General features: G+C 37.7%; 2 protein-coding genes across 7 annotated transcripts; one reads left to right on the top strand and one right to left on the bottom strand.

Moving 5' to 3' along the window:
* The first annotated feature begins 2,669 nt into the window (after positions 1-2,669).
* LOC105497776 (secreted frizzled related protein 4) lies at positions 2,670-13,425 on the top strand. The gene is made up of 6 exons (XM_011769120.3): positions 2,670-3,397; positions 5,030-5,110; positions 5,205-5,270; positions 7,147-7,345; positions 9,668-9,731; positions 11,687-13,425. The coding sequence occupies exons 1-6, from the start codon at positions 2,953-2,955 to the stop codon at positions 11,870-11,872; spliced, it is 1,041 nt and encodes a 346-aa protein (XP_011767422.1). The 5' UTR covers positions 2,670-2,952; the 3' UTR covers positions 11,873-13,425.
* Positions 13,426-25,185: 11,760 nt separating this feature from the next.
* On the bottom strand, positions 25,186-79,338 carry LOC105497786 (NME/NM23 family member 8). 6 transcript variants are annotated; one of them, XM_071095052.1, is made up of 18 exons: positions 79,151-79,338; positions 77,733-77,772; positions 77,597-77,654; positions 77,291-77,397; positions 70,331-70,402; positions 69,126-69,182; positions 65,535-65,651; positions 64,330-64,396; positions 63,369-63,442; positions 62,165-62,257; positions 59,868-60,064; positions 49,813-49,988; positions 41,583-41,727; positions 40,801-40,908; positions 37,608-37,759; positions 30,959-31,103; positions 28,426-28,663; positions 25,188-25,344 (listed from the first exon to the last, which is right to left on the bottom strand). In XM_071095052.1, the coding sequence occupies exons 2-17, from the start codon at positions 77,763-77,765 to the stop codon at positions 28,441-28,443; spliced, it is 1,824 nt and encodes a 607-aa protein (XP_070951153.1). In that variant the 5' UTR covers positions 77,766-77,772; positions 79,151-79,338; the 3' UTR covers positions 25,188-25,344; positions 28,426-28,440. The 6 variants fall into 6 exon arrangements, with proteins under 6 accessions (XP_070951154.1, XP_070951153.1, XP_070951151.1 ...); XM_071095050.1 differs by lacking the exon at positions 79,151-79,338 and adding an exon at positions 78,981-79,101; XM_071095051.1 differs by lacking the exon at positions 79,151-79,338 and adding an exon at positions 78,844-78,981 and having other exon boundaries at positions 77,733-77,773.
* Between the last annotated feature and the right edge of the window lie 59,321 nt (positions 79,339-138,659).

Here is a 138,659-nt window from a genome sequence, read left to right as displayed (position 1 = left end):
GAACAGACATTTCTCAAAAGAAGACATTCATACAGCCAACAGACACATGAAAAAATGCTCATCATCACTGGCCATCAGAGAAATGCAAATCAAAACCACAATGAGATACCATCTCACACCAGTTAGAATGGTAATCATTAAAAAGTCAGGAAACAGCAGGTGCTGGAGAGGATGTGGAGAAATAGGAACACTTTTACACTGCTGGTGATATTGTAAACTACTTCAACCATTATGGAAAACAGTATGGCGATTCCTCAAGGATCTAGAACTAGAAGTACCATATGACCCAGCCATCCCATTTCTGGGTATATACCCAAAGGATTATAAATCATGCTGCTATAAAGACACATGCACATGTATGTTTATTGTGGCACTATTCGCAATAACAAAGACTTGGAATCAACCCAAATGTCCATCAGTGACAGACTGGATTAAGAAAATGTGGCACATATACACCATGGAATACTATGCAGCCATAAAAAAGGATGAGTTTGTGTCCTTTGTAGGGATATGGATGCACCTGGAAACCATCATTCTTAGCAAACTATCGCAAGAACAGAAAACCAAACACCGCATGTTCTCACTCGTAGGTGGGAACTGAACAATGAGATCACTTGGACTCAGGAAGGGGGACATCACAGACCGGGGCCTATCATGGGGAGCAGAGAGGGGGGAAGGATTGCACTGGGAGTTACACCTGATGTAAATGACGAGTTGATGGGTGCTGACGAGTTGATGATTGCCGCACAGCAACATGGCACAAGTATACATATGTAACAAACCTGCACGTTATGCACATGTACCCTAGAACTTAAAGTATAAAAAAAAAAAAAAAAAAAAAAAAAAAGGCATGCCTCAGAGAACATCAGGGAAGCCCACGAGACTTTGTGACTTGGTACTTACATAGTTAAACAGATGCAGCAGGTTCAAACTGGCTGCAGAAATTTGAGCCCTCTCCAAGTTTTCCCTGCTCAGACTCATAGGAAAAGTGTAGGGTAGTTCAGCTCTTTCTCTTGCTCGCCTGGTAGGAACCACAGCTGAAAATCTTTTTCGCTCAGTGAAGAGTTTAGGCTCATTGGAGTTTACTGCTAGAAATGGCTTGAGATGTCATCTCGGCTTTCCTCCTAATGTGATATTTTACTAGCCTGGCTTGGCATCTTTGGAGGTTGAGACCTGTTCCACAGGAAGTGGATTACCTTTCTAGAGTGGCTTGTCAGTATAAGAACACCGTGGGCTTCCCCTAAATAAGAACCACTCTTTGGATGAATCCTGAAATGTATTTGTCTCATTTATCCTTTTCACTTACTATGTTTAATTCATGTTCCCTAATAAACAAGATAATGCATTTAAAGTTCTTAGCTCCATGTCTTGACCATTGTAAATTCCCAGTAGATGTCACTTGCGCTTGTTGTTTCCTCGGCTGTTTTAATCCTTAGTCTTCAGTTTTAATCCTCAGTCAAAACTAAACTAATTGTGTAGGTTTAAGCTTTGGAGAGAAAAATTGTGCCTTAAATTTAAGTTAAACTATGTTTTTAAAGATTAACATTCAGGGAACATGTTTCCATATTGCTGATGCCCTAAAAAATATCATATACCAGAAGTCTTACCACCTGAAGATTGACATACATCAATCTTATATAAATAAAGCCTCCCTTTTCTGTGGATAGCTGAGCCAGCAATTGAACTTACTACCTCTTCCTAATGCAAATAAGATAAAAGAGAAAGCAAAGCATACATATTTGCATCCCATAGTACACAGCTTCTTAGCTTCTTACTCAACTCAAGCAACAGTCTCTGAGCACATCAAAAATCAAGATTTTAGGCTGCTGAGGTGGAAATCCTTTGGCATGAAGGATCAGAGATGGGGAGACCTTTCAGATTGTGGTGTCTAATGTTTTCTCCTGCGTTCCACTAATGCTGGAGAGGGGAACAGGGAGTTAGAAGGAAGAGGGAATGTTGGAAGACATTTCCCAAGCTGGAAGATGCTAGCACACCTTCCCCCAGTTCTATTAAGTTCCTGGAGCAGAAACAAACCAAGTGTTATACTGGAAAAATTTCGGCCCAAACTGTCTACTAGCAACAACAGCAACAACAACAACAAACCACACTCCACACAACTAAGGGCGGAGTGGGGTAATTTATACAATGTGTCCCTCCTATTCCGACATCCACTGCACTCTCCCCTGTCTCGCAGGACAGTGTCCCAACTGTCCTTAGCGCTCCTCATGCCGCCTACCGGAGAAAGCAAATATATTTCAGAATTAGAGGGCAGCAGAAGCTCCTATTTCCCCCCAACTCTATACTTGGAAAAACTCTAAGGCAGAGGGAGCAAAGTTCAGTTTTCACGCCAAAGAGTGTCTTTCTCTCTCTTGAAATTCTCTCCCGCACCCTCTTGTATCCGGTGTCGAAAACAACTGCCAGAGGTTCTTTTTCTTGGTCCGAAGAAAAACGACTGGCCAGACTAAAAAGGAGGGACTTCAGGGGGAAAGCAGGCTTCCAGCCCTGGGCTGTGGCCCAGAGGGGATGATGTCACCGCTTCTGCACCGAGGGGCCTGGGGGTGGGGCGGCCAAAGGGGAGCCCGCGCCGCGCCTGCAGCTGCCAAGGGAGCATTCCGAGCCCACGTCAGGGGAGGTGTCCGGATAAATAGGGTCCCGCAATGGCCGTGGCTGGCTGCGCTCCGAGCTGCGGAGTCCGGGACTGGAGCTGCCCGGGCGGGTTCGCGCTCCGAAGGCTGAGAACTGGCGCTGCTCGTGCCCTGTGTGCCAGACGGCCGAGATCCGCGCTCGGACCCGGCCGAGATCCCACTTTGCTACCGACTGGAGTTTGGGGGAAGAAACTCTCCTGCGCCCCAGAGGATTTCCTCCTCAGCGAAGGGACAGCTAAAGACGAAGGTGGCAGGAAGAGAAGGGCGCTTTCTGTCTGCCAGGGTCGCAGCGCGGGAGGGCAGTGCCATGTTCCTTTCCATCCTGGTGGCGCTGTGCCTGTGGCTGCACCTGGCGCTGGGCGTGCGCGGCGCGCCCTGCGAGGCGGTGCGCATCCCTATGTGCCGGCACATGCCCTGGAACATCACGCGGATGCCCAACCACCTGCACCACAGCACACAGGAGAACGCCATCCTGGCCATCGAGCAGTACGAGGAGCTGGTGGACGTGAACTGCAGCTCCGTGCTGCGCTTCTTCCTCTGTGCCATGTACGCGCCCATCTGCACCCTGGAGTTCCTGCACGACCCCATCAAGCCGTGCAAGTCGGTGTGCCAACGCGCGCGCGACGACTGCGAGCCCCTCATGAAGATGTACAACCACAGCTGGCCCGAAAGCCTGGCCTGCGATGAGCTGCCCGTCTATGACCGTGGTGTGTGCATCTCGCCTGAAGCCATCGTTACGGACCTCCCGGAGGGTGAGACCGGAGGAAGGATGGGGGGAGGCGAGGAGGCACCCGGGGCTGTGGCTGCCACTTGAGAACTAGGCGGCCACACTTAAGGCTGCTGGGGGCTTCTGAGGCTTGTAGGAGGTGGGAAGAAATGGGGGAAACATTTTCTTCAGAAAAAGTCTGGTTTCCCCCGTAGGAATTTTAGAAGCTAGCGAAGGGCGCTGTACTCCTTAAGGAAAAAAAAAAAATTTGCTTACAAAGGGAGCCTTCGACGATGTTTGCATTTACAGTAGTAACAGAAATGATAATAGCAGTAAACAGGTGTTGCTAGGTGTCTGAGCAAGTGTTAAACACATTACACGTTATTCACTCATTTAATGCCCAAAATAGTCTCACCAGGCAGGTGTCAATACTCGTTCCATTTAGTGCTACTTCTTAAAAAGTTTTTTTCTGAAAAAGCAGTAATGGTCATTGCTTCCCACCAGGAGTGAGATTTGTAATTGCAGTTTCCCTGGAAAATTGTGAGGTCTGTTTCATGGTCATTGACCCCGAGCCAACTACTGTGGCATTTTAGTTAACCCCATCCCTACTTCCACTTCCTTCTTTTTTCTTTGGTCATTTGACTGTTTTTCTAGGAAGAAGGAGAAGTTTAAATTCACTTCTTTAAATGAAACCTAGGAATATTTTTGCATTATTTTATCCAGGCTTTCTCTGACCCAGGTTACCCCACATTTAAAGACACTATGATATTGCTGTGCTGGAATCTCTGAACTTATTCCCAGAGCATTGCCCTAAACATGAAGGAGGAGTGGTTAAGTGAATGGGGTAAATGGAAACTCCTCTCTAGTTTAGAGTTTTAGGGGAAAAAACCACATATTTATTGTTTAAATTATATAAATAATAGAGGATTATGCTTGGTTTTGGTTATATACCTGTGAACTGTTTCTGCATTGCAAGATATGAGGTGGGGATTTGGAAATATTTTGGTTACTTTGATTAATATAAACTGTTAACTTGGAATATCGACATTTCAATATGACTTTGGGAGAGAGTGATATGATTTATCCAGTTGGGTTGTATATACCAGTGTATACCAGCGAGGTTAAATGGATATACATTCACATCAATTTGTGCTTGGATAGGCGAATATTCCCCCAGAGGATCTCTTTTCTAAGCCCTAGATATCATTATGAAAGGAGAAGTCAACAGTCACATGCCGTTTTTGCTATATAAATACATATTTTTTTTTAGATGGATCCTCACTGTGTTACCCAGGCTGGAGTGCAATGGCACAATCTCAGCTCACTGCAACCTTCGCCTCCCGGGTTCAAGTGATTCTCCTACCTCAGCCTCCCAAGTAGCCAGGATTACAGGTGTCCACCACCATGCCTGGCAAATGTTTGTATTTTTAGTAGAGACAGGGTTTTGCCATATTGGCCAGACTGGTCTCAAACTCCTGACCTCAGGTGATCCGCCCATCTCAGCCTCCCAAAGTGCTGGGATTACAGGCGTGAGCCACCTCACCCGGCTCATTTTTACCATTAAGTACTATTCTTTTGTGATACTGTGTTAGTTTATATCTTCAGAGGGCTCCTTATACTAGCTGAGTGAATAGACAAAATCACCAACCATGCCCATGTGGCCCTGTTTGTGTTTCAGATGTTAAGTGGATAGACATCACACCAGACATGATGGTACAGGAAAGGCCTCTTGATGTTGACTGTAAACGCCTAAGCCCTGGTGAGTTCTTTCTTCTTGGATGTTCCCTCTACTTCTCCTCTCCAGAGTGATTTCTGTACTCTTTCCAACTTTCTGCCTCTTTTGCCTTTTTTAGATCGGTGCAAGTGTAAAAAGGTGAAGCCAACTTTGGCAACATATCTCAGCAAAAACTACAGCTATGGTAAGTCATCTGTTAAAGCCATTTACTTTTGAGACTCGGTTCATTACAAAGCTGGAATCTCAATACGGTTGCTGTCATTAAAGCTAGTCACAAAGTAAAGAAAACAAAAGGTTGACTGTTTTTCTAGTCGATTATGTGAATTCTATTAATATATGGCACAATAACAACTGCAAAATGTCTTGCTTTTCTGGATAAATCAAGTGCAAACAAAAGGAATGACCCAGGTGATAATAATTACATGCATCAGATTAAAAGTTTGACATCTTGATCCTCCTTGTCTTGGTAAGAAGTGCTGATCAGCCGGGATGGCACACCCCAACTGTTCTCTTCCTGAGGTTTTACTGCTGCAGGAAGAATGGGAAAGTGATCCATGGATTTGATTATCTGTGAGTCGGAGAATTAAGGCCCATAGGCCCAGAGAATTAAGATCTGCCTGCATATCCTTTTACTTGTGAATAGCTACAAATATTTAACGTCTTAAAGAAATTGTGAAAAAAAATATTACTCACAAAATCCTATGGTTACGCTATTGAAATAGTTTAAATGCCCTCCTCTCTCTTACTTGAAAGAACCACTCAGCATTTTCTTCCAAGAATAAGTCAATCATGAAATTTGAAATGTTTTAAGTAATTTTAATTTCACTATTGTCATCTGAAAGTAATTTTAATTAACATATGTTTTTTTTCAATTCAAAAAGAAATGTAAAAGGCAGACATTTTAAAAGCGTCTGTTTGGGTTGGCTACCTTATATTTCATTGCATGTCTTAAATTATTTCTGCTGAAATAACATAAAGTGGTTTTAGGGAAAATGCTTATTTTGTTTGCTGACTTAGTTTTCATCTTGCAAATTGAAATTTTATATCAGTAAGAAACTTTAGGATATATATCAGACATAAAAGTAGGAGGATCACAGAAACATAAAAATCTGAAAAAAATAAGCTCTTACAAAGCTATCAGATTTAAGGATGATATTTAGCCAATGTGGGTAATTCAGCAACAACAAAAAGTAGTTTATCTTTTCCTGTAGCTTTTTTTCTTAAAGCCTGCTCTATGTAGATACCATCCTAATCTGATTTACTTAGTCCCTCCTCTGCCAAGATCCGGCCTGAGATACTAATCTGAGTTTCACTGTCATGTTGTTCTCTTGGGTGTTATGGCCTTGGAACGACCTTGATGAAGAAACCATTTTGTATTCAAGTCCTTTGGTGTCTTCATAAACTGGCTGCCTGAAATGGAATCCAAGACAGAGCCATATTAGGCTGATTACAACTCTATGGGAGGCAGTAATAACAAGAGACCACAGAAACCAGCATTTAAAACTTGGTCAGAGACAGTGACATTAACAGCCATCTGTAATAACAGTTCTATCTCTGCTCACCATGGGTCTACTTTGTCAGTCTGTGAAATTAAAAGTAGTCCTCAGAGACTCCCTCCACTTCAAAAATGTTATGACTAATAACTATCTCTGTAAAACAGAAGAAGCTGAAGCATCAGATGAGTGATGGAAGAAATGCAAACCTTAAGATGACTTCTGATGTGAAATATATGATCCTCACTTTGAATCACCACAGGGGAGAATACAAATACTGTGAATTTTTTACTGAGCTAAAGGCAGAGAAAGACTAAAACTTGCCTTTCCATTTGCTTTCCCATCTCACAGTATGCCCCAGAACATTTAAGACAATGTTGACAATATAGGACACCATCCATTTAGCATATGACTGTGTGGGCTTTTTGCCTGCACTCAGGCCGCTTGGACATAACCATAATTACAGGAGTGAATCTTTAAGAGAGGCTCAGAGGTTGGCATGAAGACACCATCCCTAGTTTTTCCCCAAAACCTTCAACAACACTTCTATCTATTTTTAAATTGCAGTTATTCATGCCAAAATAAAAGCTGTGCAGAGGAGTGGCTGTAATGAGGTCACAACGGTGGTGGATGTAAAAGAGATCTTCAAGTCCTCATCACCCATCCCTCGAACTCAAGTCCCGCTCATTACGAATTCTTCTTGCCAGTGTCCACACATCCTGCCCCATCAAGATGTTCTCATTATGTGTTACGAGTGGCGCTCAAGGTAGGCACAAAGAGGCAGAAGGAACTGTCTGCACACTGTTAGAAAAACCTCAATCTCAGTTAGCAGTCATGGTTTAAAAACATGACAAAAATATGCCAATGGCTTTTTAAAAAAAAATTAGTTAAACAGATGCCTCTGTTTGAATAGCATATATTCTAACTGTCAATTAATTCTTCACAGGATGAAGGAAAAATCAAAATATGAGTATTTGAATAGAGTCTTTAAAAATCCATTTCAAAATTCATTAAGTGATTTCAAAATTTATAGGCAAGTCAATTATTTTAAGGAAGAACAATTCTTTTCAAATCATTCAAACAATTTTAGAGCCACAAATACTAAATTCTTAAGGCCACTTTAATAGCTTACAGATCAAGTAAGTAGGCATCTGAGACTATAGTTCCGCATGTTTCCATATAAACACTTTACAATATTTGATAGAGTATTGCACACACACACACGCACACTTTAAGATGACTTCTGAATCGAATATGTGATTCTCAATTCAAACATCACAAGGCAAAGTATAAACAAATATGTATATGCTTCACACACACTCATACACACAAATTCTAGCTGGGTATATTTGTCTTCCTGGCCTCTCTTTCCTTCTTCTTATTTATTTATTTATATTTTTGGATATTGGTACATTACTTATAATATAAAGTCAAACTCTTGAGCCCAGCCTCCATGTTGGGCCCTGTAAGTTGATTGCAGTATACTCCTCCAGCAAAATCACTCAGTTTTACGTAACAAGTCATCCCTCCCATTCTCTGCTGTTAATGCTCATCTGTTTCTTCTATATAGATATAAACTAAGACTATTCCTCCGAAAAGAAACCAAAAACATTTTTGAGAACTAACTTCACTTTTCTGTATTCTGTCAGTACTTGGGTGCCCTCCTTGCAACATGGATATCACCATGTGTTCTTGGTTTTAAAGCCAGACTCTGCTTGTATCTTGTCTCCCTAAAGAAGCAATCAGTGACTCTGGACTCATCTCTACCAAGGCGTTTGCATCTGCTGCAGTGCTAGAGATGTGGTTGGGGATACCAGGTTGCTAGTCATTACATTCTATCTGGAGAGGGGAATGGATTATAATCCATTCCAGTAAAAATATTTTTGGATAATTGGGATGTATGTCCTCACAAATGATTCTAATAAATTGGTAAGGGTATGTAAAGACGATTGTGAAAATAAGAGAGGAAATCTGCTTTATGAGACCTGCAAAACTGGTGTAAAGTTACACTTGTTAAAACCATGTGATGCAATAGTAGATGTAAAGATAAATAAAACGGAGGAAAAACTCTTGAAGCAGGTTTTGATGCACTTTATATTGTACTATACAGTAACTTTCAAATGGATTAAATAGACAAATATTGTAAGAACTTAAAAAACAGGATAAAATTAGGTGACTAAATATATCTGAAAAGCAAAGTAATTTGTAAACATAAAAGTAATGTAAGAAATTACAAGGAAAAATATCAATACACGTATTTGACCACATAATATTATACACATAAAAATCACAAATAATGATAGAAAAGCAAATAAAAATTGATAAACATAATTGAAAAAAATATGAAAAGATAGTAGTCTTATTAAAGAGTTCATAAAATTAATATTTAAACATTGAGACCACGATGTAGAAATATATGTACATAAATTTATATAGAGAAGTTCAAATAGTAACACAAATATAATACAAATAGTAAGTAAACATTTAAAAAATTATCTCCTTGATTTTAAATCCAAATAAAAACAAGATTCCATTTTCACCTAATGCTTAATGTTAATGAATTGGATGAAAGTGCAACCATTTTGAAAACAACTTGGCACTATGCATTGAAAATCTTTTAAAAAAATACATACCCTTTGACTCAGTTATTCTATTTTAAAAATCTGTCCTAAGAAAATAATAAGCCAGTGCACACTACTGTATACAGGGTTATTCAATGCAATACTGGTAATCATAGCTAAGCAAAAGGGAATTCAGCAATAAAGAAATGGCTGGATATATTATGGATATCCATATTCATAACATTATATTATTAACATTAGATTTTTAAATTATTCTAATTACATCAGAAAATTTAGATCATAAAATGACAAAAGGAAATTTGCAGATCATCTAAATACACAATGTGGTCTAGTAAGTGTAATAAATATTGTTACAAGGAGGAATGAAAGGAAACACCAATAAAATTAAATGGTGGATATGTGGGTTATGGGGCAAAAGGTTATTGAATAATTTTTTTACAATTTCTGTAATTTTAGCTTTTTACTTTTGCAATAAAAATCTGCTTACTAAGATAATTTGTTTTCAGGATGATGCTTCTTGAAAATTGCTTAGTTGAAAAGTGGAGAGATCAGCTTAGTAAAAGATCCATAGTAAGTATCATGAACAACACTGTGAAGATGGATGTAAGTGCGTATAAAATATTTCTTTAGAATTGGGGAATTCTTCCCATTGTCTCATATTCAAGCTCTCATAAGAGCCAGCAATAGCGACAGTGTTTGTCTTTTGAATAGGCCGTTAAGAGTGTAGCTATTCTCACTCAGAATTTTTACCAGGAATCTGTCATTCAACTTCAAAGGTTGTGAAGTTGTGTTTGATACTAATGTACTGGTTATTTCCAAGTTAAATGAGCCTTTTGTTTCTTTATTACATGTAGTTGTTTTATTGAACCATGAGATCCTTGAGCAGACTTAATATCCATTGAGACTAAATCTGACATATATTTGGAAGGGTGGAAATATCTGATAATAAAACTTACCCTATCACTATACATAGCAGAATCTTTTCCTATATTTATAATAACTTAAGACTTTTGTCAAAAATCATACACAAAAAGTAATTGTTTTACAGTCAAATCTAGGATTTTTGTGGTAACATCATAGTAATATTGGTAATTCAATTAGAGGAGTTAAATAATTTTTTGCCCAGAAATGTGAAATTACAACCCAATCTAAAGACATCAGGTAATTGGTTTGAAATTTTTAAAGCTTCCCTTCTCTGCAAAATATGTCCATATTCATTAAGAAGAATTTGTGTTTACAGGTTCACAAAACATATTGCTACTGCCTGTGCTCTCTTAGTTTGCACCAATGAAAAGTCCCAGGCAAGAGGAAAGTATATATTAACAATTGATTTATGGAGAATGTAGTTAGAATACAGCCTCCCCTAGTCAGTGTACTTCTGAATAAGAGAACCAAACACTATTGTGTTAAATCAGAACCAAAAACTCATGAGCTGCTCAGAAGCATGCTTAGTTCTATTAGACAGGAAATTCTAGCAGGATTGGTTATCTGGTTTCCCAGACTACAGTAGATTAGAAGCATCAATACAGAAGGCAAGCAGACCGTGAGAACCTGAGCTTGCTGAGAAGAAAGCTTTCAATAATCAGAGCTGTGGGACCATTCACTTTTGCAGCATATTTTCCAATAAACTTCAGTAGGAGTTTGAAAATATCACCACATGATAGCAACATACCATAATGAGTTTATTAGTTTAGAATAGATTAGAATTGTGTTGTAGCACAGCGGGGACAACGTTTTTCTTTTCATTGCATTCCTACTGCATAGAATAATACCCAACTGATGACTGTGGTCAAACTTCTGGCTGAATGAAGTAGACTCTAACCAAGCAGGGACATCTGTGTTAATATAAAGCAATGTCAATTCAACTGGACTCACTTTTTTATTGTTCCTTACTTGAGTTATTTAAAGAATAAACTTTTTGCTATCAGAGAGACTTGATTTTTCAGAATGACTCATTTCCCAATGGTTCTGGATAGCTAGCATGTTAGAGGATGACTAGGTGTAGAAGGGGCCTCTGTCTTCCTTTGGATGTGGGAGAATTAAGTGAACAAACCCCTGACTTCCCAGTGACGTGGGGTAAACTAATGCTAGTAGCCATGAAATAAGAGCCTTTTTAGAAGGCTTTGCACTATAGGAATGTTGCATTATGGGGCTAGTGGTCAAAAGTGCATGGGTGAGGGCCTCTGGCTCTGGAGTCAGGGTGGGTGAATTTGAATCCTGGCTCTGACATTTACTAGCTCTGTGGCCTGCAAATAACCTCTTTGTGCTTGTTTCCTGCCCCTGTCAATGGTGCTTATTTGGAAGGACTGTTGTTTCAATGAAATGAATGCATGTGAAAACTTCATCACACACTGAGCACTTTCTGAGTCACCTGGTACCTGTTAAGGGCTTGACATAGGGTAGCTATTACAATTGTTACCGTCATTAGTATATTACAGTGAAAAACTTGCCTTAATTTTCATATTAGCTGAGCACCATAAAGGGGTGAGATAATTTGATAGTCATGTTTACAAATTGCCTTTCAGCAGTGGGAAGAGAGGCTGCGGGAACAGCGGAGAACAATTCAGGACAAGAAGAAAACAGCTGGGCGCACCAGTCGTAGTAATCCCCCCAAACCAAAGGGAAAGCCTCCTGCTCCCAAACCAGCCAGCCCCAAGAAGAACATTAAAACTAGGAGTGCCCAGAAGAAAACAAACCCGAAAAAAGTGTGAGCTAACTAGTTTCCAAAACGGAGACTTCCAACTTCCTTACAGGATGAGGCTGGGCATTGCCTGGGACAACCTATGCAAGGCCATGTGCCCCTTGCCCTAACAACTCACTGCAGTGCTCTTCATAGACACATCTTGCAGCATTTTTCTTAATGCTATGCTTCAGTTTTTCTTTGTAAGCCATCACAAGCCATAGTGGTAGGTTTGCCCTTTGGTACAGAAGGTGAGTTAAAGCTGGTGGAAAAGGCTTATTGCATTGCATTCAGAGTAACCTGTGTGCATACTCTAGGAGAGCAGGGAAAATAATGCTTGTTACAATTTGACCTAATATGTGCATTGTAAAATAAATGCCATATTTCAAACAAAACACGTAATTTTTTACAGTATGTTTTATTACCATTTGATATCTGTTGTTACAATGTTAGTGATGTTTTAAAATGAGATTGAAAATCTAATGCTTCTAAGAAGGAACAGTAGTGGAATGAATGTCTAAAAGATCTTTATGTGCTTATGGTCTGTAGAAGGATTTTTGTGATGAAAGGGGATTTTTTGAAAAATCTAGAGAAGTAGCATATGGAAAATTATAATGTGTCTTTTTTACAATGACTTTTCAGCTCTGTTTTTAGCTAGAAACTCTAAAAACAAAAATAATAATAAAGAAAAATAAATAAAAAAGAGAGGCAGACAATGTCTGGATTCCTGTTTTTTGGTTACCTGATTTCATGATCATGATGCTTCTTGTCAACACCCTCTTAAGCAGCACCAGAAACAGTGAGTTTGTCTGTACCACTGGGAGTTAGGTACTAATTAGTTGGCTAATGCTCAAGTATTTTATACCCACAACAAGAGAGGTATGTCACTCATCTCACTTCCCAGGACATCCACCCTGAGAGTAATTTGACAAGTATAAAAAAGGCCTTCACGTGAGTGCCAAAAATTTATTTTCTTCACTTAAATAATTTTTTTTGCCTAAATACATGTGAGAGGAGTTAAATATAAATATACACAGAGGAAAGTTGAGGTTCCATCTCTGAAATGAGAATTACTTGACAGTTGGGATACTTTAATCAGAAAAGAAGAACTTATCTTGCAGTATTTTATCAACAAATTTCATAATTGTGGCCAATTGGAGGCAGTTATTTAAAAAAACAATTTTATTGGCCTTTTGCTAACACAGTAAGCATGTATTCTCTATAAGGCATTCAATAAATGCACAACGCCCAAAGGAAATAAAATCCTATCTAATCCTGCTCTCCACTACACAGAGGTAATCACCATTAGTATTTTGGCATATTATTCTCCAGGTGTTTCTTATGCACTTATACAACGATTTGAATAAATAAAACTAGGAGCCTGCTATACGTGTGTTTCATAACCTGCCTCCTTTGCTTGGCTCTTTATTGAGATAAGTTTTCGTGTCAAGAAAGCAGATACCACCTCATTTCTAACAGCTGTGTTATATTCCATAGTATGCATTACTCAACAAACTGTTGTGCTATTGGATACTTAGGTGGTTTCTTCACTGACCATACTGAATAAACATCTCAATAGTCAAATGTCTGTGTGTATCCTTCATTAGTACCTTGGGATACGTTTGTTTAAATAGTATTTTCGGGCCTAGGAGTATGCTCAGCAAGGAAAGTTCTTGGTCTTGTCAATTATGCCCCAGAATGCTTGGAACATCGGTGGATGGAAATGCTCATTAAGTGTATGGTGTATGGAAACCCTCACTAAGATTGTTTCTCCTTCTCCATGTTTATCATAAATTTAAAGTTGTAACTGGTGGCCACCTTGGACGAACCTTCTCCCTTCATCTGTGAACCATCAGCTGACAACATTCTCAGCACTTCCTATACTCCTGGCCACTGGGAAATAGTGATTTGAGCCCCTCAAAGTATATAGATAAATGGATGGATGGATAGATGATTGATTGATAGATGGATAGAAAGATGGATGGATGGATGGATGGATGGATGGATGGATAGATAGATAGATAGATAGATAGATAGATAGATAGATTTCTTAACTGCCAGAAAAGCCTATGCAACCTCCTCTATTTTTTAACAATCTAACTTAATAATATAACTGGTTAACTATAGGAACTGAAGAATTACAGTATAGCAGAGCTGCTAATAGATGCTCTCTGTCTAGCCTCCTTTTAAGATACATGAGAACTTACATAAATAGCCTTAGTTCTTACTTTTCAGCTGTAAACCAATGCAGTCTAATCACACTTTTGGTTTCTCTCCTTGGATACCTATAAGATTGTGTATTGCATTCTTACAACAAAACCCTGGATACCTATAAGATTGTCTATCGCATTCTTTTTTTTAAATATTTATTTATTTTTTATTATTATTATACTTTAAGTTCTAGGGTACATGTGCATAATGTGCAGGTTTGTTACATACGTATACTTGTGCCATGTTGCTGTGCTGCACCCATCAACTCGTCAGCACCCATCAACTCGTCATTTACATCAGGTATAACTCCCAATGCAATCCCTCCCCGCTCCCCCCTCCCCATGATAGGCCCCGGTGTGTGATGTTCCCCTTCCCCAGTCCAAGTGATCTCATTGTTCAGTTCCCACCTATGAGTGAGAACATGTGGTGTTTGGTTTTCTGTTCTTGTGATAGTTTGCTAAGAATGATGGTTTCCAGCTGCATCCATGTCCCTACAAAGGACACAAACTCATCCTTTTTTATGGCTGCATAGTATTCCATGGTGTATATGTGCCACATTTTCTTAGTCCAGTCTGTCACTGATGGACATTTGGGTTGATTCCAAGTCTTTGCTATTGTGAATAGTGCCACAATAAACATACGTGTGCATGTGTCTTTATAGCAGCATAATTTATAATCCTTTGGGTATATACCCAGTAACGGGATGGCAGGGTCATATGGTACTTCTAGTTCGAGATCCTTGATGAATCACCATACTGTTTTCCATAATGGTTGAACTAGTTTACAATCCCACCAGCAGTGTAAAAGTGTTCCTATTTCTCCACATCCTCTCCAGCACCTGCTGTTTCCTGACTTTTTAATGATCTCCATTCTAACTGGTGTGAGGTGGTATCTCATTGTGGTTTTGATTTGCATTTCTCTGATGGCCAGTGATGATGAGCATTTTTTCATGTGTCTGTTGGCTGTATGAATGTCTTCTTTTGAGAAATGTCTGTTCATATCCTTTGCCCACTTTTTGATGGGGTTGTTTGTTTTTTTCTTGTAAATTTCTTTGAGTTCTTTGTAGGTTCTGGATATTAGCCCTTTGTCAGATGAGTAGATTGCAAAAATTTTCTCCCATTCTGTAGGTTGCCTGTTCACTCTGGTGGTAGTTTCTTTTGCTGTGCAGAAGCTCTTTAGTTTAATGAGATCCCATTTGTCAATTTTGGTTTTTGCTGCCGTTGCTTTTGGTGTTTTAGACATGAAGTCTTTGCCCATGCCTATGTCCTGAATGGTACTACCTAGGTTTTCCTCTAGGGTTTTTATGGTATTAGGTCTAACATTTAAGTCTCTAATCCATCTTGAATTAATTTTCGTATAAGGAGTAAGGAAAGGATCCAGTTTCAGCTTTCTACTTATGGCTAGCCAATTTTCCCAGCACCATTTATTAAATAGAGAATCCTTTCCCCATTTCTTGTTTCTCTCAGGTTTGTCAAAGATCAGATGGCTGTAGATGTGTGGTATTATTTCTGAGGAGTCTGTTCTGTTCCATTGGTCTATATCTCTGTTTTGGTACCAGTACCATGCTGTTTTGGTTACTGTAGCCTTGTAGTATAGTTTGAAGTCAGGTAGCGTGATGCCTCCAGCTTTGTTCTTTTGACTTAGGATTGTCTTGGAGATGCGGGCTCTTTTTTGGTTCCATATGAACTTTAAAGCAGTTTTTTCCAATTCTGTGAAGAAACTCATTGGTAGCTTGAGGAGGATGGCATTGAATCTATAAATAACCTTGGGCAGTATGGCCATTTTCATGATATTGATTCTTCCTATCCATGAGCATGGTATGTTCTTCCATTTGTTTGTGTCCTCTTTTATTTCACTGAGCAGTGGTTTGTAGTTCTCCTTGAAGAGGTCCTTTACATCCCTTGTAAGTTGGATTCCTAGGTATTTTATTCTCTTTGAAGCAATTGCGAATGGAAGTTCATTCATGATTTGGCTCTCTGTTTGTCTGTTACTGGTGTATAAGAATGCTTGTGATTTTTGCACATTAATTTTGTATCCTGAGACTTTGCTGAAGTTGCTTATCAGCTTAAGGAGATTTTGGGCTGAGACAATGGGATTTTCTAAATATACAATCATGTCATCTGCAAAGAGGGACAATTTGACTTCTTCTTTTCCTAACTGAATACCCTTGATTTCTTTCTCTTGCCTGATTGCCGTAGCCAGAACTTCCAACACTATGTTGAATAGGAGTGGTGAGAGAGGGCATCCCTGTCTTGTGCCAGTTTTCAAAGGGAATTTTTCCAGTTTTTGCCCATTCAGTATGATATTGACTGTGGGTTTGTCATAAAAAGCTCTTATTATTTTGAGGTATGTTCCATCAATACCGAATTTATTGAGCGTTTTTAGCATGAAGGGCTGTTGAATTTTGTCAAAAGCCTCTTCTGCATCTATTGAGATAATCATGTGGTTCTTGTCTTTGGTTCTGTTTATATGCTGGATTACGTTTATTGATTTGCGAATGTTGAACCAGCCTTGCATCCCAGGGATGAAGCCCACTTGATCATGGTGGATAAGCTTTTTGATGTGCTGCTGAATCCGGTTTGCCAGTATTTTATTGAGGATTTTTGCATCGATGTTCATCAGGGATATTGGTCTAAAATTCTCTTTTTTTGTTGTGTCTCTGCCAGGCTTTGGTATCAGGATGATGTTGGCCTCATAAAATGAGGTAGGGAGGATTCCCTCTTTTTCTATTGATTGGAATAGTTTCAGAAGGAATGGTACCAACTCCTCCTTGTACCTCTGGTAGAATTCAGCTGTGAATCCATCAGGTCCTGGACTTTTTTTGGTTGGTAGGCTCTTAATTATTGCCTCAATTTCAGAGCCTGCTATTGGTCTATTCAGGGATTCAACTTCTTCCTGGTTTAGTCTTGGAAGAGTATAAGTGTTCAGAAAATTATCCATTTCTTCTAGATTTTCTAGTTTATTTGCGTAGAGGTGTTTATAGTATTCTCTGGTGGTAGTTTGTATTTCTGTGGAGTCGGTGGTGATATCCCCTTTATCATTTTTTATTGTGTCTATTTGATTCTTCTCTCTTTTCTTCTTTATTAGTCTTGCTAGCAGTCTGTCAATTTTGTTGATCTTTTCAAAAAACCAACTCCTGGATTCATTAATTTTTTGGAGGGTTTTTTGTGTCTCTAGCTCCTTCAGTTCTGCTCTGATCTTAGTTATTTCTTGCCTTCTGCTAGCTTTTGAATGCGTTTGCTCTTGCTTCTCTAGTTCTTTTAATTGTGATGTTAGAGTGTCAATTTTAGATCTTTCCTGCTTTCTCTTGTGGGCATTTAGTGCTATAAATTTCCCTCTACACACTGCTTTAAATGTGTCCCAGAGATTCTGGTATGTTGTATCTTTGTTCTCATTGGTTTCAAAGAACATCTTTATTTCTGCCTTCATTTCGTTATGTACCCAGTAGTCATTCAGGAGCAGGTTGTTCGGTTTCCATGTAGTTGAGCAGTTTTGATTGAGTTTCTTAGTCCTGAGTTCTAGTTTGATTGCACTGTGGTCTGAGAGACAGTTTGTTATAATTTCTGTTCTTGTACATTTGCTGAGGAGTGCTTTACTTCCAATTATGTGGTCAATTTTGGAATAAGTGTGATGTGGTGCTGAGAAGAATGTATATTCTGTTGATTTGGGGTGGAGAGTTCTATAGATGTCTATTAGGTCTGCTTGCTGCAGAGATGAGTTCAATTCCTGGATATCCTTGTTAACTTTCTGTCTCATTGATCTGTCTAATGTTGACGGTGGAGTGTTGAAGTCTCCCATTATTATTGTATGGGAGTCTAAGTCTCTTTGTAAGTCTTTAAGGACTTGCTTTATGAATCTGGGTGCTCCTGTATTGGGTGCATATATATTTAGGATAGTTAGCTCTTCCTGTTGAATTGATCCTTTTACCATTATGTAATGGCCTTCTTTGTCTCTTTTGGTCTTTGATGGTTTAAAGTCTGTTTTATCAGAGACTAGTATTGCAACCCCTGCTTTTTTTTGTCCTCCATTTGCTTGGTAAATCTTCCTCCATCCCTTTATTTTGAGCCTATGTATGTCTCTGCATGTGAGATGGGTCTCCTGAATACAGCAGACTGATGGGTCTTGACTCTTTATCCAGTTTGCCAGTCTGTGTCTTTTAATTGGAGCATTTAGTCCATTTACATTTAAGGTTAATATTGTTATTTGTGAACTTGATCCTGCCACTATGATATTAACTGGGTATTTTGCTCGTTAGTTGATGCAGTTTCTTCCTAGCCTAAATGGTCTTTACATTTTGGCATGGTTTTGCAATGGCTGGTACCAGTTGTTCCTTTCCATGTTGAGTGCTTCCTTCAGGGTCTCTTGTAAGGCAGGCCTAGTGGTGACAAAATCTCTAAGCATTTGCTTATCTGTAAAGGATTTTACTTCTCCTTCACTTATGAAACTTAGTTTGGCTGGATATGAAATTCTGGGTTGAAATTCTTTTCTTTAAGAATGTTGAATATTGGCCCCCACTCTCTTCTGGCTTGGAGAGTTTCTGCCGAGAGATCTGCTGTTAGTCTGATGGGCTTCCCTTTGTGGGTAACCCGACCTTTCTCTCTGGCTGCCCTTAAGATTTTTTCCTTCATTTCAACTTTGGTGAATCTGGCAATTATGTGTCTTGGAGTTGCTCTTCTCGAGGAGTATCTTTGTGGCGTTCTCTGTATTTCCTGGATTTGAATGTTGGCCTGCCCTACTAGGTTGGGGAAGTTCTCCTGGATGATATCCTGAAGAGTGTTTTCCAACTTGGTTCCATTTTCCCCCTCACTTTCAGGCACCCCAATCAGACGTAGATTTGGTCTTTTTACATAATCCCATACTTCTTGCAGGCTTTGTTCATTTCTTTTTGTTCTTTTTTCTTTTGGTTTCTCTTCTCACTTCATTTCGTTCATTTGATCCTCAATCACTGATACTCTTTCTTCCAGTTGATCGAGTCGGTTACTGAAGCTTGTGCATTTGTCACATATTTCTCGTGTCATGGTTTTCATCTCTTTCATTTCATTTATGACCTTCTCTGCATTAATTACTCTAGCCATCAATTCTTCCACTTTTTTTTCAAGATTTTTAGTTTCTTTGCGCTGGGCACGTAATTCCTCCTTGAGCTCTGAGAAGTTTGATGGACTGAAGCCTTCTTCTCTCATCTCGTCAAAGTCATTCTCTGTCAAGCTTTGATCCGTTGCTGGCGATGAGCTGCGCTCCTTTGCCGGGGGAGATGCACTCTTATTTTTTGAATTTCCAGCTTTTCTGCTCTGCTTTTTCCCCATCTTTGTGGTTTTATCTGCCTCTGGTCTTTGATGATGATGGTGACATACTGATGGGGTTTTGGTGTAGGTGTCCTTCCTGTTTGATAGTTTTCCTTCTAACAGTCAGGACCCTCAGCTGCAGGTCTGTTGGAGATTGCTTGAGGTCCACTCCAGATCCTGTTTGACTGGGTGTCAGCAGCAGAGGCTGCAGAAGATAGAATATTGCTGAACAGCGAGTGTACCTGTCTGATTCTTGCTTTGGAGGCTTCCTCTCAGGGGTGTACTCCACCCTGTGAGGTGTGGGGTGTCAGACTGCCCCTAGTGGGGGATGTCTCCCAGTTAGGCTACTCAGGGGTCAGGGACCCACTTGAGCAGGCAGTCTGTCCCTTCTCAGATCTCAACCTCCGTGTTGGGAGATCCACTGCTCTCTTCAAAGCTGTCAGACAGAGTCGTTTGCATCTGCAGAGGTTTCCGCTGCTTTTGTGGTTGTTTACTGTGCCCTGTCCCCAGAGGTGGAGTCTACAGAGACAGGCAGGTTTCCTTGAGCTGCTGTGAGCTCCACCCAGTTGGAGCTTCCCAGTGGCTTTGTTTACCTACTTAAGCCTCAGCAATGGCGGGCACCCCTCCCCCAGCCTCGCTGCTGCCTTGCTGCGATATCGCAGACTGCTGTGCTAGCAATGAGGGAGGCTCCATGGGCGTGGGACCCTCCCGGCCAGGTGTGGGATACAATCTCCTGGTGTGCCTGTTTGCTTAAAGTGCAGTATTGGGGTGGGAGTTACCCGGTTTTCCAGGTGTTGTGTGTCTCAGTTCCCCTGGCTAGGAAAAGGGATTCCCTTTCGCCTTGCGCTTCCCAGGTGAGGCGATGCCTCGCCCTGTTTCAGCTCTTGCTGGTCGGGCTGCAGCAGCTGACCAGCACCGATTGTCCGGCACTCCCTAGTGAGATGAACCCAGTATCTCAGTTGAAAATGCAGAAATCACAGGTCTTCTGTGTCGCTCGCGCTGGGAGTTGGAGACTGTAGCTGTTCCTATTCGGCCATGTTGCTCCACCCCAGGTGTCTATCGCATTCTTACAACAAAGCCCTTACTAGCTTGAGGGTGTTTCAGGTTGGGGTAACCAGTCCCTGAGTAAAAAAGAAGAGCACGTTTTTACTGCAAGGATGTACCTGTTATTATTACCAATTCAAAAAGCAAAAATGGTTGTTTGGAATCATGCAATGAAAAGGTTGAATAAGATCTCAGAAGTCATAACCTCGCTTGTTGGAGAAAGGTTGTATAAGTTTTTCTGATTTCTTGCACATAGCTAGAGACCAATTCAAGCCCTCAAATTTCCTGAATTTTGATTTACCAGTCCAAAGTCCACTGATTTTTTGGTAACATAAATCTGGGCTACTAGAGGGACCACTTATTTATCACCATAGAAAGCAACAGGATAACAAATTTCTGCTTCTTGTTGTAGTCTGATTTATGCTAATACTGACCATATTTCCTAATGGAAAATACTTTTGAAAAGCAGTTTACACTGAAAGATGTATTACGTCATAGGGAGAGGCATGCCAACCAGCAATACATCAGTAATTAACTGATATTATTAGCCACAATATCAGTTAATTGTCAACTGTGTGATTTAACTGATAAGGAAGCATGCCATGTTCTCCAGATGAATGAATTACCCAAGATAGAGTAGCTACTTTAATTTAAAGCACCCTAAAGAAGATGCTGAACCCTAGGATAGCAATGGAATATCCCCCCTTATTATTCAAACAACAGAGATAAGCAAAAAAAATAAATAAATAAAATAAAACAAAACAACCCAAAATGTCAAAGTAGCTACTCAAAATGTCAAAATTAACATTTTGGTGTGAATCCTTCTGGTCTTTCTTTCTGTTTTGCTGTATCAACTTAATAAGGCAGCATGAAAATTGCTCCATGTAAAGAATGCAACAGTAGGTTTATATTGGACAGTTGCATAGCTTGGATGTATCAGAGTCTATTTTACCAATAATTTGTGAAAATGGACTTTTAAATGTGGTTCACAAGTCATGCCAGGGTAAGATAGGTGTTTGTGACACAAATAATTTTCCTTCATTATTGAATACTAAAGACCATAAAAAATGTTGCCATAAGAGAGTGCAAGGCACAGACTGGGGGCAGTGGCTCATACCTGTAATCCCAGCACTTTGGGAGGTTGAGGTGGGCAGATTACAAGGTCAGGAGATCGAGACCAGACCATCCTGGCTAACACGGTAAAACCCCGTCTCTAAGAAAAATACAGAAACTTAGGTGTGGTGGCAGGCGCCTGTAGTCCCAGCTACTCTGGAGGTTGAGGCAAGAGAATCTCTTGAGCTAGGGAGGCAGAGGTTGCAGTGAGCCAAGATCACACCATTGTACTCCAGCCTGGGAAACAGAGCGAGACTCCATCTCAAAAAAAAAAAAAAAAAAAAGGGCAAGGCATAAATGTTTTCTGTATTTTTTCTAATGAACATGTATTACTTTTATAATTATCAGATACTACAAAAATATTATCAGAGAGGGATATATAGAATGTAGTTTGGTTTAAAGACATTTAGACATGCTAGTTTGAGAACTATTCCCTTGATCATACGTGTTTTCATCTGGGTTCTCAGAGAAGCAAATGCCAAAACAGAATTAAATGTGCAAAATGCCTGTGAGAGAGAATGAGGAGGGATCTGAGTAGGGCTGGAAGAGTTGTCAGAACACAATGGATGTCCACTCTGAGTGAAGGAGAGAGGGAAGAGAGAAGAAAGGTTGAGTAGAAGCATTCCAGACTGCTGCAAAGTCTAAAGAAGGTTTGGCAAGGTTATCTGGGAGTCTGAAGCCAGTCATCTGTCAAAAGAGTCCCTCTTCTCCCAGGGATAGCTCTAAGTACCCTGTTGTGCTCAGTCACTGACTGAGAGCAACCCATCGGTAGTGTGGTCTTGCTGCAAAGGTGACAGTCAATTTCAGGGTGCAGAGCTAGAACCCTTATCATTATGGCCTCTGCAATTGGAGGTTGTGATTCACATTCTCATGCTCAGCACACTATGACAACCATAAAAATATTAGCATTTGATCACTACACTTTTCCACCAGAATCTATAAAGTAGCGTCAAGCAACAGAATGTCTCTGTCAACTTCTGTAACTAGCAGCCGTACACTATTCAATCCCTAAGCTGTGGGCTTTTGTCTTCGTGCTTTTTCATGTCTTTTTCTTTTCAAATTTATTGAAGAAAGACTATGTTGATCATCACTACAGATCTTACAGTATTTGTTTGCTTTGCTACCTGAGAGAAATTTCCATCTACTGGGATGTAAGAAAATATTTTTAAAGAGGTAATTAATGGCAAGAACAAAGCCATGGTGTGTAATTTTGCCTTTACAGCATAAGTCTCATATATTTAGTTGTGATATTTGTATGAGAACAATTTTATAACTAAAACATGCAACTGCAGTATCTCAGTGAGAACAATTTACAATGGCTAATATGGCTAACTTTAATGACATATTATGAAAAGGGAAAACAGTAAAATTGTTTATTAACAATTAAATTCAGCTAACAGAGCAGGCTTATAATCAGAGGACTATTCCTAAATCTCATAAAATTATAAGAACTTGAATAATATAACCAGGTGCAAAGAACTGAAGTTAAGCAAAAAAAAGATAGTATTATGAATTAAATGTCACCATGGTACCAAAATAAATCTAAAATAATGTTGTTGATTCAAACTGATGGACTTTTAAAATTCACTAGCATTTTAATAATAATTCTAATCATTTATAATATTTATTATGTCACTGAAATATTTCAGCAGCTGAAAAATTAGGCAGGCAATTGCTGAATCATCTTTCTCGTTTTTTGAAAAGCATAAAATGTCTGGCTTTGGAGGTCATCCAAAGTAGCTTCCAATGTTTGAGCAGGTTCAGACACAGTTCAGATAGGCGTCAGTGTCAGGAATCCCTTTCAGTGTCCAGAAAGGGCACCAAGACAGTCCAGCTAGAGGGCCGCAAATAGAGGACAACATATTTTACAAAATCTGTCCATCTTCCACAGGGCATCCAGGGAAGGTACTGGAGAGCATTAGGCTCAAATCAAGAATGCTTTGGGTGTCCTGTCATGGAACTGGGCTGGATGGACTGGGTGTAGACATCAGAGAGACTCTGGCTTTAGGGTTAAGGTGCATAACTGAGCCAGTACTAGAGAATGGGGACTGTTCTGTCTGGGGGAAGTCATGTAGACACTGACCTCATGCCAGTGAAGTCATCCTCGTGTATTTGGTTGATGGGATAGAGGCGCTTTCAGCACAGATGTCCCATTGCCTACTTACTAAGCCTGTCCCTGAATTCGGACCCACATCCCCACACTCCTGGGTATCTCAGCAGCTGACAGTTCTCAGCCCCAAGCTCCAACTTTTCCCACTGATTTTTTAGGTCATACTTGCCTTAGCCACAGTGGTCCAGGTCATGCTTTTACTACCTAAAGTCCAGCCAAAATTCAAGACCAGCCCATTTGGCAGAAGCCCTGGTGACTTTCTAGCCTTTTAAAATCTTTCTCCCCTAGGTGCAAGGTGCCAAGTACTGCTAACCCCAGTCCTTACATGCCTACCTCTTGCTATTGTGTTCCACCTACTAAACACAATCCCCTCTAGACTAAGACGAACTCAACTTAAAGCGTAGTTGGATAGATCTCTTTAGACATTGATTGTTAGATTTCTGGCTACTTCAGTTAGAAAGAAATGGCCTTTCTTTATATCTTGTGTATGAAATCTTTGTACAGCTTTAGTCACATATACACACAACTGAGTGTAGCTTGCCATCTGCTGGTGAAATATGATATCACTTTTAAGAGAGTTTTGTCTTGTTCCGTTTTTTTCCCAATGCATTCGAAGGTCTGGATCATCCTTGAGGTAATAGCAGTGTGCCACTCAGCACAATCACATTATGAATATCCAAATACTATTAGGCCATTGAAAGCATCAGATAATAATACTCAACCTGCGGGAGCAGGGGAGGTGAAGGAAGTGAGGAAAGTAAAGATACTGACTGTACTTATTTCTCTGCACAATCTAAAGGAAGCCAATAATTGATTTGCCTTATTTTTTAATGCATTCTGAGAAAAATTGAGAAATATCCTTACTGATAACTCCCATGTACGTAATTAGATTTTGTATAATTTAACACAGTTCACAGGCATGCTTCTCAAACGTTTTGTTGGAATATGAAAGTATTGCAGTGAGTAATCTGTTTCTAATGTAGAGGGATCAAAGTTTGTGAGCGTCTTATTTTTATTAATATTAGAGTTAAGAAATTAGATTGAAAACTTAATCATTCAGCAACATGATTCTCACTCATTTGCAATCTAATATTTCCCCCGAGTGTAATGAAAAGGAGGGTGTCATGGCTAACATGCTGGGAACCACATATTACTCTGGCTATGGGCTTAAGAGCACGCCACTGCAGAAAACATCATTCAGAGTACATCGTGAGGGAGGAAAAGAAACAAAAAGAAAAACAAAATTGGCTTATTCCCTTCTTGCATTTTCTTACCCTCAGGGAGTTAGGTACACTGCCTGGACTGTTGGACTGTACTACAGTTTGCAAACTATGCAAATCTACATGTCATCCTTTCCTTATTTTCTGCAAGAAAACTTAGAGTGAAAACTTTGATCAATTTTAAATATACATTAGACAGTGTGCATTTGTATTTAACTCCACTCCTGGCTTTATTTGATCTCTCCTACTCTCTTCTTCTCCCACATTCCATGTTCCTTCCTCAATTATCTTGTTGTATATTGTGTGCATTTATATACCTTAAATCTTTTCTGGAAGATCGGGTAAAAATAAACATTAAGATTTGTTTGGGGAATACATTTTTATTGTTATTATGCATAGCCATTCATTTTTGTATCTTGAGATGAGTTTTCCTCCAAAGCATGTTTTTCTTATTATTCCTCCCAGGAAGCTGTGCCAAATGGTTACATATTGATGTGAACTTGTGTATTATCTTCTCAAAGTTCTAGGAAAAGAAAGAATGCACTTAACAAAATAAATGACAGTGCTATACACTAATATTTCAGCAGTTACCAATTTCCATATTGAAGTGTTGCACACAAATCATAGAACTGGGAGATGGGCCTTAACCTTTACCTATAGACAGTCTGACTGAGCAAGTAAGCAGTCATCAAACATTTACAGAGCAATGAGTTAATGAACAAACATTTGTGACAGGGTTAAAAATATTAACTTGTGAGTAAGCTTTCTACCCAACCCGTTCAAGGATTAAGAATTGCTGGTTGAACCAAAGGTTAAGAAGAGAATAGGAAGGGGCTGAGAAAAATCCCAGGACTGATTGTGCAGCTTCTTCTGAACATGATGGACAGGCTGGAGTGTAAAGGTGGGGGTTGTGGGGTGGCCTGGGAGAGCAGCTGGGCATTCAGCAGGACTCTCAGGTCAGAGATGCCCAAGAAAGAGTTTAGGGAGTTTTGTTATTGTTATACTTTGTTTGAAACAAAATTTCCTTTATTTACTATCTGTTTAAGAACTTTATTAAAGGCTTACTTTTTTTTTCTTCAACTTTATTTTAAGTTCAAGGATACGTCTACAGGATGTGCAGGTTTGTTACATAGGTAAACGTGTACCAGGGTAGTTTGCTACACAGATCATCCCATCACCTAGGTGTTAAGCCCAGCATCCATTAGCTATTCTTTCTGATGCTCTCCCTCCAGCCCCCACCGACAGGCTCTAGTGTGTGTTGTTCCCCCCACGTGTCCATGTGTTCTCATCATTCAGCTCCCACTTATAAGTGAGAGCATGCAGTGTTTGGTTTTCTGTTCCTGCATTAGTTTGCTGAGGATAATGGCTTCCAACTCCAACCATATCCCTGCAAAGGACATGATTTCATTCCCTTTTATGGCTGCATAGTATTCCATGCCATATATATACCTCATTTTCTTTATCCAGTCTATCATTGATGGACATTTAGACTGATTCCATATATTTGTTATTGTAAATAGTTCTGCCATGAATATATGTGTGCATGTATCTCTATAATAGAAGGATTTATAGTCCTTTGGGTATATATCCAGTAATGGGATTGCTGGGTCAAATGGTATTTCTGGTTCCAGGTCTTTGAGAAATCAGGACACTGTCTTCCACAATGGTTGAACTAATTTACACTCCCACCATAAAGGCTTACTTTTAATTAAAGATTTCGATGTTAGGATTACATGCATTTTCTTTTAAAAACGTAACACTAAATTTTGTATCATTTTGGGGCGGGCGTTGAAGAGTTCTCTTGCAAGAGCCTTTTGTGCTTGTCTGAAATAATTCTTCCTTATTTCACTATTTTTGTTACTATTTTTTTATCGTGGCAATATGTCGGGGGTGTGTGTATTAAATTTGCCATTGCAACCATTTAGGTGTACAAATCAATGGTATTAATGACATTTACATGGTTTGCAAACATCACCACAAACAATTTCCAAAATATTTTGTCAACTTAAAAAAGACTCTGTACCCGTTAAGCAATAACTTACAATTTCACCCTTCCTTCAGCCCCAAGCTATAATTCACTTTTTCTCTCTAGAATTGCCTGTTCTAGGTACCTCATGTAAGTGGTAACATGCAATATGTGTGATTCTGTGTCTAACACTTCATTTAGCAAATGTTTTTTGAGATTCATCCATGTTGCAGTACGCGTCAATACTTTATTCCTTTTAATAGCTAAATAATATTCCATTGTATCTTTATACCAAACTTTGTTCATTGTTCTGTTAATGGACACTTGGGTGATTTCTTCCTTTTGGCTCTTGTGAAGCATTTTTCTATAAACATTACTGTACAAGTATATGTTTGAGTCCCTGTTTTCAGTTCTCTTGGGAATGCACCTAAGAATATAATTGATAGGTTAAATAATGATTCTATGTTTAACCTTTTAAGAAACTGCCAAACAATTATCCAGAAGATGCACCATTTTATATTCCTACCAGCCCAAGGTGACTGTGGGTTTTTCCATCACTGTACACTGTACAATCATTGTACACTTTACACTAAAACTTTGGCCATTCAGGTAATTACTAAAAAGTCAGGAATAATAGATGCTGGTGAGGTTGTGGAGAAATAGTAACACTTTTACACTGTTGGTGGGAATGTAAATTAGTTCAGTCATTGTGGAAGACAGTGTGGTGATTCCTCAAGGATCTAGAACCAGAGACACCATTTGACCCAGCAATTTCATTACTGGGTATATACCCAAAGGAATATAAATCATTCTACTATAAAGACACATGCACACGTATGTTTATTGCAGCAATATTTACACTAGCAAAGACATGGAACCAACCCAAATACCCATCAGCGATAGACTGGATAAAGAAAATTTGGTACATGAAATACTATGCAGCCATCCAAAAGATCATGTCCTTTTCAGGGACATGGATGAAACTGGAAGTCACCATCCTCAGCAAACTAACACCAGAACAGAAAACCAAACACTACATGTTCTCACTCATAAGTGAGAGTTGAACATCGAGAACGCATGGACACAGAGAGGGGAACAACATATAGCAGGGCCTGTTGGGGGGTGGGGAGCGAGGGGAAGGGTCTTAGAGGATGGATCAATAGGTGCAGGAAACCACCGTGGCACACATATACCTATGTAACAAACCTGCAATTTTTTTTTAGAACAAATAAACCTAAAAAGAAAGAAACTTTAGCCATTCAAAGCGGAGAAGTGGAAAGGAGTTGAGTAGAGGGACTGCATGAGGCTTTTTATGTCATGGTAGATGACACCACAGCTCAAGACCAAGGTGTGCGAACCAATGGGTGCATTGCTTGCCCTGTTGTCTCCATCCCTGCAGCCTGGATGCAGCATTCTCCCCCTGGTTACAAGCAACCAGAATCCCCAAGGTCATCAGCATCTACTAGGCTCAGGTTTGAGGCTGTGCAGCTACTATGCAATAGAACAGTGTGTCTCACAGGAAATAAAGTTTGATTCAGGAATTTGGGAAAAGTTCTTCTCTTTTTAGGACAGGTTTGTCCTAGCCTCAGTCACTGCAACAAGCAAATAAAATAAAATAATAATTAAACAGGTACGTACTTCACAGTATATACTTTAGTTTTCCTCAGGATTCTCAAAGAGTCTATTAACAACTTCTTTTGCTTCATAGGCATTAGATGCTCCATGGACAACATTTTTCAACTTACTTATTCCAAACCGGGCTCGGATGGAGTCAGGGGAAAGTACTTTTGCTTCTTCCGGGTCTGTTGGACCCATCAATCGTCTCCATTCGGCAACAGCATTCCACTTGGTCAGAATCATGACCATAGATGGACCTCTGCAAAGAACAGTGCTTTCAGAAGACCCAGCCTACTGAAAACTGTTGACACTGCAAACAAGGCTAAAGACAGAACACTGCACCCTGGGCCAGGGAGCTCCTCTTTATTCTTTGTCCTTATCAGTGCAATCATATACTTCCTTTTTTTCATTTCTCCCTCTTCTAATAGGTTTATATGCTAGGTGAGTGCTGTAATTTCATTCTAGACAATATTTGTCAATGAAGTCTTATTATTTTTCTAGTATGAGGTCTGTAAATAGAGACATTGTGATGGATTCAGGACTTGTTGCTTTATGGTTGTCCTGCAGCCTCTGACCCCTTCAGGGATTGCCTCCAGTTCAGACAGCCACCTTGCTCAGGCCACCCTCAATGCCAGGATGGCCTACCTTCAAGTAACTGAGTGATATGACCGTACAACAGCCTGGTCATCTCAGCCAATACTGGACAACTCTGATAGACCAATCTAGCTGTGCAGAGGCAGTTGTCTGGCCTGCACTACATCTTGACTTGCCCTCATCCCCATCCTGCTTCTTTGCCCTCTCTTCTTCGTCTCACCCTTATTCAATAGCCTGAATAAGAAACTCTTCCAGTTTCCCAGAAAATGCAACCTGCAACGAGTACAAAAGTTAGTTTTCTAAGCTTTCATGGTGCAGTCCTAGGCTTCTGCTTACTATTTATATCTAAATAGCACATATATTCCATTAAGTTTTGTTAACTTTATAAATTCTGCCTTCCTAAACTCATTGACAAATGGTCAAGAACGGAAAAAAGGGAAAATGTGCAATTAAAGAGATTTCTTATACGTATTTTATACACATGTGTGTGTGTGTGCATGTGTGTGTACATGTACAGTCATGTACCTCTTAATAATGGAGATACATTCTGAGAAATGTGACATTAGGTTATTTCATTGTAGTGCAAACATCATAGAATATACTTACAGAAACCTAGATAGAAGAGCCTTTTACACACCTAGGCTATCTGGTTTAGCCTATGGGTCCTGGGCTATAAACCTGTATAGCATGTTACTATACTGAATACTGTAGGCAACTGTAACACAGTGTTATTTGTATATCTAAACATATATGAACAGAAATGGTAATGCATTGCATTACAATGATCATGATGTCACTAAGGCAAAAGGAATTTTTCAGCTCCATTATAATCTTATGGGACCACTGCTGTACATGTAATTCATGATTGACTGAAATATTGAACTGCAAAGCATGACTGTATAGAAAATTTTTGATGTTTAATATATATGAAATAGAAAAGACATTTAACTCACAGTAAATCGATAATCATGTTCACATAATTATGAACTCTGTGTAAACAATAGTTTTGGAAAGCAGCAGTTAAAAGCAGAGACTCCCTGGGTTCAGGACCCAACGAAACATGAGTTTTGTGACTGTGGACAACTTCTAGCCCCGGGCCTCTGTTCTCTCAAAATCAAAGTGGAAATTCTAATAAAACTACTTCATAGAGTTGTTATTATAAGAGTCAAATGAAATAAAGTGTGTACAGCTCATCACAAGGCCTGGAATTAAGGAAACAATAATTGTTAGCCTTTAATTTCTATGTGGTGGTTATAAAAGTATGTGTTGTCAGGAACAGATGTATCATGTAGAAAGAAGTTGTAAAGGAGTGTATTTCTTATCGCAATCTTTATGTTATTACGATACATAAAGACAAGGTATCAACACATGTAAAAGCTATCAACACATGACAAGGTATCAACACATGTAAAAAAGATGTGAATAATCATAGCTAGTATTTATCAAGTGTTTAATATTTGTCATGCACTGTTCTAGGTACTTTCAACACATAAATTATGTAGCCCTCCCAACAAGCCTATTAGATAGATACTATTATTATCCCCAGATAAGGAAACTCAGGCAACAATTAAGTATGTTGGCAAAGCAGGGGTTTGAACTGAGCCAGCCTCTATATATCTAATGCGAAGACCTAGAGAAACCAGAAGGAAGGAAGGAAGGAAGGAAGGAAGGAAGGAAGGAAGGAAGGAAGGGAGGGAGGGAGGGAGGGAGGGAGGGAGGGAGGGAAGGAAGGAAGGAAGGAAGGAAGCAAGGGGGCGAGGAGAGACAAAAGGAGGGAGAGAAAGGAAGATAGGGAGAGAGGTAAGGAAATAGAAAAAGGATGAACCGTGAATGTTCGCAGAATGTCTTCTCATGAATGAGATTAGATGAAATGTTTCAATTAATTTTTGCATTTTTCGAAGTTTCTATAATGAACATTTACCACTTTTATGATGCAAATAATTACGTATCAGAAACTTACTCAGATAACATTGCCAGTAAATCTTTATAAAAGTCTTTTCCTGTTATTTTTGGATAAATGTTCTCTATTTGCTCAGGAGTTAGGGACATTTTCTTCACCTGTATCAGATCAAATCCAGCCTCCTTAATCATATTCAGAATCTTCTCTAGGAAAAACAGATATTTGATAATATTGCAGATTGCTTCACTTTTCCTTCATATTCAAGTAGACTGAAATAACTACGGAAAATGATAGTTTAACTTGCATGTTGTGGTTTAACACGGCAAAACTCTGCTAAACTAAATTAAAATTCCAAAGCACAAAATTGACATTCAGAACCTTAGTATGTTAACATAGATTTTCTAGTCTCTGAGGTTCACTTTTCCAGAAACCACCTGAAACACCTAGTAGACCACAAGAGTAGAAGGGGAAGGGACCTGCTCTCACGCTAAGAATAAAGATGTATTTTCACTTTCATGCTACAAATGCCAAGGAATTTCTTGCTAGACATGGATTGAAGGATAAAGCCAATCTGAACTCTTCTGCCTGAAGAATCAGAAACCTTAAGGGAATTAAACAAAGCAAATGTCAAAATCTCACCAGCAGCCTAAGTTTTGAGGGCTACATTCTAGAGACACAGGTGAACCAACGGAGAAACTGGGAGTTTTCTGGTAAAACGGCCTCTTCCTTGCTCTGGATCAAAAACACACAGAGTGGTCTGGGAGCTAAAGGCAATATGATTATAACCAACAGACAGCCTGGAGAAGGCTGGACTCCTCCTGCTGGAAGGGAGGTGGCCAGGATCTGCCCTAAGACAGGCACTGCAGAAATGGAAGAAAACATAAACCTTTCCTCAGAGACTAATTGTCTCAACAGAGAGCAAGGCCTATAAAGATATCATGAGAAAGTGATCATTATTATAGAGTAATATATAAGGTCCCCAGAAACACAGGTGAGAAAACATTTAACTTTCTCTGGAGAGGTCAGGGATGACTTCACAGAGACACTGACCTTTGTGTTAAGCATGGAAAAAATAAGGTGAGATCACCAAGTGGACAAGTAGGGAAAGTACACTGCAGGCGGAGTGAGTAATGTATGCCAAGTGCAGAGGGCAGGAAGAAGTGACTGGGTGAAAATATACTGGAGATGAAGTTGGCCAAGTAAGTAGAAGAAAGATTATCAATAATTATGCCCTGTGAAGAAATCTGGACTTTCCTCTAAAAACAACAAGGAACATTTAAAGCATTCTAAGCAATAACATATTCAGATCTGTGCTCTAAAATGATAATTTCCTTTGCACATGAAGAATGAATTAGTGTAGGAGTGGGTGATTGTGGCATTGCAAGCCAGGTATTTGAAGACTAATGCAGTTTTTGGAAATCAATACTTCCTGGTAAAAGGAGCCACATTGGAAAACAAAAGTCTCTTACAGTTCTTTTTTTTATTTTATTTTTTTTAGTACTTTAAGTTCTAGGGTACATGTGCACAACATACAGGTTTGTTATATATGTAAACATGTGCCATGTCGGTGTGCTGTACCCATTAACTCATCATTTACATTAGGAATATTTCTTAATGCTATCCCTCCCCACTCCCCCCACCCCACAATAGGCCCTGGTGTGTGATGTTCCCCTTCCTCTGTCCAAGTGTTCTCATTGTTCAATTCCCACCTATGAGTGAGAACATGCGGTGTTGTTTGGTTTTCTGTCCTTGTGACAGTTTGCTGAGAATGATGGTTTCCAGCTTCATCCATGTCCCTACAAAGGACATGAACTCATCCTTTTTTATGGCTGCGTGGTCTTCCATGGTGTATATGTGCCACATTTTCTTAATCCAGTCTATCATTGATGGACATTTGGGTTGGTTCCAAGTCTTTGCTATTGTGAATAGTGCCGCAATAAACATACATGTGCATGTGTCTTTATAGTAGCAAGATTTATAATCCTTTGGGTATATACCGAGTAATGTTCTTAGATAAAGACAGCAAGTGGCTCAGGTTAACATTCAAGATAAACAGAGAGTACTGTAGATAGTGAGACAGATTCACCCCCTGCAAAGGCCCTACCTATTAAGAAACTACCTAATTATATTAATACAAAACCAAGAGAAAATCTGACCTGAGAAATGAAATGAGCTAACCCAAACCTTATTAATCTTTACTGAACAATTAAAAAAGATAAAATTAAAATTACTTTTAAAATTACTATTTAAAAAATGTCTTCCCCTGCTAAAGAAAGAAATAAAAGAAAGAGAATGAAGAAGGAAGAGAGGGAGGAAGAAAGCCAGCAGAAGGATGACAAATACCCCCCAAACTGTAACACGACACCCTAATGTGAATTAAGCAGTTTGAACATTAAAAAAATCATAAATCAGAACTTCAAACTCAAAACTAGAAATGGCCAAGCAATAAGTAGATGTGAAATAAAAGCTGCACTCACGAAAGACAAAGATAAAATAACAGAAATAAACTAGGTGTCTAATGTAACTTAAAACACAGAGAAGGACATAGATAACAGAAGTAAAAACAGCCAAGTAAGGGATAGCAAAATAAAGAAAGAGAAGTCAATAGGAAAAGCCATAGATACAGAAGTTAGGCAAAGATAAGTATGTCTACACGTGTGTGTATGTAGGGGTGTGTGTGTACATATCTGTGTATATATATAATTAAATATTATACATTACTACATTTATTTAAGAAATTTGACTTCATCTTACCAAAAGAGAATATTTTTAACTAAAAATTGGGTCAGTCAATCTAAACACTCAGAAACTTCAAAAGAATCCCCTGTCAGTTCCAGTTGGTGAAATCCCTAAAGAAAAAAAAAAAAGACCCATGGAACAGAACTAATATTTAAAACTATAAGGCAGGAAAACCATCTTGAAATAAGAGAGGATAAGAATCTAGACAGCAAAAAAGACTAACATGTATCTGGAAAAATAAACCAAGAGAGGTCAAATCTCAGACATATGTTAGTAAAACTACTAGCCTTGAGAAACAAACAAAAATTCATCCCTTCTTCTGGGAAAACACCATATTACTTACAATGAAACAAAAGTCAATATGGCACCACGCTTCTTGAAAGAAATGCAGGAAACAAGAATAGAGATACCCTGTCAAGAAACTCCAAGAAAAAAATGTGAGCCTAGGATTATTTTTATCCAGCATGTATGTAAATAATATGTTTTCTAACAAAGTACATTTAACATTTAACACAAGTTCAAAAAATAGGAGAATAGCTCAAGAAAAGAGAAAGATTAAGTACCTAATTGTCACAAAGGTAAAAGGATATCATTTAAAGCAGAGAAAACAAATATCCATCCCACATTTTTTATTGTTGCTGTGTTTTTGTTTTAGGCTTTTAGCAGCCTGAAGCCATGTTTTTTTATTTCCTTCTCTAGTGATAACCAGAAAAGAAACATGAGGAATGGGCTTTACTGGCCCGATCAGAAACAGAAACTGAGAACCCATGACTATATTCTTTCCCTTGGACAATCCTGGTAGATATTACAATAAAAATAGCTTCCAGAACAAATAAATTTCTCAAACACAAAAGCAAATGTAAAAGACCACACAGAGAAGAACATCAGTAAATGAAAAAATAACATGTAAATATAACTTAAAATAATAAGATGTTTGAAACTAAACATATTATTAACATAAAATAAACATATTATGTGAATTTATCTCACCTACTAAATTTTTTTTCCCTGTAAGACCTAAAACAATAAAACTACTAGAAGAAAATATAGGTGAAATGCTTCATAGCATTGGTCTTGGCAGTGATTTTTTTTTATAAGACCTCAAAAGCACAGGCAACAAAAGCAAAACCAGACAAATGGTATTATATCAAACTAAATTCTACCTAGTGAAGAAAAAAATCAACAGAGTGAAGATACAACCTACAGAATTCAAGAAAATATTTTCAAGCTATGCATCTGACAAAGGGTTAATATACAGCATATATAAGGAACTCAACTCAATAGCAAACCAACAAAAGCCAGAAAAAAGGATTCTGATTTAAAAATGGGTGAAAACCTGAATGGACATTTCTCAGAAGAAATCTGTTGGACATACAATGACTAACACATATATGAAAAAAGGCTCAACATCTCTTAAAAAATTAAAAATAGAACTACCATATATGATCCAGCAATGCCACTATGGGTATATATCCAAAGGAAATAAAATCAGTACATTGAAGAAATATCTGTACTCACATGTTTACTGCAGCATTATCCACAATAGCCAAGATTTGGAACTAACCTAAGTGTTCATTGATGGATGAATGGATGACAAAAGTGTGATATATATACATAATGGAATATTATTCAGCTATAAAAAGTAATGAAATCCTGTCATTTGTGGTAACATCGAAGAACCTAGAGGACATTATCTTAAGTGAAATAAGCAAGGCACAGAAAAGACATATACTGCATGATCTCACTCATATGTGGAACCTAAAGAAGTTCATCTCCTAGAAGTAGAGAGCAGAATGGTGCTTTCTAGAAGTGGGGAGGGTATGGGGGAGGGAGAAGTTGGGAGAGGTCAGTCTATGGGTACAAGTTCTGGTGTTCTACTGCATAGTAGGGTAACTATAGTTAATAATATTGCATTGCATATTTCAAATTGGTAGAAGAGGAGATTTTGAATGTTCTCACCACAAAGAAATGATAAAGTTATGAGGCAATGGGTATGCTACATACCCTGATTTGATTATTACACAATATGTACATGTATCAAAACATCATAAGGTACCCCATGAATATGGACAATTATGTTTCAATTTAAAAAATTAAAAATACATGGGTTGTGTACTGTTTTATTACAGTAAATTTGGCTGTTTAACATATATTTTGAGAGAAAGTCATGAATACAAATCCGTCTTTATGGATTTTATGTGTGATACAAGCCTTAAAAAAAGTGATTCAAAAAGGTTAAAAATAAATAAATAGGCAAAAATGTATAAGGCAAATGCAAATGATAAGAAAGCAGGGCGTGTGGTCTTGATAGCAAACAATACAGAATTCAGGCCGCAACGCATTAAATGAAGCAAATAAGAGCTTTGTTTAATGCTAAAAACTAAATTTACCATGAATAGTTTTAAATATCTAGGTATCAAATAACATGGCCACCACCATTATTAATCAGAAAATACAGGAAATACAGCCAACAATATACTGAAAACAGGTGACTCACACCTCTAGTTTCTGACAGATCCTGCAAATTCAAGACAGATCAAGTTGGGAAAAAAAATAAATCAAGATGAATCAAATGGTAAGGCTGGTTTTATCTTATATTTAAACTTTTCACCATGATACCGGTGATAATATTTTTTCTACTCATACACGTAGAATCTTCACAAAAGTTTGCCATATGGTAGTTCAACAATATCATGATAATTTCAAAAAAATGCAAGCTTTTTCTTCTACCAGAATTAAAAAAAATCTCTTTAAAATAAATTTATTTGTTGAATAACTCTAAGGCCCAAGGGAAAATATAAACCAAAATTACAAAATTTCAATAATTAATTATCAATAATCAATAAAGATAATGAAAACACTATGCATTAGAACCCATGGGCTATAATTAAAGCAGTAATCAAATGAAAATGTATAACTTTAAAAATTATTATCAATAAAAATTAAAAGTTGAAAATAAATAAATTTAATATTCAACTCAAAAAGCTAGAAGAAGAACATAAGAAAAAACAACTAGGAAATAGAAGGAAGAAAATCATGAAGATAAAACCAAAAATAGTAGTTAGAAAAGAGAAAAACATAGAACTCATGAATAAATTAAATTTTTATTGTTTGAAAGAGAGCAAAATACAAAATGGTAAAGTAGAAATAATCACTGAAATGGAGGAAATATAATAATGATAAGAAATTACTTTACAAATTACATAGCTGGAATAGATAACTTCCTAGGAAAATGTAATTTAACTATATTTACTCAAAGGGTGATAGAAAGCTTAAATACAGCAATTTCCATAAAAGAAACAGAGAAAGTGATCAAATATTTATCCCACAAAACAAAACAGGCCCAGATTTTTTGCAGGAAAATTTTGCCACACCTCCAAATACCAATCTCAGTGCTGCTTACACTCTTTTGGAGCACTGAAAAACATGTTCACATTCCTTATGAAGTATTCCATTGATTTCTAAACCTGATAGATATCAAACCAAAAAAATGGAAAGCAGAGATCAAGCTCACTTTCAAGTCTCAATACAAAAAAAAAACAAGTGAAATATAAGCAAATAGTATCCAAAAGTATATCTAAAAATGCATCATAACTAAGCAACACCTATATAGGAATGGAAGGATATAGTTCAATATTTGAAATATCATTAACATGATATTCCATATCAATATATCCATGGAAAAAATAACTCATCATTTTCATAAATTCTGAAAAGGACTTCAGCAAAATTCAATACTATTTCTGATTAAGAGAAAGACAAGGAGAAGGATGAGGGAGGGAGAGGTGAGAGAGATAGCAAAAGAAAATATGACAAAGTTAATTGTTGAATCTAAATGAAGGATATACGTATTCATCGCAACTTTTTTGAATTTTCTGTTTCCTGTTTTGCTTTTCTGCTTGTAAATTTTTTAAGTGTTCACAAAATTTGGAGAAAATGTATACATTGACTTTTATTCTTAAATATTTACCTATTTGTTCACTTGTTGCATGAGGTTTAATCAAGCCTAAAGTGCTTTGAAGAGGAAAGAAATGCTGTATTTCCCTTTCAGCGGTTTCTAATGAATCACTGCCATACAACTGGTTGACCGGCAAACTGTCCATCGCAAATTGTGCACATAAACTTTGAAAAAGAAATCAGATTTAAAAGCTATTGGAACAGAACAGAATAATATAACACAATTTATCTAAGTTGTTCAAAAGTTATCAAATAACAGCAAATCATTCCAGATCTTGACACTGTGCAAAAGGAAGTGAGTACATGGTGACTTAGGGCATGCTACTTCTTTTCAAGGAGGTAATGGTCATTAAGAAGAAAGGATGTGATCATTTAAATCATCATGACAATGAATATTGACAGATAACTATAAAAGAGCAATGAATACTGATATGGTTTGGCTGTGTTCCCATCCAATTCTTACGTTGAATTGTAATCCCCAAAATCCCCACATGTCATTGGCGGGACCTAGTGGGAGCTAATTGAATCATGGGGCAGTTTTCCCCACGCTGTTCTCGTGCTAGTGACTGAGTTCTCAGAAGATCTGATGGTTTTACAAACACCTGGTATTTCCCCTGCTGGTACTCATTCTCTCTCCTGTCACCCCGTGAAGAGGTGCCTTCCGCCATGATTATAAGTTTCCTAAGGCTTCCCCAGCCATGCAGAACTGTGAGTCAATTAAACCTCTTTTCTTTATACTACCGAATCTCGGGTATTTCTTCATAGTAGCATGAAAACAGACTGATACAGATGCCCTGGGCAGTGAAAAAGCTCAGAGGGTAGAATCCTTGTTGCACTATTTGCTAGCTATGTGATATTAGGGAGCTGCTTAACTTCCCTGTTCTTTAGTTGTCCCAAATATAAATATGACAATAAAACCTGTTTCAGAAGGTGATTTTGCAGATGCAATCAGATGATGCCTTTGAAATATATGGTGCGTGTATTGAACTCTAAATAAATTTTCTTTCACCATGTGATAATTCTTCATATTATCAAGCATTACATGGCATTTGACTCTAGACCAAAGATACAAAATTATAAACAATAAATCCAGAAGATACTGTAAGGGAATCCCCCAGGTGAGCAACAACAGCAATAAAAGAGAAGTAGACAGACAGCTTTGTGGGAAGAGGCGAGAGTGAAGTTGATAATACCAGACCAACCACATTAGATTAGACAGTTTATTGTTATGCTTTCTTTCCTATAAATAAGTATGTATCTTCTGAATCAGTTGTTGCTCCTTGGTTTTTTTTCCCAGTGGTCCTTTTTATCTGTCTTTCTATCTATCTATGCATATTTTAGTAGCAAATGATGCTCACTGCCCATTTCACCTTTTTCCCTTTAAACGGTCCAGGGCAGTCAACCCAACAAATTCCAGCTATGGTGAATAATGTTCCTTCCTGCTAACACCAATGTGGATTCTTCATATCACAGGAAACTTGGTTTTCTGTCCCCAGCTTCCAGATCCTCTTCTTTCCTCTCTGGTCTCAGTGACTCATTCAGGATTTTGTTTGTTTGTTTTTGCTTTTTTTTTTTTTTTTTTTTTTTTTTTTTTTTGCCTTATCACCTTGACGTTTCCATTCTGCCCTTGGCTGTTCCCACACCTCCGATTTGGAGATACTTTCAGCCCTAATCCCTTGGACTCTGTGATTGCCAAGGATGAGGGATTTGCACAACGATTGAATGAAACAGCCAGAGCCATCCCGAGCACTTACTCTACTCAATGCAGAGCATTCTCCCATCCCCTGTTACGCTGTCAAACATGATTATTGGAAAATGTCAGGGGAGGAATAGTGGGATAGAGGGAGTAATGGGTAACAATGAGGGGTTGCTGTGCTTCTCTTCTATGCAAATTATCGTATTTTGGGTAAAACAACGCCAGCATAGCATCTAATATTCAGGTACAGGAAAAGGGTGAAGTTCCATTGAAAGAGTTATTCCTAAAGCAACCGTAAGTGCTGGATGGAGCCAAGGGAAGTGGAAAAGTGGGGATCAATTGGAAAGAAAGATGAAGATTAATTGTGAATTTGTGGCAATTTTCAGTATGATAGTGGGGTGGAGATGGGGCAGTAACTGAGAGCCTCCACACTTGGTGCCATAGTGTCTAGACCAGTGTGCCTACAGACACAGGCCTTGTGTTGATAGCAATCCTTCTCTCTGGTAGCATGCATTGCACTCTATGCCACATTTTATTAAATGATTCCATGGCACTCTGCTCACACCACCTGCAGAGGTTCTATGCTTATTATCCTTCACAATCATTGGCACATAAGCAAAGACATAACTGAGTAGGGCTAAATAAGGGGCAATACATGTTCATGCAACACAAGCCAAATTTAAGTATATCCTACCCAAAAGAAAGCACTTCAGCTTTCATGTAAGTGAGGCTTCATAACTATTGCTATTTATTGTGTCAACATGTATGTCAGGTTTGCAGTGCCTTAAAGAACATCTATATTCTTACACACTTGAAGGGGGTATGAGGGGAGTCCTTTCTTTCTTTGAACTGAATCCTACCCTAAAATCAGCACAAAGAATTCAAGGGAATTGAAATTCAATTTGCTTCCATCAGCTTCGTGCCAAATATGGAGATGCATGAGATACTATTTCTATCCTGCAGATGATATTAATCCTAGCAGGAAAGCTCAGAAAATACAGAAAGAGTTTCCCCTATATGCCAGGTAATATGCCAGGGGTCAAGTTGATTACAAAGTTTAGCTGATTTCTAAGATTAATCAATAAGCTAAGTCAATAAATGTTCCCACTAAATTGTAGAGTACATATTCAATTAATCATCATTGTCTTAAAACTCATGATCAGTTAAAGAAGCTATAGCTGCCACCACAACCTTCCCAAAGGAATTTCTCCTAAATAGTGGGTAGGGTGGATATTTCTCCCAAGAGACGACCTGTTGACTGAAATATACACCTCTTAGCTCCCGGCCCCAAGCCTAGCATCTCACAATGGTCTCTTGCAAATCCTTGGCCATCCTCAGCCTGGCACAGGGCTGGACCTCCAGTCATAAGCAGTCCACTCCTTCACCAGGAAAGGTAGCTTTCCTGAGAAGCTCCCTTGGACTAGAGCTGTGGTTCCAATACTCTACATCTAAAAAGGTGTTTAAAGTGGAGCCCATGAAAACAGATAGGGACCCATGGTATGAATCCTACCTCTCTGGAAAATATTCAATAGCTTCTTCCACAGTTTTTGGTCCCAGTAATTGTTTCCAGTATTGCAAGCCATTGTCTCTCAATAAAACAAGGGCTAGAGATGGACCACTATTAGAAAAGGAAACAAAGAAGAGGTAATAAGAATTGTAGCTCAGTAATTAATTATGTGTAGGCAATACAAATGCATGTTGTTAAATAGATCAAAAACATGTAACATGTAAAATAATCTTTTAACAGAGGTCTGAAATTAGTTTCCACTGATAAATTTTCAAGAGCATATCTTTAAAATAGAAGCAGAGAAAGGAAGGGAAGGGGAGGGCCATGATTCTTGTAGATGTTTCTTTAATTATTCCCATGGTCCTGCTGGTTTACATGCCCTTGCAGGATTTCTGCTTCAATTGCAATTTCAGTTATTCTTCTAGCACATTTCTAGCAACTCATTCTTTCCAGAACTAGTTAACTACAAGATTACAAAAGCTCTTGAGAGTCAGTCAGTTCTCTGCTTAAACTTGATAGTGTTGTACACCCTGGACTTCTAGTGTTCAACTCAACAGGACTCCATTAACTTCCTCTGAGACCTTCCTACTATTCCAGTAACATTCCTGGAAGACTAGAGAAGGTGAGCAGAGGATTGGGATGGGAGCAGGACTGGTAGAGAAGTAAACTCAGAACGTGTTTACAGACTTGAGGAGTTTGGCAGCTTAAATAGAAACCAGACTTAGGAGAAAGTTTACATGATTCAAAAATAAATCAGACTGAGTTTTCTAAATCTTGAATTCTACCTGGTCATGTTTTCTATAAGTTTATTAAAATAGTCTTCATTTTCATATTCCTTGCACAGTGCTTGTGCTTCTTTTCCCGATAATACTAGTTGCCTTTGCTCCAGTATTTTGAAGTCTTCATCTCTAATAGTACGCAAAACATCATCTAAATAAAAACAGTCACATAATAAGTTTTAAACTGGTAGATTACTGGTTATGTACACAATACATAATATACTATCATGAGGGCATACAATGCACTTTATTCTCATACAAAATTTTGAAAATTTGCAGAAATAGCTTCTTAGGTTTTAATTTAAGGTGAACAGTGTCTCTTAACATCTCATTATGATGCATTTCCAATTTTTCATTGCATAGGAATCATGCATACATACACATACACATATACAACACACACACACACACATAGGTATCTCATTAAATCTTTTTCTTGGGTGTATGCATGTGAATATGAGTGTGTGTGTGTGTGTGTGTGTGTGTAGATAGTAACCTAAATAATCAACTAACACAATTATGGAAGTCATTATAAATAATTTTTATGTTCAATTACCATGATTTGATTTGTCCCATTTGGGGAGAAACAAGTTGATTGAATACCTGAAAGTATATCTCAACCTTCTTCTCTCTTGCCTGCTTCCCACTATAGCAGCCTAGAAAATCCAATACTCATACCTCCATCCTTCCTTACAGATAGTGTGGCAGTGTGATCCAGCTATGGTCAATGATATTTATAGGAAATACACTGGGGAGTCTTCTGAGAGAGGCACTCAGGGAGAACCTCTGTCCTACACCACCTTCTGCTTCCTGCTTTTGAATGTTTGAGGGACATGATGTTTGGAGCTGTGCGGGTCATCTTGTGACAAAGAAGGATAAGTCAAAAGCACAAATATTGACTCAGATCTCAAACAGCCTTAAGCTCCTTATTGAGGCCAAAAAACAGGAAATAAAGTGAATAAACTAGAACTAAGCAAACAATTGTAAAGAAAGAATAAAACAAAGTGCCATGCATGTTAATACAGTTTAAGCAACAATTTGCTTCAGAACAGCCTCACAGAAAAAAAAGAAAACACAGGATATATAGCTCTTGAAATTTGAAAAGGTGAAATCATATTAATTCTTAGAAGATACTGAAGTTTTTTTTAATTACTAATTTTGTAAAAAGATTTCTGAAAGGAAGATACCTGATGACCACAGTTTAAAAAGTGACAACCAATCCCCAAGCAATTGCCATATAATATTAATAGCTTCTTGAAATGACTCATGATAAAAGCTGAGGAAAAATATTCAGGGAAGGTAAATCTGCATAAAGCTAAAGTAGATTTAATGGGAGAGTAGGTCGATTGTCGACCCTTGAGAATCCTGGTGATTGCCTTCCCTAATTTGCACTCTCTCAGTTAAGTGATCACAGACAAGTTATAAACCAGGTGTAGAGAGGGTCCTCACCATCCAACGGATAAACGGAAAAAATATTGGTGAGTATGCTTTATTTGCAAGACAGCATTGAGTTTCTTTGAACTCACCACTAGAGGATTGTTTCACTCTAAATTCCATGATGAATATAATAATAAATATTTTATTTTGCTTGCACTATGCCCACGAGAATTTTCAAACATCCTTTCAAGCATTCCAGTAACACTTCCTAATGCAGTATTTGGTGACAGGTATGAACACATACAGAATTCCTGGTTCTAGATAAAGGCTTCTAGCAATTGCATAGAAGTTTCATGGAATAACCTGATGCATAAAAAATCATACTTCAAAGCCTTAAACACCTTGTTGACTTCTTTCTTTCTTTCTTTCTTTCTTTCTTTCTTTCTTTCTTTCTTTCTTTCTTTCTTTCTTTCTTTCTTTCTCCTTCTTTCTTTCTTTCTTTCTTTTTCTTTCTCTTTCTTTCTCTCTCTTTCTGTCTTCTTTCTTTCTTTTTCTTTCTTCCTTCTTTCCTTTCTTTTTCTTTCTTTTTCCTCCCTCCCTCCTTTCCCTCCCTCCCTCCCTCTTTCTCTCCTCCCTCCCTCCCTCCTTTCCTTCCTTCCTTCCTTCCTTCCTTCCTTCCTTCCTTCCTTCCTTCCTTCCTTTATTTCTTTTCTTTTTCTTGACAGGATCTCACTCTGTCGCCCAGGCTAGAGTGCAGTAGCACTATCTCAGCTCACTGCAACCTCCACCTCCCAGGTTCAAGTGATTCTCCTGCCTCAGCCTCCCCAGCAGCTGGGACCACAGGCATGGGCCACCACGCCCGGCTATGTTTTCTATTTTTAGTAGAGATGAGGTTTCACCATCTTGCCCAGGCTGGTCTTGATCTCCTGGGCTCAAGCAATCCGGCTGCCTGGCCTCCCAAGGTGGTGGTACTACAGGTGTGAACCACAGCACCTGGCTCACACCTTGATACCTTACTTCTCATCAATCACAGGTAAATTTCTAAGTAAGGTGCTTAATAGTTAAATAAATGTGTAAACATCAGTTCATTCTTAGATATCTATATAATTTTGAAAAACAATTGAGCAAAAATAAAGGGAAAATATTTTGCAAGTATCTAAATAAATCAAGCCACAACTACCAAGAACAAAAACTGAATTATCCACAAAGGAACAAAAACCAAGCTGACAGCAGACTCTTTCTCTGCAATACAACTTTGTGCTCACAAATTTGATAATTCAGATAAATTGACCCATTCCTTGAAATACACTAAATATTAAATACCAAAACTCATACAATGAGAGCTAGGTAATATGATTATCCCTATATCTATTAGATAAATTGAAATAATCCTTAATAACATTCTGAAAAATACAGCACCGGGACCAGATTATATCACTAGTGAATTCTACAAAACGTTTAAGGAATAAATGACACCAATTATCTGGAAACAATTTATTTATATTTTCCAGAAAATAGAAGCAGAGGGAACACTTTCTAACTCATTCCATGAGGCCAGCCTTACCATAATATTCAAAAAGATATTACAAGAAAGAAAAACTACAGATCAATAGCTCTCATGAACATAGGCGCAAAAATCCTTAACAAAATATTAACCATTCAAATTTAACAATGTATAAAAAAGTTACAAACCATGACCAAGCTGGATTTATTCCAAGTACGCCAGGGTGGTTCAACATTTGAAAATCAATTAACATAATCTCCACTAACAGGTTAAAGAAGAAAAGTCATATGATTATATTAGTAGATACAGAAAAATCGTATGACAAATTTAATACCAATTCATGATAAAAAATTCTTACCAGAGGAGGAATAAAGGGAAACTTTCTCAACTTACTAGAGAACATCTTCAAAAATCCTACAGTTAACACTGTCCTTAATGGAGAGAAACTAGAAGCTTTGCCTCTAAGATCGGGAAAAAAAAGCAAAGCTGCTCCCTCTCACTACTCCTCTTCAAATTCATACTGGAAATCTTAGCTAAAGAAATAACACAAGAAAAGGAAATGAAAGGTATACTGATTCAGAATGAGGAAACAAAACTATTGTTGTTCTTCACAGAGGGCATGACAGTCTCTGCAGAAAATCCCAAAGAATCATCATCATCATTGCCAACAACAACAACAACACAAAACTTCAGGCACTGATAAGAGAATATTATAGCAAGAGTTCAGGTTATAATTAATGCACAAAAGTCAATTTATTTCTATATACCAGAAATGAACAATTGGAATTTGAAATTTAAAACGAAACAATCTATACTAGCACTAAAAAAGAAAATACGTGGGTAAAAATCTATCAAAATACGCAAAGAATCTAAATGAAGAAAACTACAAAACTCTGGTGAAAAAAATCAAAGATCTAAATAAATGGAGAGATATTCCATATTCATAGATAATAAGACTTAATATTAAGATGTCAGTTTTTCCCAACTTGATCTGTAGATTAAACACAATCCCAACCAAAAACCGAGCAAGTTATTTTGTGGATGTGGAAATTGACAAACTGATTCTCCAGTTTATATGAAAAGGCCAAAGATGTGACACAGTATTGAAGGAGAAGAACAAAGTTAGAGAACTGATACTACCTGACCTAGCCACATCCATTAATGGAACAGAGTAGAGAGCCCAGAAAAAGACCCACACAAATATAGTCAATTGATTCGTGACAAAGTTGCAAAGGCAATACAATGGAGGAAGGACAGTCTTGTCAACAAATGGTGCTGAAGTAGTTAGAAATACCCTCTCAAAACAATAAATCTAGACACAGACCTTATACTATTCATAAAAATAACTCAAAATGGATGATAGACCTAAATGTAAAACACAAAACTATAAACTTTCTAGAGAATAACACAGAAGAAAATCTATGTGACCTTGTGGTTAGCAATGAGTTTTTAGATACAACACTAAAACCACAATCCAGAAAGAAATAACTAATAAGCTGGATTATATTAAAAATAAAAACTTTTCTGTGAAAGACACTTTTAAGAAACCACAGAACAGAAAACTTGGAGAAAATATTTGCAAACCACATATATGATAAAAGACTTGTATTCAAAATAAACAAAAACACTTTCTACTCAACAATGAGAAAAAAAAACAACTCAATGAAGAAATGGGCAAAAATTTTAAAGAGACAACACATCATCAAAGAAGATCCTGAGATGATTAGTAAGCACATGAAAAGAAGCTGTGCATAATATGTCATAAGGGAATTGTAAACAAGGACATCGGTAAGGTAATATTATTTACCCATTAATGTAACTAAACTCCCAAAAACGGACAATACCAAATCCTGGCATGATTGTAGAGCAACAGGAACTCTGATTCATTTCTAATAAAAATGGAAAGTGATACAGCTGCTTTGGAAGACATTTTGGCAGTTTCTTACAAACTACGCATAATTTTACAGCATGATCCTATACTCATGCTCCTAGATATTTACCCAATTAAATTGAAAACATACATCCACACAAAAACCTACATATGAACACCTACAGCAATTTTCTTCATAATGGCTGAAAACTGGAAGCAACCAAGATGCCCTTCGATAGCTAACTACATCAATAAACTTAGTTGCATACATACAATGGAATATTATTCAGTGATAAAAAGAAATGAACAATCAAGCCACCAAAAGACATGGAGGAACACAAAATGCACATTGCTAAGTGAAAGAAGTCAATCTGAAAAGGCTATCCACTGGCCGGGTGCGGTGGCTCACACCTATAATCCCAGCCCTTTGGGAGGCGAGGCAGGTGGATCACTTGAGGTCAGGAGTTCTAGACTACCCTGGCCAACAGGGAGAAACCCCTCTCTACTAAAAATACAAAAATTAGCCAGTGTGGTGGCACACCTGTAATCCCAGCTACTTGGGAGACTGAGGCAGGAGAATCTCTTGAACCTGGGAGGCGGAGGTTTCAGTGATCCAAGGTTGCACCACTGCACTCTAGCCTGGGTGACAGAACGAGACTCCATCTCAAAAAATAAAAAATAAATAAAAACACATATATATATATAATGAAAAGGCTATATGTGGTATGATTTCAACTCTAAGACATTCCGTAACATATCAAATAGTAAAAGGATCAGTGGTTGCCAGGGGTTAGGAGAGAGAAAGGGATTGGTATGTAAAACACAGGGGATTTTTTAGGTGATGATTCTATTCTGTATAATACTGTAATGGGAATACCTAACATTATGCATTTGTCACAATCCATAGGATGCACAAAATAAAGAGTGAAACTTAATGTAAACTATGGAGTTTAGTTAACAACATTGTAACAATATTGGTTCATTAACTGTAAAAGTGTATCACAGTAATACAAGATGTTGATAGGAGAAGCTGGGAGGGAGCAGGTATATAGGAACTCTGTAGTATTTTTCTCTTTTTTTTTTTTTTTTTTTTTTTTTTGAGATGGAGTCTCGCTCTGTCGCCCAGGCTGGAGTGCAGTGGCCGGATCTCAGCTCACTGCAAGCTCCGCCTCCCGGGTTCACGCCATTCTCCTGCCTCAGCCTCCCGAGTAGCTGGGAGTACAGGCGCCCGCCACCTCGCCCGGCTAGTTTTTTGTATTTTTTAGTAGAGACGGGGTTTCACCGTGTTAGCCAGGATGGTCTCGATCTCCTGACCTCGTGATCCGCCCGTCTCGGCCTCCCAAAGTGCTGGGATTACAGGCTTGAGCCACCGCGCCCGGCCCCTGTAGTATTTTTCTTAATTTTTCTCAAAGTCTACAACAATTTAATTTTTTGGCTTGATTTTTCTGTAAATCTAAAACTCTTCTATAAAGTCTGTTTATTTAAGAATAACATATATTTGAAAATATTATCTTTTTTAAATATTAAAAGACATTCAAAATGGCAAAAAGACAAAAATAAAACAAAATCTTCCAAAAAAGAGAATCCTATGTCTAAATCGTTTTACTTACAAATTCCAGTAAACATTTAAGATATAACTCCAATTTTATACTGTCTCATCCATAAAATAGGAGTGATTGCTTCTCATCTCACTTTATGAACCTGCATTACTCTGACACCAAAACCAGATAAAAACATTACAAGAAAATAAATCAACACGTATCCCTTCTGAATATAGACACAAAGATTCTCAAAAGAATATTAGCAAATCAAACCCAGCAGTGTGTAAAAAGGACAATACGTGACAGCCAAGTCAGATTTTTCTGGAGAATGCAAGGCTGTTTCAACATCAAAAATCAAAATAATCCAGCATATTATCAAAATGATGGAAAAAACACAATCACATCAATAGATACAAAAAAAAATAGAGAAAAACACAACATCCATTCCTCATAAAAATTCTCACCTAACTAGGAAGAGGTGGTAATTTTCTTAATCTGATGAAGGACATACACAGCTAACACACTTAATGGTAAAAGACCAAATGCTTTTGCTCTAAGATCAGGTACAAGGCAAGGATGTCTCCTCTCATCACTCCAATTCAGCATCATGCAGGACATGTTAGCTAGCTCAACCAGGAAAGAAAAAGAAATAAAAGGCATACAGATGGAAATGAAGAGGAACAAGTATCTCACTTTGCAAACCCTATTACTGTGTATATCAGCGATTTTCAGCCAGAGAGATTTTGCTCTACAAGGGGCATCCTCCAGAGACGTTTTTGGTTGTCACAATTTGAGAGGTGGGGCAGTGGGGAAGGGGGATATGATACTGACTTTTAGTGAGTAGAGGCCAAGGATGCTGCCTCACATTTTACAATGCACATAACACAGTCAATTCTCCCCCCTGGACAAAGAATGATCTGGCCCAAAATGGAAGCAGGTCTGAGGTTGAGAAATCCTGGTCTACACAGAAACGCCAAGGAAACAATGTCAAAGCTCCTAGAAAGCTCCTGGGTAATTGGACAAGTCAGAGAATAAAAGGCCAATATAAATATTAATGGTAATTATGTTTCCATATATTAGGCATAAAAAAAGAATGAATAGTGTTAATTTATGACTCGTGTTCTTGTTCTGCCATATTCACTCTGCTATAAGAATGTGGGGTGAGATGAAAAGAACTAACTCTTTATGTGCCAGGTGCTTTATTTGTGTTTTATCATTTCAATGTTCTGAATTTTACAAGTGAAAAAATAAACTTGGTAAAATATCTTGTTCAAGTCACACTATCAGTTATGGTAAATCCAAGCTTTGAATTGAGGCATTTCAGACATAAAAGCTTTCAATCTTTACTATGTAATAATTCCTGCAATGTTAAAATCTACTCTAACAAATTCACAGGTTAGAAAATACCTTGTAAACTCTTCAGCTACAAATATGTTTTATTCACTATTATTAAGATATTAGTAAGTTAATACATTGATTTCTTTCTTTTTTTTTTTTTTTTTTTTTTTTTGAGACGGAGTCTTGCTCTATCACCCAGGCTGGAATGCCGTGGCGGGATCTCAGCTCACTGCAAGCTCCTCCTCCCGGGTTTACGCCATTCTCCTGCCTCAGCCTCCCGAGTAGCTGGGACTACAGGCGCCCGCCACCTCGCCTGGATAGTTTTTTTTTTTTTTTTTTTTTTTTTTTTGTATTTTTCAGTAGAGACGGGGTTTCACTGTGTTAGCCAGGATGGTCGATCTCCTGACCTCGTGATCCGCCCGTCTCAGCCTCCCAAAGTGCTGGGATTACAGGCTTGAGTCACCGCGCGCGGCCAATACATTAATTTCTTAAGGTGCTTTTTCTTCAATGTTAAATTTTAAAACAATGCCTTTAAATGTAATTATACTAGGGTTTATTCAAATCTCATCTATAAAATACTTAAACAATTTATGCTTGATTCCCTACCTTTCCTTTCATGAAAGAGATTTGGTCGAAGTAATGCCAATGTCTTTTCTAATTTCATGCTTTTCGTTTTTATAAAATCAGGGAAGAAAGTTTCCATGAACTTAGAAACATTAGTTGCATTCTCTTCAATGTCACAAAACTGAGCTACATGCTGTCTTTCCAGATATTCTTGTAAACTGTCAAAATCCAAAATACAATTTAAGATTATTGTAAACTGAAGTTTATAACCATGCCAACAAATTAAAACTGATAATATGTTCATAAACTACTAGAAGTTTAATAAAACAAAATTAAATTCCATATAAAGATAAATTGCATCTCCCTATTATATCCAAAAATATGATACTTAATTCAACTTTTTATTGAGCCCACTATAAAAATTACTTACATGATACCATCTATGTTTGACTTTATGAGATAATAAACAAAGATCAAAATAAAATTTTGTGTCTTTAAGGAAAAATTTTTCTTTTCCCTATGTAGAACTTTCCAGATAGTTTTTAATTTTCTTTTTAATCTTGTCTTTGAACTAAAGGTTATCTAAAAGTGCATTTAATATTTTCAAATGAAAATTGTCAGTTACTTTTTAATTGTTTATTTCCAATTTTATTGGATTATAATCAGAAAAATATGTGTGGTAAAATTTTGATTAAAAATGTGTTGCGGGCCGGGCGCGGTGGCTCACACCTGTAATCCCAGCACTTTGGGAGGCCGAGGCGGGCGGATCACAAGGTCAGGAGATCGAGACCACGGTGAAACCCCGTCTCTACTAAAAATACAAAAAATTAGCCGGGCGAGGTGGCGGGCGCCTGTAGTCCCAGCTACTGGGGAGGCTGAGGCAGGAGAATGGCGTGAACCCGGGAGGCGGAGCTTGCAGTGAGCTGAGATCCGGCCACTGCACTCCAGCCTGGGCGACAGAGCGAGACTCCGTCTCAAAAAAAAAAAAAAAAAAAAAATGTGTTGAGGTATTCTTTGTATAAAAGAAAAAATTATAGCGTGTAAGGTTGTATATATGTTTATGTTTCATATATTATAGGTAATTTATCTATCTATATAAACATATATATATACACACACACACACATATATATGGGGGGTTTTTTTGGTTTTTTTTTTTTGTTTTTTTTGAGACGGAATCTCACTCTGTCACCAGACTGTAGTGCAGTGGTGCAATCTCGGCTCACTGCTACCTCTGCCTCCCAAGTTCAAGCGATTCCCCTGCCTCAGCCTCCTGAGTAGCTGGAACTACAGGCACGCGCCACCAGCCCAGCTAATATTTTTTTTTGTATTTTCGTAGAGATGGAGTCTCACCATGTTGCCCAGGATGGTCTCGATCTCCTGACCTTGTGATCAGCCCGTATCGGCCTCCCAAAGTGCTGGGATTACAGGAGTGAGCCACCGTGCCCGGCCAATTTATTATATATTATTTATGGATTATATATTTTTAATTCCTCTACATCCTTACTTATTCTCGTCTGCTAGCAGGTATTTTTTCCAGTTCTCCTTATTTTTCCAGTATTTCCCTCCTTATGTACTTAGCTGTTATGTTGGTGGGGGCACAATTTTTTCTTTTTTTGTTTGCTATATTGTCATAAATGTTGCCTTCTACATCATGTCTTTCTTTATCAAATTTAGCAATTTTAATGATCGATGTTAATACTTTATTTTTCCTGGCTATTTTTTGGCCATCCCTTTATTTTCATCTTTTTTTTCTAAACAGAATATAGATGAGTAAAGTCGTTTAAATTTTTTATTTTGAAAAACATTAAATTAATAGAAAAGTTGCAAGACTAGGACAAAGAACTCCCATTTATACCCTTCATCTAGGTTCACCAACTGTTAACACTGTCCCGTATTTGTTCTCTCCATCTCCTGCTTTCATCTCCCAATGTGTGTTGAGGGTTTGGGGGGCTGTGCAGATCCATTTGAGAGTAAGCTGCAGATATTTTAACAATTCACCTCTAAATACTTCAGGAAATATTACATTGCTACAAAACTATTACCTCATAAACAGTCTATATTCAATTTTCACTAATTTTCTAATATAATCTTATCTATAGTAATTTTTTATATTAATCCATGATTATATATTGCAAGCAGTTGTCCCGTCTCCTTAGTTTGCTTTTATCTCCAACAGTGACTCCACCTCTTTTGTCTTTCATGATATTGATATGTTGAAGAGTCCAGGCCAGTTGTTTGTATACTTCCCTTCATTTTGGATGGTTTCTAATTATTGGATGGCCCAGTAGTTTCCTTTTACATTCCGGTTATGAATCTTTGGTAGGAAAACTACCTTTGTGAGCCTGTGTCCTTCTTGGTCCATTACTTGCTCCATCATATAGGAGGTGTATGATGTCAGTTTTTCCCATTATTGGTGATATTAATTAGTTGATATCCCCCATTGCCTCTACTGAAAAGCTACAATTATCCCCTTATAATTAATAAGTCATCTCTGAGGACATTATATGAAATTGTGTATATATTTTTCACACAATATTTTTAAACTCAATGATGATTCTTGTGCCCATCATTAATATGGTGGTTTTTAATTTAGTTTATTTTTTTAACCTTTACCTAGTAATCTCTATATGTGATGGGAAAACTAACCTTTTCATAGTTAGCCTAATAGCCATATTCTTGACTTTATTTTTTTCATCTTACTTTATCTAGATTATTTATTTTAAATTGAGATTTCTTCTTTTTTCCCCTATTTTGCTGGTCTGAGCAAGCTGCTATTCATTTCATGTTTTTCCCTTGTGAATGTGGAAGTTCTACTATACTTATCCACTGCACTAATGTTTACTGTCTTTTTCCGGCCCCTGTTGTCAGATGCGTATGTCCCAAATATTTCTTGCGTTCTGACACACTACCTCCCAATTTTAATACTCCAGTTATACCCTTTCTGCAAATAAGAACCTCAAAATACAACTGTCAAAATACTACCTTCTTGATCTTTAAACCACATTGCCACATACACCCAGAAACTTCTAGGTTTTGTTGAGATAATTTAGAATCTAGAAGAATTTTCCTCTATTTCTAGAGTCTTTCATCAGCTGTTATATTATAAAACCCAGAATTATGGACTGTATGTGTCTGTGTGTGTGTTCAGAGATTCCAAGTTTCGCTGATAAGAATTGCTTTTCTTTTTTTTTCCTCCCATATTTTTGATTTGGTTAAGTATATCCTCACATATTTTCCACAGGAGTATATAGGTGATATACTGCTAAGTATGTCCTTGAAGATCTTCATTTGCTCTACCAGGTAAATATCTTAGCTTTGTAAGAATGCAGAGGTTGCAGTCTTTTTCTTCCAGTAGTCCTAAAATGAGCCTTATGGCAGTCAGGTATTCTTCCCTTGTAACTTATTCTCAATTGCTGCCAAGTATGCAGTTGGTGGAAGAGATCCACCTAAAGTGCAAGTGCAATTTTAAACCAGTAATAAAACCAATTAAAAGTCTGGTTGCTTTTTATCAGCACCATGTACCAGCACTCCTAAACATTAATGATAATGCTCCTATGTACTCTTGGAGTTCGCACATATTCATTACTTATCCTTTCGTAAGTAGTGTACTATACATGGTGCTCTACATAGAAGCAATCCCAAAACAACAAAGCTATTGGCGGTATTACAATTTATGTAATGTACTGTAAAATGGGAATTTCACCTGTCTGTTTCTATTAAACATAGAGTGGAGATCAATTTTCAGAACATCATGGACAAATCTTCAAAAATTAAGACTTTCAAAAAGCAAAATCTGGACTTCATTTCTGTGACAGATTAATATATACAGGCGTACATGTATTTTATTGATAAAAACATTAATTAAATAATCTATCACTTTTTTCCTTTGGGACATATATACTCACATATTTATATATTCAAAAGTCCATAAAAGACTATTTTCTTTTCTTTTCTTTTCTTTCCTTTTTTTTTTTTTTTTTTTTTGAGACAAAGTCTCACTCAGTCACCCAGGCTGGAGTGCAGTGGCACGATTTTGGCTCACTACAATCTCTGCCTCCTGGGCTCAAGCAATTCTCCTGCCTCAGCCTCCAAAGTAGCTGGGACTATAGGCATGGGTCACCAGGCCTGGCCAATTTTTGTATTTTTAGTAGAGATGGGGTTTTACCATGTTGGCCAGGCTGGTCTCGAGCTCCTGAACTCAAATGCTAGGATTACAGGCATGAGCCACAGCATCTGGCCCATAAAAGACTATTTTCACTGTCTGTAATTTTATTCTAGCATAATTGTTTGCTTCATTCAGTAACTAGTACTTAAAAATAATTTCGTCATACAGAGGAAGAGGATGTTAGGAAGATGATCTGCTCTGGGTTTCAAACATATGAAGTAAACAATTGCTTATTCTGTCTGTCTGGAAACAATGTGCAGTGTTTCTTCCCAGGATGTTCCTATGTTTGTGTGTGGGGTGGGGGTGGGGTGGCATCAGCTGAGGGTCGACTATTGTAAGCCGTTGCAATTGGCAGACAAATGCATTTATTCTGGGAAAACATTTCCCCCATTATTTGTTGAATTACAGTTTGTCCGTCTGTTCTCTGTGTGGAGTTTCTCATTAGCACATTGGTCCTCTCAGTATATTATCCAGATTGCAGACTTCTGCTCTCATAATATCTGTCTAATTTTTTGTGTGTACTTTCAGCTATTTCTTGCATCTGACTTTCCATGTCATTGAGTCTCAAACAATGATCATACCCACTAATTATCCACTGGACTTACAATTCAAATCACAATTTGTATAATTCAAATTTGAAAGGCTGTTTAAATGTATACCTAGCAACTGAATCTCAAGCCCTATTTTTATTGCTATTTTATTTAAGGATTTTTCTGTCTCTAAGCAGATCTTTTTCACTAGACTTGTGTTGTGATTTTTGTATAGGCCTTCCTTTCTCTGGCTGCCAATCTCCCTTAGACAGGTAGTCATTTTTCCTTGTTGGCTCAGGGGGGCTCAGGTCTGATTTTTGATGTAAGTGTTGGAAACCCTGTAGTTGGAAGGCAAGATGACCTCTAGGCTACAAGCTTGCGCTGTAGAAGACAGTGGGTTGTTACTCTTCTGCAGGGCCAATCTGGAAAGGTACCCAGAGAGCTAGCTAGGACAAGGAATTCGATAATTCTACTCAGTTCCATCCTGGCCCTTTAAGAGTCAGGAAGTCGGGCGGGGCGCGGTAGCTCATGCCTGTAATCTCAGCACTTTGGGAGGTCGAGGTGGGTGGAGCACAAGGTCAGGAGTTCGAGACCAGCCTGGCCAATAAGGTGAAACCCCCGTGTCTACTGAAAATACAAAAAAGTTAGCCGGGCTTGGTGGCGCATGCCTGTAATCCCAGCTAATCGGGAGGCTGAGACAGGAGAATTGCTTGAACCCGGGAAACGGAGGTTGCAGTAAGCCGAGATCGCGCCACTACACTCCAGCCTAGGTGACACAGCAAGACTCCGTCTCAAAAAAAAAAAAAAAAAAAAAAAAAAAAATAGCCTAGGCCGGGCGCGGTGGCTCAAGCCTGTAATCCCAGCACTTTGGGAGGCCGAGACGGGCGGATCACGAGGTCAGGAGATCGAGACCATCCTGGCTAACACGGTGAAACCCATCTCTACTAAAAAAATACAAAAAACTAGCCGGGCGTGGTTGCAGGTACCTGTAGTCCCAGCTACCCGGGAGGCTGAGGCAGGAGAATGGCATAAACCCGGGAGGCGGAGCTTGCAGTGAGCTGAGATCCAGCCACTACACTCCAGCCTGGGTGACAGAGTGAGACTCCATCCCAAAAAAAAAAAAAAAAAAAGGCAGGACGTCTCAGTGAAGTCCACAAGTCTGTTATTCTCAGGTCTGTGGCTGTCTGCAGGTCCTTGTTTTCTGGGGAGCTCAGGAGCTCCTCAAACTCACAGTGGAGAAAACACCACACCACCCTCACCTTCTCCTGCCCCGGGGACCTGAACAGAGCTCCAGAATTCACTGATAGCCAGCTGCTCATCAGTTCAGCTTCCCTTTGACTCGGAGAGGAAAGAAAGCTTTGCAGATGGGAGTAGAGTCAGGGTATAGAATTCAGACTGCCCTGATCCCAGAAACACCTTTAGGGATTATTTTAGGAATTGTATCTACTATGTTTAATTTAAATGAGAATACCATAAAAGAAAAAATTAAGTTCCCTATAGCTATTACAGTTATAGGGACAAATAGAGAGGCTATTGAGAAGAGAATAGATATTTTCTAAGGACAGAGGAATACAATATAGTGGAGGTGGTTGGAAATGTCACCTTCACTCTGTCATAAAGACTTAAAACTGAAAGTGACCTCAGAGGTCATCATCTAATTCTTCCCCATCTTCGTATCTCTAGGATTTGGCATATAGTAGGACTTTAATAAATACTAGATGAATGAATCAACACATGACAGAATAAGTGAATGAATGAGAAGACTCGGCCAGTTACTACGTGTGTGACTCTGAGCAATGTAGCTAATGGAACCACACCTTCCTGATCTGTAGAAAGACTGGAAAGCAAAGATAAATGACACTATCCTTTGATTTCTTAAAACAGGCTGATTAAAGAGACAGACATGTAAATAATGTAATAAAAAGCCATCATGAAGGAAGCTGGAATGTGAACGACAAACGAGGGTACCTCTGCCCTGTTTCCCTGGCTCTTCTCCATCCTTCTGCAGCCACTGGAGCAGGGAGACCATCAGTGGCATGGAGAGAGTTTCCCCACACCATGTGAATTCATAAGCTGTGAAGTGTTTGTCTCCATAGGAATAACCAGCCAACAAAGCCCTGGGGCTCTGCTGCTCTGTACACAGAGGGGTCATGTGCATGGGAGGGGTCACCAATCACTCCCAGTTCAATTGCTCTGCTTTTAACTTCTCTCCTGTCTCACCCTCTCCATCCCCCCCCCACCCAGAGAGGAGAGTGAGCAGGCTGGGAGACAGGGGAGAGGGGGCAATAAAGAGTGAAAGTGAACAACTGAATAAATTACTCATGAGAGTTTTTTGTCCTTATTCCTTTAGATTCTGGACATACTTGAAAGATGTCACATGGAAGTGACAGTGCCTTTCAGGCCCTCCCTCCAAAACAAGAGCTGTGAAAACAAGAACAAGCACTATAAGGGCTGGGGAAAGCTTCCCCTCTGTCCTCTCAAGTTTCGCTGAAAAACCAACAGGCATCAACAACAAAAAGTAGCTTAGCTGGAGAAAAAGCAGACAAATTTGATTAACATGTACACAGTGAGAACCACAGAGTGAGTACCCACCCCCCAACGAGGTTCAGAAGCTTAAAGACCAAGCTTGTCTAACCTGCAGCCCACTGGCTGCATGAGGCCCAGGAAGGCTTTGAATGTGGCCCAACACAAATTGGTAAACATTTTTTTTTTTTTTTTGAGATGGAGTCTCACTCTGTTGCCCTGGCTGGAGTGCAATGGTGCAATCTCGGCTCACGGCAACCTCCACCTCCCGGGTTCAAGCGATTCTCCTGCCTCAGCCTCCTGAGTAGCTGGGACTACAGGCATGCACCACCACGCCTGCCTAATTTTTGTATTTTTGGTAGAGACGGGGTTTCACCATGTTGGTCAGGCTGGTCCCGATCTCCTGACCTCGTGATCCACTCGCCTCAGCCTCTCAAAGTGCTAGGATTACAGGCATAAGCCACCGCACCCAGCTCAAATTGGTAAACTTTTTAAAACATTGTGATTTTTTTTGGCAAGTATTTTTTTTTTAAGCTCATCAGCTATCGTTAGTGTTAGTGTGTTTTATGTGTGGCCCAAGACAATTCTTCTTCTTCCAGTGTGGCCCAGAGAAGCCAAAAGATTGAACACCCATTATAAACCATCTGGCAAAACAGGCAATGGGAGTGGGGAGAATTCTGCTGAGGGGCAATAAAGGATGACTAGGGAGAATGAATGGACCAACGCACAGAAATTAACTTGTACACTATCTCCGTGCAGATGTGGTTACATTTTTGGTCTTATAGGGAGGGGAAGAAAAACAGTTGTTCTCCTTGTCGGATCTGTGGATTTTAGGCAGATAAAAGAACTTCAGCTTCATCCTGTGCTTTGAGAGAGACAGCTGGCCGGGAGTGCTGGGGCAAGTCAGAGAGATTGTGAAGCTTTTTCAGTTCAGCAGGTCAAAGCGCCATATTTTGGGTATCAGTTTCTGAGCCCCAGCACACCAAACAAGCATGCTCCATGCTGTCCCATGCTGTCTGCTGTGGCCAGCTTGGGATAAACATGGGCCAAAGGCACATGGGGACTCTAAGTTTAGAAAGGAAATACTGCAGACTGTGCCAGAGCAAGACGTACACATTTCATGTACACTCTGACCTTGGCCCCTACAGTGCTTGCTCTTGTTCTGGAGGGAGAGCTGCTGGCACTTCCTTCTGACATGCCCATTAACATGCCGAAATTGTTCATGGTGTCATGTGAGTATTGAACAATGGGAGCTTCTCAAAGTTGGATGTAAAGGAGGTTTACTATCTAAACAATAGCCCCATGGAATGATGACTTTATTCATTACATTAATGAGTGCTTCATAGAACGCTTTTTGTTTTTTGAATGGCTTAAAAGTTCTAGGATAAAATGTGGTAACTTTTTAAACTTGACACATCCTACCCAACAAACCTTCCCTCGGCCCACTCATTATTATTTTCCCTTAAAACCCTGAAAGTAACTGCTACTGTTTACAAAGCTCCTTGACAACAGGATTTACTTTATGAGTTCCTTTATCCTGCATACAATTTGGAACTAATGATATTAGGATCTCCCACTTCCTGAAAATATGGCATCATTGGGAGCCAACAGAGGTGGGCACCCAAGAAAAGCCACTACAATTCATTAATAAGACAAGAAGGAATAACAAGGAATATTCTGGAGATTCTCCATCAGAAAATGCAATGGAGATGGGCTGCCAAGCACAGGGAGACACATCCCAGGAAGCCTCAAGGCTCAGATACTCTAAGTATGTTCTTGCTCACCTGACTTTCTTTCCGGTGCAGCCTGACAACTGCTGTGTTACACTCTCCATTCTCTGAGTCTTCAGAGGAATAACAGGCACAAACAGCAGCACATGAAACCAACGCTCTACAAATTATTTACATCCATTTTCTAATATTTTAAAATCCATCAACAAAAAATATACAACCATTTTGTTCTCAGTAATTTGTAACCACAAACCATCTAAAGTAAAAGTTCATGTTTCATGTTTTTAGGGCACCGGGAAGCTGGAAGGGGAAGGTGGGGAGATGGGAGAGGAGACTGAGTTGGGAAGGGTTATACATGGTTCCAATACACCCTTCAAGCCCCAGCCCTTGTGGCCAGACTGGTGTACCCAGCTTTAGGAAAACAAACGGGGAAAAGGCCTCCCTTTCTAGTGGTCTTGACATAAACTTTCAGGGTAGTCACAGTGAGGGGAGCAAAGATCACCTGAGGGCTACCAAGCTGACTATCCAGAGGCCAAACTCCTTATGTGAGGAATTTAGAAGTAACTAGACTTCCCTATTATTTAAAGCCAGCATCTGGTACCAGGCTTAAAAAAAATTATAAGGAACTAGAATTTCTACACATCTCCGGAATGCATGTATGTTCAAACTCATTGTGCAACCCTTGCTGACATCAAGGCATAAACATGTCTATAAGTGCAATTATTTGTCATGACCTGTGTGGCTAATAAGGTCCAAATTACCCTTAAGCTCCAGCTTTAAAGTCCATAAATATCCCTAAAGAAAAATCCACCAAGGCGAACTCAGTCCTCTCTTACTGAGGAGCCCTGCTGGACTCTTCCGCAGTCCTCTTTCTACCTAACAAAACTTTCCTTTCAAACCTACACCGTCACCTCTAAATTCTTACTACCCTACAACCCACGAGCCAACTACTTTTTCCGATGCCAGGTATCTGACACTTGACCCGGCACACAGCTCTTCTGAATATACAGTATGTTAGGTTGACTGGAAGAAATACTTATGCCTTTAACATAAAAACATTTGCCCTTAGGTATTGAGGTGCCTACATGACGCTTCATTACCCAATAACACATTGCAAGTGACACAATTCCTGGTCTTGAGCTATACCTGTCTCGTTTCTTCTTCATCATTCCAGGTGTAACCTTGGCTTCAATCTCACATTGATCCTCAGATGGTTTGTTAGGTGCCGTGTCAGGCTGTGGTTCAGTTTCTTCAGGGGGAGTATTGTGTTTACTTCCTTGAGATACAACTAGAATATAACTTAAGCCACTTGTCATAAAAGAGACAAACTCTTCGAAGTCAGGCTACAAAATAAAATGATAAACTGTTTCCTTCAGGCTCCTGAAATGGATGGACTAAAATGGTGGTCGCTACCCAAGTCAAATGAAATCTTCCCCCTCCATGGTCCCTGGGCAAGGGAATGTTACTCTTATAAATCTCTGTTAACAATACATTTTTATGTTTGGGGTTTTTTTTGGTTTTTTATTGAAAAATAATTGTATATATTCATGGGGGACATAGTGATGGTTCAATAAAGAAAATGTATAATAACCAGAGCAGGGTAATTTTGTATCCTTCGAAAAATATATCTCTTGGACCCCAAAATCACTAAGCCAAAGGGAAAAGTCAAGCTGGGAACTCCACTGGGCAAATCTGCCTCTCATTTTATTCCTAAATAAGATCGCTACAGAGATTAAAAAAAAAAAAAAAAAAAAAAAGCTACATACCTCCCTCATAATTTGTCCACAAGGAAATTCCTTGTGGGCCTCAAGATCTTTACCCTAAAACAGTTCTGTTGGATTTCACCCTGGCAATGTAAATTGATAATTGATAGCTTATCTTCACAGGTGGGGGACAGAGGACAGACAGAGCCGAAAGTCATCCCTCTGCTCACCTGAGACAAATGCACATCTGATGGCTTCCTCTGCTCAGTTGTTTATGTAAAAATGCAGATTCACTAAGCGAGACTAAGGCATAAGTGACTATTCCTCTATGGCATCTCGCATGTAAATCGTGTGTTCAGTGAAAGGCTCATCAGAGACTCAGAAGAATGCAATCGTTTGTCTCTTACCTACCTATAACCTGGAAGCATCACACCCCACAACTCTGCTTCATGTTGCCCCACCTCTCCGGAAGAACCAGTGTACATATTACACACACTGACTGATGTCTCATGTCTCCCTAAAATGTATAAAATCAAGCTGTGCCCTGACCACCTTGGGAACATGTCATCAGGGCCTCCTGAGGCTGTGTCATAGGTGTGTCCTTAACCTTGGCAAAATAAACTTTCTAAATTGATTGCAACCTGTCTCAGATAGTTTTAGTTCACACCTTTAACAAATCTTTCCCTATTCCTTCCCAGCTACTAGTCTCCTACATTTTTAAGTGGTAGAAGTTCAAAGCTAGTTGGAATTGATCTTAAAGATAACCTAACAACATTCCCAAATTTTAGGATGTTTCCAAGTCATCTAGGGGGCTTGTTAAGACACATTTTTCTGGAACCCAATCCTAGAGTTTCTGATTTAGCATGTCTGAGGTGGGGCCCAGGAATTGGATTTTCTCAGAAGTTTACAGTTAATGTCTATGCAGTTGGCGTAACCCTTTCTTTCTACACAGGTGGAAGCTGGGGCCAACAGAGATGGCGTGAGTGGTGCAGTCAGTTCCACAAAGTATTGTCCAGTAGAACGGTCTGTGATGAGGTACATGCTCTCTGCCCTTTCCAACACAGTAGCCACATGTGGATTTGAACACTTAAAATGTGGCTAGTGCAACTGAGACTTCATATTTTTAATGTAATTTAACCTTAATGAATTTAAATTCAAATGATCACATGTATCTAGTAGCTACCATATTGGACAGTACATTTCTAGAAGTGAGGTCTCCTGACTCCCAAGCCAGTACACTTTCTAATACACAGCACTGCCTTTATTATATTACATCCCCAGACAAAAAAGTGTTGGTGGGGCAGGGAGGTGGCATGAGTGGGGCAATTAGGGTAGGGACAGCCTGAGAGAAATGCCTTTAGGTAAAGAAAAGATTAAAGCAGTCTTGTGAAGCTGATGTCAGAGCCTTCAACCCAGAATAAAAATCAACAGGAAAGGACTAGATATTCACTTCCAGAGGACTGATGCAGGGGCCTTTGAAAGACATGACATAAAGAGGTCTTCATGTCAACAAAACACAATCAGACCATCCAGTTTTGCTTGGCAGTCACTATTTCTACCGAAGATTTTTTCAGAGCCGCTATCATTGGCATCTCCATGATATGGACACCAACAGGGACACCAGAAGTTATTTTAGTTGTTCAGACTTACCAATTTGCTTTTCTGTAATAAAGATTTAAAGCTTATAGAGGTCACTGTATTTAAACACATAGAGGATTTTTTTCTTTTTAACTTTCATACCTGGTCTGCTATTCGACTATAGAAGTTGACAACTTGTTCTTCAGTGAACACTGTCTTATGCTCTGCTTCTATGATAAATCCTGCTGTGGTAATCTTCAATTAGAGAGTAAGGTCAAATCCAAGTGTCGTGGGATCACATGTAAAACAAGTTAAGTTTGTTTTCTGGGCTTAACAAACCACCAGCTTTCAATGCATTTTCTATAAGAACCTCAGCAAAATCTATGGGACACTTGGTTTGAAGTGGCTCAAAAATATACAAACTTTAAGATTTGACTGCCCTGCTGGATTTCAGACTTGCATGGGGCCCATAGCCCCTTCATTTTGGCTAATTTCTCTCACTTGGAATGGCTATATTGACCCAAATACCTGCACCCCTACCCCTATTGTATCTAGGAAGTAACTAACTTGCTTTTTATTTAACTGGCTCATAGGCAGAAGGGACTTGCCTTGTCTCAGATGAGATGCTGAACTGTGAACTTTTGTGTTAATGCTGAAATGAGTTAAGACTTCGGAGGACTATTGAGAAACCATGATTGGTTTTTGAAATGTGAGGACATGACATTTGGGAGGGGCCAGGAGCAGAATGATATGGTTTGGCTCTGTCCCCACCAAAATCTCATCTTGAATTTTAAACTCCTACAATTCCCACGTGTTGTAGGAGGAATCCAGTGGGAGGTGACTGAACTATGGGGGCGGGTCTTTCCTGCACTATTCTCATGTTAGTGAATGAGTCTCATGAGATCTGATGGCTTTAAAAATGGAAGATTTCTTGCACAAGTTCTCTTTGCCTGCTGCCATCCATGTAAGATGTGACTTGCTCCTCCTTGCCTTCTGCCATGATCGTGAAGCCTCCCCAGCCATGTGGAACTGTAAGTCCAATAAACCTCTTTCTTTTGTAAATTGCCCAGTCTCAGATATGTCTTTATCAGCAGCATGAAAAGAGACTAATGTACAATCTAGTATAAGAACTATACTTTTTTAAATTTTACATAGCATGCTGGTAGAATAGGATCATTTACAGAAGGATGCATGAATAGATCGAGCCTTGTAAAGACATAAAGAACTCAAAGCCTTCAGAGGTAACTAGCACCAGAAGTGCATTTTTGTTATATTTCACTCTAAATGATAAGTTTGTCTTCAAACTGACGATTAAGAGGTTGTTATTTTGCAATTAATTTAATCATAGTTGGAAAATATTACTTACTTTTCTTTTAATTTCTAGACCTTTTCCACTAATCACAGCATCCGGTTTGATAATAGCAATACTGAATAAGTCCTCTAGAAAAAAATTTAGAAGAAGACAGAATTTCATTTTCTTGGCACAAAGTCTGGATAATGAAGGATCTGGCAATTAGCAATGTAAGTTTCTAACGATCAGTGAATTGTTGCCCATTGATAGCTGCGTATCTTATTATGGCATTTCAACTACCAGAGGGTTCCTACTTAGAATCAAAAGGCAGTTCCTATATTTGCATGCAGGAGAAACATTCACAAGAGTTTTTAATCAAGAGGAAACAAAACTTGAGTAGGTAGGCCCTGGCGGTTTGAATGCAATTCCCATGTGTAAGAAGCACACACAGGATCCATCCAGCACAGTACCACCAGTGAGTGAAGTTTTAACTGTGAATCATGCAAGTAAACATCACCAACGGATTCATCTATGAATGTACCGACATTCTTATAATGAACTTTTAGTGTAAGATAACTCATTTGGTTGTGGCTGTTTGCCTCTGCTCCCTCCAGAACATGAAGACATACACCCTGCTACCCCAACGCAGATCATCTAGTGAAGGCGTGAAATTGTTAACTGCAAAGTAAACCAAGAGTATGGGTCATCAAGGAAGAAATTATCATCACACATTTTTGGAAGATGGTAAAGGATGAAGTAGGAAGCTGCTGTCCAGATTAGTAACAGGAGACAGGAATCCATTGTCCTGGGTAACCTCTGAAAGCCTCCAGGCCCAGAACCAAAGGTAAGGCGAGTGAGGAAAAGAGGGTGCTTTTTAATAGCTGAGTCTTGCAAAGCACAAAATCATCATTTATCTGAACAATTCCTCATTAATAAACATGGATTTTGTTACCAGTGTTTAGCTGGAACAAGTGATGCTCTGATGACCACCCATATACAGAAAACCCTTGGATTACTTTGAAGTAAATTTACTTACGAACACTTTCATACAGTGATTCCTCACTAACTTCTGAATCTGAGTCTACTAATGGAATTTCAGGATGCTATGAAAAAGAAATGCAATGCAAAGAGAACACAGTTATGTTTTAAAATGATAGTGAGTGGGTTTTTAGAAATTTTGTGTCTAGTAAATATTTATAATTTACTAAATAGAAAGTAAAGTGGAAGAGTTCCTGAACTTATCTGACATTACTGTCTCCAGCTTTCCACTGAAATAAAACAAGGGATGTTTTCAAATGGAAGGGGCAGGAATAATGCATATGTGCAGTATGAAAAGGGTAGCAAACCTTAAATTTTTTTATTTTTTATTTATTTATTTTTTGAGTAGGAGTCTTGCTCTGTAGCCCAAGCGGGAGTACAGTGGTGCTATTTTGGCTCACTGCAATCTCTGCCTCCTGGGTTCAAGAAATTCTCCTGCCTCAGTCTCCCAAATAGCTGTGGTTACAGGCACCCGCCACCATGCCGGGCTAATTTTTGTATTTTTAGTGGAGACGGGGTTTCACCATGTTGGCCAGGCTGGTCTCGATCTCCTGACCTCAAGTGATCCACCCACCTCGGCCTCCCAAAGTGCTGGGATTCTAGGCGTGAGCTACCGCACCCAGCCAAACCTTAAAATTTAATAAGAGCATGGGAGATAAAATAAGAACAAATCAGAAATTAATAAATAAGAAAACTGTAAACATATGATTATCATGTTAATGATCAAAGGAGCATTTGATAAGTGTGAAGATCTATTCTTGACCATTACTATCAGCAAATTTGGAACAACAGGATATTTCCTTAACTTAAACAAAATCTTTCTAAACCAATAATCAATATCCTATTAAAGAGCAAAATACCAGAAGGACACAGGTTCCTAACTTACAGGGAAGCCATGAATATGCTTCTATGATTCTGTGAACTATCTGAAAGGTTTCATTTATATGTATATATAAATATATATACACATGCATTGCCAAAATGCTTCCCAGAAAGGTTGCACCATTTACACACCTAGATAGTTACAAAATTAGGTTAAATAATTTAGGAAAACATCAAATAAAAGGTAATATACTTTTTAAAAATTAAAAGACATAAAGTACTCAAAGCCTTTAGAGGTACCTAGCACCAGTAGTGCATTTTGTTCTATTTCACTCTAAATGATAAGCTTGTCTTCAAACTGTTGTTAATCCAAAGTATTACCTGAGGTCGAGCCATTTCACCTGCTGCAATTTTTCTCTCCTCATTGATCAAATTAATAACTTTTTTATTAACAAGTGGTGCATTTGCACCCTGAATCTTTGCGATAATTTTGCCATTCTATAAGGGAAATGAAAACAGGAGGGGAACTTTCATTGCAGAACACATCAAGAATTAACACTTAAACTAGACTAAGTCATCCCTCCCTTCTACCCTGGTCTCATCCTCATGAATCCTCTTTGAGCTATGGTAATTAACCATTTTATAGTAAGGTCTTAATAATGTGAATGTTCTTGAGTTGATAAACTCAGCTCTTTGAGTTCTACCTCCAATTTGCATGTCCTCCAGCACCTTGCAGCAAATCATCCCCCTGCAGGAGCTCTCACCTGATGCAATCTCTCCTGAGGCATCCTTGCTTTAAAGTTGAACAATTCTGGATAGGCCTCCCAATGACATCCTCCCTAGTTATTTCTGACACCATGCCCCTTACACTCACCTTTCAACACCTGTTTACTAAGCATCTGTTTACTGGTGCTGTACCAGGCATAATGATATAAAATAATAGATCTGGTACCTGACCTAATTAGATTAAAAAAATTTAAAAGGCCCTAGTAAACACAAGCACGTGAAACAGCAACTTTAGTAGGTGCCACCAAGAGTGGTGCAAAGCCCTTGGAGCACCTATAAGGATGGATTTTGGTCAAAGAGATCAGGGAAGGTACTTCTCAATGTCAGGAAGTGATTCTTGGTTTAAAATATGAAAGATGGGTAAAAGCTAATTGGACAAAAAGGAGAAGGAAGAGCAAAAGGAATAACAGATATAAGGGTTCTAAAGCTGGAAGGAAAGATGGCAAGTGATGAGGCCAGGTGACGAAGTGAGGGGGAGCCTGGTGTGAGTTGAAACCCAGCACCCAGGGGAAGCCACACTGTGCACAGTGTGGTGGGCCAGAGATTCAGTCTTCATCCTAAGTGCAGTCAGAATGTTTAAGCAGAGGCCATGGCCACTATTAAAATTGTTTGCAAAAATTATTTCACCTACTGTGTGGAAAAAAAAATGCTGGGGGGTGCAAAAGAAAATATTTGCAGACAAGTTAGGAATCACGCTAGAGGTGGAGGTGGAGAAATGATGGTAGTGGAGATGGAAAGGATGGAAATAGGTAGATGAGTGTGACAGAAACTTGGGCAGTAAAATTGACAGGTCCAAGGTATGACTTGGATAGAATGTGATGTAAAGAGATGTCACCAAGGCGACTCTTCTGTTTCTCACTTGAAAACTGGATAAATTAGAAATTATCATGTTACATGCCAAATTCTGAGACAATAGAAGAGAACTGTGTTTTGTGGGGAGGAAGATCTGATATTGAATGAGTTTGCTATGAGATGCTTTTTGAGAAAGCCAATAGGAGATGCCAAGACACCAACTGGAAAGGTGAGTGGAAAGCATAGGATTCAGTTGAAGATGTAAATGTGATTTATTGATATACATATGGTGATGACTGAAACTGTGTGTAGACAAAATTTTCAAAGGAGAGTGTATTGCCTGATAAAGTCAATATTTAATCATGGAATAAAGAAGGGTGAATTTCTCAAAGGGACAGAGGGAAGTGGCATCCAGGAAGGTGAAAGGAAAACCAAGTCACATAAGCCAAAAGAAGCAAATATTTTAAAAAGGAGAGCATGGTCACCATATTCAATCCATTTAAGAGGTACAAATGATGACTACCTAACAATATCCATTGTACTTAGCACAGGCTGATTCTTGAATACATTAGCAACAGCAATTTTGATGGAATTATCAGAACTCAGGTCAAATGGATTAAGGAGTTAATGGGATGGAAAGAAAATAAGTAAAATTAAATATGAAAAGTCTTCTGACCAATTTAGCTATGAGGTGAAAACAAGAAAATGGTGAAGGCTAGAGAGGGATATGCTATCAGAAAGAAGTATTATATATTTTTTAAATTGAAAAGACTTAATCATATTCAAAAGCCAATGAGAAGGATCCAGTTGAATAAGGTTTAAATGAAATCTGAAACTCTAGTTACCCTTTCCAACTAAAAAGTATCTTTCAACAATTCTGTGAACTATCTAATATCTCTTGAGGAAGCCTTCTGCTGAGACTAGCTGGAATGAATCTGTTGTCAGCTAAAAATGCTGAGCCATACAAAGGCCTCATATCTGATGAGGGAATATCTGAATAAAATGAGCATTGGGCTTGATGGTGTTTTTGTGATTACAGAATTCTATTCTTAAATTAATGATTATGAATGTGGAGCAATGGGCAGTCTGAGACATGATTGCAGAAGTGATTGGATGAAGTTTATTGGAAGAAAAGTTTTTTAGCAGCCAGGAGGACAAGAATTGAAAGGCCAGGTTATTGGGTGGGTTGTCAACGTGGATACTAAAGTCCTCAAGGTGATGGCAGGACTCAGGCTTGAGAGTAGACTTTGAACCACATGCCAAAGACTTCAGTCATCAATAGACCTGATTTGAAGGTCAGCAAATGACAAGAGTGAGATAGGGGAACAGGAGATTTAGTCATGTGAAACAGACCTCTAGTAATAACAAAGAAAAGAAGGTTATTGAAGAACTAAGAAGTAAGGGAAATACCAACTCTATTCCACATTTTGAAATAAACAATTATCACTTCAGGGCTGTGGAGAGAGTGTCCAAAGGAAGAAGGTAGAATTAAGGCAAGCCAAGGAAGAAAGACAAAAGCTCAGAGCCATGGTCAAAAATCTTAGGAAGTCATTTTAATTCCAGATGTCAGAGAGTGGAAAGGTTTGGGAGGCAGGGGAAGAGTTGGAGAACTGGGTGTGACAAAGAAGCATTAGAAGGATGGATGAAACATGGCTACAAAGGAGGGTGGACTTAAACTCTGGGCACTGATTGCAGGGATTAGAGAACACGGATTGGATGATCCACTTAAGGAGAGTGGGGCTGGGTCTACTGGTCAGACTGGACTAGCTGTCGGGGTGATGGCCCGATTCGTCTGTTTTGCATTGTTATCAAGGAGTACATGAACCTGGGAACTTTGTAAAAACAAGTTTATTTGGCTCAAACTTTTGCAGACTGTACAAACATGGCACCAGCATCTGCTTCTGGTAAGGCCTCAGGAAGCTTGTTCTCATGGAGGAAGGGAAAAGGAGACAGCATGTCACATGGAGACAGAGGGAGCAAGAGAAAGGTGAGACAGTGCCAAGCTCTTTAAATAACCAGCTCCTGCATGAACTAATAGAGGGAGAACTCACTCATTACTGCAGGGAGGGCACCAAGTCATTTATGAGGCGTCCGCCCCAATGAGCCAAACACCTCCCACTAGGCCCCACCTCCAACGTTGGAGGTCATATTTCTGCATGAGATTTGGAGGAAACAAATACCCAAACTATATTATCAACTATCCCAGAGCTCCAGACTCTACAATGTGACCCACCTGCTCAATCTTTTCTCCTCAGTCCCATGCTCCTACCCACTACATGCAGCTAAAGCCTCCTCATGGTTCCATGAGCCCCCGAAACCCATTCTGCCTCTGTGTTGTTATTCATTCTGGTCCCCTCATGAGTGTAATGACATCTAGTTTAGGAGTCAGCAAACCTCGGCCCAGTCCAGAGACTGTATTTTAATCATGCTGAAAATATTCACTCTCTGGCCCTTTACAAAAAACAAAACAAAACAGACAACAACAAAAACAACGTTGGCTCACCCCTCACCTAAATCATTGAATTCTAAACATCCAATTTAGAGGAGATCTACAATGCATTTTTTACCATTCAATGCATTTTTTTATCTTTAACCCAGCAATTCAACTCTTTGAAAGGGTTACAAGAGTATTGTTTAATAGCAGAAAAAAGCTATATCCAAGATGTGTTTTTTAATGAGTATTTCTAATATCAAAAATAAATATGCCACAGTGGAGGAACAGTCCAAGTCCTATCTATCTCCTCCGTGAAGGCTTTCTTCTGTCCCAATTCTCGAACTCTGGAGCAGCTATACTCCGTGTCACACAATTTAGCACTAACTGTACACTCTGCTTTTAGAAAATAGCACTTTTTATATCTTTCTAATTATTCATTTATATTTTATACTTATTTTATTATTACTTATTTTTAAAAATAGAGCTGTGGTCTCCCTATGTTGGCCAGGTTGATCTTGAATTCCTGGCCTCAAGCAATCCTCCCACCTCAGCATCCCAAAGTGCTGAGATTACACGCGTTAGCCACTATGCCTGGCCCCTGTCTGATTATTAAAGTTGTGTATTCCTCACAGAATATGTGGACAATATAGAATAGTATGAATAATAAAACTCAAATTAGTCACCTGTTCCTCACACAGAGAAGACTATGATAACATTTTGGTGAATCCACTTGCTTTCTTCTTTGTAAATATAGAGATAAGAGTAATATGTATTACAAAAGACTGATATACAGATGCTCCCTTGTATGGATATGCATGAATGTTTATAACCAATTCTCTGCTGCTAGGTATCTAAGAAATTTCCAAGTTGTTACTCCTGTAAATAATTTATTGTGCAAATCTCCAATCATTTCCTTAGTAAAGGTAAACACCATATTACTTTTCCTTTCCCTGATCAACCCAGTGTGTCATCATCTAATCCCTTCAATCCATTATAAGCTCCTAGCGGCCAAATTACAAAATTTATAAATAGTCAAGAAAAGATAAGGCAAACATTGTATAATTACTGTCATTGGCAAACAATTTCATGGTAATTTTACAATGTTACTTGTTCTTAACTGCAAACTGGAATCTGATAATGCAATTGAGAAAGTCAATATACTTACAACACTAAAGAGAAAAACGGGTTCACATTTATCTCTAAATGGCTGCAAAGTCACAATGTTGTCAGCTTCTGCCTGAAAAAGTAAATATTTCATATAACAATAAATAATACTATATTCAAGTAATTTGATACACTATGTTGAAACAATGCAGAGATACATATAATTTTTATGTTTACTGCAACATTGTGTATGCCCTAGTGGTTTTAGGGATCAAACTGCACATACTGGCGATTCAAGCCCTACATCATTTGGCCTTAAGCTTTCCTCACCATTTCCCTTTACATTAACCAACCTTTAGCCAAACTTATTTACTCATCTTTTCCTCCCTGGTCCTGCCCTTCTTTTACTGTCCCTGTTCAGCTATCCTTCCTCTAATTCTGTCTCACATCCTTTTGCTGTAAATCATCTCTTGTTCTGCACAACATGTTACTGTCCCTCTCCCAAGGCAGCTATGTCCCTTTCAATATTCTGCTACAGGCACCTGTGGGCCTGCTGCACCTGCTCTGTTAGAAGGAGAGTTGTGTGCACAGATAGAGTATGTTTCCTATCCACGTTTGTATCTCATCTCCCTCTGTCAGTCATAGGGTCATACATTAAAAGAGGCTTACTAAACATTCCTTGAATAAATTAGTAGTCAACTTTTAAAGATTTTGAATTTTATGTCTGTAATCTTCTAAATATTTTCTCATAAATTTCAAGTTGTTCCAAATTAATTATGAACAACTATACATTCAATAATAGTGTCTTCTTCCATATTAATGTAGTATCCATTGGTCCAGCTGCCAGAATGAGATCTTTTGGTAGGGTCTTCTGTAAGAGTTGGTGTCTTAGTCAGTTTGGATTACAATAGCAAATTGCTGTTGACTGGGTGGCTGAAAAACAAACATTTATTTCTCATAGTTCTGGAGGCTGAAAGTCCCAGATTAGGGTGCCAACACAGTCTGGGTGCCAGAAGTGAAGGCCTTCTTCTCCATTAATGGCCTCACCTGGAAGAAATCACATGTCTCTTCCCTTATTTAAATAAAGGCTTTGATCTTATTCTAATTACCTTCTAAAGTCCCCATCTCCAAATATCATCACATTGGGGATTATGATTTTAATATATGAAATTTGATAGCAAACATTCAGTTTGTAGCAGTTGGTTTTTGTAATCTAAGGCAATGCTTTTCAAAGTGGGATTTTCATTGTGTTTAGTGCAATCCCATAAACCTTGACTAACACCTTGGGATCCAGACAAAGTGCTACTAGGGATGTTGGAAGTGCTCCTGAAAAGCTGAGAAAAATCATGACATTACAAGAAAGAGCTGACTTGCCTGATAGGTACCCTAAATCGAGGTCTGCGGCTGCGGTTGCACACCATTTCAAGATAAAAGAATCCAGTCTAAGAGTAATTGTTTTTTCTTTTAAAAGAAGTTCATGAAGCCATCGCTGCAGCTATGTCAGTAGGCATATAAATCTTGCACTTTTTTTGAAATATCTTTTTATCTTACATTGAAAATGCAGCTTTTATGCAGGGGCAGGATTACTATAAGACAGGCATGCATATAGACTCTAATACGATTCCAAAAAAAGCAAAGTCATCATATGGCAACTTAAAGCACAAGGAAGTGAAGGACCTAAAGATGGAGAATTTAATGCCTGCAAAGGATGGTTTGATAATTTTTGAAAAGGCTAAAAAATATTAACATATCAGGAGAAGCAGTTGCTGCTGACCAAGAGACAGCAGAAAAGTTTCCAGATGCCTTTGAGAAAATAATTAAGAGGAAAAGATGTCTACCCGAACAGGTTTTTAATGCAGGTGAAAGTGCCCTAAACTTGGGTTTTGGTGGGGGGAGGGGAATGCCACAAAGGTCGTTATTTAGTAAGGAAGAGAAGTGAGCACCAAGACTTAAGGAAGAAGAGATAGGCTAACTCAACTGTTTTATGCAGTCGCAGTCGGGTTTATGATCAGGGCTGTCTTTCTCAATAAAACTGCTAACCCCCAATCCTTGAAGAGAAAAGATAACACCAGCTGCCAGTCTTTCAGTTGTACAACAGAAATCCTGGACAATGAGAATCTTTTTTTCTGGATTGGTTCCATCAATGATTTGTCCATGGTGTCAGGAAGTACCATGCCAGTGAGAGACTGTTTTTAAAGTTCTTTGATTTTGGACAATGCCCCTGGTCACCAAGAATCCCATGAGGTCAACACCAATGGTGTCAAAATGGTCTGCTCGCCCCCAAACACAACATCTATAATTCAGCCTCTAGATCAGGGGCTCATAAGGACCTGGAAGGCTCATTACACGTGGTCCTCTATGGAAAAAAATGTCAGTGCTATGGAAGAGAACCCTGATAGAACATCATGAAAGTCTGGAAGAATTGCACCATTGAAGATACCATCATTGTTACAGAAAAACTTGCAAAAGCTACCAAGCACAAATTAATAAATTCCTGCTGGAGAAAATTGTGTCCAGATGTTGTGTATGACTTCATGGGATTTATGACAGAGCCAATTAAGGAAGTCATAAAAGAGATTGTGTATATGGCAAAAAGGTGGGGGGTGAAAGGTTTCAAGATATGGATGTTGGAGAAATCCAAGAGCTGAGAGACACCACACCAGAGGAATTAACAGAAGACAAATTGATAGAGATGAGTGCCTCTAAACCAGTGCCAGATGATGAGGGAGAAGATGTAGAAGAGCCAGTGCCAGAAAACAAACTGACACTAGAACATCTGGCAGAAGAATTTCAGTTATTCAAGACTGCTTTTGACTTCATTTATGACATGGACCCTTCGATGATATGGGCACTGAAACCAAAGCAAATGGTGGAAGAAGGATTGGTACCATATAGAAACATTTTTAGAGAAATGAAAAAGCAAAAACGTCAGACAGAAATTACCATGTATTTTCATAAAATTACATCCACTATGCCTGCTTCTTCTGCCTCCCCTTCCACTTCCTCCACCTTTTCTGCTTCTGCCACCCCTGAGACATCAAGACCAACTCCTCTTCCTTCTTCTGCTCCTCAACCTACTCAATGTTAAGATGATGAGGATGAAGACTTTTATGGCAATCCACTTCCACTTAAGGCATAGTAAATATATTTGGTTTTCCTTATAATTTTCTTAATACTATTTTCTTTTCTCTAGCTTACTTTATTGTAAGGATATAGTATATAGTACACATAACATACAGAATATATGTTAATCGACTGTTTATGTTACCCATAAGGTTTCCAGTCAACAGTAGGTTATTAGTAGTTAAGTTTCGGTGGAGTTGGCCGGGCGCGGTGGCTCAAGCCTGTAATCCCAGCACTTTGGGAGGCCGAGACGGGTGGATCACGAGGTCAGGAGATCGAGACCATCCTGGCTAACACAGTGAAACCCCGTCTCTACTAAAAAATACAAAAAAACTAGCCGGGCGAGGTGGTGGGCGCCTGTAGTCCCAGCTACTCGGGAGGCTGAGGCAGGAGAATGGCCTGAACCCGGGAGGCGGAGCTTGCAGTGAGCTGAGATCCGGCCACTGCACTCCAGCAAGGGGGACAGAGTGAGACTCCGTCTCAAAAAAAAAAAAAAAAAAGTTTCGGTGGAGTCAAAAGTCATACATGAATTTTTTACTTCACAGGGGGGTTAGCACCCCTAACTCCAGCATTGCTGAGGGTCAACTGTATTTAGAAGTAATTCAGGTATTACAATTACAATGTTTATATTATAATACATAAATTATTAAGGATTAAGTAATTTAATAGTAATATAGTAACTATAATAAACACCATTTACTAAATTTTTATATGACTATATATATATATATACACACACAAAATATTTAATGTTCCTCTTTTAAAAAGGCACACAGTAGAAAAAAATTGTATACTGACCATTAAGCTCAGGATAATTTTAATAGGTAATCAACCTTATACATTTTAATTTTGGACCTACATGTTCAAGTTCAGAGTGTCTCTCTTCCTTGATTAACAGCAGAAAACAATACGTCCAGCAGAGGGCATCCCTCCATTACTGCTCACAATGGAGGTTTGGAGATACAATTTTCTTGCACCTTTATGGGCAGGTCACCAGAATCCAGAACCCCTAGTCTAGGTGAATGTCTACTCCTACCACTTTTGAACAAAGTTTCCTAATGCCAACTGCCAGGATTCACAGGAATTTCCTGATCCTCAGTTTCCTGTGATCTATCTGTCAGCTGTTAGACACCTGTGACACTGTCTTTTAACTTCTATCAACCCCTTTCCAACTGCATGTGGCAATCTCCTTTAGGCCCTATTCTCTGCTCTTCTAACTTGATTTTTCTTTCTTGTGAAGAATCGAGTCTGGAATAACTTCCTAGCTCCTTTCTGGTGGTTCTGATTCTTCAGAGTGAAACAGGTTGTTACAGAATCTTGTCTTTAAAAAAACTACAATGACAAGAGAATGAAACAACAAGCCACAGACTGGGATAAACTATTTGCAAAAGTAATAACTGATAAAGGACTGTTATTCAAAATACACAGAATGCTTGAAACTCAACAATAAGAGAACAAACAACCCAATTAAAAAATAAGCCAAAGTCCTTAGCAGACACCTCCTCAAAGAAGACATACAGATGGCAAATAAGTGTATATAAAGATGCTCCACATCACATAATCTTGGGAAATGCAAACTAAAACTACAATGTGATTCTACTACACACCTATTAGGATGACCAAAATCCAGAGAATGGCTGCTGGTGAGGATGTGGAGCAACAGGAACTCTCATTCATTGTTGGTAAGAATGCAAAATGGTACAGCTGCTTAGGAAGAAGATTTGGTGGTTTCTTACAAAATAAAACATATCATTACCACATGATCCAGCAATCTTGCTCCTGGGTATTTACCCAAATGAGTTGAAAGTGTATGTTCATGCAAAAACCTAAGCATGGCTGTTTGTAGCAGCCTTTTCCTAACTGCTGAAAGTTGGAAGCAACCAAGATGTTCTTCAGCAGGTGAATGGATAAGTAAACCCTGGCACATCCAGATAATGAAGTACTATTTGACGCTAAAAAGAAATGAGCTGTCAAATCATTAAAATACATGGAGCATATCACTAAGTAAAAGAAGCCAATCTGAAAAGGCTCTACACTATGTGATTCTAACTATATGGCATTCTGGAAAAGGCAAAACTATGGAGGTAGTCAAAAGATTGGTGATTGCCAGAGGTTATGGGATAGCGAGAGATGAACAGATTACAGAGGATTTTGCAGGGAATGAAACTATACTATATGATGCCATAATATAATAAGTACTTGTCATTATACATTTGTTAAAGTCCCTAAACTATACAACACCAATAATGAACTTTAATGTAGACTATGGATTTTGGTAAATAATGATGTGCCAGTGTAGGCTCATCCGTTGTAACAATGTACCACTCTGATATGGGATTGATGGTGGAAAAGGCTATGAGAGTGTGGGGATAGGGGATATATGAGAACGCTTTACTGTCTGGTAAATTTTGCTATGAGCCTAAAACTGCTCTAAAAATAACATCTATGTAAAGACTTTTTCTTTTTTTAATTAAAAGAACGAAAACCTTACAAAGTCCTTATTTCAGAAGACAAAAAAAAAAGTCAATTCCTTCACCAGAACAACAGGATTTAACTACTGTAGACAGCCACTTACTTTCTTGAATAGAAAAATAATAAGAGGTGAGTGTCTAGGCTTTAAACTGCTTATTCATCATCTTGAACTAAGGAAAATAAGTCCTATGGAAAATGCATTTAAAGAAGGGGACGGATAGTGAAATACAAGGTCAGTAGGCAAACCCATTCCAATGTTTGGGTTGAAAGCGGGGCCATGAAAGACCTGTAACTGGGAGAACATGAGTGGGTTGTGGTTGCATGTCTGCATTAGGGACTATGTATTTCAGAGATAAGGAGTAAAGATCTGTTATCATCTGTTACCTGCTCCTGTATCTTAAGCCTAGTTGGTTTGGGTGCTTTTCTATATAATATAAATATATTATGTAAGCCACACATATAAATTCTCTAGTAGCCACATTTAAAAACAAAAAAAGGTGAAAATAATGTGATAATAAATTTTACTTAACCCGATACATCCAAAAGATTATCATTTCAACATGTAATCAATGTATAAAATTACTAATGGCATATTTCACTTTCTTTTTCCATATTAAATCTTTAAAATTTAATGAGTCTTTTACACTTAAGAACACATCTTAATTCATATGCTAAATGTTAATCAGAAATAATTAATCTTTAATTAGCTTTAATAAAATTTACAGTTAAATAGTAGATCCACATACTCAAGTTATCCCAGATTTTAAAGGTTTTACAATAACTCAATTGAGTGTCAGTTTTAAAATTCAGATTTAAATCATTAAAATTAAAAATTCAGTTCCTCAGTTGGACCAGCTACATTTCAAGAGCTCCATAGTCACTTATGCCTAGTAGCTACCATGTTGGACCACAAAATCCTAATTAGTTGATCATTTTATGTGAATACATTGAATAAACGGTACGATTAAGTAAAATGTGTTTGGCTATAATATTTCAATCCCTTATTGCAAGTAGGTAGCAAATAAATGAGGAAGAATATCATTGCTGCTGGAAAATATGGTAACTGGGTTAATGCCAGAGCATTACTCAGTGATACCTAGTAAACAGCTTTTGCAGCCCTTATTCTAAAGGACACACACTGAACATGTGGTCAGGTGAAAGGAAACAGAACAATAGACATATCCATTATTACCCTTTTCTAACTTTCACAGTCATGGTAAATAGCCTTAATGTTATAAGAATGGGATAAAAATCATGTTCATTCTCAGATCTAGTAGAATTAAATATATAGTAAAACTGCCAAGTAAAGACTATTTTGAAGAAATGACAAGTTGTTTAAGTTAAGACAATACTTAAAAGTATTAGAAGATACTTAAACACTTAATATAACGTGAAAATAGTGGTTTAATTAAAACAAAATTCTTACAACAGCAAAATGCAGAATTTCATCTTCGTTGAGCTCGTTTTTCAATTTTCTGAATAAAGGTTGCATTGCTTTGCAAGGTCCACACCAGGCTTGGTAAACATCAATCACTAGAAGATGATGATATTTATGAAATAACTAGGTCTACCAATCTAGGATAGCAGTTATCCCAATTTGGAGCCATGGCCAGGGCAAAGGCACTGCAGGATTTCTTGATCAAAGTGGGGAGTGGCACTCTAGAGGGGCAGGGTGCCAGGAGGTGCCCTAGGTCAAACCCCAGGTGGCCAGACAACCGGGGAGCCCTTATACCTGTTAAGCCTTTGTTCTGCAGCATCTCATCCCACAGGCTTTGATTATTGATGACTGCCTGCAAAGAGGAAGGCGCTGTAAAGGGTATTCAAGCACCAGTGCACCAGATAAAGAATTGTTGATATGTCAGACCCACCTGTAACTGGACTTCTCGTTTTTTGCTTGCCATTTATCTACTATCATAGGAAAAAGAAAGAAAAATTTTTAAGTCAGAAATTTAAATAATATCTTCTTAACGCATGCGAATAACATCTTTTAAAACAATTTTTATTTTTAACTTTTGAGGGGACATAGTAAGTGTATATATTTATGTATCTCTGTATTTACGTACTTAAATATTTGTGTATTTAAATCTGAGATATTTTGGTATAGGTATGCAATGCATAATAATCACATCAGGGTAAATGGGGTAACCATCTCCTTAAGCATTTATCCTTTGTGTTACAAACAATCCAATTACACTCTTTTAATTATTTTAAAATGTACAATTTAGATTTGACTGCAATCACCTGTTTGTGCTAGCAAATACTAGGTCTTATTCTTTTTTTTTTTTTTTTTTTCTTTTTGAGACAGAGTCTCACTCTGTTGCCCAGACTGGAGTGCAGTGGCACAATCTCAGCTCACTGCAATCTCCGTCTCCTGGGTTCAAGCAATTCTCCTGCCTCAGCCTCCAGATTACCTGTGACTACAGGCGCCCGCCATCATGCCCGGCTAACTTTTTGTATTTTTAGTAGAGACAGAGTTTCACCGTGTTAACCAGGAGAGTCTCAATCTCCTGACCTTGTGATCCTCCCACCTCGGCCTCCCAGAGTGCTGGGATTACAGTATTAATTATTCCTAACTGCAAATAACATCTTAATATAGTAGTGAAAATTTTCCCCACTGTATATTGGATTATGCAGTCTCATCTTTGCTGGGGAGAGAGAAGCAAATGTCATGGAAGGACTCTTGTATGCTAGGCTCTATGCTAAATGCTTAGAGCGACCACGCTATCTTATCCTCCCAACAGTCCTGTAGCAAGGTAAGAATGTTACACGTTGTCTGTTTTTTTTTTTTTTTTAAGTTTTGTTTTCCTGAAATATTAGAAAGTGTTTCCTATATTATCAATTGCAAACATATTGTCTGTGAACATGCCCGTGGATCTTTCTGGGGTCCCTCTTCAGATCTGGCTGCTCTAAGGATATTTAACCCTGAGAACAAGGCCACTAGTGTTTTCTGGGGAACAACATAAACTTCCCAAACTCCGCATTCAGTGGTATCGGGGCGGTGTAGAACAGGAATCCGTCAGCGTGTGGGCGATACTGGACGCTAGCATACAAGAAAGGAAAGGCCACATGCAAGCCCGTATCCCAGGAAAGGTTCTGGTTGCTCCGGCAAGCCTTACACAAAACAGGTCCTCCTCTAAGCTAGACTGGGACGTTTAAAGAAAAGGAAGGAACAGGCCCAGAGGATCTAAATCAGCTCGCTCGTTGTGGCCGTTTGAGCGGTGACCTCAGTGAAGTTCCATTCCAGTACCTAAGGCCCTGCTAGGGCCCGGGGCTGAGGCTGGCCAACCTCTTGCTCGGTTTTCTTCTCCAGCTGATTCACCAAAAGGAAGAAGGGGGATTCCCTGCCTGTCTGGGAAGAAGAACGGGGGCAACGTTTTGTCCAATCCATCTGCCCATGAGGCTTGAGCTGCGTCTCGAGGCCCCTGCTCCAGCCAGCAGCTATACTTGGGCAGCAGGGACAAGACCAGGGGACGCCTAAAATCCTCCACCTCTTCTGCCCACACAATGCAGGAACAACGAAGTCCTGATTCCACCATCACAAGACTCTCTCTGTTCTTCAGCTGCCTCATCCCCAAACTCGCATCCCCCATCCTCCCATCCCCCCATTCCCCTATCCCCCAGATGTGCACCAAGGTGCGCTTTCCCAAATGCAGATTTGATCATATCTCTCCTTGGCTTTGAATCCTCCCATGACTGGCCACACTTTACAGCATAAAATGCATACTCCTCAAATTGGAGCAGAAGGCTCTCTGCCAGCAACAGCCTTTTCTTTCTTTTTAACTTTGTCTTCATTTACCCTGGTTCGTTCTTTCTTTTTTTCTTTCTTTTCTTTGTCTTTCTTTCTTTCTTTTCTTTGTCCGTCTTTCTTTCTTTCTTTCTTTCTTTCTTTCTTTCTTTCTTTCTTTCTTTCTTTCTTTCTTTCTTTCTTTCTTTCTTTCCTTTCTTTCTCTTTCTTTCTCTCTCTCTTTCTTCTTTTTTCTTTCTCTTTCTCCCTTTCTCTCTTTTTTTTTCCTCTTCACTTTCGTTCCTCCCACGTGCAGCATCTGGAAATAATTTTTAACAACAGTTTCTGATTAATCCGCAGGCTGAGATACAGAAAGCAACCATAGAGTAGAGGGACACAATGAACCTTAGTAGGGATCCTCATCCCTGGAGTGGATCTACAAAAAATAGATGAGAGGGCTACCTGTAGAAGGATCTTTGACCAGGATCATATCCTATCAAGACAGAACATGTAGTACTCCTTCACTTCACCATCTGCAATTTTCTTTCTTTTTTTTTTTTTATTATACTTTAAGTTCTGTGATACATGTGCAGAAAGTGCAGGTTTGTTACATAGATATACACATGCCATGGTGGCTTGCTGCAGCCATCAACCTGTCATCTACATTAGGCATTTCCCCTAATGCTATCCCTCCCCTAGCCCCCCACCCCCTGACAGGCCCCAGTGTGTGACGTTCCCCTGCCTGGTCCATGTATTCTCACTGTTCAACTCCCACTTATGAGTGAGAACATGCGGTGTTTGGTTTTCTGTTCTTGTGTTAGTTTGCTGAGAATGATGGTTTCCAGCTTCATCTATGTCCCTGCAAAGGACATGAGTTCATTTTTTTATGGCTGCATAGTATTCCATGGTGTATATGTGCCATGTTTTCTTCATCCAGTCTATCATTGATGGGCATTTGAGTTGGTTCCAAGTCTTTGCTATTGTGAATAGTGCCGCAATAAACATACATGTGCATGTGTCTTTATAATCCTTTGGGTATACACCCAGTACTAGGATTGCTGGGTCAAATGGTAACAAAAGCCAAAATTGACAAATGTGATCTAATTAAACTAAAGAGCTTCTGCACAGCAAAATAAACTACCATCAAAGTGAACAAGCAACCTACAGAATGGGGGAAAAATTTTGCAATCTATCTATCTCACAAAGGGCTAATATCCAGAATCTACAAGGAACTTAAACAAATTTACAAGAAAAAAACAAATAACCCCATCAAAAAGTGGGCAAAGGATAGGAGCAGACACTTCTCAAAAGAAGACATTTGTGAGGCCAACAAACATATAAACAAAAGCTTTTCAACATTGATCATTAGAGAAATGCAAATCGAAATCACAATGAGATACCATCTCACACCAGTTAGAATGGCAATCATTAAAAAATCAGGAAACAGGTGCTGGAGAGGATGTGGAGAAATAGGAACACTTTTACAGTGTTGATGGGAGTGTAATTATTTCAACCATTGTGGAAGACAGTGTGGTGATTCCTCAAGGATCTAAAACCATCTGCTATTTTCAAATAAGTTTTATGTATTTCCTATAATTGCTATTTCACCAGAGTCAGACTGCTAGCAAATTGACTTTTGATTCTTCTTTGATTCAACATAATAGTTCACATGGAGAAATGTTATGCAAATATTTCAGGCTAGTTCTTCATATAACACTTTGATGCAAGAAGAAGTTTCAATGTATTCTCAAATTAGAACAAACATTTACCAGTGGCCAATACATGGAAGGAAGGTGTAATTAAGTTTTTTTTTTTCTACATCATTACTACTAATTGCAAAAAATTTGAATGTTGAAGTTTTAAAACATAAATCTGAAAAGCTTTTGACTTGGGTCTGCCCAGAATTGACTTTAAGGGCAAATTCTCTGAAAATGTTGGTTACAAGACAATGTATATTTTATTATAGGAGAGTATAAGCTATAAATGCCAAAAAGCCTATGAGACATGTTACTTCTGAAGGGACCTAATAGTTTGTTTTGCTCCTTGCATATATTTGACTTTATCTTTCAATATTCATTAAAGGTACTCTCCTACATTGACTTGCCTTTTCTTACCCTCACACAGCACTATGTATAATGCTTAATTTGCTTCCTTGGGGCACAAGTTTATTAGTGCCTAATTATTTCATTTGTGTGTTCTCATGACTTCTAAATATATATGAAGACCCAGAAAAGAAGAACTGGATTGTAGAATTGTTTTCACTTTGCCTTCTTCCTCTCGAAATCCTCTCTGGCACCTAGCATCACCATTTGGACATAAATACTTTAAAATTAGGTAGCAAGCTAGTGCATTTGGAAGTAGCAGATATTCTTGACACATTTATGTACTCTTTAATGAGGATAAATAAAATTCTTAATTTTTGAATTCAAGAAATCTGCCTGGTGATTTCTCAAAGAACTTAAAACAGAGAGCTACAATTTGACCCAGCAATCTTATTGGATATACACCCAAAGGAAAATAAATTATTCTACCAAAAAGACTATGCATTCATATGTTCATCACTGAGCTATTCACAATATAAAGACATGGAATTAACCCAGGTGCTCATCAATGGTACACTGGATAAAGAAAATGTGTATATAAACATATACACCATGGAATATGACACAGCCATTAAAAAGAATGAAATCATGTCCTTTGCAGCAACATGGATGCAATTGGAGGTTATAATCCTAAATGAATTAATGTGGGAACAGAAAACCAAATACTGCATGTTGTCACTTGTAAGTGGAAGCTAAACACTGAGCACACATGGACATAAATATTGAAACAATAGATACTGCAGATTACTATAAAAGGGAGACAAGGAGGGAGACGTGGGTTGAAAAACTACTTATCAGGTACTATGCTCATTACCTGAGTGATGGGATTTGTACCCCAAACCTCGGCATCATGCAATATTCCCGTGCATTAAATCTGCACATGTACCCCTTATTTCTAAAATAAAAGTTGAAATTTTTTTTAAGTTTAATAAAATAAAGACACAATGCTTAAAAAAAGAAGAAATGTGATCCAGGTAATTAAGTAGACTACAAAGAAAATAAATGGTATAGGGACTTCCTTTAATTTTATCACTTCAGCTAGAGATAGAAGTAAGCTAGTAGGCCGGGCGCGGTGGCTCAAGCCTGTAATCCCAGCACTTTGGGAGGCCGAGACGGGCGGATCACGAGGTCAAGAGATCGAGACCATCCTGGTTAACACGGTGAAACCCCGTCTCTACTAAAAAAAAATACAAAAAATTAGCCGGGCGCGGTGGTGGGCGCCTGTAGTCCCAGCTACTCGGGAGGCTGAGGCAGGAGAATGGCGTGAACCCGGGAGGCGGAGCTTGCAGTGAGCTGAGATCCGGCCACTGCACTCCAGCCCGGGCGACAGAGCGAGACTCTGTCTCAAAAAAAAAAAAAAAAAAAAAAAGAAGTAAGCTAGTCATCTATCCAGGAGAACTTTATATAACTTTATTTTATTTTATTTTATTTTTATTTTATTATTATTATACTTTAAGTTCTAGGGTACATGTGCATAACGTGCAGGCTTGTTACATATGTATACTTGTGCCATGTTGGTGTGCTGCACCCATCAACTCGTCAGCACCCATCAACTCATCATTTACATCAGGTATAACTCCCAATGCAATCCCTCCCCCCTCCCCCCTCCCCATGATAGGCCCCGGTCTGTGATGTCCCCCTTCCCGAGTCCAGGTGATCTCATTGTTCAGTTCCCACCTATGAGTGAGAACATGCAGTGTCTGGTTTTCTGTTCTTGTGATAGTTTGCTAAGAATGATGGTTTCCAGCTGCATCCATGTCCCTACAAAGGACACAAACTCATCCTTTTTTATGGCTGCATAGTATTCCATGGTGTATATGTGCCACATTTTCTTAATCCAGTCTGTCACTGATGGACATTTGGGTTGATTCCAAGTCTTTGCTAAAAATTTCTCCTATCTCCACTAGATCAAAATGGCAGATTCTGAATTCCAATTTTAAAAGTCACCTGCAAAATAATACTAAATTAGATATTCTCTTTTCCCGTTGTATATGAAATTAAGGCACTGAGAATAATAAAAACTCATAATAATAAAACAGAATGAGTGAACCTATTACAGCTGCAACCTATTGGGAACTGCAAGATTGATGGGTTTGGAATGAAATAAAAATTTTGTGCAGTTTCTATATCCAAGCAAATCTGCCAGCCTGAAACTAATCAGAAAGAGGTTTTGGACCTTCCTGTCTGCTTTCTGTCCCAGAGACTCAGAGAGTTGCAATAAACCAAAACAGTAGCCATCCCTCTGCAGTCCAGGCACTGATTCGTAATGCAATTTATGTACTATTTTCTACCTTTTACTACCTTATTTGCTGTATTTATGGAAGATCACAATTCTTTCTAAATAAGAAAAGCAAGGGTGAGAAAATGGAAGAATTAACTTGTGATATCCTGAGAGTCATAATCAGTAATACGCTGGTAAATGTTAATAACCAGTTCTCTTGGAAAAAAATGTATACAACGAAGTATTATAAATTTAATTGTTAAAATGATGTTTCACATTTTTAATATATATTATAAAATATACAGTACTCTTTATTGCAAATCCCATATAGTCAATTGATTTTTACAAAAGTGTTTTTCTTTAATTTTCGCCAAACTTGTGTTTCCATAGCCAATTCATGGTTGCAATTTGTTCAGAAGATGAATAAATGCTTGTTTACTATATGATTCAGCAAAGAAATTAGTCATGTCATCAATGAATGTGTGTAGTTCCAGTAAGAATGTTGGTCAATATTTCAACATACATTAATGAGTTCGGCAAAGTGAAACAATGAAGATATGTTAGAATTTCACCCATTCATCAATGAAATAAATGACTTCTTGCTGAATATGGTAATGGTTTGCAAATACTGGAAGATTATTTCTCAAATATTGGGTGCTTGTTAGAATATAACAACTACAGATGCAACATACTTTAACATTTAATCTGCATTAACAATCAACAAATCAATAAAGTGCTAATTTGTGGCATTTGCAGATTTCTATGGTGTAAATATTCCCACCATGTTCAGTTTCAAGTTACTAGCATGATGCCATGGGACACAAAAGATATGCACTAACACTTCATTACATGGTTGGTGTTTTTACCTAAAGATACAATATATACAAGTAATTTTAAGAGCACAGAAAATAGTAAAATGTGATAAAGTGATAAGGAAGTGATGAGAAATTTGAGAAATTTATTACTTATGTTTTAAATATAAATAATTTGTTACTTTATATATTTTTTGTAATGGCTGTGATTAACGATCATCTCACAGAATTCCTGAAACCTAACAATTTGTTCTCATTAACTAGTATAAGGTGGCTCCCTGCGGGATAATAATTTTAAATGACGTCTTACATTGGGACAGAGATAGGAAAAGAAGGAGTAGAAATGTAGGATGAGTACAGTATATGAATTCAGAATATTAGAGAAGCAAACAAGGGGAAGAGGAGACTATCTGACTTCTGACAAGAAGAGCAGCACCAGATGTCTGCCATTTCATTAGATCTAGTTTTCAAAGTGCATTCAATCAACAACTATGTGTAGGTGAGTAAAACCAAGAAAAGCTGGCACCTTGCTATTAGGCATATGACAGATATTTATATGAGTGAAGATATATATTTCAATGAAATAGTTAATAATAGCAACAAAAACAAAAACAACATGAGGCTTATGAACAAAGTAATAAAAATTAGTTAACATAATTTTCAAAATTAAAGGGTTCTTTACCTATATAAAATGTTTAAGGTATAAAATTTGAAGAACTGCCTTATTAATTGCATCCTATAAATTTTGACACATTGTGTTTTTAAAATCACCATTCATTTATAAATATTTTCTAATTTACTTTGTGTTTTTTTTTTCTTTTACCTGTGGGTTGGTTATTTACATATGAGTTGGTTGATTTTCAGATAGGACTTTTCTAGGTGTTTTATCAATGCTGATTTCCAATTTAATTCTGTTGTGGTCAGAGAACATATTCTGTAAGATTTCAGTCTTTCGAAATCTACTACGATTTGTTTAATGGCCCAGTTTATAGTCTACCCTGTTAAGCCTTACATATGCACTTGAAAATAGGCTGGGTGCTGTGGCGCACGCCTGTAATCCCAGCACTTTGGGAGGCCAAGGCGGGCAGATCACGAGGTCAAGAGACACAGACCATCCTGGTCAACATGGTGAAACCCTGTCTCTATTAAAAATACAAAAATTAGCTGGGCATGGTGGTGCATGCCTGTAATCCTAGCTACTTGGGAGGCTGAGGCAGGAGAATTGCTTGAACTCGGGAGGTTGAGGGTGCAGTGAGCTGAGATTGTGCCACTGCACTCCAGCCTGGCGACAGAGCGAAACTCCATCTCAAAAAAAGAAAAAAAAAAGAAAATAATGTGTATCATGGAGTCGTTGGAGGCAGTGTTCTACAAATCTCATTTGAGTTAAAGCCACTGACATTGTCGTTCAGATTCTTACGGACTTTTTTTGGTGTAGTTGTTCTAACAATTACTTAAAAAATCTGACAGACCACAATAAGATACCATCTCACGCCAGTTAGAATGGCGATCATTAAAAAGTCTGGAAACAACAGATGCTGGAGAGGATGTGGAGAAATAGCAACGCTTTTACACTGCTGGTGGGAGTGTAAATTAGTTCAACCATTGTGGAAGACAGTGTGGCGAATCCTCAAGGGTCTAGAACTAGAAATACCATTTGACCCAGGCATCCCATTACTGGGTATATACCCAAAGGATTGTAAATCATGCTGCTATAAAGACACATGTACACATATGTTTATTGCAGCACTATTCACAATAGCAAAGACTTGGAACCAGCCCAAATGTAAATCAATGATAGACTGGATTAAGAAAATGTGGCACATATACACCATGGAATACTATGCAGCCATAAAAAAGGATGAGTTCATGTCCTTTGTAGGGACATGGATGAAGCTGAAAACCATTATTCTGAGCAAACTATCACAAGAACAGAAAACCACACACCGCATGTTCTCACTCACAGGTGGGAATTGAACAATGAGAACACTTGGACACAAGGTGGAAAACATTACACACCAGGGCCTGTCGTGGGGTCGGGGGAGGGAGGAGGGATAGCGTTAGGAGAAATACCTAAACGACGAGTTAATGGGTGCAGCACACCAACTTGGCACATGTATAACTATGTAACAAACCTGCACATTGTGCACATGTAACTTAAAGTATTAAAAAAAAAAAAAACTTGGAGCAAATTATTCTCAGTAAGAGATCAAAACTGTTTTATTAATTCCCAATCTCATCAAACATTTACAGAGACCCTATTAGATATGGCAAAGGATAAAAATTATTATTATTATTATGAAAACATTCCCTTTCATTCATTTATTATTTAGTTGTTTGAATACTTATTTATCTCTTCTAGTGTCAGGCACTGCTATTAGCTAAAAATTCAAGATTAATAAGATACAGTGCTGCACTCCAAGAACACACACTCCAGAGATTTACATCCTGAATTATTATTAGCTTACCTCTGCCCAAGAAAAGAGGGAGGAGAATGTGATAGAAAGGTGGGACTTCAGCTGTCTTTGTAATATTTTATTCCTTTATAAAACCTAATAATAAGAATATTAACATTTGGAAAATCTAAATGGCAAAAAAAAGTCTGATAGAGTCTCCAACTATGACTGTGGGAATTGTGCATGACTTCTTTTAGTTCTGTCAATTTCCTGTATATATTTTGAAGTTCATTTATTAGGCTCATATGTTTGCAGTTGTTTCCTTTTGAACTGTCTCTTTATCATTACAAAATGTCCCTCTGTCTCTAGTTAGTATCTTTGTCTTAAATTTCATGTTGGCTGATATTAGTATAGCTACTCCACTTTATTATGTTTACCATTTTCCATCCTTTTACTTTCAATTTCTTTGTGTTTTTATATTTAAAGTGCATTATTTTGTGGATGGCATACTGATGGTTCTTACTTTTTTACACAGTTTGAAAAATCTTGATTGTTGCCTTTTTATTGGAGTATCTAGTCTATATACATTTAATGTAATTATTGATATGGTTGTACTGAGGTCTCCCATTTTTCTATTTGTCTTACCTGTTTTTGTCTTTTGTTCCTTAGATGCCTTGTTTTAACTGAATATTTTTAAGCATTCCACTTTAATGCCTTTTTTAGTTTTCTAACTACATGTTTTGAAATTATTTTTAACTCATTGCTTTAGAATGTAAAATATACACCTATAACTTATCTGTACCTACTTGGAATTAGTATTTTTTTTAGGTAAAATATAGAAAACTTGCAACAGTATATTTCTAGTCATCTCTCCCCCATCCTTAATGTTATTATCATCTTAGGCATTATATTTATATATCTTGTAGACTCATCAAGAAAGTGCTATAATTTTTGTTTTAAAATGTCATGATTTTTTGAAAATAACAGATATACAACATATGTGGTGAGGGGAGACAGAGAGAGAGAGAGAGAGATGGAGAGAGAGAGAGAGGAGTTCTTCTGTTAACTTGCTAACTCACATACTTACCATCATTTTTGGTTCTCTTCATTTCTTCTATGTATCAGAATTGCCATCTGGTTTCATCTCTCTTCAGCCTGGAGAACACTATAGGATTACTTGTAATGCAAGTCTTCTAGTGACAAATACTCTCAGTTCTGTTTATCTGAAAATGTATTAATTTTTCCTTCTTTTTTAAAAAAGTTTTATGGATACAGAATTCTTGCTTGACATGTTTTTTATTCCCTCTCTTCAGCACTTTGAATATATCTTTCTGAAGTATGATGACTTCCGTGGTTTCTGATGAGACATCAGTCTTTAACATTATCATTGTTCTCCTGTATGCAATACGTCATTATTCTCTGCCTATCAAGATTTTCTCCTTAATTTGGCTTTCAACAAAATGACTATGATATGCCTAGTGGTGGTTTTCTTTGCATTTATTCTGCATGTGTTTTGTGGGTTTCGCAGACTCCTATGTTAATATTTTCCATCAAACTTCAAAAGTTTTAGATCATATTCCTTGTAATATTTTCTTGCCTTCTTTCTCTATTCTCAATCTCATATTCCAATTGCATGTATGTGACAGTGTGATGTTGCCCCACAGGTCTCTGTAACTCTGCTTAGTTTTGTTCTTTTAATTCATTCTTTGGGTGCAGATAACATATTTTGATTTATTTTCAAGTTTATATTTTTTTGTCATTTATTATTTGTTGAGCTCATCTAGTGAATTTTTTTATTTCAGTTATTGTACTTTCCACCTTTAAAATTTACATTTCTCATAGTTTGCATTTCTCTATTGAGATTTTCTGTCTAGTCTATTAATTAATGTAATTTTTTATTTAATTCTTGAATTTTTTTGAATTTATTGAACATATTTTTTACAACCGCTTTGAAATCTGTGTCTACTAATTATAACATTTGGGCCCATTCAGTCAATTTCTAATGACTGCCCTTTTTTGAGCATAGGTCATACTTTTCCATCTCTTTATATATCTAGTAAATTTTAGTAATAAAACTGGACATTGTAGGTAATGAAGTCAGCTTTGTAACAATTCTGAGTTCTGTTGTGTTGTTTTAAACATTTCTATTTTATTATTCTAGTAGGCAATTGACATACATTTCTATACTCAAAATGCAAAATTAGAATACCCATGATACATAGCATCTGGCAAAAGGACATGCTTTTTCAACTAAAGATATATATGAGTTGAAAGTCAAAAATGGAAAAAATATAATGTAAAAAGTAAGAATGCTGACATGACCATGTTAATATCAGACAAAGTAGATTTCAGTACAAGGAATATTTTCACAGATAATAAATATTTCCTAATGATGAAAAGGTTCATTAGGGAGACATAAGTATTTTAAATGTGTGTATATTTAAGAACAGAGATTCAAAAATATATGAAACAAGAATTTCCTAAATTAAATGAAAAATAGATAACTCATTACATCTCAATAATTGATATAAATATATAAAATCAGTAAGATTATTGAAGATCTGAACAACCCTGTCACTCATCTGGACCTAATTGACACTTACTGAGTAACTGCAGAATATACTTTCTTTTGAAATGCACATTGAATATTTACTTTAATGAATCATAAGCCAGACAATAAAATCACAATAAGCTTCAAATATTTACATCTTTCACTATATTGTCTCTGGTCACAATAGAAATAAGTTACAAATTAAAAACAATTCCATAATAGTAAAGTTTGAAATACCTGAAAGTTAACAATATACTACCAAATAATCCATGAGTTAAATAAGAAATCAAAAGGGAAATTAGAACATATTTTATTTATTTATTTAGTTAGTTAGTTAGTTATTTTTGAGACAGGGTCCCATTCTGTTGCCTAGGCTGGAGTGCAGTGGTGTTATATTTGCTCACTGCAACCTCTGTCTCCCAGGTTCAAGCGATTCTTGTGCCTCAGCTTCCCATGTAGCTGAAATTACAGGCATGAGCCATTAACACCCAGCTAATTTTGTATTTTTTTGTAGAGACAGGATTTTGCCATGGTGCCCAGGCTGGTCTCAAACTCCTGAGCTCAAAGTGATCCACCCCCTCAGCCTCCCAAAGTGCTGGAATTACAGGGATGAGCCACCAAGCCCGGCCTAGAAAATATTTTAAATTGAACGATAATTAAAACATACCATATCAAAGTTTGTTGGACGTTGCTAATGCAGTTCTTAGTGGGAAACTATAAATGCTTATATTAGAGAATACAACATGTTTAAAATAAGGATGAAATTACAACTTATGAGCTGAAATAAATGACTTATTTTTCAAAGTGAATTGAGAGAAGAAACGAACAAAAGTTAGAAAATTAATTAAATAGAAAATAAAAAAATGGAAGTTGACAAAAATACAAGGTTTTTTTGTAAAGATTAAAAAAAAAAAAAAAGACAAACCCAAAACTAGACTACATAAGGAAAATAGGCTATATACAAATTTTCAGTATTGTAAATGAAAGAGGGCATATCACTAAAGACCTCATAGCAATGAAGTTACAAGGATGGAATATTATAACAACTTTATGCCATAAGATTTTAAAACTTAGATGAAATAAAAATTACTTGAAAAATACATTTTAGCAAAGGGTCACAAGGAACTGAATTACCATGTATCTGTTACTTACATTGAGTTTATAATTAAAATATTTTTATAAAGGAAATTTTATGCCCAAATAAGAAAAAAATTTAATACTATATAAACTATTTTATAAAATAGAGAAAGAGGAATATACCCTGACATGTGTCTGCTTCCAGACCAGCATAACCCTTATCGACCAATATACCTCATGAACATAGATGTAAGTATATGTAACACGTTTACAGATCGATTCTAATAATACATGAAAAAGATCATCTATCATGACCAAATGAGGTTTATCTATCAATACAAGCTTGAAAATTAAGCAGTTATTCACCATATTAGCATAAAACAAGAGAAAAACTATATCATCATCTAAATAAATGAAGAAAATAATGAGATAAGCCTTATATTCATTCTTGATAAGCACACACACAATCCCTTAGCGGACTTCTCCAATCTGATATAGGGTATCTATAAAACACCTTCAGCTAACATTGTATGTAATGGTCAATTATTAAACACTTTCCCGTAAGACCATGAACAAGTCAAGAATGTCTACTTTCCACACTTCTATTAAATGTTATATTGAAGTGCTAGCTAGTGCAATACAAGAGGAATATAAATAATAGGTGTAAAGATTGAAAAACGTATGTATATATAGGCAAAGGCATGATTTTGTATCCTAAGGAATCTTGAGGAAAAAATCAACCTACTAGAACTAATAGATGATTAATCAAAGTTGCACAATACAAGGTAAATATATAAAATTAATTGTATACCATAAACTAGCATCGAAGGTTTGGAAAATAAAATTAACTTTAAAATTTGCAATACCATCAAAGAAGATAAAATATTTTATAAATTTAAAATAAAAATCTATCTTATTGCTGAAAACAACGAAGTATTGCTGAAAAATTAAAGAAACAAATAAATAAAAAAGTGTATCATATTCATTAATTAGAAGACTAATTGCTAAGATGTCACTTTTTTGGATTTTTTTTTTTTTTTGAGACAGAGTCTCGCTGTGTTGCCCAGGCTGGAATGCAGTGGCGCAATGCGATCTTGCCTCACTGCAACCTCCACCTCCCAGGTTCAAACGATTCTCCTGCCTCAGCCTTCCATGTAGCTGGGACTACAGGCACCTGTCACCATGCCCGGCTATTTTTTTTTTTTTTTTTGTATTTTTAGCAGAGACGGGGTTTCACTATGTTGGCCAGGCTGGTCTTGAACTCCTGACCTCGTGATCTGCCCACCTTGGCCTCCCAAAGTGCTGGGATTACAGGTGTGAGCCACCGCACCCGGCCCAAGATGTCACTTTTAACCAAAATTATTCTATAGATTCAATGCAATCATAATAAAAATACCAACCATTTTTTGTTGCACTTGACAATCTGATTCTAAAATTGATTTGGAAATGTCAAGTACCCAGAATAGTCAGAAAGAAAAAAGGTAGAAAACATGCACTTTACTATTAAACTACGGCAATTAAAATGGTGTGGTAATGCCATGTGTAGATCAATGAACAAAAAATACAAAGTTCAGAAAGAGTCCCATACATACCGTCAATTTATTTTTTTTCCAAAGACATCAAGATAGTTCAACAGGGAAAGGAAAATCTTTCAAATAGATGATGCTGGAAAAATTTAAACTCCATATGGAAAATAATGAACCTTCACCTTCTCTTCATAAAATATGCAGTGTAGTTCAAGATGGATTGCAGACTTATACATAAAAGTTTACAACTATAAAGGTTTTCCAAAAGTATAGAATAATATTTTTATAATCTTGGAATGGTAATCAAATATTTCTTAGAACACAAAGAGTCATCATAAAATTTTAAAAGTAATAATTGTACTTAATCAAAGTTAAAAACCAAGTCTATGCCAAAAATGATTAACTTTCATTAATAATAATTTTAGAAAGTTCTGAACAAACTGAGTTGAGAAATAATTCTGTCTGAAACTCAGAGCTAACATTGTATGTAAAATCAAAACATTACAAACATTCTAATTAAGCTAAAACCATGCAAGAATATTCACAAAATCCCATGTTCATGGATTAGAAGACTTAATATTCTTGAAATAATCATACTATTCAAAGTGATCTACAGTTTAAATACAATTTCTATCAAAATCCCAATGGCATTTTTTACAGACATAATAAAAACAATCCTAAGATTCATATTAAACTATAAAAGATCCAGAAGAACCAAAACAATCTCTAGGAAAAAAAAGAAAGCTGGAGGCATCATAGTTCCTGATTTCAAAATATATTACGAAGCTACTGCAATTAAAACTGTATTGTATTGGCTTAAAGGCAAACATATAAATCAATGGGATAGAATAGAGAGTGCAGAAATAAACACACACACATATGATTAATTGATCTTTGACAAAGATGCTAAGAATACACAGTAGTTTCTTCAACAAATGTTAGGAAAACTGGATATTTACATGTGTATATTATACCACACTTAACAATCAACTCAAAATAGATCAATGACTTAAATGTAAGACCTGGCCAGGCTTGGTGGCTCACACCTGTAATCCCAGCTCTTTAGGAGGGCGAGGTGGAAGGATCACCTGAGTTCAAGAGTTCAAGATCAGCCCGGGAAATATAGAGAAACCCTGTCTCCACAAAAAAATAGCCTGGTGTGGTGCACACTTGTAGCTACCTGCAGTTACTTGGGAGGCTGAGATGGGAGGATCACTTGAGCCCAGGAGGTTGGGGCTGCAGTGAGCTTTGATTGTGCCACTGTACTACAGCTGAGTGACAGAACAATACCTTGCCTTTAAATAAATAAATAAATGTAATACCCCAACTATAAAACTTCTAGAAGAAATCATAGGGAGAAAGCTTCATGATAATGATCGTGGCAGTGATTTCTTGAATACAACACCAAAAGCACAGGCAACAAAACTAAAAATAGACAAGTGGGACTACATAAAATTTAAAAGTTTCTGTACAACCAAGGAAATAATCAACAGAGTGAAAAAACTTCTAAAATCAGATAAAATATTTGTCAACCGTATTTATGATAAGCCAAAACATATAAGGAACTCCTACAACTCAGTAGCCAAAAAACCCTAACATGCTAATAGCTGAGAATTTTATCTTGATCCTGCTATTTAATTTCTTCAGTGAAATCAAAATCAACTCTTTATTTGAATATATTCTGTCTGAAGTCCTCATATGAATTTTCACTGCAAATGTTTATAAAAACTACCCATGACATTATTTGTCTATTACATTTGAATTTTATTTAATATAATTAATAACGTTTAAGTGTAACTTCTCAAGATGTCCATAAGGTGGCAGTGTGCACTTCTGCGGCGGCGGTTGAGCAGCAGCGCTCCAGAAAATCAGATAAAAGTCTGCGGGGACCACGTTTCGCTGCCAAGGCTCTGAAGCCCCCCTGCCCTAGACCATCTGGAGCACTAAACATACAAAGAGTTCTGAGCTCCTATCCCGGGACTCGGCGTTTTCTGTTGCTCATCATCTTACCCCCAGTTCTAAAATGGCACCCTTGTTTGGAAATGCATGAACCTCTGGAATTCACACATACCCAGGTGGTCCTACAGCCTAGTTTCCAGTTTTCGGTCTCAGTTCCGAGTGGAAAGGATTTCCTAGCAGCCTGACCATACAGCCAGAAAGCATATTATGGGGCAAGGTGATAAATATGTGCCATATGAGCCGTCCCCGACTCTCCCACTTTTGTAGCAGACGTTACTAATCAATCATGATAGTTCTTGCTACTCAGCCGCCCCCTTTCTCAGCAGAACCCCAAAAGCTCCAACATAGGAGAGTTCCTGTCTTTAGAGGTGGGGGCCGATTCCCAGAAACTCCTAGGATTCCAACATGAGTATGGAGGTGTTGTCACACATCAACCATGAACAGCAAGAACAACCCCTCAAGACCAGACCCCACACAAACCAGGGATTCCCCACTCCTTCTCTCATTAATCCTACCCCTCTCTTCCATGGCCCCTGAAGACCTAAATTGTATTTTGCATTTTCAGCCAAATTTGGTATTATTTTTATTAGCATAATCAATTTTTCTTCTTTCCTGAATTACTTTCCATTAGGATTTTAATCTCTGATGGCATAGTATTTTTTTTTAATTCTCTAGTATATCAAAATTTTAACTTTCCTCAGAAGCAAATGTAGGATTTGATATAAGTCTTGATCCCAAATGCAAATCCCAGAAGACCTGGATTACAACCAAAGACCTGGATTACAGTTCCATCTTGAAAGTTATTTCTAGGAGATGGATCTGCCATCCAGAATGGGGAAATGAGACTGGGCAGAACAACCCGCAAAAGGAGTAGAGAGATGAGAGAAAGGAAGAAAAATTGCCAGTTCATGGCCATCGACATTATGCTTTCTTCAAGTGAAGATCTTTGATTTGATTATGTTCCTGATTCTAGAACGGCATCTAGGCCTAGGATAAACGTCCCCAACTGAGGAAACTGGTCTGGGAAAAATATCCTCAACCTTGTCTTGGGGCAGAGGTACAGGTGTTGATGATGGCAGTGTCAGCAAGTACATCCAGGGACCAGATGGTGCCAGGGTCACTGCAGTGGCAGCATCAGAGCTACCAGGAGAAGCCGCGGGTTAGCACCCCATGCCCATAGTGGGTGGAAGAGGAGGAGCCTGACTCCCCAGGGAGCCTCAGCTGATAAGGGCTGAGAAGGCAGCTGCTGAGTCCACCAGGCATTCTGCCAAGGAAGGGAGGCACCCGCATCTGGGAACTTAAAGAGCTGGCCTGGTGATAGAATCTGTCTGGGGAGGCTCAGCAAGATCCTACTATTTTTTTTCCCATGTGACCCAGAAAATACTCCATTTGTTGTGAATTTAATATTACATAGAAGAATGTTTACACTATGTTCCTATGAATATTAAATATACTGTTCTTCACAATGAATAATGGTGATGACTCTACAGTGGAAAAATGATAAAAAGCGGTAGGCAGTGTCCCATACACATAAATAATTTCTAAATTCTGTAATCTTTAATATATAAATCTTTAATATGATATACTACTGAGCTTTTTTTTTTTTCAACCATCATATGTTGCAATTTTTGCTTACTCTGGTATATTTTCAAAATACTCTTAATTCTTGCAGCCATTCTCAACTGGGGTTCTGTAAAAAATTAAATACATGCAGACATTCATTTAACTTCACTAGAAAACTTTGAAATACTGGTATTTTAAATGGATCAAAACCCATTATTGGATCAAAACCCATATATGGATCAAAACCCAGCTCCTATTATTTTCAGTTCGTGTGCTTTAAGAACAGACATACTTAGACCAGAATAGATAAAAATCTTGGAAATAGCCTTATTATTACAGTGATTCTATTTTTTTTTCTCTGATTTTCATCTTAACTTAATCTTTTCGTCCCCTTTGTGAACAAAAGTTCTCTGAAAAAAGAACCTGGAGGAAAGAGACTGTATTCCAGTGAACCGTTTGCAAATCAGGCAGACATGCAGGCTGCTGTGTAAAATGAAGATCCATTCCAGAGAATGAAGGGATGGCATGCCTGGGGTTTTATAGGAAAAGTCCCCACCCAGGTACCCAATCAGGTCCATTTATGCAAACAAAGGATTGAGTCTTGTTTGGTTTTGACTGGCTGACACAGCTGAGTTCTGATTGGCCTATACAGCTGAGCCTTAGTTGGCTAGGGCAGGTGATCTCTGGTTGCTTTCCAAGCCCCAAACCAGAAGTCCCTGTTGGATGTTTCTTTCAAATGGCCAATGGGTCCTGGGGCTTGCGGCATTGGGAGGTGCGGGGAGGTGCTGTGCTTTTTGCAGCAGTTTATCTTGTAGTCCAACAACAGAACAGGAGCTGGTTGAGCTTGGTTGTAGAAAGGGAGGTCCTTTGATTTGTTTATAACATCTTTCCGAGAGCACGGAACTTGTGACCATTCTGTCACCCAGCTATGGACACCTAGTCCTGTTTTAACTTTGAGCTCCTCAGTTAGCCACAGGGAGTCCATTTTGTCTGGGGGCAGACTTACCACCTTTCTTTTCTAATTCTTGTATTATCTAATTGAACTGCATACTTTAGCACTTAATCGTATTTGTATACAACACTAGTTTATTTAGAATTGTTTGTTCTCTAGTTGTTTCAACTGCACAGGCCTTGCCTTCCTTAAGTGAGTGTGAACTCCTGTAGGCAGGAATTCTGAACACACATTTGTTTTGTTGTCCATAATTTCTAAAAATTCACATTTCATTAAAATAGCCAAAGTTACCCCTACTGAACAACACTTAGAGGCAATTAGATTCGATTGCTCGTTGGGCTCAGTGAATCCCTTCTTGTTAGTCACGGAACCATAGTTCTTTAAGCCTTGGGTACGCACATCTCTGGTAGATATGAATTAAGAAATTAATCCAGGATGCATTTTAGAATGGGTAATTATCATTCCTGAAGCCACACGCAGTCACTACTTTTAGAACTGGAAAGGACTTCTCTTCTTACAGATGCAGCAATTGAGACCCAGAGCTGATAAGAATTTAGCCTGATTAACAGACTTCAGTGTTGAAGACATTTGAAAATCAAAGCGGAACATTACATTTTCTCAGATTTAGAATTAAAAAGGAAAAAAGAAACAAGTGGTTTAGTCTTGGGAGGGTGTATGTGTCCAGGAATTCATCCATTTCTTCTAGGTTTTCTAGTTTATTTGCGTAGAGGTGTTTATAGTATTGTCTGATGGTAGTTTGTATTTCTGTGGGGTCGGTGGTGATATCCCCTTTATCATTTTTTATTGAGTCTATCTGATTCTTCTCTCTTTTCTTCTTTATCAGTCTTGCCAGTAGTCTATCAATTTTATTGATCTTTTCAAAAAAAACATTTCCTGGATTCATTGATTTTCTGAAGGGTGTTTTGTGTCTCTATCTCCTTCAGTTCTCCTCTGATCTTGGTTATTTCTTGCCTTCTGCTAGCTTTTGAATGTGTTTGCTCTTGCTTCTCTAGTTCTTTTAATTGTGATGTTAGGGTGTCAATTTTAGATCTTTCCTGCTTTCTCTTGTGGGCATTCAGTGCTATAAATTTCCCTCTACACACTGCTTTAAATGTGTCCCAGAGATTCTGATATGTTGTATCTTTGTTCTTATTGGTTTCAGAGAACATCTTTATTTCTGCCTTCCTTTCGTTATGTGCCCAGTAGTCATTCAGGAGCAGGTTGTTCAGTTTCCATGTAGTTGAGAGGTTTTGATTAAGTTTCTTAGTCCTGAGTTCTAGTTTGATTGCACTGTGGTCTGAGTGACAGTTTGTTATAATTTCTGTTCTTTTACATTTGCTGAGGAGTGCTTTACTTCCAACTATGTGGTCAGTTTTGGAATAAGTGTGATGTGATGCTGAAAGAATGTATATTCTGTTGACTTGGGGTGGAGAGTTCTGTAGATGTCTATTAGGTCTGCTTGGTGCAGAGCTGAGTTCAAGTCCTGGATATCCTTGTTAACCTTCTGTCTCATTGATCTTTCTAATGTTGACAGTAGGGTGTTAAAGTCTCCCATTATTATTGTGTGGGAGTCTAAGTCTCTTTGTAAGTCTTTAAGGACTTGCTTTATGAATCTGGGTGCTCCTGTATTGGGTGTATACATATTTAGGATAGTTAGCTTTTCTTGTTGAATTGATCCCTTTACCGTTACGTAATGGCCTTCTTTGTCTCTTTTGATCTTTGTTGGCTTAAAGTCTGTTTTATCAGAGACTAAAATTGCAACTCCTGCTTTTTGTTTGTTTGTTTGTTTTCTATTTACTTGGTAGATCTTCCTCCATCCCTTTGTTTTGAGCCTACATGTGTCTCTGCACGTGAGATGGGTCTCCGCAGTACAGCACACTGATGGGTCTTGACTCTTTATCCAATTTGCCAGTCTGTGTCTTTCAATTGGAGCATTTAGCCCCTTTACATTTAAGGTTAATATTGTTATGTGTGAATTTGATCCTGTCATTATGATGTTTGCTGGTTATTTTGCTCATTAGTTGATGCAGTTTCTTCCTGGCATTGATGGTCTTTACAATTTGGCATGTTTTTGCAGTTGCTGGTACCAGTTGTTCCTTTTCATGTTTAGTGCTTCCTTCAGGAGCTCTTGTAAGGCTGGCCTGGTGGTGACAAAATCTCTCAGCATTTGCTTGTCTGTTAAGGATTTTATTTATCCTTCACTTATGAAGCTTAGTTTGGCTGGATATGAAATTCTGGGTTGAAAATTCTTTTCTTTAAGAATGCTGAATATTGGCCCCTACTCTCTTCTGACTTGTAGGGTTTCTGCAGAAAGATCCGCTATTAGTCTGATGGGCTTCCCTTTGTGGGTAACCCGACCTTTCTCTCTGACTGCCCTTAACATTTTTTCCTTTATTTCAACCTTGGTAAATCTGACAATTATGTGTCTTGGGGTTGATCTTCTCAAGGAGTATCTCCCTCAGAGATAATACCACACATCTACAACCATCTGATCTTTGACAAACATGACAAAAACAAGAAATGGGGAAAGGATTCCCTATTTAATAAATGGTGCTGGGAAAACCAGCTAGCCATATGTAGAAAGTTGAAACTGGATCCCTTCCTTACACCTTATACAAAAATTAATTCAAGATGGATTAAAGACTTAAATGTTAGACCTAAAACCTTAAAAACCCTAGAAGAAAACCTAGGCGATATCATTCAGAACATAGGCATGGGCAAGGACTTCATGACTAAAACACCAAAAGCAATGGCAACAAAAGTCAAAATTGACAAATGGGATCTAATTAAACTAAAGAGCTTCTGCACAGCAAAAGAAACTACCATCAGAGTGAACAGGCAATTTACAGAATGGGAGAACATTTTTACAATCTACCCATCTAACAAAGGGCTAATATCCAGAATCTACAAAGAACTTAAACAAATTTACGAGGAAAAATCAAACAACCCCATCAAAAAGTGGGCAAAGGATATGAACAAACACTTCTCAAAAGAAGACATTTATGCAGCAAGCAGACATGTGATAAAATGCTCATCACCACTGGCCATCAAAGAAATGCAAATCAAAACCACAATGAGATACCATCTCACACCAGTTAGAATGGGGATCATTAAAAAGTCAGGAAACAACAGGTGTTGGAGAGGATGTGGAGAAATAGGAACACTTTTACACTGTTGGTGGGATTGTAAACTAGTTCAACCGTTGTAGAAGACAGTGTGGTGATTCCTCAAGGATCTAGAACTAGAAATACCATTTGACCCAGCCATCCCGTTACTGGGTATATACCTAAAGGATTATAAATCATGCTACTATAAAGACACACGCACACATGTTTATTGCAGCACTATTCACAATAGCAAAGACTTGGAACCAACTCAAATGTCCATTGATGATAGACTGGATTAAGAAAATGTGGCACATATATACCATGGAATACTATGCAGCCATAAAAAAGGATGAGTTCATGTCCTTTGCAGGGACATGGATGAAGCTAGAAACCATCATTCTTAGCAAACGATCACAAGGACAGAAAACCAAACACCGCATGTTCTCGCTCATAGGTGGGAATTGGACAATGAGAACATTTGGACACAAGGTGGGGAACATCACACACCAGGGCCTGTCATGGGATGGGGCGAGGGAGGAGGGATAGCTTTAGGAGAAATACCTAATGTAAATGACAAGGTAACCGGTGCAGCACACCCACATGGTACACGTATACATATGCAACAAGCCTGCACGTTGTGCACATGTACCCTAGAACTTAAAGTATAATTTAAAAAAGAAGAAGTAAAACTTTAAAAATAAACAAACAAATAAATAAATAAGTAGTTTATTATTCATGGATTGTATCTTTCTATGAACATTAGTTTGTATATTTCATAGAGAAAATTTTTAAAAACCACAGTTCAATACACCTAAGAGATGGGCATTTCAAAGAGCTGCTTACATGGAATTATCTATGTCAGTATATTAAGAATGCATGTCTCTGAGTAACAGAATTTTATGGCTTTCTAAAAAAAATAATAATAATCACAAGACAGAAAGAGCCTGGATCTTTGAGTCATTGGCTGGAGGCTAGCCCTGGTTAACCTGCATGGGCCTTTGTGTGAGGGAGAAATCAGACTTCAGTGTGCTATGCCACTGGGATTTGGCAATTTATTTGTTACTCAACATATTCTCATTCATTCCCTCTAATGCATTTATATAGAGAGATGCATTGATTTGATCAGAGACAAATCAAAATAAGAAAAAAATCAGTATTTTGCTGGTCAATGTATCCTCACACACATTTTTCTGTAAGTGTATCCATACAAGTCAGAACCAATTGTATCTGTAATAATTCCGTTTTTCTGCATGTTACACAAAACCCAAGTAAGAATGGTTTAAAAGCATAGTGGCTTAATTTTCTCAGGGTGAAAAGAAGTGTGAATGTAGACACTTTGAGAATTGGGTATCATCCACAAAATATCATCAAAATCCTGCCTGCTCAACAGCATTTTCTCCTCAGGGTTGTGTGGCCTCAGTGACTTTACCTGTGATTAAGTATCCAGGAAAATAAAATCAGTATGGCATGGTTAAGTCCTGGGGTGGTCACTGACAACAGCTGCTTGGAGTACCAAGGATCAGAAGAGGCTTCCTGAAGAAGGTGGTGTTTCAGTGATTCCGGTTGTGTTCCCCCACAGAGTGAGCCTGTGCGATGACCCTGTCATGAGAAGAGCCAGCCCACTTTAGAAAGCTGTGAGGAGCTCGGTGTCGCTGCAGCTGGGTACAAGCTCAGCAGGGGGCAGATCTGGAGGAGCCTGGGAGGGGTATTAACAACTGGGCATACAGCCTGAGGGCAAGCGAAACGACCGCAGCTTTCTACTGAGCAAAGTGACTGCTCATTTTTACATTTTAGAAACCCTACTCTGGCTGGGAGTGGAGAATGGGTTGAAGGAGAGAGGAGAGGATGGAGAAACAGAAAAGCTGGGGGAATCAGAGGGAGATGGGTGGTCTGCTGCAAGACTGAAGGAAAATCAGAAGAAAGTGTATGGCTGCACAAGAGGATTAGGAGGTACTTGACAACACATTCACACCACTACAATTATTTAAACCTGCACATCAAATTAGATATCTTTATGGCTTAATAGATTAAATATTTTTTCTATTACTCATCACTTCTGCATGTTATATGCTTAAACAAAACCGAAAATGCGTCGAGTGTGGCAGCACATGCTTGTAATCCCAGCACTTTGGGTAGGCCAAGGTGGGGGGATCGCTTGAGCCCAGGAGCCCGAGACCAGTGTGGGAAAAATAGTGAAACCCAGTTTCTAAAAAATAAAAATAAAAATAAATAAAATAAAATAAAAGTTAGCTCAGATTATGATCTGATTAAATATATGCTATTTTTTACTTGTTTCATCTTATTTATTATGTACTAGTTCAGAACGTCATGGCTTTCTCCAAATATTAATATTATTATTATTTAAATGCTTAAATAATTATTAATGTTATTAATATTTTGTGAGAAATGTAATTGAATATGATTTCATTGTTTTTGAAATCTTGATTTAATGTTGTGTGATAGAGTGATTCAAATGCCTGCTTCTAAGTTTTAAATTTATTTCAATGCTGAAAATACTTTCTCACAAGAAAATGCCATTTAAAACAAAAGATGCTTATCTTTCAGTATCTTCCAGACTTTTGTTACAATTACTCTGTAACTTTTCAACATCCTAGAAAATCTCAATTGCTTTTTCTACCAAATGAATTGGAAGCATTTGCATTTGACAAATGACTTAAAAATGTAACTTTTGGGGAAATTGTTTACAACAGTAGAAAATTTGTGATGCTAAGGTATTTTAAGTGTGTAATTGTGAGAGGGTTTATAAGTAATGCATATTTTCACTATTAAAGCATGTTAATTATGGAAAAATTTCAAATATTGGTTTTCATATATTTCTACCTCCTCACCATGAGTTATTTCAAAAAGCAGTAATTTTCTCACTGTTTCAAAACATCACTCTAATCTTAGGGGAAATAGATAATGATGATAACTTTATCAAATATACCTCTTAGATAGCAAAATTTAGAGAACCACATGTCCTCACATTTAAAACATTCTATTCTTACAAAATAAAAATGAACTTTGCCATGAGATAACCAGTAAATAATATTCTGTAGCCATTGGTTTGCAAGTTGTTTTGCAGTGGACATACCAGTTTATCAGTATTGGTCAGGAATAATAACTGGATTTAGACCTATACCACCTGGTTTTGCTGGATCCCGGGGATGAAGAGGGAGAGGGGGCTTAATGGTCAAGGCTGACCAATAGCTGGGATGTTCCTGTGTGAACAGCTCCTTGTAGGAGACACTCAACAAACCTTGAGCTTCCTGATACCTTTGCATGTGTGTGGTGGTTGACAAACCAGAGACAAAGCATGTCCATGCAAACCAGAAACAGGAGGATGAAAAAGCCATTGAGGACATTACTGATGATACATATGATAAACATTAATAAATTAGCACAATCTTTTCTCATATTTCAGATAAGAAAATATACAAAAATATAAATGTCTTTTTCTTTGTGTAGCCTCATAGATTTATTTTGCATACCCCAGGGAAGGTGTACACAACACATTGGAGACTATTGGATATGAAAGATATTCAGGAAATACCTGGGCTGGAGATATAAATGTGCTGATAATCAGCACATTAGGGGAATAGGAGCGTAGGAGATGGCCAAGAAAATTGTGTAGTTTGAGAAAGTGAAGGTCCGGGAGGATATGCTAGGAACATCAATTTTCAGGAACAGGTCATGAAAGTAAAGCTGATGAAGGAAAATGAGGAGGAATAGCAAAAAAGGTGGGAGAAGAACCAAGAAATGATGTCATAGAAATCAAAGAGTGAGACACTGTTGAGGCAGCAATACTCAATATTGCCAAGTGCTACAGCGTGGCCAAATAAAACAAGATCTGGCCAAATAAAATGTCATTCACATGGATTGAGCAACAAAGATGCCAGTGGTGATCATGAGAGTGTCTTCAGCAGAGTGGTCTGGGAAAGTCCCTTGAGAGACTATAAAGACAGGAGGTAGAGACAGAACCAGCAACTCTTTCCAGAAGTGTAAGGGTGAAGAAATAGAAACAGAGAAGAGACAGTTACCCAAAAAATGTGAGTGCTGGAGGGCTCAGTTTTCTTTTTTAAACAAGGTGGAAGAAGTTTGACTATCATACTATATTTAAATGCTGATTTTTAACAGTCAGGAGAGGAGAAGTTGAAGAAATAGAAGATGGCAGGTGCAGGTGAAGAGAATACCTCAGATGACAGGAGGGGCGCTTCCTCAAGCATGAGCAAAAGAAAAAACACAGCCTTTCCATATCTTGTTTTTCTCCATTTTATGTATTTAAATAGCTTATATTTTCAATGACTTTTCTAGCATCTTTATGCAAATTATTTCTATTACAAGCATCTTTGAGGATCCCTGTGGTCCAAAAATGTTATCGCTTAAAAAATCCACATCCATTGACCATGTCTTTATCCAGTCAATCTATAATCACAGCTATTTAAACATTTCTAAGAAATGCAAGAAAAAATAACAAAAGATGAAAGCATCCAGTTTATGCTCATGTAAACAGACCCCAGTAAAAGTAACACATTTCATTTGTAGTTGTTCATGCAAAATAATTTCAGGCTTCAGTGGAGAGAAATCTACAAGTCACTGCCCTGTTAAGTTCCTTTCTTATCTTATATATGTGTGCATGTGTGTATCTATAGATAGATATATACACACACGTATATATACGTATATGTGTATATATAAGATATGTATATATACATATATAAGATAAAGACAGCTCTTATAATACACATGTATATAATATATATTCTGTAATGTTATGCATGTTATATATTATGTATTTTTAGCAGAGGTGGCTTTATCAAACTTTCATTTTATATTTATACTATTTCAATGGCAACACTAATGTCACTAGCAGAAAATGGTCAACTGGGATTGGTTCAGGTATGAGTTCCGGTTTCAACCTTTTTTTCTGTTTTCTAAAGGGAAAAATGTTAGGAAATTGATCATCTTATTTTTTCATTGATTTATTCCCTGGTAAATACTTATTGAACAGCAAGGCATTGTTCTAGAACAGGAGGACATAGAGAGAAGTATCATTTAGTTTTTCTCTTTTTATGATTTCTCTGTCTGGTACTTTGTCATAGCTTGTCAAATTAGTCACTGCAATAGAGGCACAGCTAAGATGACAAGGGAGTTGGTTAGGAGGAAGTTCATAATCAGTCTGGAGATAGGAAAGGAGCATCCTGAAATCCTGGCATATGAGTTCTTGCAACAGATGCATAGTAATAATTAATTACTCCCGCCGCTCTCCATAAAGGACTAGAGGTAAGACTAGAACACAATAAGATGGAGCTGAGCATGGAGCATACAGGGAGGCAAATGGAGATAAAGGGAGTTTGGGGGAAGGGACTTCAAGGTGCAGCCGGAAGTATGTGTAGCCATAGGGATGGGAGAGCCAGATGTATGGAGGGGCCTGTGGATTTGATGCTCTACCTGACGTGAAGAATTCATGTGAGGGCATGACAAGCCTGGAAAGGCAAGCTTGGCTGCAGCATAGGGAGTCCAATAAGCATGTTAATAAATTTGGGCTTTATAAAAAAACAGTATGAAGCTTCTCAAAGTTTAAAGTGGGAAGACTTATGATAGATGCATGACAGGAAAAGGTTTCAATTCTTGAAAAACCACTGTGACATCACTGTGGCAATTGTAAATGTGGGTGGGAAATGAAACAAGAGGTAAGGAGATATGGGCTTATTGGTGCAACCCAGAGGAGCTGGGCCAAGGACCTAAACTAAGGCAGAGACTGTGGGTAAGGAGCAAAAGAAACTGACTCGTGAGATATTTGGTTTAGCATTAAGGGGACTTGAGGACTTATTCTGTGGAGGTGTGAGGGATGGGGAGAACTACAGAAAATCCTAAGTTTCAGGTTTGGGTGAGTAAATGATGCCTTTCATATTGACAAAGACTCTTTCTCCTTTGACCAAATTTTAATCAGGCTCCTCGGAGCCCTCTGCTCAACTGGGCCCAAACTTCAGCTTCCCTCTCTCTTCTTATAGAATCTAATCTGAGCAAGAATCCTGCTAAGTCAGTTTAGTGAAAATTTCCCACCCTTAGTATCCAATCACTCCCCATTCTTATCACCTCAAGTTGTCTTCAACAAGAATTCTGTTGAGTCTGCCTAGCAAGAATCCCCCTTACCCTTGATATTTCTTCCTAATAATTTTCCATCCATTGACTCCCACTCCATTCCTTGGCTATAAATCCCCACTTTTCCTTGGAGTTGAAGTCAGACCCAATCTCTCTTCCCCTGTTGAAGTGGTTCCTATACTCATCACAATAATTCCCTTTCTTAGTATAGCCTTCTATACCATCTTTAATAAGTGCCAATGAATAATTTTTCTCTAACAAAATTAATGAGAAATGTAAAAGGAAGATAAGATCTGAAGGGTAGATCATGAATTCAGGACTTTTAGAATGACAAGATGGAAAAAGACTCACTACCACTATTGACAGTTAAACCAGGATTATTATGATCCACAGATATGATGATTACCAAGGAAATGATGAATAAGACAAAAGTCCATTTTCACAATAGCGTTAGGTTTGGGCCAACATTGTTCTATGCAATCAGTAATTTGAAAATAAATAAAGCATATTACATTAGGGCTTTTCCTAGCTAATTAGCTCCCCACACATAAACATATACACTTTTTTGGGGTAAAATTTCCATGCAGCAATATTGGGTAGTGGTGGTCTTTGTGACCTTGGGTAAGTTTCTTAACCTCCCTGAACCCCAATATCTTTACTGGAGATTATAAGCAAACTTATTGAATGGTTTCTGTGAGGATTCAATGATTTTAAATATGTAAAAGGCTTAGAAAAATCTCTAACTTATGGTGAACATTCAATAATTATTATTTATTGTCATGCAGAGATATAACTTTAATATATTTTCATTACTATATCTGTATAAAATTTTTATTCTACCTGAACTTTGAGAAAGTGCATTTTCACAAACTAATTTCTATCACTATTAAGTTAGAATTGAATGGAGATGGAGAAGAAGGAATGCCAAGGGATAGATATGGGGATGGGTAACGGGGAAGAATTACATGACTAAAATGTTTTAAGATGTTATATACTGATATCTGTTCATACAAATGACTCATTGATTGATTGCTAAATGAGAAAAACAAAATTTGATCACAGCATCTGCATTTAGGTCATCTTAACATTATGTCATCAGAAACAAATTGCTCAGCCCACAGAATAAGAAAGAAGGTCATGAATACCTATGGCTTGTTGTTGTATATGAAATTTCCTGTGGTTCTGGCCGAGATGTAGTAAGACAGACCAGATTTGCCCTGCTCTCTGAAAAAATCAAAAACTGATAAATCCCTGTAACAATAGTTTTCAATACATTGAATGGGCATCAAGCAAAGAATGACAGTGATCAATGACAGATGAAAGATAAATGAGATGAGCCCTATGATCAACTTACTGCCTTGTGAAAGTTTCTAGTTTGCAACCTAATGGGGGAACTCTGGCAGAATGAGAAAGCATCCTTGGGATATGAGGAGGCTAAATGGAAAATTCAGGCAGCTAGAATTTGCAGAGCAGGTTAACAGAAAGAAGAAAGGAGACCGCAAAACAGAGAGAGAACCACAGGCATTTACAGAGTCCCTATCCTCCTCCCTGAGCTCAGGTATTCTGCTGAATACTGATCAGTCTGGAGAAAGAAGAATATGAAAGAATTAGTAGGGGCAGTTTTCAGTGTTTACATAGATCTGAGAATGGTAGATGTTACCACCAGACACATTGAAGAATATAATTTATGGAATGCTGAATATAGTACTCAAGAAGATCTTGCCTGCATAGTGGGAAATACATAGCCTGAGATTGAGCACTGAGCTGAATTTACCTAACTCATCTTAAAAGCAACACCTGAAATGATCAAACTGCATTCCAGAAGAAAGCACGTTCATATTTATAAAAACATAAAAATACTCAACATCCAATCAGATGTACAAATGAAGGACATTCCCAATTAAAAATTGTCAGACACATGAAGAAGCAGGTAAATATGACCCACAATGAGGAGAAAAATCAGTAAATCAATAAAGCTGCCAGATTCCAGAATTAACAGAAAAGGATATTAAAATAGTAATTATAATCATGTTCTATAGTTCAAAAAGTAGAGAAGAGATATCAAACACATAAGACTCAAATCAAAATAATACAGATAAATATTCTGGCTGATATGAAAGACACAGAATGAGATTATTGGCAGCTTAGACACTGCAGAAATAAAAATTAGCATAGTTGAAGACAAAACAAAAGACACTCTCCAAAAATCAAACACAGAGTGACAAATTAACTTTTAAAAATTCAGAGTGCGTCACTGCAGGGAAGACAGTGTTCAGGGCAAAGTTTATAGCTGTAAACACAATTGAAAAGAAAAAGGATCTAAAATCAGCAACCTGAGTTTACATCTTGAGGAAGTAGAAAAAGAAGAGCAAACTAAAACCAATGCTAGTAGAAGAAAGGAAATAATAAAGATTACAGTGAACATAAATGAAGTAGAGAATTGAAAAATAATAAAAAGAAGCAATAAAACAAAAAGCTTGTTCTTAGAAAAAAATTTTTTTAATTGGCAAACTTTAGCTAGACTGACAAAGAAAATAAAAAAGAAAAAATAAATAACTAAGATCAGATGAAAGTGCGCCAATCTTACTGACCTGACAGAAATACAAAAGATTATGACAGAATACTATAAACAATGATTTGCCAATAAATTGCATAAATTAGATTAAATGCTCAAATTCTCCAAAACACATAAATTTCTTAAAATGATCCACAGTGAAGGAAAAAATATTCTCAAGATTCTCTAAAATCAGGAACAGGACAAGTATGTCCCCTTTCATCACTGCTATTGAACATTGTACTGAAAGTTCTAGCCAGAGCAATTAAACAAGGAAGAGAAGCAAAGGCATCCAAATTAAAAAGGAAGAAGTTAAAACTATTGCCATTTACAGATGATATGATTGATCCCATAAATAGAAAATTATAAAGAATTGAAAAGAATGTTACTAGAGCTAATAAATGAATTCAGCAAAGATGCAGGTTATAAGACCAATGTACAAAAAGTGGTTGTTTCTGTACACATGAGATGAACAATCTGAAGATGAAATCTAAAAGGTACAATTTCATTCACAGTAGTATTAAAAGACACTCTTAATAAACCAATAAATTTAAGAATAAATTTAACTAAGAACATGAAAAACGTGTACACTGAAAACTACAAACTATTGTGGCTAGAAATTAAAGAAAACCTAAGCAAGAAAAAGACATAACATATTCATAGATAGGAAGACTGATATTGTCAAGGTGTCACTATTGCCCAAAGCAATCTACAGATTCAGCACAATCCCTATGGAAATTCCAACAGCCTTTCTGTCAAAATTAAAAACTCTATCTTCACATTTATATGAATTGCAAGGAACTCCAAATAGATAAATTGCTCTTAAAAATGAAGAACAAAATTGGAGAACTCAGACCTTCTAATTTTAATACTTACTACACAACTAAAGTAATCAAAACAATGCAGTACTGCCATGAGGAAAGATATATAGCTCAATAAAATAAAATTAGAAGTCTATAAATAATCCCACATATCTGTAAGCAATTGACTTGTAACATGAGTGCCAAGTTCATTCAATGAGGGAAAGAACAGTTTTTTCAAAAAACTATGCTGGTATAATTGCATTTTCACACCCAAAAGAATGAAATTGGACCTACTTCACATCAGGTATAAAAATGACTCAAAAGGGATTAATGACCTAAAGACAAGAGCTAAAACCATACAACTCTAGATAAAAACATAGGGGTCAATCTTCATAACCTTGGGTTTGCAATAGATTCTTAAATATGACAACAAAAGCATAAGCAGCAAAAGAAAACAAGATAAATTGGACTTTATAAAAATTAAAAACTTTTGTGCACCAAAAGACATTATTAGGATAGTAAAAAGCAACTACAGAATGGGAAAAAAATTTACAAATCATGTATCTAATAAGAGTTTGATATTCAAAATAAATAATGGACAACTAAAACTAAACAAAAAGACTAAAAAAACTAAAACTAAACAAAAAGAAAACTCAATTTAAAAATGGACAAAAGACATAAATAGACATTTCTCAAAAGATATACAAATGACCAATAAGTTCATAAAAAGATGTTTAACATCACTAGTCATTGGGGAAATGTAAATCAAAACCAGAATGAGATACCATTTCACACTTACAAGAATGGCAAAAAAACATACAAATAAAAAACCTAACATAGAAAATCACAAGTGTTGACAAGGATGTGGAGAAATTGGAACTCTCATACATTGCTGGTGAGAATGTAAAATGGTGCAGCCTCTGTGAAACTCAGTTTGGCAGTCCCTCAAAAAGCTAAACAAAGAATTAAAAAAAAAATTCTCTAAAAATGTTTTTAAAATTCTATTTTTTTCCCTAATAAAGTTCTTAGTCCCAGTTTGGTAGCTGAGCTACCAAAGTCTAAGAAAACAAGCCCTTCCTCAGTATCCCTGGGAAAGAAGAGTTGAGAGAACACAGATCCACCAGGCCCTGGGTGACTGCATTGCTGGGGTCATGCAGGGCCTAGCCTTTCACCAAGGGTAAGTGCTGATTTTCCTTGTCTTTGTCCTGGCCTTGCGCCCATGCTGTCTTCCACTTTTCAGAAGTTGCCCGGTTCCAAGATGGCTCCTTCCTTTAGTTTACTAACATTTTCACTTAGTGAAGACCGCCTACCCTTCTCTTGCTTTACCTGTCATGGTGTCAGGGTGCCAGAGGAGTTGTCCTCCTGCAGAATGGTGAGGGGGGGAATCTCCCTAGTACCTTACCATTTGGCTTCCATCTATTGCACATAGAACCTGAAGATTTGGGAGTCTCAAGGTGTCTCAAGGGCTTGTCAGAGCTCTGGCTGGCTACAAGGGTTTCTGTGGGCTGTCTTGCTTCCTCCTTGAGAAACACCTGTTTGGTGCAAAACTCAATCTGGTTCCAAGACTGAGTTACTATATATATATACACTATATACAGACTATATATATACACACACACACACACACACACTATATATACACACTATATATAGATTATATATATATTTTATATATATCTCTCTCCAGAACTTAAAAGAAAAGAAAAGCATATCAGTAAACTGGGGAAGCATTTCCATAAGCATAGTATATATGTAATTGGACTCAAAAAAGAGGGTAAAAGTCAGAAAAATTATTGGAAGAAATAATGGCTTAATTTTTCCAAATATGATGAAAAGTATAAAACCACAGATCAAAAAGCTCAATGAACCCCAAACACAAGAAATATGAGGAAAACTACACCAATTTACATCATAATCAAATTCCTCAAAACCAGATATAAAGGTAAAATCTTAAAAGTAGCAGGAGAAAGCAACAGATATTATATACAGAAGATCAAAGTTAAAGATGCCAAAAGATTGCTCATCAGAAATGATTTAAGTGAGAAGACAGTGGAACATGTTTAATGTACTGAAATGAAAGAACTGTCAACCTAGATTTCTTTCATTTTTGGTTTTTGTCATTATTTATGAAATAAATTTTAAAGTTTGAGGTTTACAACATGATGTTATAGAATACATATGGCTACCAAATTGTTGCTATACTGAAGAAGAGTAACATGTATTTATTTCATCTCACATGGTTACTTTTTGATAGTGACAAGAACAGCTAAAATTTACTTATTTAACAAAAATCTCTAATACAATACAGTTTTACTAACTATAATCCTTATGTTGTGTCTGAAATAATAACTTCTTAGAGGATACCAATACGTATGTTGAATCTTCTTTTCTGCGTTCAACAATTATCATTTTCTTGTTAATTCTTTTTCTTTTTAAAAATGTTCATATAATTATTTTTGCTTTTATTAATCCCAATTTCTGAGTCCTTTGCTATGTTTTCAGCAATTTCAATTCTGTATTATGAAGTTTTCAGCATGGCCTTAGTTTCTAAATCTCTGTTTCATTTATTCTTCGAGATGTGCCAGCTTATATTTTATTGCCTTTTGTTTTCTTCCTATGTCTAAGAAGTTTCACCTCTGCTTTTTGCTTTGGTTTTGAGGCAGTTGTTTTAATAAGAAACTTTTTTTTTTAACATGGGGCTTTGTCAACACTTTTCTCCACAGTTGTCTACCCTGCTCCACCCAGAGAAGCTGATCTATGTGAATTACATCAGTAGGCTCTCTTGTATTCTGGCATCTGGTGAATTCAGTCCCAACAACAAAAGATTGGAGGAATGGGGAAGAATAAGACTGTGGCTTGTATTCCACCGGGTGATGCTCTGTGGTGTTGTCTAGGGATGGTTGTGTTTCTGAACCTAAATCAGAGCATCTTTCAAAGCAGTTCTCTCCACATCATTCCCTCTTTCCACCTTTGATAAACACTCACTCCCTTTGCCATTCGGGCCTAGGAATATTGATAGCACTGCTGTTAGTAGCCCTGCAATACTTCACTATTGTCTGTGGTTTCTCTACATTGTCCCCACACTTTTGAAACTAGCCTCTTATCCTTGAATTATTTTGATTTGTGAGGATCATCTGTTTCCTGATGGGTCTTTGACTAAATAAAAGCTGGGAGTTTTTGATCCAGCTGGCATCCCATTTCCAAGCCTGAAGATTATAGATTTAGTATTAATAAAGTAGGTAAAGAGTTTATCCTCCTTGTAGTTCCTTGTAAACGGAGCATCTGATAGTGACGTTTTATGCACAGAATTTTATTAAAGATTTATTTGTTATAAAGTGAAAAGTATCTGGTGGAGGGGAAAAATATCAGAGAATAGGAAATCAGTGCAGCAAAAGACCTGTATTTGATCCAGATAATGTCTAAGATCTATTCTGCTCTCCAATTTGATAACATTCACTCTGAAGTATCAAGGTTTATCATCATCTAGATTGAGAGGTATTTACACAAGCCCCCATCTGCCCAGATTGTGAGATCATTGGCTATTCTCTGTTATGTGAGCAGCTTCCATCCTAGGCAGAGTCTCATAAACAGATAAATGATACCTGAGGTCAGAATATTAGATTTCACAGATTCAAGCTCTCATTCTTTGCTTAAAGAATGGTTTGATTTATAGACTGATTTTTTGCTCTCGAATTTCTGGTGAAATGGGTAGTGGTATATTTGAGAGAGAATTCCATATAGACAAATTATTATATAACAAGGGCAATGATAGATGTCTCTACAGATATGTTTGCCAAGTATCTGTTGGTAATTTTCCTACTGTATCTTGATGCTCATTTTGTTTTAAATTTTATTGTTTGCTAAAGGTTTGGAATGAAAATAATTAAAAGAGAAATACCAAAGGAATTAATGCAAAAATAGGATGGAGCCCCAGATAGTGTATGAGAGTGGTGATGGAGGCCCTGGGAAAAGAAGGAAGGGTTAACTGAGCTAAGGAAGCCTGCATATGCACAAGAGCTAACAATAAGTAATTATCCAGGGTCTAAAATAATTCCTGTTTTTAACCCACTCTGAACTGTACTGATAAGTTACCAGTATGAAGTGCCAACTATTCTTTGGTCTTGAGAAACTTGAGGAGCTTGTTCTGTGTGTACCCACATCCTTTATCTCAGGATACCCTTTCAGTGGTGGCTGCCCTAAATCTGGGCTTGAAATGTAGCTGATAAAGTGCCAGCACTTAATAAGCTGTAGCCTGAATAGGGAGAGTAGGGGGAATAAAAGAAAGAGCAGTAAGAGAGCCTTCAACAAAAACAAACTATGAAGAAAAATCTCTAAGAAGGTGCAGTGAGGCCTAGATACAGGAAACTGAATCATACAATGCATTCCAGCTAAGATGAATAAGTAAAGCTACCGAAGAAATTTTTACATCATACCAAGCCAGTATTTTTCCTCCTTGAGTGTTGTGATCACCGTTGTTATCATCATTGTCATCATCATGTATTTAGTGTGGAACCTGGTGATGTGCAAGTACTCTAGCATTCTGAGGTCACTCATATTTCACAACCAAATAAAATGATTCAAACCATTGCAGAAAACTGTACAGCCTGTGGTGATCCAGTGACTTCTCAAATATTTCCAAAAATTCTCCAAAATTTAGAATTTCCTGGAAACTTTATGCTGTAACCTCTAAGAGTCAGCAGAATTCTCATTTTGTGTCCTATGGCTCCTGTTGTCTCTCTATTCCACTTTATTATATTCATTCACCCAAAGCACCAATAACCTAAGTGTTAGGCTACTGTGAAGTAATTCCAAACATATAATTTTCTATGTGAGTGGCATGTTTTGCTGTAGTAAGAACATGGAGTGTAATCTCTCTCCCCAGAAGAATGTTATAACACACCTTATCAGACCACATATGTGAGTTTATAAACCCAAGACTTTGACAGACCTTAAGAGCTTAGAGTGTGGCAGGCAGGGTACTTTCTGCCAGCCTTTGAGCTATTCTCTGCTGCTTTGCCCACCAACACCAGCACTATTTGAAAGCACTGAAGGAGTTTACATGCCTTTGTGTTTATCAAACGTCTCTTTCAAGAACCTCTTGTGGAAAGGTTAAGTGTTAAAAGAAAAGTTTCAGCCGAATTTAATTTAAAGGAGTTTAATTGAGCAATGAATGATTCATGAACTGGGCAGCCTTCAGAATCACAGCAGAATCAGAGAGACTCCAGGGATGCCTCATGGTCAGAACAACTTTATAGACCAAAAAAAGGGAAGTGACGTACAGAAATCAGAAGTGAGGTACAGAAGCAGCTGGATTGGTTACAGGTTGGCGTTTGCCTTATTTGGACACAGTTTGAACACACTTAGCAGCCTATGAGTGGTTGAAGTATGGCCACTGGGGTTGTCCAAGACTCAGCTATTGTTACAGGCACATACCCCTAAGTTAGATTTTCAATTTTGTCTGCCAATTAAGCTAGGTTTCAGTTCATCCACAAGGACTCAAATATAGAATTACAGAGTCCTTCTCAGACCATATTTAGTTTGCTTTACCATAAGCCTCAACTTCCATTAGACTTTACATTCACACATGCCTGCTTCCATCCTAATTGAGCAGCTAGACTTTAATAACTGAACTCTAATCAAAATTGGAACTCACTCACCATGTGCTTAATGTACCTTGTCTATCAAGTGTGTTCTCTGAGATTTATTCTCCTTATTCTCTCTCTCTCTCTTTGAGTGTGGTGGAAAAAACAATATTTTTATGTGGCAATAAACTGTATGATTGTGATGAATGAAATCATACTTTGATCATCTCCTTATTTTAACCATACAAAACGCCAAGGTTGTTGTGTAAGAATGCTGTAGAGAAGTTTTAATATCAATAAAGAGGCAAACACAACACAACATGGTACAGAAAATAGCTCAAGATAAAATATATAAGCTGTTTCCACATGCAAGGAGCTTGGGTGTTGCCTCTCCAACCTGACAACAACTAAAAATCTGAACAAAATGAAAAAAATGAACAACTCTTCTTAGATCTCTGAGATAAGTAAAGTCATAGCACAAACTGATGCTCCCCAAATTGGAGAGACAAAGAGGTATGAGGCATTACAACTTTTCTCAAGCAGAAATTCATAGAAATCTCCACAGGAGATTTCCACAGTAAATATGAGGGAAAAATTCCTTTGGGGTCCCAACAGTAAACTGATTCAGAGAAAGACCTCACATTTTTAGCAGGGGAAGGGTAAAATGGACTTTTTAAAATACACCACAGCATTCTGTTCTTAACAAAAACTGTTCTCAGGAGAAACTGAAGAGCTTAACCTGCTGGGATGGTATCAAGCCTAACTAACCTGGGGGAATGGAAATACCCAACTCCAGCTCACTCTAGTTAGAGTAAGCTCGTAAGTTATCTTCATCCTGTCTCACCAAAGGAGAGGAAAAAATAAAACCTGAGAATCATGTGTAAAGTTCACAGTCCAGAGGCACAGGCTGTCTCCGAGACTGACACCTAATCATAAGACTAAGAATGCATTTCTTCCCCCAACACCTTAACCATTACATTACTAAAGGCCTATTTATGGCAGTTTCTTTTACCCAGCACATCATGTCTATCTAGATAGAAAGAAAAATTACAGGACATACTAAATGGCAAAATAGGCAGTTTGAAGAGGCAGAACGTACATCCCAACCAGACCCAGATATAGGAAGGATGTTGAAATGATCAGACTCAGCATTTAAACAACTGTGATTCATATGCTAAGAGCTCTAATGGAGAAAGTAGACAGCATGCAAAAACAGATGGGCAATGAAAGCAGACAGACGGAAGTCCTAAGAAAGTCTCCAAAAGGAATGCAAACCAAAAACACTAAAAGAAATGGAGAATGCCTTTGATGGGCTTATTGGTAGACAGGACATAGCTGAGCAAACAATCTCGGAGCTTAACAATGTCTCCATAGAAATCTCCAAAATTGAAAGGCCAATAGAAAAAAATATTCACAAAAATGTAACAGAATATCCCAGCATTCTGGAACAACTACAAAAGTAGTAACATATGAGGAGGGAGAATACCAGAAGAGAAAAATGGATAGAAGAAATATTTGAAACAATAATAACTGAGAATTTTCCCAAATTGATGTCTGACATCCCCACCAACCTAAAATTCTGTGATCTGCAAAGTTACCCTTCAAAAATGAAGAAGAAATAAAGATTTTTCTCAGGCAAACAAAAACTCAGCAAATTTGCTGCTAGTATCCCTGCCTTGCAAAAAATGTTAAGAGGAGTTCTTTAGAGAGAAGGAAAGCGACATAGCTCAGAAACTTGGATCTACATAAAGAAAGAAAAGACATCTGGCCAGGTACAGTAGCTCACACCTGTAACCTCAGCACTTTGGACAGCTGAGACAGGTGGATCACTTGAGGCCAGGAGTTAGAGACCAGCCTGGCCAGCCTGGTGAAACCTGTCTCTAATAAGTAGAAAAAAAAAAATGAGTGGGGCATGGTGGTGTTCCCTTTTCTCTGCATCCTCACTAGCATCTGTTATTTTTTGACATTTTAATAATAGCCATTCTCGGGAGGCTGAGGCAGGAGAATTGCTTGAACCCAGGATGCAAACGCTGCAGTGAGCCAAGATCGCGCCACTGCACTCCAGCCTGGGCAACAAAGCAAGACTGTCTCAAAAATAAATAAATAAATAAACATAAATAAATAAATAAACAGAAGGAATAAGAGGATGAAATAACTTTTATTGTTACTATTCTTTTAAAAAAATCCCTTTTATTTTATTCGTTTATTTTTCTTTCCAACTTTTATTTTAGGTTCGAGGGCACATATGCAGGTTTGTTACGTGGGTTAATTGCATGTTGCAGGGGTTTGGGATACAGATAATTTTGTCACACAGGTAATCAGCATAGTATTCAATAGGTAGTATTTCAAACCTCACCCTCTACCCTCAAATAGGCCCTGGGGTCTATTGTTTGTTTCTTTGTGGTATCCATGTGTACTCACTGTTTAGTTCCCACTTATAAGTGAGAATGTGTGGTATTTGGTTTTGTGTTCCTGCATTAGTTCGCTTAGGAGAATGGCCTCCAGCTCCATCATGTTGCTGCAAAGAACACGATTTTCTTCTTTTTTAATGGCTGAGTAGTATTCTATGGTGTCTATGTACCACATTTTCTTTATCCAGTCCACTCTTGATGGACATTTATGTGATTCCATGTCTTCGTTATTGTGAATAATGCTGTGATGAACATATGCATGCATGTATCTTTATGGTAAAGCAATTCATATTTCTTTAGGTATAAACCCAGTAAAGGTATTGCTGGGTTGAATGGTAGTTTCATTTTAAGTTCTTTGAGAAATCTCCAAATTGCTTTCCACAGTGGCTGAACTAATTTGCATTCCTTTTGCTCTGCATCTTTATCAGCATCTGTTATTTTTGACGTTTTAATAATAGCCATTCTGATTTGTGATACAGTATCTCATTGTGGTTTTGATTTGCATTTCTCTAATAATTAGTGATAGTGAGCATTTTTATATGCTTGTTGACCATGTGTATGTCTTCTTTTTCACAAGTGTCTGTTCCTGTCCTTTGTCCATTTTTTAATGGGGTCGTTTGTTTTTTGCTTGTTGATTTGTTTAAGATTTATTAAGATTCTGGTGTTAGTCCTTTGTTGGATGTGATGTGTAGTTTGCAGTATTTTCTCCCATTCTGTAGGTTGTCTGTTTACTCTGTTGATGGTTTCTTTTGCTGTGCAGAAGCTCTTTAATTAGGTCCCACTGTCAGTTTTTGTTTCTGTTGCAGTTGTTTTGGAGTCTATGTGATGAAATCTTTGCCAGGGCCTATGTCCAGAATGGTATTTCCTAGGTTTTCTTCTATGGTTTCTATAGCTTTAACCTTTACATTTAAGTGTAATACATTTTGAGTTGATTTTTTTAACATGGTAAAGGGAAAAGGTCCAGTTTCAATCTTCTCCATATAGCCAGCCAATAATCCCTGTATTATTTATTGAAAGGGGAATAATTTTCACATTGTTTGTTATTGTCAGCTTTGTTGAAGATCAGATGGCTACATGTGTGGCTTAATTTCTGGGTTCTCTAGCCTCTTCTATTGGTATATGTGTCCGTGTTTGTACCAATACCATGCTGTCTTAGTTACTGTAGCCTTGTAGTATAGTTTGGGGTCAGATAATATGATGCCTCCAGCTTTACTATTTTTGCTTAGGATTGCTGTGCTTATTCTGGCTCTTTTTTGGTTTCAATTCAATTTTAGAATAGTATTTTTAAAATTTTGTGAAGAATGTTGTTGGTAGTTTAATAGGAATAGCATTGAACCTACAAATTGCTTTGGGTATTATGGGCATTTTAACAGTAAGATTCTTCCTATCCATGAGCATGGAATATTCTTCCATTTGTTCATATTTTCTCTGATATCTTTCAGCAGTGTTGTGTCATTCTTATTGTAGAAATCTTTGACTTCCCTAGTTAGCTGTATTCCTAGGTATGTTATTCTTTTTGTGGCTATTGTGAATGTGATTGTGTTCTTAATTTGACTCTCAGCTTAGGACATTATTAATGTATAGAAATGTGACTGATTTTTGTACATTGATTTTGTATCCTAAAATTTTGCTGAAGTTGTTTATAGAACTAGGAGCCTTTGGGCAGAGACTATGGGATTTTCTAGGTATAGAATCATATCATCTGTGAACAGAGATAGTTTGACTTTCTCTCTTCCTATTTGTATGCCTTTTATGTCTTTCTCTTGCTTGACTGCTCTGGATAGAAGTTCCAGTACTGTGTTGAATAGGAGTAGTGAGAGTGGGCATCCTTGTCTTGTGCCATTTCTCAAGGGAAATGATTCCAGCTTTTACTCATTCAGTATGATGTTGGCTGTAGGTTTGTCACAGATAGCTCTTACTATTTTGAGGTATGTTCTTTTGATGCCTAGTTTATTAAGGGTTTTAACGTGAAAGGATGCTGAATTTTACCAAAAGCCTTTTCGGCATCTATTGAGATTATCTTGTGGTTTTTGTTTTTGGTTCTGCTTATGTGATGAATCACATTTATTGATTTGCATATGTTGAAGCATTCTTGCCTCCTAGGAATAAAGCCTACTTGATCATGGTGGATTAGCGTTTTGATGTGTTGCTGGATTTTGTTTGTTAGTATTTTGTTGAGGATTTTTGTGTCTATGTTTATCAGAGATATTGCCCTGAATTTTTCTTTTTCTGTTGTGTCTCTGCCAGGTTTTGATATCAGAATGATGCTGACCTCATAGAATGAGTAAGGGATGAGTCCCTTCTCCTCAATTTTTTGGAATAGTTTCAGTAGGAGTGGTCCCGGCTCTTCTTTATATATCTGGTAGAATTTGACTGTGAAACTGTCTGGTCCAGGACTTTTCCTGTTTGGTAGGCTTTTTATTACTGATTTAATTTCTGAACTCATTGTTGGTCTGCTCAGAGTTTCAATTTCTTCCTGGTTCAATCTTGGGAGGTTCTTTCCAGGAATCTATCCATTTGTTCTCTATTTTCAAGTTTGTGTGCATACAGGTATTTGTAATAGGCCCTGACGAATTTTTGTATTTTCGTGGACTCAGTGGTTATGTCCCCTTTGTCATTTATTGTTGTGTTTATTTGGATATTCTCTCTTCTTTTCTTTAGTAGTCTGGCTAGTGGTCTACAAGTCTTTTTTTTTTTTTAAACAATTTTTGATTTTGTTGATCTTTTGTGTGGTTTTTCTTCTATTTCATTCAGTTCAGCTTTGATTTTAGTTATTTCTTTTCTTCTGCTAGCTTTGGGGTTGGGTTGCTCTTATTTTTCTCATTCTTCTAGGGGTGACATTAGGTTGTTTGTTAAAGGTTTTCTAAATTTGATGTGACCATTTAATGCTGTAGACTTTCCTCTTAACAATAATTTTGCTGTTACCCAGAGATTCTGGTGTGTTGTATCTGTTTTCATTCATTTCAAAGAATTTATTGATTTCTGCTATAATTTCATTGTTCACCCCAAAGTTACTCAAGGGTCAATTGTTTAATTTCCATGTAATCGTATGGTTTTGAGAGATCTTCTTGGTGTGGATTTTAGTTTTTATTATGTTGTGTTCTGAGTGTGTGGTTGGTATGAGTTGTTTTTTAATTTGTTGACAATTGCTTTATGGCCAAGTGTGTGATCAGTTTTGGAGTATATGCCATATGCATAGGAGAATGTGTATTCTATTGTTGGGTAAAGTGTTCTGTAAGAGGTTGTTAGGTCCATTTAGCCAAGTGTCAAGTTTGGGTCTCAAATATGTTTTTTAATATTCTGCCTTGATCATCTGTTGAATACTGTCGTGGAGTGTTTAAGTTTCCCACTATTACTGTATGGTTATCTAAGTCTCTTTGTAAGTCCTTTAAGATCTTGTTTCATGAATTTGGGTGCTACAATGTTGGGTGCATATGTATTTTGGATAGTTAAGTCTTCCTGTTCAATGAAACCCTTTATCGTTATGTAATGCCCTCTTTTGGCCTTTTTGATCATTGCTGGTTTAAAGTCTGTTTTCTTGGAGATAAAAATAGGAACTCCTGCTCTTTTTGGTTTTCCATTTGTTTGATACATCTTTCTCCCTCTATTTACTTTGAGCTTATGTGTGTCCTTGCACGTGAGATGGGTTTCTTGAAGTCAGCATATAGTTGAATCCTGTTTCTTTATCCAACTTACCAGTCTGCCTTTGAAGTGAGGTGTTTAGCCTGTTTACATTCAAGGTTAATATTGATGTGTGCTGATTTGATCATGTCATCATGTTCTTGTTAGGTAGACTTGATTGTGTAGTTGTTTTATAGTGCAAATAGTCTATGTACTTAAGTATGTTTTTGTGGTGGCCGTTAATGATCTTTCACTTCCATATTTAGAACTCCCTTAAGCAACTCTTGTAAGGCGGGTCTAGTGGTAACAAATTCCCTTAGTATTTGCTTATCTGAAAAAGATTTTATTTCTCATTCACTTATGAAGCTTAGTTTGGCTGGATATGAAATTCTTGGTTGGAATTTCTTTTCTTTAAGAATGCTGAATATAGGCCCCCAATCTCTTCTGACTTGTAGGGTTTCTGCAGAAAGGTCTATTGTTAATGTGATGGGGTTCCCTTTATAGTTAACCTGCCCCTTCTTTCTACTGCCTTAATATTATTTATTTTGCATTGACCTTGAAGAATCTGATGACTATGTGTCTTGGGGATGTTTGTCTTGTAAAGTATCTCACAAAGGTTCTCTAAATTTCCTGAATTTGACTGTTAACTTCTCCAGTGTTAACTTCTCCAATGTCTCCAGTGGAGACATTTTGGTGAATAATATCCTCAAATTTGTTTTCCAAGTTGCTTGGTCTCTCTCTCTCTCTCTTTCAGGGGTGCCAATGTGTTATGGGCTTGGTCTCTATACACAATCCCACATTCCTCAAAGGTTTTGTTCATTTTAAAAATTCTTTGTTTTTTTTTTATTTTTGTCTGACTAAAATAATTTGAAGAACTGTTCTTTGAACTCTGAGATTTGTTTCTCACCTTGGTCTATTCCACTGTTAATACTTCTGATTGTGTCACGAAATTCTTTTAGTGAGTTTTTCAGCTCTATCAGATCAGTTTTGTTCTTTCTTAAAATGCCTATTTTGCCTTTCACCTCTTGAATCACTTTACTGGATTTATTAGATTCCTTGGATTGAGTTTCAATTTTCTCCTGAATCTCAAAGATCTTCATTGCTATCCAGATTCTTAATTCTGTGTCTGTTATTTTAGCCATTTCATTCTGGTTTAGAACCATCATTGGTGAAGTGGCATCATTGTCTGGGGTAAATACCCAAGGTTCATCATCTCATGCCAAGGAAATCAAGTATGCACATGCAAGAAGTAAGTTTAGGAGTGGAGGTTTAACAGGCAAAAGAAAGAAAAAGGAGAACAGCTCTCTCTCTTGTTTTAGAGAAAGGTGCCCAAATGGGACTTCTGGCAGACAGTGGAGTGCTCAGGATTTTATAAACAAGCTTGAGGAGGCAGTGTCTGATTTATATAGGACCCAAAGATTGATTAGACTAGGTTGACATTTACATAGCATGTGAGGAAGCTGGCTGTCCCACCCTAATATTATTACGCAAATAGGATATTTGCCCCATCAGCACCATGTTGTCTTCAATTTACTGTACATATGGTTTGGCAAAGAAAAGGAAAGATGGAGCTGACATTTTGAACATGCCTACTCCCCAGGTAGCCCCTTTCCTACTGGCATAGCTGCCATCACTTCCCCATGCAAGCTTCTAGCTTGCCTTTCTATGTCTGCAGCTCGATTTTACAGGCTGCTCTTTGTTAGAAAAGAAAATGATTTGGGGGCTGCTTTTCATTAAAAGGAAAAACTTACTAAAGACTTTCTTACCTCACTATCTGTCTAAGTAATTTATTTTTAACTCCTATATCATTGAGGAGCTAGTGTGGTCATTTGGGAGTAAGAAAACACTCTTGTTTTAGAGTTGCCAGAGTTTTTACATGGGTTTTTTTCTCATCAGTGTGGGCTGATGTGCCTTTAACTGTGGTGTAATTTGAGTATAGTCAGTTGAATTTGTTTCTGGATTTTTCAGAGGGCTGATGCTTTGTGCAGGGTCTTTATTTGTGGCTGAATTTTTGTCCTTGATTTCATGGGGAGGTATGTTAGCAAAGTATTTTTGGTGTTAAAGTTTGGGCTTCCATCCAGTAGATGGCACTTAACCATAATGGCTGGTAGATAGGCTCTTACCCAGCCACATGGTTCCTCTGTATTTCCTCAATTACAGCCATGCTGTCTCTCAGTGCTCTGAGAGTGTGGGTCCCTCTCCCACTCAAGTGCTGGCCATATATCTCAGCTTGGCACTCCCAGGCTGTGCACTATAGTCCTTTTGGGAGCCCAGGCTTTTTGTTCTCTCCTCAGCTTGAGGGTGGCAGGAGTGGGGACCTTGACAGCGGCAATCGCAGAGGTCCTTTCACTTGTCTTTGAGGGATTCACTCCAGAGAAGCACAGAGCTGCTACCAATCAGAATGATCAGCTGGGGGTGGGGCAACTGCATTATGGGCCTCAAGCCACGGGGCCTTTCCTGGTGAAGAGCTGGAGGATTGGAGGCTTGCTGTAAAATCAGTCTGGCCTTTTCTCCACAGAGCAGCTGTGGCATGGAGGTGTGAACAAAGCACTTGGGCTCTTTGTTCCTGGCCCAATCTGGTGGCAGCCAGGGTGTGTATCCACTGCAGTGGAAGTTATAGAGGGGCTGTCAGTCGCCTCAGGAAACTCTATCCCAGAAAGACATGGATTTGCTGCCAACAAGAACATTCAGGTGGGAGTGGGATGGCTGTGCTGCAGGTCCAAGCCAGGGGATGAAGAGCAGAGAGATCAGGGGCTCACCAGGAAGCAGACTGGACTCTTTTGGATATGATAGCTTCAGTGTGCTGGAGGTACAAGCAAAACAATCAGTGTCTTCATTCACTTCACAGCACAGTTGGTTTAAAATAATAATAGCAACTATGCATTCAATTATGTACACTTATGTGTATATCTTAGGTATATATGTCTATCTGTGCTTATATATGCTTACATATAAGTAAAATGAATGACAGCAGTGATACAAGGGATATAAGGGAAGAGTTTGAATTATTTTGTTATTATAAGATAACTGCACTAGCTGTGAAATGGTATAGTGTTTTTGGAAGTTGCCTTGAAATAGTTATACAAGCATATTGCAAACTCTAAGGCAACCACTAAAATAAGTGAAAAAGGCATAACTGATATATGTTAAGAGAGGAGAGAATATGGAAACATATTAAAGTGTTCAATTAAAACCACAAAAGGTAGAGAAAGAGTGAAAGAAAAAATAAGAACAAAGAACAAGAACAACAAATAGAAAACACTAACAAATATGGTAAATATTAATTCAACTATATCGATAATCACTTTCAATGTCAATGGTATAAAATAACCAGTTGAAAGACAGAGATTGGCAGAGTGGATGAAAAAAATGACACAACTACATGTTGTCTACAAGAAATCTACTTTAAATATAATGACACATATAGATTAAAAGTAAATGGATGGGCTGGGTGTGGTGGCTCACATCTGTAATCCCATTACTTTTGGAGGCCAAGACAGGAGGACTGCTTGAGTTCAGGAGTTTGAAACTAGCTTGGGCAACATAGTGAGACCTTGTCTCCATTAAAAAAAAAAACAAAAAACTGTGTGTGGTGGGATGTGCCTGTAGTCCCAGCTCCCAGCTACTTAAGAGGCTGAAGCAGGAGAATTGCTCGAACCCAGGAGGTCGAGGCTGCAGTGAGCCATGATCACTCCAGCCTGGGTGACAGCAAAAACTTGCAGGAGAGAAAGAAAGAAAGAAAGGAAGAAAGAAAGAAAGGAAGGAAGAAAGAAAGAAAGAAAGAAAGAAAGAAAGAAAGAAAGAAAGAAAGAAAGAAAGAAATGAAGAAAGAAAGAAAGAAAGAAAGAAAGAAAGAAAGAAAGAAAGAAAGAAAGAAAGAAAGAAAGAAAGAAAGAAAGAAAGAAAGAAAGGAAGGAAGGAAGGAAGGAAGGGGGGGCGGGGAGGGGAAGGGAGGGGTGGGGAAGGGAGGGGAAGGGAAGGGAAGGGAAAAGGAGAAATATTCCATGCTAACAGTAATGAAAAGAAAGCAGGAATCACTGTATTAATTTCGAGCACAGTGGACTTCAAAACAAGGAAAGTTAGCAAGGGTAAAGAAGGACATTACTTAATAATAAAGAAATCAGTTACCCAAAAATACAGAACAATCCTTAACATGTATGTGCCTAACAGAGTAAAAATACATGAGGCAAAAACTAATTATGCTGGAAGGAGAAATCGGTTAATCCACCATTATAGAGGAAGATTTCAGTGCCTCCTATCAGAAATGAACAGATCCAGCAGGCAGGAAATCAGTAAGGACATAGTTTTACTCAACAGCATCATCAATCATCTGGACATCTGTAACTCTCTACAACAATAGCCGAATACACTTTCTTCTCAAGCTCATGTGAAATATTAACCAAAATAGACCACATTCTTGGCCATAAAGCACACTTTAAGAGATCTAAGAGAATAGAAATGTCATATAATATCTGCTGTATATCATAATGAAATTAAACTAGAAATCAATAACAGAAAGATAATTGGAAAATCCTCAACTACATGGAAATCAAACAAAAATAACACATGAGTCAAAAGAGAAATTTCAAAAGAAATTTTTAAAAATTTGAACTAAATTAAAATGAAAACACAACTTATACATGTTTGAGGGGTGCAGGAGAAGCAGTGCTTAAAGGGCAATTTATAGCATTGAATATGTATATATTAGAAAAGAAGGGAGATCTAATATCAATCATCTAAGCTTCTACCTTAGGAAACTAGAAAAGGAAGAGCAAATTAAATTCAAGGTAATCAGAAGAAAAGAAATAATAAAAATCAGAACATAACGCAGTTGAAGATAGGAAATCAATAGGAAAAAATCAATGAAACCCAGTGCTCATTCTCTGAAAAGACCTAGAAAATAGGTAAGCTTCTAGCTAGGCCAATCAAAAAAAAAATCTTCATATCAGAAGTGAAACCGGAGACATGACTAGAGATCCCATGGACAATAAAAGGATAATCAAGAAATATTGTAATCAACTGCATGAACACAAATTTGATAAGGTAGATGAAAGGGACCAAATCCTTGAAAGACACTATCTGCCAAAGCAAGAAGAAAGAGGCAATCTAAATAGACCTATATCTATTGCAGAAATTGAATCAATAATTAATAACCTTTCAAAACAGAGAGCACCAGGCCCAGATGGGTTCACTGTTAAATTTTACCATACATTTAAGGAAGAAATTATACCAATTCTCTACAATCTCTTCCAGAATATAGAAACAGAGGGAATACTTCCTAACTCATTGTATGAGGTCAACATCACCATAATATTCAAACCAGACAAAGGCACTGCAAGTGAACAAAACTACAGTCCAACATCTCTCATGATCATAGATGCAAAAGTCCTCAACAAGATATTAACAAATCAAATTCAGCAATGAATAACAAGAATTATATATCACACCCATAGTGAGATTTATGCCTGGTGGGCAACTGGTTCAACATTCAAAAATTAATTAATGTAATTCATCACATCAACAATCTAAAGAAGAAAAGTCACATGATCATATCAATGGATACATAAAAATCATATTATAAAATTCAAGATGCTTTCACAATCAAGCTTTCAGTAAACTAGGAATAGAGACACTAGATAAGGAATATTGAAGGGTGACATAATATGCCACCTCAAAATATGCCACTTTGACATAGTATTGCTTTGGACTAAAGGCACTTAAAAAACATCAGTTGCAGGAAGGCATCCTAATATTCCCCTTTTCTTCCTGAAAATAGAAGAGAAAAACTCATAGGAAAGATGCTCCCTCTATAGCAGGAGAAAAGAAACATTCTTCAATAGAGAGTCATACCCAGAGAATTCTGGGCAAACAGATCCTGTTAAAATAATTCTACCTTCCATTAGCCTCCCCACATAATTTAGTTACTTTTCCATGACTACCTCTCTTTGTTCAACCTAATATAAAAGCATACAAGTTTGCCACTTTTGGGGGTCATCATTTCCTTATGAGGACTCCATATCATGTAAAATGTAAATTCAATTTGCATGCTTTTCTCCCATTACTCTCTTATGTCAATTTAATTCTCAGGCTTAGCTGGGACTTTACAAGGGTAGATGTAAAATTTTGCTTCCCCTACAATATTTATCAAAAAACTGACAGCTAACATTACACTTAACGATAAGAAATGAGAAACTTTCCCACTAAGATTGTGAACAAGGCAAGGATGGTATTCTTACCACTTCTTTTCAGCATCATACTGGAAGTCCTAGCTAACCAAATAAACCAAATTTTTTTTTAAAGCATACTGACGGGGAAGGAGAAATGAAAACCACCTTTGTTCACAAACGACACAGTCATCTATGTAGAAAGTCAGAAACAATAAACCGGAAAATAAAACCTCCTAAAACTGATAAGTACACCAAGGCTGCAGGATGTATGGGTATTATACAAAGTCAATCTGTTTTCTATATACCAGTAATGAAAAGTGGAATTTTAAGTTAAAAATACAATAACATTTACATTTGTGCCCCCCAAAATGATACACTTTTGTGTAAATCTAACAAAATATGTGCAAGATCTACATGAGGAAAGCTGATGAAAGAAATCAAAGAGGAGCCCAGTAGTAGAAGAGATATTCCATGTTTATGGAGAGGCAGACTCATTATTGTCAGGACATCAGTTCTTCCTAACTTGATCTATAGGATCAACACAATCGCAATTAAAATTCCAGCAAGTTATTTTGTGGATATCAATAAAGTGATTGTAAAATTTTTGTGGAAAGGCAAAAGACCCAGAATAGCCAGCACAATGAAGGAGAAACACAAAATTGGAGGATGAAGAGTGCCTGACTTTAAGACACACAACAAAGCTATGGTAACTAAGTTGGTGTGGTACTGGCAAAAGTATAGGCAAACAGATCGATGGAAAAGAGAGGCCAGAAATAGACCTATATAAATAGATTCAATTGATCTTTTGACAAAGAAGAAAATGCAATGCAATGAGGAAATGATAGCCTTTTCAACAAATGTTGCTGGAGCAGTTGGACATTCCACATGCAAAAAATATGAATCTAGATTCAGATTTTGCACCCTTCACAAAAGCTAATTCAAAATAGATCACATACATAAATGTAAAGCGCAAAAGTCTAAAACTACCAGAAGATAACACAGGAAAAGATCTAGATGACCCTGGGTTTGGTGATTACTTTTTAAAGACAACACCAAAGTCAGAATCCATAAAAGAAAGAAAGCTAGAATAGATAAACAGAAAGAAAAATAGATGATTGAAAGCTAGCTAGATAGAATGGATTAAACAAATTATATTACTACTATGGATTTTGCCTCTTCCTTTTAAAATTTTTAATATGGCAAGTAGAAAATTTTTAATTATACATGTGGCAATTATCTATTTTTATGTAACAAATAATCCCAGAATCTAGTGGTTTAAATCAATGATTTCTCTCATAATTGTGTGGATTGGGAATTTAGGCAGTATTGAGTGGGCAATTCTTCTGCACCATGTTGTGTGGACTGAGGGCAGTTAGTGGTATTCAAGTGGCAGATAGGTTGTTCTGAAGGGCCCAAGACAGCTTTGTTGCTTATATGCCTGGTGCCTTCGCTGGAAGTTTGCTATATCTGGGCACATCTCCATGTATTTCCGTGTAGTCTCAGGCATCTCTAGATGTTCTCCAGCATGCAAGTCAGACTTCTTTCATGGAGTTCAGGCTCCAAGAACCCATGCTTCAAGCGACAGAAAGTGGAGGTTGCTAGTTTCTTAAAACCTGCACCTGAGAATTGGCACAGCACCACTTTCCTTGTGTTCAATTGGTTGAAGCAATAACAAATTCCACCCATAGCAAGTTATAGGAGATATAAATTCCACCTCTCAATTGGAGCAGTTTCGATATGTGCCCATTTTCAGTTTATTAACTTAATCCAGTGCAGTGGTTCTCAGATTTTAGCCTGCATCAAAATCACCCAGAGGGCTTGTCGAACCTCCTGTCATTGTGACCCACAGCCAGAATTTCTGAATCAGTGGGTCTCAGGTGGAGCTCCACTGATATTTCTTTGTCAGAATTTTCATTTCTAACAAGGTCAGAGGTGCTGCTGGTGGTGGTGGTGATGGTCCAGGATCACACATGGAGAACCAAAGGTCCAGATTTCAACATGACTAACAGAACAATTCTTACCCACTCTTCAACTGACCCCATTGCAATCTTTACTCTAAACCAGCCCAGTGTATCTCCATTTACTATGATATGCTCATGTATACTATTTTACTATTACATATAATACAATACCAGGCACAGTTCTTATTGACTCAAACAACAGGCAAGGATATATTTTTATCATCAGCACCTGGAATAAGCAGAGACTAAGAAGCAGGTTGTAAATGTCAGATACTAGTGTCTTATGCGGCAGCATTCTGTAGGTGTAAATTACTTACTATATTATTTATCTATTGCTGCATAATACATTACCCTAAGACATGAAGACTTAACACAACAAGTTTCAAGTCAGGAATCTAGCAGCAGCTTAGCAGAGTAGTTCTGCCTTAAGGTCTATCATGAAGCAGCAGTCAATTCCCAGCCAGGCTGCAAACATCTCAAAGTTCAAATGGGAGAGGTGGGAGAGGATCTGCTTCTGAGCTTACTCCACAGCTACTGGTAGGTCTCAGAAGATTCACTTCTAAGCTCACTCGCATGGCTAGTAGAAGGCCTCAATTATTTGCCACATGGGCTTCTCCACAGGGCTGCCTTATGACCTGGTTTCCTCCAGAGTAAATCAATCCAAGAAAGAGAGAAAGATTGCTCGAGATGGAAGCCACAGCTTTTTTGTAACCTAACCTTGGAAATGATATTCCATCACTCTGCCCTGTTCTATTTATAAGAAGTCAGTAAAAGGGGAGGAGATTCCACATGGTCATTATACAGGAAATATTAGGAGGCAGTAATCACTGGAGCTCCTCTTAGAGGCTGCCTACCATGTTAAAAACAAACTTGTAAAACCTAATGAATTAGTAAGTTGAGTACTGACAATAATGTATACTGTCTATCTTGAGAAGACTGTGACTTAAAACACACCATGTGCCCTAAGAAAATCGATTAAGTGTAATTTGAGTATACTGCCATTTATCTTGCTCTGTGGTAGTGAAATTATAAAGTGGGTCTACTATAGCATTTTGAAATATAGTTAATAATTATAGTAACAATAATAATGGCAAGTTATTATGCCTAGTCATTCCTGAAAGAACTTTCTCTCTGTTGACTTCCTATCTGAGCTAATGCTTTCCTCCAAATACCAAAGCCAGTAACTGTAGCTTTACTGACAATCAGTAGTTTTCAAGAGGCAGCTATGTCAACTTAAGTATTTTCTAGAGCCCAGTTTATACCGTTCCTATTTCCAGGTTCTCTGGATCTTAAAAAATGATAGGTGGAGATGGAGGGAAGTAACATTCTAGGGTCAGAACTCAGTGAAAGCAAATGTCACAAATTTTGCTCACAAGGTAATTTTAGTACACTGCCATTTATCTTGTTCTGTGAAATTTGTGAGCAAATTTCCCTGGAGAGTACAGGGAAACCAATTGTTGTGCTTAGCTGAAGTTAAGTACTGCATGAAGGTAGTTAAGTCTGGAAAAAATGATACAGTCAGCTTGTATAGGGCTAAGAGACTGGACATATTCTGCGGTAAATATAGAACTGGTAATGGTTCTCTAAAGAGAGGGGAACAATCAATCCTCATTACCTTCTTGGGAAAAAAAAATTCTGATGATGATTAAGATGAAAAATTTTGAAATCACAGTAACACTCATTCAATTAAAGCATTTTGTCACAATGATGGGAAAACACTGTGAAGCAAGAGACATGGGAATGCTTAATGGATAACTCCATTCATGAAACACAGCATACCCAGGCAACAGACAGTTGCTAAAGCAACACAAATTTCACTATAAAGAACTAAGTCAGAAGCTTTTCTCTCTGAATAATTTTGAATAAAGTGTACCTGGAATGCATGGTGGGGTACAAAACAGACAACTATTACTAAAAGGAAGAAGAAACTCTTGATTTGGGCTCTATACTCTTGATGGGTCCACATGTCACGCCAAAGAGCCTTTAGCAGTTGAATGATGACAGCTGTCTGTATCAGGAAGAGGATCACAACCATCGTCATCATAATGACAATCACAGATTAGTTCATGATAATGAATTCTCCACGTTTGAGATCTTTGCAGAACTCAAAGCATTGTTGTTCTGAGTAACTTGGATCTATGCCATACTGTAAAAAAAAAAAAAAAAAAAAAAAAGGCAAAAAATGAGGCTGCCTACCATCCAAATAATATTGTTTAAAACTACTACATGGTATTTTTGTAACTGTTGCATTTGGAGGTTCTTAAAATAAATGAGTAAATAGAGTATGACAATGGCCACATAGAAAACAAAAGTAAAGTACATATGCCCATATAATGTGCTGCTAACCACTTGGCAGGTAAAGAATCCAAGCTCGCAGATGACTAAGACATAATAGCTGAGGCAGAATGGAAGGCTTACCAGGAGGATGGAGTGTAGCACTATGATATTGAAGATGATTGTAGCAATCATTGATTGGCTATTCTTTTTGAAGATCATACGTAACATCATAACCATTCCTGTAGTGCTACCAAGTAAAATCACACTGTACAGTGTCATGAGAATCATCTTATGATGCATGTCACAGTGATCTAAGTCTATGTTTGAGGAGTCTGCCAGGGTGGTTGTATAGAGCATCTCCATGTTTTGCCACACAGAGCTTGGACGAACCCCTAAATAAAAAGTTTTACAAAATAATGATAAACATATTGAAACTAAACAACTGTGTATTAACGTTACTGAACTTGGCAACTCCAGATAATTATTTTAAAACCAAACCTATATACCAAAAAAAATTGTCAGAGATTCCACCCCATTGCCAAACATACTTAAGAGACAGAAGTTAGTGAAATAAATTAACAACAAAAATTTGTTTGAATGTAAAATTCAGAGCTGTGCACCTACAGACAAGTTTAAGCACACATATCAGGTTCAGGGCTGGTATGAGACATATTAGCTTCAGGGGTAAAATTTAAGGAAAGGCCAAAGACTCAGGAAACAAAATAAATAATATTTTGAAGCAATATTTTTTAAATAAAAACTAATGCAAAATATCATGAACAAAATAACAAAAGTTTAAGTAAATGCAGGATCAGTATACATCCAGTCCACATTTAGGTCAGATATATAAAGGTCATTCTCCTATTGTCATGCGATCCAATTGGGGAAATGTAGAGAAAAATACACTAATCATGTAATTATTGTAAGAAGGCATATCAGACAACATTTTAGAATATTTTCTGTGGAATCTATTTATTGCAGGATCTGGCCAAGAGCCCACAATGCAATGGGGCTCTTTCTTTGTTCCCAGGTGGATTGGCAGGTCGAGAAATAATAGACACACACAAGATAGTGAAAGTTGGGTCCAGGGTGGTCACTGCCTTCTGGTCCCACGATGCCAACAATGCACTGGATATGCCAGCATTTATTATTAAGTTTAGTGAGGACAGGGGTAGGTTAGTGAGGGATTTAGGGTCATTTGATTATGAGATGAGATGGTCACATGGGGATGAAGTAATTCTTTAACATAACATCTGTATGCAGAAGTACAGTATACAGAGATAAGAATTTACAACATAGTGTGTGCATCATTAATTTCTAACAGAGCCTTAAAACGTAAACAGTCTTTCCATAACCTATGATTAGCAAGATATTAATCAGCCATAACAGTTGCAGCAAAAGCTGGTTACGAACAATCCATATAAACAGGACGTGAAGCTAGACAACTGGTTAGACCAGAAATTCTCAGAAGGGAGTATGCCTTAACCCTAAAGAGGCCTAGAAGAGCCGTGGCAAGATGAGGGCATTTATAGCACTATCTTATCCATATGAACAGTCACCCTCATGCATCCGTTTATAGGCTCTCCACGAGGGTTGCATTCCATTCCCAGAGCTATGAACATCTGCTTTACTAGGATAGGAATCTTGGTGATGTGAAACCTCCCTGACTGCACGTCCATTCATAGGCTCTCTGCAGGGGGAAGCACATCACGCACTGTTGGCTCATTCTGGCTGTCCAACCTGGCATTGTCTTTACACAATCCTGCATGCAATTTTGTATTTACAATAATCAGGAGCATTTCATCTTTTATCCTATAGCAATAGTTTCAGGGGGTCTCCCTATATCTATTAAGCAGAAAGTAGTATATAATATATATGTTTAATATATAGTCCTTTCTTCTTCTTAGACCTGAATCTCTTCTTGCACTGATGTGGTACATTTTGGTGAAATGTTGGGGATTGAAGATGGGTTCCTTTTAGTTTTTATTTGAATTTTCCAGGTGTGGGAGTTTAAGGGGCAGTGATCATGTAGCAGAAGGACAGAACATTGTCGATCTGCCACCCTGCAAATAAGCACCAACTCTGTCATTTGGTTACTGTGGGCCTGCCATGAGTTACTTGACTTCTTAGGGCTTCAGCTGTGAAACAAGAAAAGTTGTACTGCCTGCCTTAAAGGGCTATTGAAAAGTTAAGTAAATTGGCAGGGCGCGGTGGCTCATGCCTGTAATCCCAGCACTTTGGGAGGCCAAGGCAGGTGGATCGCAAGGTCAGGAGTTCGAGACCAGCCTTGCCAATATGGTGAACCTCTCTCTCTACCAAAAAAAAAAAAATTAGCTGGGCATGATGGCACACTCCTGTAGCCCCAGCTACTCGGGAGGCTGAGGCAGAAGGATCTCCTGAACTCCAAAGGCGGAGGTTGCAGTGAGCTGAGATCACGCCACTGCATTCCAGCTTGGGCATCAGAGTGAGACTCCATCTCAGAGAAAAAAAAAAAAAAGCCATATAAATGTTATGGTTCTTAAGGCAAAACCACAACCACAAGATGACATTATTTGCCTCTTCCTGTCTGCTATAAGTAGGGGCAGAAACATAGTTATGATCCATAAGATTATGGTTGCATCAATAGCTATTTAGTAAATATCTAACTATTTAAAAACAAACAATAACTTTTCCAGATCTTGTTCTGACAGTATGAGAAACTCAGGCACCAACAGCTCAAAATGTTCTCTCTGGGAAGACCTGTGTCATTTTCTTCATGTATTTCCTACCTACCTGGCCACATTGGAGTTTGATTGTATCAGAGTGAAAAGGTATTCCACAGTGAAAGTCTAAATATCTTAGAGCTTTTCCTCTGCTACTACAGAATCTTCTTAGAATAACTAAGCTTTTTGTTTGTGATAAATTATATTGGACTTGGCATATTTACTACCCTCAATAAGATTTTATGGCAACTTAAAAACATAATTACAACTGATATAATGATCTAAGTTTTATGTGTTAAAATATTCATTTTTTAGAAGTATGTGTGTATATATATATAAATGTAAAGCTTATAAGCTTTTGGGTGAAATAGAGTAGGTTTATATGACTTAATAAGCAATAAATATGATACTGATTCAGTTTTAAAATATTGGTCATCCTCAGGTCTAAGCATACATGATCTTTTAAAATAATTTCAAAAGAATGAAAACCTAAATTGTTTACCAGTTCCATGGTTTATATGAACATATCCCCTAAGGCAGTGTGATATTTGGAAATGGACAGGTAGCGCCACACCTTACTAGCTGGGGAATCATGAGACAGATACTTAACTCTGTAGCTGTTTCTTCAGCTATAAAAATGAGAATGATAATGCCTATTTTGTAAGATTTTTGTGGGCAGGAAGTTAGATCACATCTGCAAAGAACCTAACAGACTCTCTGACATATTATAGGTTACTGAAGTGCCAATGGCCTTTCTCTTTCTATAATGTCCACAAAGATATTTCACAAACACAACGTGCAAGAGCCCATTCTGCTTAAGTTGCCTCTCAGAAACCTACAAATGTTTAAATTCATAAGGACAAATACAGAAGGAGGGGAGAAGTTACACAATTACTTTTCATATCCCTCAAGACCCTATCCTATGACTGCACCACCACTCATAACATTATCTTTCAAAAGCCTGTAATTTCTGGGATGATACTTGCTTATTAAAACCAAGTAAAGACATTTTTGGATCTGTATTATACTCAGAAACAAATGGCTACACAAACTACTTACTTGTTCTTTTCCTGTTACAATTTGCTTAATATCACAGTGGGTGTACAACCTGTAATATTATTTGTAATATCATCGTAGGGGAATATTATCCCTAATATCATAGTGGGTGTACACCTGCTGTGTACACACTGTGATATTATTCATAATAACTTAGGGGGATGTTACTTCTAATATCACAGTGGGTGTACACCCTGTCATATTATTTGTAATACCTTAGGGGGATATTACTGCGAATACTATAGTGAATGTACACACTATGATATTATTCATAATATCTTAGGGGGATTTGACTCCTAATATCACAGCGGGTGTACACCCTGCGACATTATTTGCAATATCTCAGGGAAATATTACTCAAAATATCACAGTGAGAGTAGACCCTGTGATATTATTTGTAATCTCTTAGGGGGATATTAGTCCTAATATCACAGTATGTGGACACCCTGTGATGTTATTCATAATATCTTAGGGGGATATTCATCCTAGTATCACAGTGGGTGTACACGCAGTGTGTATACCCTGTGATATTATTTATAGTATCTTAGAAGGATATTCATCCGAACATCACAGTGCATGTACACCTGGGGTGTAGACCCTATGATATTATTCATAGTATCTTAGAAGGATATTCTTCCTCCTATCACAGTCCGTGTACACCTGGTGTGTCCACCCTGTGACATTATTCATAATATCTTTGGGGGATATTTCTCCCAATATCACAGTGGGTGTACTCCCGGGGTTTACACCATTTGATATTCTTCATAATCTCTTAGGAGTATGTTCCTTTTCGTATCACAGTGGGTGTACACCCAGTGATATTATTTGTAATATCTTAGAGGAATATTACTTCTAATATCAAAGTGGGTGTATACCTGGTGATATTAAGAGTAATGTCTCAGGGGGCTATTACTTCTAGTATCACAGTGGATATACAAACAGTGTTATTAGGAGTCATATCTCAGAAGACTATGACTCCTAATATCACCGTGGGTGTACACCTGGTGATATTATTCATAATATCTTAGGAGGATATTACTCCTAATATCACAGTGGATGTACACCCTTGATACTATTCATAATACCTTAGGGGCATATTACTCCTAATGTCACAGTGGGTGTACACACGTGATACTATTCATAATATTTCAGGGGGATATTACTCCTAATTTCACTGTGGGTGTACCCCGGTGATATTATTGGTCATATCTCAGGGGAATATTACTTCTAATATCACAGTGGGTATACACCTGGTGATATTATTCATAATATCTTATGGGGATATTCTTCCTAACATCACAGTGGGTGTACACCCTGTAATATCTTCAGGGATTCTTCTCCTGATATCACAGTGAGTGTACACCCTGTGATATTATTCATAATATCTTAAAAGAATATTCTTTATGATATCACAGTGGGTGTACACCATGTGGTATTATAAGGAATATCTTAGGGTGATATTCCTCCTCATATCACAGTGGCTGTACAACCTGTGATATTATTCATAATATCTTAGGGGGAAATTTCTCCTAATATCACAGTGGGTGTACATCCTGTTGTATTATTTGTAATATTTTTGGGAGATATTTATCCTAATATCACAGTGGGTGTACACCCTGTGATATTATACATAATACCTTAGGGAAATAGTCCACCTATTATTACAATAGGTGTACACCCTGTGTTATTATTCATATTATATTAGGGGATATTCCTTCTAATATCACAGTGGGTGTACATCCTGTAATATTATTTATAATATATTAGGGGGATATTCCTGCTAATATCACAGTGGTGTGCACCCTCTGATGTTATTTGTAATATCTTAGGGGGATTTTTCTCCTAATATCACAGTAGGTATACACTCTGTGATATTATTCATAATATCTTTCAGTGATATTCCCCCTAATATCACATTGGGTGTACACACTGATATTATTCGTGGTATCCTAGGGGTATATTTTTCCTAATATCTTAGTGGGTGTACATCCTGTGATATTATTTATAATATCTTAGGGGGATATCTCTTCTAATGTGACAGTGGGTGTACAACCTGTGATATTATTTGTAATATCTTAGGGGGATATTCCTCCTAATATCACAGTGAGTGTACACCCTGTGATATTATTTGTAATATCTTAGGAAGGTATTTCTTGTATCACAATGGGTGTAAACCCTGTGATATTATTTGTAATATCCTAGGAGGGATTCCTCTTAATGTCACAGTGGGTGTACACCCTGTGATATTATTCGTAATGTATTAGCGGTATATTTTTCCTAATATCACAGTGAGTGTACACCCTGTGATATTATTTGTAATATCTTAAGGTGATATTCCTCCTAATATCACAGTGGGTGTACACCTGGTGATATTATTTGTAATAGAGAGGTATTCCTCCTAATATCATGGCGGGGGGGAACCCGATGAAGTTTTTCAAAATATCTTAGAGGAATAGTCCTCCTAATATCACAGTGTGTGGACAACCTACGATATTATTTGTAATATCTTAGGGGGATATTCCTCCTAATGTCTCAGTAGGTTTACGCCCAGTGTGTACACTCGGTGATATTATTCGTAATATCATAGGATGATATTCCTCCTAATATCAAAATGGGTGTACACCCTGTGATATTATGTGTAATATCCAAGGGGGATATTTTTTCTAATATCACAGTGAGTGTACACCCTGTGATATTATTTGTAATATCTTAAGGCGATATTCCTCCTAATATCACAGTGGGTGTACACTGGTGATATTATTTGTAATATCTTAGAGATGTATTCCTTCTAATATCATGGAGGGGGAAACCCGATGATGTTTTTCGAAATATCTTAGAGGAATATTCCTCCTAACATCACAGTGTGTGGACAACCTACTATATTTTTTGTAATATCTTAGGGGGATATCACCCCTAATATTTCAGTAGATGTACGCTCAGTGTGCACACCTGATGATATTATTTGTAATGCCTTAGGGGGCTGTTAATCCTAATATCACAGTGGGTGTACACTCAGTGATGATATTTGTAATGTCTTAGGATATCACAGTGGGTGTACACCCAGTGTGTACAACCGGTGATATTATTCACAATATCTTAGAGTGGCATTACTCCTGATATCACAGTGAATGTACACCCGATGTGTACACCCAGTGATATTAGGAGTAATATCTCAGGGGCATATTACTGCTAACATCACAGTGGGTGTACCCCCGGTTATATCGCAGTGGGTGTACACCCGGTGTTTACACCTGGTGATATTATTCGTAATATCTTAGGTGGATATTCCTTATAATACCATGGTGGGTGTAAACCTTGTGTTATTATTCATAACATCCTCAGGGAATATTTATCCTAATATTACAGTGGGTGTACCCCCTGAGATATTATTAGGAATATCTTAGGAAGATATTCCTCCTAATATCACCGTGAGTGTACAACCTGTGATATTATTTGTAATATCTTGGGGGATGTTCCTCCTAATAACACTGTGGGTGTACACCCTGTGATACTATTCATATTATCTTAGGGGGATATTTTTCCTAATATCACAGTGGATGTATACCTGG

The sequence above is a fragment of the Macaca nemestrina genome, chromosome 4, assembly GCF_043159975.1.
Source record: "Macaca nemestrina isolate mMacNem1 chromosome 4, mMacNem.hap1, whole genome shotgun sequence".
NCBI lineage: Eukaryota > Metazoa > Chordata > Mammalia > Primates > Cercopithecidae > Macaca > Macaca nemestrina.
Note: the sequence above shows the minus strand (reverse complement) of the source record. Positions and strands in the feature narration are given on the sequence as shown.

Coding starts and splice junctions, on each gene's coding strand:
- LOC105497786 (XM_071095052.1), bottom strand. CDS start 77,765: ATGGCAAGCAAAAAACGAGAAGTCCAGTTACAG. Junction 31,104..37,607: donor TGCAACAAGTGAACAAATAG/GTAAATATTTAA, acceptor TGTTTTTCCTAG/AGAAGATTCTGAATATGATT. Junction 28,664..30,958: donor TTACTGGCAATGTTATCTGA/GTAAGTTTCTGA, acceptor TGTTCTTTGCAG/AGGTCCATCTATGGTCATGA.
- LOC105497776 (XM_011769120.3), top strand. CDS start 2,953: ATGTTCCTTTCCATCCTGGTGGCGCTGTGCCTGTGGCTGCACCTGGCG. Junction 3,398..5,029: donor CGTTACGGACCTCCCGGAGG/GTGAGACCGGAG, acceptor TTTGTGTTTCAG/ATGTTAAGTGGATAGACATC. Junction 9,732..11,686: donor AGCTTAGTAAAAGATCCATA/GTAAGTATCATG, acceptor ATTGCCTTTCAG/CAGTGGGAAGAGAGGCTGCG.